The sequence below is a fragment of the Nothobranchius furzeri genome, chromosome 15 (assembly GCF_043380555.1).
Source record: "Nothobranchius furzeri strain GRZ-AD chromosome 15, NfurGRZ-RIMD1, whole genome shotgun sequence".
Taxonomy (NCBI): Eukaryota; Metazoa; Chordata; class Actinopteri; order Cyprinodontiformes; family Nothobranchiidae; genus Nothobranchius; species Nothobranchius furzeri.
Window position 1 is genome coordinate 27,730,436 of NC_091755.1, and position 144,179 is coordinate 27,874,614.

The 144,179-nt window shown below is 40.9% G+C and overlaps 2 protein-coding genes and 1 long non-coding RNA gene across 5 annotated transcripts; 1 reads left to right on the forward strand and 2 right to left on the reverse strand.

Annotated features, from left to right (window-relative positions):
• The first annotated feature begins 19,310 nt into the window (after positions 1-19,310).
• cpne5a (copine Va) lies at positions 19,311-119,522 on the forward strand. 3 transcript variants are annotated; one of them, XM_015967754.3, is made up of 21 exons: positions 19,312-19,956; positions 34,186-34,226; positions 35,017-35,063; positions 49,977-50,080; positions 51,115-51,154; positions 51,958-51,972; positions 52,129-52,205; positions 67,527-67,590; positions 70,969-71,072; positions 71,280-71,384; positions 74,332-74,373; positions 74,583-74,658; positions 76,251-76,304; positions 76,713-76,774; positions 95,965-96,011; positions 99,344-99,525; positions 102,204-102,331; positions 110,618-110,720; positions 117,367-117,424; positions 117,555-117,628; positions 118,935-119,522. In XM_015967754.3, exons 1-21 carry the CDS (start codon positions 19,847-19,849, stop codon positions 119,121-119,123), a joined length of 1,722 nt encoding a protein of 573 aa, XP_015823240.1. In that variant the 5' UTR covers positions 19,312-19,846; the 3' UTR covers positions 119,124-119,522. The 3 variants fall into 3 exon arrangements, with proteins under 3 accessions (XP_015823242.1, XP_015823240.1, XP_070400739.1); XM_015967756.3 differs by lacking the exon at positions 51,958-51,972 and having other exon boundaries at positions 19,311-19,956; XM_070544638.1 differs by lacking the exons at positions 19,312-19,956; positions 34,186-34,226; positions 35,017-35,063; ... (10 more) ...; positions 76,713-76,774; positions 95,965-96,011 and adding an exon at positions 96,079-98,005.
• On the reverse strand, positions 38,525-40,694 carry LOC139063277 (uncharacterized). Its single transcript, XR_011516632.1, has 2 exons — positions 39,227-40,694; positions 38,525-39,129 (listed from the first exon to the last, which is right to left on the reverse strand). It is a non-coding gene; the product is annotated as an uncharacterized lncRNA (long non-coding RNA).
• An 18,594-nt stretch (positions 119,523-138,116) lies between the features above and the next one.
• dclre1b (DNA cross-link repair 1B) lies at positions 138,117-140,951 on the reverse strand. The gene is made up of 4 exons (XM_015967753.3): positions 140,540-140,951; positions 139,707-139,872; positions 139,413-139,595; positions 138,117-139,244 (listed from the first exon to the last, which is right to left on the reverse strand). The coding sequence occupies exons 1-4, from the start codon at positions 140,735-140,737 to the stop codon at positions 138,223-138,225; spliced, it is 1,569 nt and encodes a 522-aa protein (XP_015823239.3). The 5' UTR covers positions 140,738-140,951; the 3' UTR covers positions 138,117-138,222.
• Between the last annotated feature and the right edge of the window lie 3,228 nt (positions 140,952-144,179).

Below are 144,179 nucleotides of genomic sequence, written 5' to 3' on the forward strand. Positions count from 1 at the left end.
TGTCTGTCATCTATCTATCTATCTATCTATCTATCTATCTATCTATCTATCTATCTATCTATCTATCTATCTATCTATCTATCTATCTGTCTGTCTGTCTGTCTGTCTGTCTGTCTGTCTGTCTGTCTGTCTGTCTGTCTGTCTGTCTGTCTATCTATCTATCTATCTATCTATCTATCTATCTGTCTGTCTGTCTGTCTGTCTGTCTGTCTGTCTGTCTGTCTGTCTATCTATCTATCTATCTATCTATCTATCTATCTATCTATCTATCTATCTATCTATCTATCTATCTATCTATCTATCTGTCTGTCTGTCTGTCTGTCTGTCTGTCTGTCTGTCTGTCTGTCTATCTATCTATCTATCTATCTATCTATCTATCTATCTATCTATCTATCTATCTATCTATCTATCTATCTATCTATCTATCTATCTGTCTGTCTGTCTGTCTGTCTGTCTGTCTGTCTGTCTGTCTGTCTGTCTGTCTGTCTGTCTGTCTGTCTGTCTGTCTGTCATCTATCTATACACATATACAGTGACAGCTTTTAAATTTGATGGCAAGCCTTCTCTGTTTCCTGTAATATCTACAATTAGCATTTTTTGGAAGTGAAATAAAAATCTGATTATTGCACAAATCTTTCGGCAAACATGTTCTACTGGAAATACGCCGCTTAGTTGCTCAGGTTGCAGCAGCCTGTTTCTGATGGGGGCAACGTCGGTTATACAGACCTGGTTAAAAAAACATCCTCAGTAAAATGTTCTGGGTGAGTCCTGTTTGCGGTAACAGCTCGTTAACGCAAATAAAATTCAAGTAAAAGTAGCTCACAGGCCAAAAAATGTTGGAGACCCCTGTGCTAGAGTTTCACCGTCTATTTTCTATCAGAAGCTAATGCAGGAGGTGCAGGAGACTTTTTTCATGTTCAGCCTGCATGGAAAACTCAGAGTGGCTGATTATAATCAGAAGTAAACATTGGAATATGTGTTTTCAGTGAACCCCACCTGTTTTCAGCTAAATTTAACATATAACAAAAGCTTGTGCCAGTTTAAAAAAAAGATACACTTTTTAGAATTTAAAATTTTTATTACACACATGTTTACACTCTTAAATGAAATAGCACACTCCTCCAAGTTGCTAAAATTTAAAGAGAATTATACATTTACTTTAAACACAGCAGTGTATATTTCCATGTTTAGTGGAACCAGTTGACACAACTTGGTAAAGTAAATTCAACATTTTACTTTTTAGAGTGTATTCTTTAGATATGGTGTCAAAAATGTGTTTTGTTACATGAATGACCAGAATATATAACCAAATAAGAAAACAGAAGAAATAGATGATGCAAGAGGAGACATATGTTTAGTTTGAGTGACCTTTAACTTGCAACGTGTTGCTGATGTCTACAGACCGCTGCATCGTAGCATCTCCTAAAAGATGTCCATGCGTTTCCAGGGTCCACAGAACGGCTTCAGATCATCATTGTTGCAGGAATGAATGCGTATAAATGAACTGAGTCACAAGCCATTAAGTCCCCCGTGCTCTCTGTAAATGGGCACTTCCTTGCTTCATCGTATTTCTCTCCATCTAATCCAATCTGAGGTGTGTGAGCTTCTATAAAAATGGCCTGTGGCACTTCTAATAACCCTGCCAGCTTTATTACATTTATGGCCAACTTTCATCAAATGAGTGACGTGCTTATTCCTTGATGTGATTAGGGAATGCTGTGGAGACGAGGACCAGCGTATAACGTTTGTAGATTTCCTTACAGCAGTTTTTTTTCTGTTTGGTGTCTTCTGCCTCATCTTTCCCTCCCACCAGAACGTGCGCTTCTAGATGCTGATTCTATAATGATTATTTTACATGGACTCCAAGAACAGTCGTTGTAGTGCAAATTTTTGGGAGATTGGCCCAGAGGACGGTGCCCACTGATGAGGAGAATAAAAAGATTTAGTTGGCATTCAGTATTCAGGTAATCCGTATGCAGGAGCGCAGTTACAGAAAGCCAAGCTGTCTGTGAGAGTATTTCTCACCTCCTCTTAATTTTTGTCGTTTTACTCTCTCTGGGGTCATGCATATTGTAATATCCCTCTAAACACCCCTCGTGTTGTATCAGAAGCCTGCTGGATCCAGGCTTTGTCTCCCTGCAGGAACAATGTATGACTATAATGAGCTCTCTGAGCTCTGTGCAGGTGTTGTAATGGCTGGAGCTCAGCCCGAGAAAAGAAATGTGCATCCATGTTTTTAATCCTTCTCCTTCTGCACTCTTCTCACAGCAGCAGCATGTTTTTCATGAAACAACACCATCACCTTCTCAGACCTCCTGCTAATGTCTTCACCCCTTCATAACGACACATTAGCTTTGTGGTCGGTGGTCCAGCCAGCTCTGAGGAACTATTTTCTCCTAACCCCATTTTTACCGGAAGCAAGAAACAACAACAAAAAAATAATAGAAAAACAGGAGATGATCCAGACCTCAAATAACAAGAGGCATGGCTGCAAATCTGTAATTGTGAATTAACAATCACAGTCACCTTCACAATAAAAGCCTAAAAACATTGAAAGCTTATACATTATTTTACGTCTTTAGCCAAATCCTGAAAAAGCATTTAAACTTTTCTTGAAATTTCAACTATAATCTCAAAACTTTGTTTACTTTTTCTCTCAGTAACATCTTTGTGATGACAAGGCTTACTGCTTTGGTATATATATATATATATATATATATATATATATATATATATATATATATATATATATATATATTATATATATATGAAGAAATGAAACCTCATGGAATACTTCATGGTGATGAGATTACCTTTTATGATCTAATATTGACCAAGAGGGGGCAGTATGTCATCTGACTGTACTGACTCAGCTCTGCTGGTTCTGAGTAATCACAGAGAGTAGATTTAAGCTCACAGACAGAAAACAGACTGTCTTCGCACACATGCATTTACATATTTATTTATACTCTGACTCACAGAACACAGCAGATGTGTTTGGTAATCAATGTGGAGTAAACCTTCTGAGAGTCCTCCTCTGGTTTACTTGCAGGGTATTTCTGTGTCGTCTTTTGATGTTGAGACAGCTAAAGTGTGTTTCTCGTAAGTAGTTTGAGGTGTGAGTTGATGCACAGCACACACACCCACATGCACGCACACAGTCATTTTTATGCCCACCTTCAGAAGAGACTCCCTCTTTCCCTGCCGTCCTCATTTAGCTCTGGATTATTCTTCCAACCTCACATAGATGCCTCTCTTTTGTTTTTGGGACTGCAGCCTGGTGTGTGAGCAGGATATCAAGTGTGAGATGGGAGTCATCATTCAACTTTCCTGGCAGACTGAATCCCTGTGAAGGCACCTCCCCTTCTTACACAGCTGTTATTGGTGCATCGGCACCTCTGAGTACACACACACACACACACACACACACACACACACACACACACACACACACACACACACACACACACACACACACACACACACACACACACACACACACACACACACACACACACACACACACACACACACGGCAGGGGTGAAGTTATGCAAGGGCGTGTGTGACAAAAGGAAGCGTCTTTATCTCAGAGGTGAATCTCATTGTTATTCTCTCCCCTCTCTCCTCTGGTGGACTCCATGGGGTGCAACGACTCACAAGTTGGTGCACATGTGCCTTAGATCGTTTACCCTTTGACGATGAACGAAATCACACCTATAATTTCAGCCATGGTGCCTGGTGCCCTTTCAAAATGCCGCCATCAATATGCTGATTGGGGACGAGCAGAAAGAAATCTATCATCTCCTCCGGTAGGTGCTCGTTAGGTTTATAACTCTGGGCTGCTTGTGAGCATGAGAGTGATGCTCCTGCTGTTATATAACCCTGTAGCAATAGGAGGGCAGACCCACCCTCTCGACATTAAGTTTTGGCGGGTGCTCTAAGAACTGTGGGGAAATTCTGGCTGTTAATTAGACTGTGAAGGATTATTTACTGCAGATTCAGCCCACTCCCCAAGTCGCCCTCTGCTTTAGTTCTCCCCTTAGATCATAAAGAAGCATCCGTTTACAACATCATCTCTATTTCTTGCTTCCCACCGGACACAATAACAGTAAAAAAATAACCACGGTCTGCAGGTTTTTCTGCCAACAAGCAACTGTGTTGTTACATGTCACTGAGGCAAAATGTCCAGGACGTGTGGGTTGGAGGATCCTTTTAAAATCTTTGGGACCTGAGAGAACTTTTTTTTTTTTTACATATTGAAGTTAGCTTGGTCATCTCAGGAAGTAGGTTTGACTCCACACCGTCCGGCTCAACGTGATCTATGTATGTAATATGTGTAATATGTGTTTATTTAACAGCCTGTCTTCTACCATAAATGTATTTATACTGAACATGTTTTCAACACAAGTGTGTGAGTTTGTCTCAACAGTAGTCCTCTGAAGTAAATCAAGAAACTAAAATTTAACATGCTGGTGAAAGTTCCCAGTCTTGCAGGGCATCAGATGAAAGGCGTGAAGTGAGAACGTTCAGACTCTTAAAGGGGATTTATTATGTAACACTTTTGCATCCCTTTGTGCTGTCACGTGGGTGTTTTCTGCCTCTATAAACACTCCAAATGTGAAAAAACACATCTATCAATTTTTATGGTTTTAGGAATTTTAATCCAAAAACAAAGTTTTTCAAAAAATCCCTGATTGTGACATAAGTAGAAAATTAGCACAGAATCCACCTCTCCAGGATGGAGGAGCAGCGGGCTTACTCTAGCCTTGTTCGAGTTGAGCAGCACCTCGCCTGGAAAACCGACGAGAGCAGATGGATGCAGCAGGGGGAGTGGCTGAAAGTCGGCGTTTAAATCGGACAGATTTCCCTACATGTGTAGCTCACAGGTGATGATGGATGAAGATATTGTGTTAGAGTTCATACTTGTTTCATTTTTTATTTTAATTCTGGTGCCTGTTAGCAACCGAAACCCATCCTCATGTGCTTGTGGATATCATATAGTGCATATGAAGACATGACTGTAATAAGTAAAGGTTATCAGCTGTAGCTTTAGTGTGCTCATAGGAAACGTGAGAAAATAACACAAATCACATTTCTCTTCATAGCCCATATAGTTGTCATCATCAATGTAACATGATTTACAAAATACATGCGACCAACTAACATTTTGTGTTCTACCACCGGATGTTCGGATTGAAATATGAACCAGTCAGATCTTAGATCAGGTGAGAGCCAGGCGTTTCCCGTCATGCCCTAGGTTTTGCAGCCGGTGGAGAGCAACTGCAGCGCCTTGCTCCAAAATCTGCGGCCGCCTTGATCTCACAATGTTATCGTTGCCTACATAGGCATGACGACAGAGCAAGTCGGCGTCAAGTTGGACACAAATCTAACCGGCATGCACTGCTCGCCGATCACCAGTGATCTACTCTGCGCAGAACTGGCTTATCTCGAACAAGGCCACTGAGTCTCTCCTGAATATTAGAGCTTGTCAGCTAATAGCAGCCAATCAGAGGATTGGTGGGCATGGCCAGCGCTAGCATTTTTTAAAGTGAAAGAGCCCTGAAACAGCTCATACTGGAAGGTACTGAAACAGCTCAAATTGCTTTATGTAAGAGGGATATAGTGCAAAGATCTTCATACTCATATTTTATATCAACCACACAACTGTTATATTTAAAACGTCCTAATCTGTCTCTTTTAAAAGCACTCTTGGCAGTTTTTCTTGCTTATAGCACCCCCTCTCCTTCATCACGTTACAGTCTATTATTAATCATCTGTGGTCAAAACCTGTCCCCTTGCTGTGCATTTGACTTTTTAACACCTTAATCTAACAGCTGAAATGCCTCCCCCGCCTTGATTTGTTTCTACAGGAGTGGATCATCACTAAACAAAACAATTCAGCTGTGTTCATGATCTAAAACATGCAGGAAATGTGCTGGAAGCAGACGGGAGGGCCAGGTATGTAAAATACATTTTTTTCCAAGTGTAAGTTGCAAATGCAATATTCTGGCCACAGAGGGCGGTAGGGGTGTGAGTGACATTTCATTAACCCTGTAAAGAGTCATTTCAGCACATAATGGCTCAAGAAAAGGATTTTAAAATGTGAAAATGTTGCAAAGTATCCCTTTAATCAAGAGAAAGTAAACAACAACTAACTCATAAAAGAACACAGGTCGAATCTTCAGCTAGATCATGCGGGCCACTACCAGGTGAAGGAAGAGGGACACTCTTTTCAACACAAAATTGTACATAATTAAAAAAAACATTGCTGGAGAGAAGAATCATCCATTTTTTTTCAAAATGCCTATAAGACAGACGAGGTTATTTAGTTATGAGGGCGATACTTGGGTTGACAAAGATCCTATAGAAATGTGTGTGTGTGTGTGTGTGTGTTTGGACATGTTTCACTCAGCCTGTCAGAGAAATACAAGAAGCTCTGATCAAAACACAACAATGTGCTGAAAACCACAGCGTGCATCAAGCCTCTGTCATTATTGTGGTGAAAACTGGGACAAGTCCCGCCCCACGAAGTGCTGACTACAGCTCCGCCTCGCTCATCAAACACTCAGCGACATAAATAAATCAGTAGGCTGCTGTTAATTCAGCTCAAACTGTGATCCACTCTCAACCCAAACCAACACCCAACCAAACAGGAGCTGGAGAGGAGATAAAGACCACCATGCTTCTTTAGTTTTAGGATAATCATCAGTTTTAAGAGACGTTTTAACTTCCAGCAGATTTCTGGTGACACAAATAATGAAGCCCATTACGGGTTAAGTCTTGTTTTGAGGGTCAGGGTCAAGGTGGAGATCAGATGTTTAGTAGAGATGATTGAGGTCAAGATCTGAAGTCTGAGTTTTGATGGGTTCAGATCACAAGAGTGGACTCCATTCAGAACCACTTCAAGTGTGAATAAAGTACTTATCCCAAAACCACATACAGAGTATCCACCTGGTCCTAAACACATTTCCAGTTCAGGTTTGATGCTGTGGTTGAAATTATGAAAACCAGTCTGAACTTTATTGTCATCAAAACTTCTGATCAGCTCTGATCAAAATATATTAATTTGTCATAAAAGTCTATTAAGAAAGTGTTTGTGTTCTGGTACAATCAAAATATAAATGTTTACCCAATTCAATCAAAATTTCAAACAATAATCACAAAATTTGGGAAATAAATTGATTGACGTATTTTCACTTAGCACAAAATCCCAAACAGACACAGCAATAGGGCTGTCGCGGTAACCGCAAAAATGAAATATCGCGATATGAAGAAGCCCACCGCGCTGCATCATGCGCCACCGCGATTACTGAACTTGGTTCAACTCAATGATGCATGTTGAGAAGGATGGCTGCACTGGTATCAAAACGAAACGTTACTTCGCTCCTGTGGGAGCGCTTTGGTTTTCAGTACGTCAGCTGCTGCGCAGCCAGAGTCCTTGGCCGAGACAGAGCTGCCACCAGCGGCAAATAAATAAATAAACAAACGCTCGGAGACCTGCTGAAGTCCCGGACAAGCACTGCTTCTGCAGCCGTCCCAAAGAGAGTTTGAGCCGAGCTGGAGCTCACTCGCTACCTGCAGGACGAATGCATCCACCCTAAAGAAAACCCCCGTGACATGGTGGAGCAACAAACGGGAGATTCCCTTTGCTCGCCAGAGTCGCACGCAAGTACGTGTGTGTTAGTGCAACGAGCGCACCATCCGAGAGGCTTTTCAGTGTTGCTGCAAATGTTGCCGCCCCTCTCAGATCCTCTCTCAAACCGTAGTTAACATGCTGGTTTTCCTTGTAGGTAACAAGGACGTGACCGAGCTATAAATCACCGTCATTCGTGTGTGTGAAAGTGAAATGATAGTGCGCCCGCCCCCCGGCGCGCGCGCGCGCGCCCGGTACATGTAATTTTTTATGCTTGATTTTAAACAACTAAACAAAATGGGGACTTGTTTCTTATTTGTTAGATGCTGCAGCCAAATTTGCTTTTAAAAGTTTAACCTCCTGAATTTTGTTGTTTTTAAGTTCAGTCGGACTCCGACTGTCGGAGAAACAAGCGTTACTGCGATCTGCGTTGTTACTGCCCTTTGATCTGCATTCAGTAAAGTGTTATTAAAGAAGGCACGGCAATTTTTAACCTTTTTTAAATGTGTAAACATTATGTTTAGATAGTACTGCAATAAAAAAGTGCTGCAATAATATCGCACACCGCAATATTAAGCCACCCTGAATCACCGCAGGGGGAATTCCTCAACCGCGACAGCCCTACACAGCAAACATCTTTATTTACACGTAAACAGTCAGATTCACCTTCTCCCACTAGAGACTATCAGGAGAGTCTCTTACCTGCTGTTTGTTTTATGAGTGTTTGCTTTATTTGTTGAAACACACCGTTGGACACTAGTAGACTTTAACGACACACGCTCTGTGTTGACAAGTCGAGTGTGTGAGCGCTCACACACATAAAACCCTTTTGGTGTAAATTTTGATCGGTGCTGAAATGCATGTGCATCTTTGGTCCCCCCCCCCCCCCATTTTCAAAAAGGTTGTTCAGGCAAATGTCATCACACAAACATCATTAGCATCAAAGTTGACGAAACAGTGACTGGTGATGATGCCAGCTCATGCAAACCAGTGCAACTGGAGCCAGCTTCAAAGGAAGTGGCTGGAAGGGATTTTCTCATACAACATCTCAGACTGAGAGACGTCTGATACTGCTGTTTTTTTAATATTGTGAATTTCATTTGTGCAAGAAGTTTTTTGGCCTTGCATTTAGTAAAGCTGGTTTACTGCAATAATGTAGGCAGAAAAAAGGTGAAAACTTCATGACGATTTAGCCACAAGTAGTTTTGTGAAATAAATTGAGAAAAAAAACTTCACAGGCAATACAGATGACTATGGGGTGTTGTTTGTAAAGTTACACAGTCAAAATCTTACATCCCTATTTTGGGTCATTAGCCTGTCACAAGCCAAAAGTAGTTCACTTTTCAAAGTTGTATTTCACCGTGTCATTCATACAGTTATGAATGTCACAGTTCCAAACTAAGAATCTAGTTAGCAATCCAAATACAACATATTACTTGGATCCAAGTTTACAAAATTGATATTTAGATCCAAAATTATTATTTAGTATAGATTCAAAGTATTTTGTTTCAAAAACAAATTTTGTATTCGATCTAAGTGTTTAGCTCTAAAATAAGTATTTAGCTTCAAATGAAGTATTTAGTATAGATACTAAATATGTTGTTTCAAATTAAATATTTGGTATACAAACTAAGTATTTAGCTCTAAATTAAGTATGTAGTTTAGATACTTATAATGTTGTTTTAAATGAAATATTTTGTATACAAAACAAGTATTTAGCTTCAAAATAAGTATTTATTATAGATATGAAATATATTGTTTCAAATTAAATATTAAACAAACTAAATGTTAGTTTCTACAAAAATAAAATTTAGCTCCAAATCAAATATTTAGTTGGGAACTGTGGCGTTTATAAATGCTTGTTGAAAATAGGACTTTGAAAAACTCACTCCCATATTTGTCTCTTGTGACAGGCTAAATAACCCAGAATATTGATGTAAGATATTGACTGTGTCACTTTTCAAACAGCACCCCATAGATGACAACAATTTATGTCTAGAGGTATTGCACTCACCTCCACCTGGCTATGCTGTGATGATTTGTGAGCATTCCTTGCAGCAGTTGTGGTTTGAAGCTGATAGCAAAATGAAAAATTCAACCATTTTCTCAAAAAGTCAATGCTCCTTTTTTCTTTGAACCAGCAAACAATTCTTTCTGTCTGGAGTGTGTATGCAAGGATTACCTGCTTTATTGATGGCCACTGTGATGAAACATCCATAATATCATACCGATTCTGGTTTATGAATTTGTGGTTTATTTTGTATTTTTAAAGTGGAATGTTTTTGAATGTTCCTGCAGGTTTCTTTGCACACCTTCATCTCATCTCAACCCATTTTATTGCCACATTTGATGCAGGCATGTGAGCTGTCTATTCTCTCAAAGAGCGAGCCTAAAACGATAAAGACATCTGGTGTTAGCCGCACCACAGTGGGTCTTTTCTCCACTGATTCATGCCACTTGCCACTGATTCTTCATCAGCGACAACTTCCTCTGACTTCTCTGAGCATGTGGATGCCCATCAACCCTCAAAGTCCCACTGGTCCACTAATGAGGAAACCCATGATGGCAAATCCTACTTGAGGAATCTACAGGCTGTGCTGGCTGCACCAGAGGGCATTTGCACGGAGACGGGGGTTATTTCAGCTGGCGAACACAATTTCCTCATTATCTAGATGTGGGAGTCACAAGGGTGGACTAACACAGAGGGTGTGGAGTCTCATTAATCATGCTGTCACACATGCACAGGTCCACTCCTGAGACAGAAGTTCACTCCATCAAACGCTGAGACACTGCAGTAGACGACGCCCCGCTGTGCAGATATTCAGGCCACGATTCAGGCACCACCATGATAGTGAGTTCTTTTTAATTTGATGGCGGACATCTTTGGAGAGTTTTAGGGGACGTGTGCTGTAATGTAGTTTTTAAAGCTTAGTGGTGTCTCCAAGCACTTGCGTTGGATCTCCATGTGGGAGAAATCCTGCTGTTTCTCCTCTGAACCACCAGTGTCTGCTGTGATCTCTGCCAGAGCTCACGTATCACCAGCTGTGTGTTCGTGCCTACAGATAAATCCAATAATTTGCATGGATCTGGCTCTGAGGAAAAAACTGATGAAATCCCTTCCACCCACAAAGGAAATCAAGTTTGGAGAGAAATGCATGATCATCCCCTAGCTCTGCAGGGGAAAAAACGCTACAAGGCAGCAGACTCACTATGAAGGATGCACACGACTCTCAGAGACACTGCTGATAGAAAAAGCTTTTTATTAAACCTCTTAATCATTCTGGTTCTGTTAAATATGAGCAGCAGAGCCTCTGAGTTTCAGTCAACACCAACAAAATAGCTTCAGTTAGCATCCGGAGGAGGACTGATTGGTGGGTGTGCCGCTGCTGCAAGAGGAAGGTAAAATGAGAAATTTAGACGAAGCCATGTGCAGGAATTCAGCCAATGAACAGATGACGTATTCCTCTCAGGCTGCCTGCCTCCGAGGTAACACAATTCATTTTCTTTTATTGATTGACACCGGGCGCCGTAACGTTTACGGTTCATGCAAGCAGGCGTCAATAATGAAGGAATTTCTGGTCATTCCACTTCTGAGAATAAACAGCAGCTCAATGGAGGCTGACAAATAGTTGTGTTTTATTTATTTATGTGTTTGTGGGTTTTGCTCACTATTCATAGGGATTATTTGGGGCATGTTTGTGCCTAAAAATAATTCTTTGTCTGAAATATTTATTATTTTATATAAATTTGGCTCATTATTTGGCAAGAAACCATGTTTGTCTCCTACACGCATAATATGAATTTCTAATGATTTTTTAAAATGTTTAAAGATTAATTTATAAGACATCTATGAGATGTTTAGTTGTATATGTGGGGAGCCTTGTTGTAAAGTGGTACTGATACATATTTTAGGTTTAGCTATAAGTCAGAGTTGGGCATATAGAGTCCTGTTTAGGAATGTGAATTATTATCTCAGTGTTTTGTGTATGTTTAGCTCTCCTCTGAAGGAAATAACTGGATTCCTGAGCGTCCTAATGTCCAAAAACATGTTCGTCAACTAGAGAATTAAATTTCTTTCAAAGTCTTTCTGCAGAACAAACATGTCGTCATCAACTCTCAGTTACTTGGACTTTCTTGTCTCTTATTTCCTGAAGCCTTTGAAGATATGGTGACATTTTTTCATCAAAGCCATGTCTGCTTCTGTCACATTTCAGGCTGAAAGAAGAACACCTCCTTTATTTTCCAGCAGACTTGTGTCTTTTTGTTCGAGTCTTTTCTGATTGTTGTGGATAATTACACAGACACTGGAGCAATCTACGCACCAAGCCATACCTGAACCAAGTGACCTATCAAACCCAGGATGAATTACCCTCCATTTACTGGATCCCTGCAACAATTTTACACGCCAATGTACATTTTTCATTCATCACACAACTGATCGCTACCTTTGTGGGTCTAAAGGACGTTTTTGTCTCACAGCTCAGAAAGATGAAAGGTTTGAAAACTTAAAACTTGTCAAGAGACACAATCAAGATGCACTCAGATGTGCAGAATCAAGCATTTCTGTGTTTGGATTCATTGCATGGGGTAGATAAATAAATAAATTGCTAAGTTCCTATAAAACAATAATAAATGGCAATACTAACTCCCAGGAGTGCACTGCAGAATGTATTGATTCATAACTTGTTATTAACCCCCCAAACAGCTCTAAATTTACACAGTCGACAGTTATTTTGTGTCTTAAAAATTTGCATGAACAACCAGTAAAATTTCAGACAGAATTAGAAGAGTGTGTTTAGTTATTTTTTTGTATTTTTTTCCCATCAGAACTCTTCTACTGCCTGTAATCAGCTCATCCATCCTGCAGTTAAGCACCACTTGTTTCACGCAGGTCGGTCAAAGCTTCCCTCGCGTGATCAAAAACACAACGTGAACAGGATGAGACTGCAGCTCTTATTTCACGTATGGCCTCATTCCTGAAAGTTGACAGCCAGGCTTGAATCTGCATGGGAAAAAAAAAAAACGTAGAAAAAAAAATATGAGACAGGCGAGACAAATGCACCCAGATGAGCTGCCACAAGGTGATGTAACTAATTAGGGAGTTTTCTCTTCCACACACGAGGTTGCCTCATGGGCTGGAGAGCTGGATGAATATGTATTTGATCTATGGATGACCAGATCTAGGTCAGGCTGATCAACTGTGACCCATGGAGTGAAGTAGACAAATGCAGAGCATCAAAACAACAGTAGCAGAATCCCTCATGAGGCGCTTGAATGTGTGGGACTTTAACTTTTCCACATTATGTCTCTAACAAGTTCAGTATTCACATGGAGGAGCCCTAAATGACTTCCCCGGGGATGATCGCTGTCTGTTACAGCTCAGCATTTTAAATACAGCACAGGACGCATCGGTTCAACACTGACGTGTCAGTGTAACGGCGAAGTTGGATCAGAGCTCCTTGCTGACACACGAGTGAGGAAGAGTCAAAAATAAGAAGTCAAAGATTCAGCCGCCCTGCTCAGGTGCAGCAGTGATCTTCCTGAGGTGAAGAGGATGCACTGTGCAGAAAGAAAATAATGTCTTCAGCTCACGATCTCTTCCTTCTGCAGAATCATTACCATGGCAGAACACACACACACACACACACACACACACACACACACACGCACGCACGCACGCACGCACACACACACACACACCAATTTGTAAATGAGAAAATGGGAAGAAGAACAAATGAGGGAATAAATGAATAAATTTATATCGGGCGATATGTAAATAAATAAAAAAATGTATAACATTCACAACGCAATTATAAAATGGGAACTTTCTTAATTCAAACCATAAAGTTTGCTCTGGATGTGTAAAAAAAGCTGCCACCCATCGGAGTCCTCCTCCCTGCAGTCACAGATGCCTAACCAACACATCCATCAGAGGATATGAGAAAAGCCCCCTCCATTATTTTCCCTTTATTAAAATGCCCAAGCATGTCTTTCTATCACTCACAATAACATCTGGGAATATTGAAGCATTACACAATTCCTGCATCCGTGGCAGCTCTCAATACATCCGATGATTTCTTACAGCTATTCCTTTCTTTGTAGAGAGGAAAATTATTATTTTGTGTGTTAAAAGAAAGATCCTGGACCAGATCCTGAACCTGTGAGCTTATATGATAATAACAATTCCTCTGATCAAAACTCGTAACCTATCATTGCAGGAGAATATCTAATATCCTTACAAGAAAAAAGGATTTGGCATCTGACGTCTGCAGCGGGCTAAAATTCCTCTGCTGTGCAACAAGTTGACAGACTCGCTGACAGGGAAGTAAATCAAGGCTACTTCCTGTCACTGCTACTAAATAAACTAAACAAGAAGGTAAACGTCTTGACGTCTCATTTATTGATGTCCAATCAGTGGAGTCAATAGGTTTGTGCTGCAGGAATGCAGATTCATGCTTGCACACAGGTGGAGAAGCCCTGATCTGAAGTTTGCACACGGACCCAGAACCCAGGCTGGACATCACAGCTCCTGTAGGATCACAAAGGAATTCAAACTCCTGTGCTGCAGTGAGGTGGTGGTTCAACAGAGAGCTTCCTCAGACACAAGGAAGATAAATGGGGCAGAGTGTGACACTCTTCCTCCCTGCCGGATTAGTGACACCAGCTCACATCTCTGCAGCTAACTGGACAGCAGCAGCGGAGCATTTGTCAGTCCAGCCCCATTGCCCATTTGTTCTGTTTGACTCAAAACTCACACACACACACACACACACACACACACACACACACACACACACACACACACACACACACACACACACACACACACACACACACACACACACACACACACACACATATACACACACACACACACACACACACACAAATATTTCTCTAGAGGAATGCAAAACTTCCAGTTTTTCCTTGGAGAATCAATGGTTCCGACAAATGACTGCAAAATAAATAAACAAATAAACAAACAAACAAATAAATAAAGAAATAAATAAATAAACAAATAAATAAATAAATACAAGCTTTAAGCACAGATTTTTGTTGATTTCATTCTTTTGGTTTGAAACAAGGTCCCAGTAAAACAACACTGTAAATGAGGGTAATTCATTACAAATAGCATTATTTGTCCTGCATGCTAGTTTAATTTATTTATACTACATCCTTTGTTTTTATTACAACCAGCTTTGCAAGTACACTTGTTTCTGCATCTTCTTTCAGTTTTCAAACATTTTAGAAACTAAATCCTCTTTTTTGGTTCATCTTTGAGAAAGAAACGGAAGGCTAAAGAATGATGAGATGCTTTGGATTGTCTTGTGCAGGACAGCGTCACGGAGAAGGTGTGATTTTTATACCAAACTCTAACTTTGTGATTACTTTTTGCACTTGAAGCCTCTGTGAGTGGCTGTTGAGGTAGAAAAGTGACAGAAATGTAGAAAATTGTGGCTCAGACTAGAAGTATTGTGTGACAGTCTGCAGGTAAAAGCCACCAGTTGTCCTCTTCTTTTTCCTGGCATGTTATTATGGATGTGCAAAGTGTCAGCAGACATGTGAAACAAAACAAAAATAGAACAAAGATTGTTAAAGCAAATGTAGGTATGCTGTGATTCTGAAACCAATGTTTTTATTAGTTGAAGTCATGAGTTTGATTTGTCGTGTTTGTGGCTGAATGCTTTAGCAGTACATTAAATGTTTTGGTCTTACAAGCAAATATTCAAACATTTTCTATGAGAATTCACCGATTTAGCTTGACTTTAACTGTTTCATAAATGCTGAGAAGCCATCTGATCCAGCTGTTAGAAACGAGCCCGGGCCATTATTGTGCAAACCGACACGTTTCACAGATGGCTGCCAGGCCTTATTTCCCTAAACGTAATGTTTTACATCCAAATGAAATGTTCTGTGCAAAAACATGTGTGTGGATAATGAATTGGCAAGAAGTACAAATTTTGGAAAACTTTATGTATTTGTTAGTTTCATAAACTTTATCCAACTTTACTCTTCATGTGTTTCGTTGACAGGGATGAAGCTTGTAACGCTGCTCTTTCAGGTGACCTGTACTTTAGGGGATTCTGACTCCCTATAAGGAACATCTGATCCATGTACAGCTGGAATTTGAATCAGATTACTGGTTACAAGTCAGGCTCATTTCCAGTGGGTTGTAAGTGTTGTTGCCGATTCTGGTTACAACTCTTATGAACGTAATGTTCAGGAACAGCCAGGATTTGCAGCAGGAATCATCTCTTCTGAAGCCATGGTCCTCAACTGGAATAGGGTGCATTTTAAATAGAAGATTTTAAATATCTTAAAGTTTATAAGCTTATTGCTCCATACATCCATGTACTTTTGTAACTTCTGATGGTGTTTTAGATTATATTTCTGAAAAAAATTGAAAATCAAAATAGAGGAAAAACTTTTTGTGATAAATAAATATCAAACTTAAAAAAAAGATTCTTGGACAAAATATCAAATACAGTCAAGAGAGTCTAATGTTAAGCAACTCAAGCAACCAAGAGGACATTCTAGCAAAGTTGAAAAATAACAGCAATACAGTAAATTAGATAAAAATACAATTTTAACCACACAGTCCCATCTAAACAGACGGCACTCTGTATGATCTGCTGTTATCTGATGCCTGCTTGCTGCAAATATGTGACTTAAACTGATAAACTCTGTGTATGAATTATGATATGAGCATTTTTTAGTGGGGAAGGAGATATGAGCTTAAATTAAATCAAGCAGCAGTCAGTGGTTTCTGTGATCATCTATCTCTGCCACTAAAGGAAGTCCTTGAAAAGAGTTTGTTTTCACCCAAAGATGTTGGAAACCAACCAAACCCTAAAACAAGCTCCGATGTTTGCTTCAGACTTTTCTTCCATAGCAAAATAACAATTTGTTGCTTCACAGATGTTCACTTCAAAGTAAAAGCACAAAATGCTTCCAGGCTGCAGAAGAAAATAGACTTTCCAGAGTGCTTCAGCTTTATTGTATGCCTTTCACCAGATAAAGGAAACGCCAGCAGCACGGATGCACACATGTTTTATTTCTGCATCTCACATGGTGTTTACTTGTTTCATCATGGCGTTGAGTTGACAGAATTCATTCAGATCATCTCTTTAGTAACTAACAGAGAAGAGAAATCAGGTCATACATGATAAAAACCTGCTTAATATAGAAAAGTTATTCTTTATTTTAATAGTAAAATGGCTCTGTGTCATTACACGTGTGCCGATCCCTTCATCCAGAAGGAATTACTATCTCGTATTTTGGCAAATTGTTCTTTAATTTAATTTATTCCTGACCATGTTGAGTGTCATTGTTACTCTGAATAAAGTACAAGGACACTTTCAGTTCAGATGCAGAAGGAAGCCTAAATGGTAAAAAGAAGACAAATGTTGGGTTTAAATATGTCAAATGGCTGAAAGTAAATAAGTATTTACAAGTACAAAATATTTTTCACAACATTGAGGCCTCTGTGTCACTAAAGACATTTTTCGAATATGTAATGTCCAATGTAAGGTTTAATATTATAGTTTAGTTCATTGTTTTACCTGATTTTTTGATGCACACTTCTTAAAGGTGCAATAAGTAAGAACTGTACAGTCAAATCATCCCAAAACAGTCTCATGGCTCAATCATGTTGGGAGGAAGGTTACATTCAAACAGATTTCATTCTCAGCCAGCTGGGTGGTTGCCAGGCAGAAGAGGGATCTAGTCATTGGCCCAATCTCAATACTCGCACTGAGCGCTACAGTTTTCCGTGGAGTGCACTTGGAGGAAGTGCACAGTTATTCTTTGAGTGCATCGTAAACATGTGTGCAAACAATTTCATAAATGGGACAGTGGCTGGTCGCCGTTTGGGCTATTAAGAAAACTTTATTAACAACATTTAAATTAACAATTTTCGACAAACAGACTTTACATTCATTGTTGTTCACATTAAATCTTAGTCTAAAATATTCAGAGCATGAATAAATAGCAGTGATTGTCTTAAAATGAACTTTCATTTGAAAATACACATTTTCAGGAAATGCACAAGAGCCATTGCTATGCCTTCTTTTTCACACACAGCAATGGATTGTGGGTAATACCATTCACCCAAATCCGCATGAATGCAGACTTGGGTAGCGTGTGGCTCAAGGGTCCAAAAAGGGCGTGGTCAGCTTACACACTTGAGGATCGGGACACCCTATGCACTCGCACCCCTGGACTAGAACGCACAATTGAAGGACACAAGTTATTTCTTGTAAACCCTCTTTATCTTTTGTTTTCCTATATACTCTTAGAAAGTCGTGTAAAATTACTCAAGTAGAAAAAACAGACAAACACACAAACAAACATTTATCTGCCATTTATTGTAAAACGTTTTTTCTTTTTCAGACTGAATCAGTGGAGCTGAAGTTTGACCCCTCCACATGTGGTCCTGATGCTGCTGCAGAGCAGGTGTGGGTGGTAACTCCACACACACACACACACACACACACACACACACACACACACACACACACACACACACACACACACACACACACACACACACACACACACACACACACACACACACACACACACACACACACACACACACACACACACACACACACACACACACACACACAGAGGCTGCGGGTGGGAATGCTCAGCAGGCAGCTCAGAATCAGCCTGCCCAGGACCACCACCAGGCCTAATTACGGAGAGAACATGAATAATGAGAAATCAGTGCTCTGTTGGTCTGAAACCTGCAGCACTCCACGCCTGGTCAGTCCACGTCTGAGTCAGACTTTCCACAGTGCTCACTGAGTGACGGATAGCCTGTGGCATGAACCACATATTCTCAAGCTGCATGTGTATTTATACGTGACCTTGGTGGGCGTTTTGATGTGTTATGGGGAGCATGATTTCCACATGATAAACAGAACAGCTGTGTTTTTGTCTCTGCAGTTTCCTTTGGATGCAGGTGAACTATTTTTTTTTGCTGAAAACCGTTTCAGATGAAATGATGGAAGCTTCGGTTTAATGCACATGCAGACACATGTGACTATTAACCTTTGATATAAAGGTGTGGTTGACTGAAAAAACATTTTTAAATTAGTATTTCTGATTATAATCGGTCACTCTTAGTTTTTCATGCAGGCTGAACATGAAAACAGTCTCCTACACCTATCTCCTGCATTAGCTTCTGACAGAAGATAGATGCTGAAATGCTAGTATTTGAAAACCCCCACATATATATGTCACACTGTGAATTAGCATTCATGGCCTCGCCCATCTTGGCTCTGCGCGCCCACAGGAAGGCTTTTGTCAGTTATTTTTTGCAGCGATGAGAGAGAGAGAGTGTCTTGGTGATAGTTTGCAACATGGCTGAATGAGTTCTGTTAACCAATCAGAAGCAAGGTTTGTGTGTATCATTAATAATAATGAGTAATCCTGCTGTTTTCAGCTCACCTCTACACCAGCAAACTTCTGCATCTCAGAACAGTAGCATCATAGCTTCTTTTTTGTTTAATGACTCATAAGTTGTTGATTTACACTAGAGAACACTGCAAGTTTATTGAATGAGCGAATGAACCAGAACTTTAATCATCACAGGTTGAAATCGAGCGCAGACACTCATTAACAGATGAATACGTCTTATTTATACATAGATGACATAATGAGAAATGAGGCTGTGCGAGTTTGAGGAGCTGTCCAGATGCTGAAACAGCAGCGCGCGGTTAATTTTAAGAGCAGCTGTCTCTGGAGGTGTTTTACTGCGTGTGATTTATCTGGAGATAGTTGGGGTTTTCTGTTTCCTTAAGAGGCTCTTGAACGTAATTAGGATCAAAGTAACGAGCCGTCTGCCACACATCGGCGGTGAAACCACACCGGGAGAGTCACAGCCTCGCTTGTAGCTGCATGCGGACAGGAGGGGTGGAGTTTATTGCATTTACTTTTCAAAGCTCCTCCGGCTCAGACAGAAGAAGCGCTTTCTTTTCCCGGGAAACAGCTCAGATGGTGCGTCCTGGCATGTGATCTCACTTCACAGACCAGTCGCCTCGCCTCTGCAGCCTCCAGTTTTAAACTTTCCATGCAGTTGCCCGTCCGGCAGACTCAAGCTGCAGGAGGTTCCGTCTGGACTCGCTCGCCCGCTGCGCTCCGGTTCTCTCCGTGTTCAGAGGGACTCGCGCGACCGCAGGAGCTGGCCCGGGTCTCCCGCACGCATGGAGGGAGACGTTATGGACAAGGTGGAGGCCACAGCTCCACCTTGTGACTTCGACCCCACGAGTGGGAGCATCCCCGCCACCAAAGTGGAAATCACCGTGTCTTGCAGGTGAGTTCAGAATGGTGGAGGTGTGTATTTTTCCCTTTTTGGTAACATTTTGCTGCAAGCCGCCCTACGAGTGGACACATTTCACGCCATTGACGTGAAACACTTATATAGGTCATTTTGGGCCAACTATATGAAGAGTGAAACAGGAAAAAGCTTGAAAATGGGCAAAAATGACTGTAGGACAAATCTAATGGAATTCTTTAGTACAAACGAAACAAACATGTTAATTTATAAATGAAACGGGTCTATAAATGCTCACAATAATGAAATCATACCAAGTAAACTTTTACACGTTTAGTAGTTGCTCTTATAAAATCGTCTTTGATGTTGCTGACGTCGCGTGCCAAAGAGCGCATCCATTCTCGAGTTCACAGACACACACCAGAGGTTTTCCCTGAGTCTCTCGCCTACAGAGCTCGGAACGACACCTGCTCACTTGCTTCAGGGGCGTTTTGTTCTGATGATATTTGCAGTCCTGCAGAGATTCAGGAGCAAAAACCATGAAGATCACAAGAGTCTTATGTGGTTTGGGTGGGGCAGCGCTGGCTGCAGGTGGAGACGCGATGGAGGCTCCAGTGAGAGGCTGAAGCACATTAGTTTGGGTGTAAGCTCAAGATGCTCTATTAAATGCTTAACACAAATACAATTATTTTCTATGTTTCTGTGCATCATTTAGCCCAGAAGTATCATTATTCTGCTCTTATACAATAAATCACAATATCTGAATGAAATTGACCTCTCAGCTGATTCACTCAATCAGGTCTCAGGAAGGTGGATCCATTCATATTTTGAAATTATGAATCAGTTTGCATCATAACAGATTTCATTACCCCTTCTGGGTATTTGACTTTATGATGTGGTGATGCACTCTGTTATGTTGAATATTTTGTGTGTGTGTGTGTGTGTGTGTGTGTGTGTGTGTGTGTGTGTGTGTGTGTGTGCGTGTGCGTGTGTGTGTGGCTCAGGCTGTGAGTGCATATGAGTTTCTATCCACTGGGGGCAGTTTTTATGAGTAACAGCTGGAGGTGTGTTGTTTCCCTTTTGGTCCCCCTCCCCTCCAGACCTGCAGCCAGGATCCGTGTTGAATCCTCCAGGCTCTGTTGAGTTAGTCATTAATTCCTCTCCAAACAAAAAGTAGCTCCTGGACACAGCTTGCTAGAGAAGAAAAAGTAATTCCCTCTCTCACCAGATCCTGAAAGTCCCGCCTGTTCTGTGTGACTCGTGCAGATTGCTCCGGTCTCTCCTCCTCCTGTTCCAGCAGAAGCTGAAGTGCACAGCCATGCATGGAGCTCCTCCATCAGCTTATCAGGAAGTCTGTATTTGGTCTTTTCCAGTAGAGGCACACAGAAACAATGGGTATTATGGGTATTATGTGGGAGCGAGGCGCAGGCTCCACAACCCTGTGTAATTGATTTAGTAAGCCTGAAAGCTCTGAGATTGCAGCGCACATGGAATTGAACTGTGCTTTGCTGCCCTCCAGGTATTCTCATAACCCGCTGCTGATATTGCACGGTGCCCCCCTCCCCCCTTCTCTGATGAACTAGAGGGGCCAAAACAGATAGACGCTTATTAAAACAAGATCTGGATCTGCTGACAGGTCTGGTGAGCTGACCTCCAGTGGAAGGCTCACCCTCCTGCTCAGAGATTAAACAGCTGTTCTCTCAAGCACCCGCCCCCAGGAAATCCAGTTCAGTGGGATGGGGCCAGTGCTCCCCTGTTGCCCGACCCTGCTTCTTAAGTGGCCCCAACAAATGTGTTCATTAGTTAATATTTAAACAGTTGTGATGAATGTTTCAGAGCGTGTCAGTGTGGTTTGTGTGGTAAATGTGAACGTGGCCTCTTTATATCTCAGCTTGCCAGGCCGCCTCAAAGCTCCCATATACAATAGCTTCAGGGAAATGGAGGCTTTAGCTCTGCGGCTCCACTTTGAAGCACCCTTTTAGTTAGAAACGTTGGGAAATCCGTGCCAGACCCTCAAGGCTCGGCATGTGGCGCTTCATTCAAGGAAGATTTTTGTTCTTTTTATTTTTTTCCAACTTCTCTCTGACTTGTCGCGGCACAAACACACAACTGTCTTCTTCACTGGAGAGAACAAGAGGAAAGGGATAGTACAAATAACCTTGGTAGCTTGGGTTTACTGGAACAGAGTGAGGTGGGGGTGGAAGATCTAGCTTCCAAAAGATGACTTTTTCTGTGTCTCATTTTTCACAAAGAAGAAAATAACAAAACAATTTAATAGAAACCCCGGGGACATGGCGGAGTACATAACATTAGCTTCAGTACAATATAATTACCAAGCAGAAGGACACAGTGTGACATTTTATCTCACTTGCATCCAGCAACAATTATTGGATTTTATTTGTCTTTCTAACAGTTTAAAAACATGCTGCTGAAGTGCCGTTAGAGAGAAAAGCAGCTGACAAAGCAATCTCTCAGTCCCCATGCACAGACACCCACCTGATTGCACTAATGTGAAACTTTATCAGCCCCACTGACAATTTTATCGAGATGTTGCATGGTGTTTTCTACTGCAGCTCTGGTGATCTCTGTAAATCATTTCATTTCTGCACCAGATTGCTTAAAGTGGCGTTGCATCAAATCTCTGCAGATCTACCTCCTTCTGAGAGATTTATTACATACCGAAACACACAGAACGTAACGTAATTTCATTTCTCTGTATGTCTTGTACATGTGGTAGAATTGACAATAAAACTGACTTTGACTTTGAGAAGGTCAGGCGAACGCCGGCATCCTGACACAAATGTGTGCAGGAGAGGTCATCTGATACGAGAGGCCGCTGATTGCTGTGCCTGTGTCTAAAGAAATCTTCTGGAGAGCTCCACGATCTGATCTTTTCCTGAAGCAAAAACCTGTAAAATCTGTCAACATAAAAACAGATCTGGAGCAAAAATGATAAGAACACTTCAAATCTCCCTGAAATCAGCATCTCTTTGTGATCTTGCGGAAGATGGATGGTCACAAACTGTCAGACAAAGCGTAACTTAATGTTCCAGAAGTGGCTTAAAATCACTCAAGCCAAAGGCTGTGGTTGAAAATCAGGGTTCTTAACCCTCTGGAGGCAGGCGTTGCAGATTTGCAACGTTAAAACCTACCTACCTGGTTACTCCACGTACGTATTTCATGACCACTTTTTAACTCCTGAAGGACTTAGTTGTTCGTCCTTTCATCAAAATTTATTTTGAGCCTGAGAGGGTTAAGCCTGATTACTCCTACTATTACATTGTTTAAATTTTATTATGAACCTGTTTGCTTTGGAGTTTTTCAGGTTTGAAGATATGACATCTTGATCGTTATTTTGGTTGTTTTACGTCCGAAAGAACAACTATTTTTATGTTTATTTGAGAAAAATGCCCCAAACTGTTTAATTAACTCATTCACTGCTAGCTGTTTCCTGATCAGTAAAGCTCTTCGCTGCCAGCATTTTTCAGCATTTTCACTGTAGGACATTGCGCTCTATGATGATGTCGATGCCAAAACTACCAAAACAACCAAAACAAAGCGGAGACTCACCTCTTATATCAGGAAGAATCCGCGCGTTTCAATCGTTATCCGTTCTTTCATAATCCGTTGTTGAATTGTGGTCGGCAGAAGCTTTTCTGGTTCGCATCTCACTTTTTTTCATCAGTGGCCCAAAACGATCTCCTAACACATGGATCTTCTGCTTCCTGATCACGTGACGTGTGACGTATGCAGATGAAGATCAGCTTTAGAGCTGGGATGTTTGTTTTCGCGGTGCAGTGGTGCAATGACGACTTTAGTCGCCATTGACAGTTAATGAGTTAATGAAACCAAAAACACAAATCAACTCAAACACACCACTATAAATGGTAAAATCAGAGAAGATGATAATGTCCAGTGTTCTTTTGCTTTAGCTGTGGTGAAAAAGTTTGAAATAAATTTTTTTTGGAAATCCTAAAATGGACAGTTCATGCTTTTTAATTTTTTTCATCTGAATGATTCAGTTGCGGTCTATATAGAGCAGAAGTGCAGGTCTTTCTCATTATTGTAGTTCTAACAGTCTGTTGAAACATCTCCACAGCACATGGAGTGACTCATGTCAGCATTGTTGCATACAACACTGTATTTAATATATGTTCCCTTTAAAGCAGCCAGATTTACATGTTATGTAGAAGTGGTGAAGATCTTCCAGAAGTTCTCTTTGGATTTTTTCAGCTTTTCCTAATTATGTCCAAAGTCTGGATTATGTACGCCAATTTTCCAGCAATTGTTCCAGCCGAACAACCTCCCGTCAGCTAGTGCTTCCCTAACTTCTCATCCACCCCTGCTCCAACCGCGACAGCCACCTCTCCCTATTTTCACTGCCGACGTTGCCCTTTTATAATATTAGTCAATGTCTTCTGGTTTAATCTAGTTGAAGTGGGCAAATTCTCTTCATTATTCATGTTTCTTCTTGTTAGCTAGCTAGCACAACCAACATGACTGCTGCTGTTCTACAGAACAGAAATGTAAACTCACGTGTGTTTTTCTAATCTATTGATTGGATGATCTGAGCTTGGGGCCGGAGTCTCTGGCCCCTACAGCTTACTACTGAGAATGGGTTGAGCATGCGCACTGTGATTTCAAGTCTTCCTTGTTTAAAATGAACACTGACGGGCAAAACAACGGCCCCTTCTCAGATTTTCAAGATTATTTAATCCACTGAGCTTGACAGTATCCTGGTAAAACAAATAAATCACCATAAAATAGATTTAGCATTTTTCAAATAAAAAAAAGAAAAAATTGTTGTGGCCTGATAGGACTTGTAACGATTCTTGTCTTCGACCTGAAAAATGCGGACACCCTTGTTGTGGAACATCTTTGCAAAGATCCTGCAAAGACCTGAACGATGCCTCAGCACCATCAGAATGTCACGTTTTATTCTCCTTATGAGTCAGTAACACCACTGGGTAGTGCAAAAATCCCCCCAAAAGAGAAAAAATTTCCTTAAATCCGTAATCTTTTAATCACCTATTTCATCTTGAAACCTGCAAACAGTTTTATTATCTCTCCCTGATAGAAAAATCTTCTGTTTTTCTGCCGGCACACAGCCGGTTGGAGCTGAACTAGTTTGCATTGTGTGGAGGCATACAAGATTAATAAAAGACCTTTCTGAGCGAAAGAGAGAAATTTCAATTTGCAGACTGACCTGGGGGGAGCTCTCGGGTTTTATCTCATGAGTATTTGTCAGAGATGTGTCACGCGTGTTCCCGGGATCAGGGCGGTGAGACGGAGGAACGCCAAGAGGAATCAGATTTTTTAATGTCTAAATTTGGGGGATGCTATTATCCAAACAGGTGACACTCGCAGGTCGGTGAAGCAGATAATTATACATGCAGCCACGACACAGTGAAAATGAGTTTGGATCCCAGACTTGTGGTTTCTGTGTTACTAAAATCTCCTCATCTGGGATTGTCACAGGTGGATCTTTGTTGTCTCTGACTTAATAAACAAGAAGGTTCTCAAATATCAAGCTGTTAAAGCTAACGGGTCATCAGGGAGCGCATGTGATAGGAGACAAAACACAACAGCTCATTGGAGAAATGGTGGCTGCTTACTCAAGCTCTAACACACTAGTGCATATGCTGAAGGTCCTTCTCACTGTCAGACAGGAGCCCAAATCCAGGCTTGTGTCTGTGTGGAACATCTGACTCACAGTTGGTGAGAAATAAAACAGTGAAATGATTATTGCATCAACGCACCACACAGGAGCTTTTGTCAATTTGCAATTTGATGCTAATTTCCATCTAATTTCACAAATTGACATTGCTGGTATGGCGTGTGCTCCTGTTATAGGATTAATTCATTATCAGGTCCCAAGTGGATGCAAAAAAAAAAAAACAACCTTTCAAACGTTCTTCTCCACTGGGAAAACAGGAGCCGTTTTTTCCGATGAGTTTTTTTTCCAGATGAGTTGCTTTTCTATCTTGAGATGAACAGATCTGCTGCCATATTGTGTGTGTGTGTGTTTTAAGATAGTTGTGATGGGGATGGAATAAATTTAACCACAAGATGCCATACTCTTCTTTTAGACACACCTGCCGCTCACCCTGGTGGTCACGTCTGGTAATCCTAGACAGGAAGGTCCTAAATTTAAACAGGCGAGAGATGGAAAAACTCAACTCATGCAGTTGTCATAAATAAAAAATAATAGGACTGTATGGCTTTTTTCCCAGTTGGCTCAGATTTGAGAAACTGCAGATTAAGATTTTCATGAAGGATGGATTATAAAGCTAAATATAAAGTTTACAGAATTCTTTAACTCATAAATGATCTTTATTATCCCGCCTGTTGTTGTTTTCTGTCCACAAACAAGCACAGATGAGATGGAGGCTGCTGCAGAGGAAGAATTACAGAACAACGTTGAAGTCGATATGTTTGATCTGAGTTAATAAACTGCTGCTTCAGCTTTCATCTCATAAATCTAAGCAAAGCTGGATTATTGGGCTGAACTGGTATTGGACATTCATTAGCAGTCCAGCGCATTTAACTGGATTTACCTTAACGGTGTTAGTGTATGTTAATCCATGCTGGTTCTTCCCAATAAAACATGATCTTCTCATTAACGAGGCTCTTTTTTCTCATGCTTGCTGCTCCACACACCAGAGCTGCAAAGTCATTTCTGGTTTCAGTTGTTTTCAGTTGCTGATTAAAACAAAAAACATTAAAAGTATTACAGCAAAAGTTGGGAAGATGTTTTTGTTGTGGCAATAATCTTGTGCCTTGTAAATAATAACGGCATCACCACAGGGGCTCTGCAGGATGGGAAAGACACTAAATACATGTTTTTATGTATTTTGATGGTTTCAGAGTTTATTATTTTGCTGCTAAACTTAACTGTTCATCGCAATTGCTTTTATAAGGTTTAACCTGCTTATTATGTGAGTTTTTTCATATACTTTAGTTTAATGATGAGTTTGCATGTGTAGTTTTTTTCTCAGCACACACAAAGCAAGCAAGTTAGGTGAACTGAAAATTGCAAACCTTATGTGTGTGTCTCCCTGCACGTGTGTGTGTGTTTATGTGATGGACAGCCTCTTCTGGGGTGAGCTCCATCTCCCCTGAGACTCTGAACAGGATTAGGCAGGCACAGAAAGCAAGTGTAAGATGTTTTTGGTCATTTCAAACCAAAAATATGCACAACCGTATAGAGACGGCTCCTTATTCTGTCTCTAGTTTGCATTTTAAAATGTTTAAGAGTCGTTTAGTTGGTGAGTCTTAAAGAATATTTACAGATGTTGCTTTTTCGGATGAGATTGCTTCAAATTTAAAGACGCATCGACGCAGAGTTCTGCATTTCTCTCAGTTTCTTGTTAAAAAAAAGAAGCTTTCTCCCTTTTACACCCAGAGCTGTCACCGTGTGCAATTAGCAGTGACATTATTCCCGAGTCAGACATTATCTACAAGCCCAAAGCCTCTCTGAAACGGGGGTGTCAGTGAATGTGCATACTCATTTATTATACGAGCAGAACAGCAGGTTTATGATGGAGACTCTGTCACTGCCCATGAGACGGCTGCCCAGGGACAGCTTTGCTGCAGGTATTGCCAATTTAAGAGACATCCTGGGTTAAAACTGAATAATTAAACAGATGGAAAAGAAGGAAAAGACACATGGTGCCATCATAGTGAAAGTCATGGGTGTTGTACTTAATAAAGGGCTCAGAATGAGCTTTGAATGTAAAGCAAGTGAGTTTTTTAGCTACAGAAGATAAACAACATAAGGAAATCACCACTCTATAATTATTTCTGTATGGATGTATAGACATATAGACATACAGACACACAATTGCAGTATGTATGCCCATGCCCTTATGGGTTATTTGAGCTTTTGACCCATTAGAAGAGCTTAAGGGTGTACAAGACAAAAAGTAGACCTTTTGACCCCGCAAAGCATAAGTGGGAAGATAATGTTTGTCCTCAGTCAAAGGAGAGGAGGCTTGCGGGCAGGAGAGGAAGCGAAGTACTAGAGTATACATCCAAATGCAAACCAACTCCTAGAGACATCTCCAACGTCTTTCATGTGGAGACGGTTTATTCCATCAGGCGCTTGTCTTTCACGTTTGTGGTGTCCTTTAATTAAGGCTAAAGGTGCAGGACAGGACAAGGACTATGATTAAATGCTTGATTGACTATTTTCAGAAGTTTTTCAGTCAGCAGCACGGATGTGTTGAGGGAGTGAGTACCATCGAGTGGGAGCAGCTCTGTCGACGGTGCGGTGCTTTGAAGTGGTTGTCTGAGAGGGCAGGTTGGCTGTAGATGATCTGAGATGGCGGGTAGAGTGATAGTGTTGTAGGAGGTCAGAGAGATAAGAAGGGGCAAGGTTGCTGAGAGCTTTGTAGGTGATGAGTAAGGGATTGAATTGAATAAGCTAGTTAGTTTTACAACTGGGGCTATGTGTTCTCTGTTACTGGTGAGAGCACAACATATCAGCACTACAGTGGAACTGGAGCACATGGTGGCAAATGATATGTCCAATGAGTAACATAGATGATGTAGAAGAGAGGACCAAGAACCAAACCCTGAGGAACACCATGAGCTACTGGGGTGGTATTAGAAGTGCAGTTGTTTATGGAGATGTATTGGGATCTCTTAGAGAGAGAGAGGTAAGATGTGAGCTAGAAAAGGGCTAAACCAGTAACACCAATGTGAACCTGCAAATGGTGTAAGAGGATGGAGCGATTTATTGTATCGAACGCAGCGCTTAGGTCAAGGAGGAGGAGTGTGGAGATGGATACTGAGTCTGCTGCCAGCAGGAGGTCATTTGTCATTAGATTTTCAGATTTAATCGAGAGAGGTTTGATCACTTTGTCACAAAAGGCCAAGATAAGATTGTAGATTTGGTTCAAGGGTTCCCCTTTCTTTCCCTTTCAGCTGGTAGATGTGGTCTGGACATCCTAAAACTCCAGGTGTGTTAAATTCTATGTCTTCTAAAACCAACAAAAAAGAGGATTTTGGTCCAAGTAATTATGTTTACACGTAATTATGCTGATTTAGAATGCAATTAAACACATTTTCTCTCTCAATTTTCAAGTATTTTCCTACATTTAAAAATGATTTTGGTGTTAAAATGACCAAATAATCATATTTGAATTTTGAAGATTTGGTCTCAACAGAGTGGTCTAAAAGGCACACCACTATGAGATGAGAATAAAAGCTTCTGAATCTAATCGTTTGTCCCAGTGAACTTCTTCATCAACAAACGTCTTCCTTAACTCACAGGATAATGATCTTTTTCTTTCCCCCTGGGGGGTTGTGCAGCAGAAGAAGTTATTGACTTACTTCAATTAAAATAGATGAGTCGTTGCAGATGTTTATGACCACCGTGCACAGGTGTGTCAAATCTCAGCGCTTCTAGTTTAGGAATAAAAATGTTTAGTGAACACTAATTCAACAAACCGAGCGCTCTGATTTTAACGTTTCCTTCCTTCCCTCCAAATAAACCCCTCCCTGCTTCAGGAGACATTGACACCATGATGGACAGGCTAATTGTTGGAGGCTAATGGATGCCAAACAGCAACAGGTGGCTACAAAGAGACATTTAGTCATGGATGGTTTTGTCATGTCCAACGTTAATTGCGCCAGCATTTTTCCAACTGTTGTCAGGTCAGCTGCAGGCTAAATCTCAGTGAGGCTGCGTCTTCTCCCCTTAAACCCCCGATAGAAGACTTTATGTCCAGCAGTAAATCACACCTACAGGAACTGTGTCAGGACGCCTGGATTCAGGCTTGAACTCTCATCAGTATTCATTAAAATCCTCTCATCCCCTAAAGGGACAAGAAATATTTCTAACCAGGATTATTGATTCCTCACCAACAGACACATCTGGAAATATGCTGATGTGATCACACAGAGCTTCAAAAAAATACCTTTTGTCTTGCACATTGATTCAATTACAGGAAAATATCCTTTACATGGACTAATTGTTGAGAGAACATGATTTTCCAAACACTGCATATAAAAACTGCAAAAGAGGCTAAAAATAAGCATTTAAAAATAATTCATATATCAATGTTTTTGCTTGAATAAGTCACAGAATGTGCTTAATGGCTCAGTATTAAAATCCTCCACTTTAGGGTGAGGTTAAGCTGCATTTAAATGAATATTTAGTCATTTAGTTGAAGCTTTTGTTCAAAGACACGCACAATTAAGCCAGATTCTCTCTTGTTTTAAGCCGTAAGTGTTAAATCTACAGAGAATAACAGAGGGAGTGAGAGAGGAGCTATTAAAACACACCTGATGGCAATTTTAAAGGCATTCTCAGCATGGCGTGGTCAGGAAACAGGTCATCTTCTGTAAGAGCAACACACTTTTAATTTTTGTGTGTTTGAAGCTGTGGAGTAAAATTCTCATTGTATTTTAGCATATCCTCAAATGTCTTAGGTCAATTTCCAAAACTTGTGTCACGAAGCAAAGTTGGACAAAGATCTGCAAAAGCACACACAGAACAAATCACAACTTTCAAAAACCCAAAGTGGAGCACAAACAAAACAACAGGAAGCAGAAACCTTCAGGAAGTAAACACAGGACTGTTTAAAAGTGATTACTTGATGAGAAACAGCTGGGTGATTAGCAGCTGGAGCACAGGTGTGACAGTAAGACAAAACTGGGCCACAAAAAAATAAGAAAATTGGGAAATAAAGGAAGTTAATAAAAATAATCTTATTGTGAAAAGCGTGCTGGTCCCAATAAAACAGGGGTAGCCAATCCTGGTCCTCTTGCTGCTATCCAGCATGTTTTAGTTGTCTACCTGCTTCCATACACCTGAATTTAATCAGTAGGTGATGTAGAGTGGTAAATGTTGTTGCTTTTAAGCTTAATTTATTACCTTTACTTATGACCAATAAGCTGTGATATTCTACACAAATATAGAATATCGACCTGCTTGATCTTTGGATGTTTAATCAGAAGATTCTAGGATTCTTTGCTTTTTCAGGGATCAAACACACACATCGTCTCAATTCAGACAGAGTCAGGTTTATAAAAGATAAGAAATTTATTTTCTAAACAAATGAAAACAAGACAAGTTAACCAAGGCTAATGTGATGGATGAATCTAAGAGGATGGGATGTGATGTTTGGTGACTATGTGTGAATGTGAGATTACGAGAACCTTGTATCTAGAAGAACTGAGTTCTGGGTGAAAAGAATTTGGTTTGCATTAAGCTATGAAGTTGGTTCTTATCAAACCGGCATCAGACGCAATCTGTGTGTCTACCTCACCCTTTCTTTGGAGACCCTCTTCGCGGATCCAGAGGTCAGGGAGGCCGGATGGCCGCTGGACACTGAGGTTTGGTAGATGAACTGCAGCACCGACTCTCCAGTCCAGAGATGTCTCCGAATCACAACAGATAGATGAAATTGTTGCGTCTAGAACAGCTGTTTCAGGATAGCTGAAGAAACCGTTTTGCTGTGTCAGCTGTACGCAGCTTTTAGCTTGTCAAAAGCTTTGGGTTAAAGAGGGTTTGCCTGTCCGTAGCTTTCTCTAGAACAGACTCACCGTCTAGTGAGCTCTGTTTTAATATTCTCATAATAATTTCTTGGCCAACCGGGATGTGCCATGTTAAGGGGTGTTCACAAGTAAACCTCAGAACGTCACACCCCTTTCAGATACAGGATGTTCTGATTTGTGGAACAGAAAACAATGCGTCAGGATATTAGCTTAACCTTGTCATCGTCACGTGTCTGAGTGTGTGAGCTGTCAGAAAATAGTGATTCACTTGTTAAACCAACATTACTGATCATAATATCAAAATGTTTCATTTCAACCACAGTATTTTAAGCACAGATTAATCAAAACATTATTATTAATTCATATAACACTTGTTCATTCATTTCACGATTGATTAACTCATGTGAGCCGAAAATACTCACTTCATTCAGAGGCATGAGGAATCCTGCGGTGTTATCAGAAGAAGGCTTTGTTTGGGAACACAGGCTGACATCGTGTTCCTCCTGAAATGTCAACAAGGTTTGCAGAACCTTGCTGCTTGTGGGAAGGTAGAATGTGAAATCCACCTCAGAGAATGGAATTTATGTCTTTCGGTGACCGGTGGCATGCTGGATGTTACAGTGATTTACAGGCTTCTGTAGAGCTTGATGACCTGATGACCGGTGAATCAACCATTGAATTACGCATGTTGGAGCAAGGAAACAACTAAAACAAACTGGATAGTGGCACTCGAGGATCAGGACTGCATACCCCTGCAGTAAACCCAGTGGTAGTGTGTAACGTCCAGTCCCGGTTCCACTATCCTGCAGGTTTTAGACGCTTCTGTCCTCCAACACACCTGATTTGAACCTGTTGGCGTTAATCAGGCTTCAGCAGAACCTGAGGACATCATGAATGGGTCATTTAACCACTGATTCAGGTGCTGGAGCAGGAAAACAACTAAAATATGCAACATTGTTTCCCTATGGAGATGCCTTTTGCTCTATTCAGGCCTTGTCAACAGCAGTTTTTAAAATCAGCTTTTTAAATTGGGCTGGTCATTCAGGAGATGTTAGTCAATTCAAAAATGTTATGGTTTAATAACCCTCATGTTTTGTTGAGTTTTAGAAGAAAATGAATCAGTAATGACAGCTATTTTTCCTTTAATCTCAGTATGATCTTGTCTGATTGACTGCTAGGGGATTCTTTAGTCTTTACTTAATGATGAACCTGCTCGTTTTATTGGGGAATTGTAAATTTAAACTTTAAAATAAAACCACTCATGTACCTAATGTTCAGTTTTATCCTCTTTTAGCTTTGCAGTGGCACTCTTGGGTGCACAGAGCAGGTCTGAATACCCCGGTGTTACCAGTGTGCTCCAACAGAGTGTTAATTAACACAATAAAGACCAACAATATAGAAACACTGAGAAAAAAATTACCTATTTTCTACTTAATAAAATTAAGGCAACAGATTACAATCAGTATTATCAATTAGATTAAACTAGTTATGGATTAGAGTTCAATTTAATACATTTTAACGTTTTAATTCAATTAAATTCAAGTTTATTTATATATCGCCAAATCACAACAAGACTCGTCTCAAGGCACTTCACACAGTAAACATTCCAATACAGGTCAGTTCATTAAGCCAATCAGTAAAAAGTTTCTTATATAAGGAACCCAGCAGATTGCATCGTCACACACACACACACACACACACACACACACACACACACACACACACACACACACACACACACACACACACACACACACACACACACACACACACACACACACACACACACACACACACACACACACACACACACACACACACACAATATAAATGTCAAAACCTCATATATATAAATATATTTATAGGAAGTGTTGACATTTATATTTCTCAGTTATTACAAAAAAAACACTAGAATTAGGACAGCTTTTAATGATATTTAACATTTATTTATAACTGTTTTGTTGGTGAGATGAGAGAAAACTGAGAAAATAAGCTGTAATTGAAAGGAAAATCTAAATTTTAAACCCATCTTTATTTCTATTTAAATTGCAGGAAAAATAATTTGTGGTTTTAGCTTGAGGAATGACTTAAATCATCATCATTACCACAACAACAATTCAATTTAATTGTTAATGAATAATTCTTGCATGCATAATTAAAATCCTTTTGTTATTTTTGGTGAATTCTCAAACACAAAAGACACAAAAACAGTCTTCTACAGCCTTTCAAACCTATTTATTTTATTTCATTAGACATAATGGCTCAAATTATAATAATTTACGACCCCCCAGTCTTCATTAATTCTGTGCTTTGCCAAAACACTGTTGTACATTCGCAAAAAAAAAAAAAACATTTAGAAAATGACTTCAAGTAACTAATTAACATTTAATAAACGTTTTATTCTGGGCTGCATCAGTCAGATTTTAAACTGCCGGGCTCGGGGGGACTTTTTTATGTCTTTGGGTGAAGGAAACAGCTTTTATACATAATTCACATCTCCCTCTGTGTCCTCTGTGTCCTTTCACCGGGCTTTAATGTGCTTATTTTTCTGCTCACTTGCAAATTGAATCTCAAGGGTATTATGCTTTATGTGAAATAAGTGTGATTGTGATTTACTGTACAATTTACTCTTTGGTCCCTCAAATATGTCTTTTTGAGATGAAACTACAGGTAAGAGGAAATGGATTCGAAGACGTTTGCAGATCAGTAGGACTTTTCTCAACTGACATGAGATTTAAGTACTTTTTTTTCCTTCTTTTGCAGAAATCTTTTGGACAAGGACACTTTCTCCAAGTCTGATCCATGTAAGTTCAAGTTCAAATTAGATAATTATAGCATTTTAATACTTACACATATTTTAAGCTCTGGAAATCCTCTGTTTTTATATTCCTTTATGTTTTACTTCTGCTGAGTTGAAGTTTAATTCCGTTTACTCTGCTATTTCACAGTGTTCCTCCAGTAACAGCATATCATTTGCACAGTAATATGACAACCTTTTCTTGCTTGGAGCTAAAGCTAATGTATGCAGGGTATAAACTGCAGCTCTTGAATGTAAATGGCTATCTTTTGGTTTGAGAAATGGGAAAATGTCCTAAAAGCCATTTTTTGGGTTGTGTTCCTCGCTGAATAGAGCGTTTCTTTTACATAAGCTCTGTGTAAATAAGATGTGGGGACAAATATCACACACACCCATTTTAGTACATGCCTGAGGCTTAACCTGCGGATAAATAGCAGGTCACATCAGCACCACCCCGCTTTACTCTAAGCTGTGAATTCCAGCAGGAACCAGGAAAATCCCACCCATTAGGAAGTTGTTTTGATTGCAAGTCTCACAGAAAAATTGTGCTCCAGGCGATTTTATCTTTTTTATTTAGAGCTTTGTTCAAAAGATTGCAGATGTCAGTCAACATTAATCATGGAGCTTGGCGCTTCATTGTGCTGTCAGGGCGTGGTGGGATAATTGATGATGAATGTCAGCAGTGAGGGAATAAAACAAACACAATTTGTGGATTCAAACTGAGACCATCCTCTGACGGTGAATTATTTTCCTCTCCTTCTCCTTTTGCATCTATCCTCTATCGCCTCACATCTCAGTGGTCGTGTTATACACCCAAGGCGCGGAGTCCAAACAATGGAGAGAGGTAAGAGATCCCAGCCGTTCTCCCTGTCAACACAAGTCAATCAGTGGCTCTCTGCTCTATGACAGCCTGTGTTTTGTTTGCACCCTCCTGTCATCCCCCCACCCGCTCAAGGTAAAGGCTGCGTGCCAATCATTTGAAATTGATTGACCCTGTGAACATTGGTGGTCAGCACTGTGTTAGCTTTGGCCGCATGACAGATTAAGAGGGTGGCTACACGTATCTTTAAAGATTTTTATTCCGCATCAGATTCCCCTCTGGCTGCTAGAAATGGGACCTAATTAGATCAGAGAGGCTGATGAATCCAGAGGAGTTTACAGCGGGGCACACGGTTCATCTGTAATTATGCTTAAACTGAAAATGGATGGGAACGCGAGGAGCTGGTGACTTAAATTCATCATCGCCTGTTTCTGTCCCACATAACACTTAGGTACTATCTATGCAACAAACGTGGCTCCTGGTCTTATACTTTTATTGACTTCCTGAAGACTAACGGTCAAAATGCAAATCTCTTCATTTCTCTTGCTGTTTTTTTTGTTAACTATCTCAAAACCGGAACCAGGTGCAGTGAAAAGGGTCCTTTAATATAGGGAAATGGTAAAATAGAGAAATGAGCACAGATAACTAATAAAATGATTAATAGCTGAAAAGAATGTGCACTGACTGCTGTCATCCTGCAGCTCTTCACGATTTGAGTCTATGCTGCTTACATTTACTTTTCTGTTGTATAATGAGAAACATGAGAAAGCTGAACTCAATTCAATTCAAGTTTATTTATATAGCGCCAAATCACGACAAGTCGTCTTAAGGCATTTCACATAATAAACATTCTAATTCAGGTCAGTTCATTAAGCCAATCAGAAGTAATGTTTCCTATATAAGGAACCCAGCAAATTGCATCAAGTCACTGACTAGTGTCAGTGACTTTACAGCAATCCTCATACCAAGCAAGCATAAAGCGACAGTGGAGAGGAAAACTCCCTTTGAACAGGAAGAAACCTCCAGAGAATCCTGGCTCAGTATAAGCAGCCATCCACTATGACTCACTGGGGATCAAGAAGACAGAGCAGGCACACGCACGCACACACGTGCGTGCGCACACACACACACACACACAAAGACAAGTAATGTGTCTATAGTTACATTGTGATTTCTTAGTAAATATTCTATTTGGCGAGAGATAAACTTTATTGTATTTATCTTAGTGAATCTACAATTAAACGGATGAACTAGTATTAGCACATCCAACGTCAAGGAAAGCAAAAAGTTATCAGGAGAGGGAGAATGTTTTAGTGGTTAGCAGCAGTGTGCTAGACGATGCATACATGAGGGCTCCACAGCTCAGCAGAACATCGTTGTAGCTTCTTCTGGGGAGAAAAACACTTACAGAGAGAATAAAGTTAACAGCTGAAATTGCAGGAAATAATACAGTTAAAGAGCTGATTGTAGAAGAAAGCAGTAGAGTGTGAAAAGTGGTCAGTGTGTCCTCCATAGACTGTACATACAGTCCTCCAGCAGTCTAAGCCTATAGCAGCATAACTACAGAGATAACTCAGGATAATCTATCCTATTTTTTAACTCAGATCTGTTGAAGAGGGTTTATGCTGAAGATATTAGAATAGTTAGTATCTTACATGCTGTGGATAGTTATTTGAAAAACATTCATTTAGAGATGTTTAGAGTTAATTCTTAAACCTTTGCGATACTTTCAGTTTTAACACGATCATTGTGGAAGAACATTGACACAGCAAATTTCCTCTTTCCACTATGTGATGTAACTGAGTGTAAAAGGACATTTTAAACAGCATTAGGCAAGTAGCTTTATTTATATAGTACATTCATATGCAGGCAATTCAATGGGCTTTCCAGTAGCGAGACTAACTTGAATTTTAAAATTAACGTGCTAGCACAATTAAAATACAAATAATTTAGACCAAATGAAATACTTTTCTGAACCATCACCTTGAGTCTTGAGATGGTTTCAAAGCTGCTTAGTGACAATTAGTAGCTTTTACGGTTAATCTCTGGAGATATAAATTGAAATGTTGAAAATGAATAAAAAGATGCCCAGTTATTGAAAAATATTAGCGACATTGTAACATAACCTTAAAAATCTTCTAAAATATATGGGAGCAGGTCTAAGTCTCTGGGCGACACCATATTAGAGGCATGTTTCCTTCTACGGGAGCCAAGGAGGACAAAATACAGTTATTGATTTGTAAGATATGGTTACAAATCTATTGACAAACATCGTTGTTTAGCATATTTACCTCTTCGCTTGTCACCAGTGATGAAAGCCAATCTGGTGTGCTTGTCATTTAGCTGGTTGTTGCACTCCTAGGGATTTTTGACACTAATGGCCATCCGCTGGTAAGGTCTTGCTTGAACACAAAAATGCTGCTTACTTGCAATGATTTAGATATGTACTGGCCCCTATCGCCAAAGAATATACACATTGTCACTTTAATAAAACAATGTTAAACAGACGTTTGCAGTAGAATGCAAAGTTACTATGTGCAAAGGCTGGCAAATGAACACAATGGTGGTAATTTAGTTTATATTTTTAATGATTTTAAAAAAAAGTTGCAACATTACCCTGCTAATGTTATATATACCATGGAGGTTTTTCAGTGGTTGCAGGGAAAGGAACTGTTTTTTTCACGTGAACTTTGTATACTCAAAGCAATTCTATAACACGAAACCCAAAGACCATCAACAAGACAGGCAGCAGCAGATTTTCTCAACAAGCTGGTGACTGTGTGCGCTCACGCAGCAGCTGTTGTTACAAACAGCGACTCCTGTTAAGGTGCAACAAAATCAGCCCTGCACTGCAAAAAATAAAAATAAATAAAAAACACACTTACAGGAAATCTGTTGTGTTCCAGTTAGCTAATCACAAAGTGTTGTAAGATTTCCTGAAACTGCACCTCCTGGGTGTAGCTCTGAGCTGCTGTGTTGTTAGCAACATTACAGAAACAAGTGATGAGAAATTGTTGGATTAACTCAGGATTTCTTGTTTCACAGCTGATGACAGAATATGGTGAACTACATCCAAATACCTTTTATTCAGGGTAGATGATCAGGAATAATGTTCCATCTCAACATATCCCTGCATGGAAACAGGCTTCTGCTGCAGCATCAGCAGGACATTAATCATGAAATAAAGGCTCAGGTCCATTTCTAATTGTGTTTAGAGCAGGTCTTTAGCATTTTAAAATAATTTAAACCTTTAATTCCAAACATTTGCAAGTAATGTATAACTTACAATTATCCACAAAAATTGAAATTAGCCAAACTTAAATACCTTTTTAGCTTTTGTGTTTTCAGCAGAGGCGCTGCATGCAAATAGGCATGGCTGTCACGCTGCGAGCAGGAGGGTTGGACCCAAGATGCAGAATACCCAAAATGACTTGAGGCAGGAGGGATTTGAGAAAATTCCTTTAAATAGAGGATGGGTAACAATCCAAGGGTGCAAAACCAATCTAATCTTAAACAACACTGACAAAACACAAAACAGAAGCTCACACATGTGCACAAACCTGGGGAAACTAGAGAGGGACAGAACAACGCCATCACATACAATGGACCTGGATGCGGTCATGGCACGTGGAGCTCGGGCTGAGCCGACGGTGACGGCGGGTGGACCTCGGGCTGAGGTTGCAGAGCAGGAAACATCTAGGCTGACGGCGCAGTTCTGACCTCAGGAGACTGCTGGCGATGGTTGCGAAGTCATCGTCGTGTGGAGGTTGAGGTGGCGCTGTTGGGACTGTTGAGTGCTGTAGCACATTGTCCCACCAGAGGGAAAGAGGTGGCGCCAACAGGAACAGGGGAGAAGGAGAGGAAACCGGTTCTGACTGGATGGTAGCAGGAAGGTGATGTCTCGGGGCAGATGGAGATGTGGAGGAGGTGACTTGGTGTCCCAGGGGTGAGGAGGCAGTGGCATGAGCAATTGGTGGAGGTGAGTCATGGCCAAAGGTATCTTGCAGTCTCTTGGCAAAATCCCAAAAAGACACAGATCTGATTGGATGTACCTCAAAATAGTCTGCAGCTCACTGCAGGGCGCTACCACCTAAACAAAGCACCATGTAGGAGACGAGGAAGCCAGGTCTAAGCAACAAGCGCAGTCTTGGATGAAGCTTCTGCAAGTGTCTGGGTCACCATAGTACCTGTCGGGGCGCCTTGGTGTTGGTGGAGTCAAGGGTTCTGCTGGATCCATGGTTGGTCGCTCCATTCTGTCACGTTGCGAGCAGGAGGGTTGGACCCAAGATGCAGAATACCCAAAAAGACTCGAGGCAGGAGTGATTTGAGAAAATAAATTCCTTTATTTAAGGAGGATGGGTAAAATCTAGGGGCACCAAACTAATCTAATCTCAAACAACACTGACAAAAAACAAAACAGAAGCTCACACATGAGCACAAACCTGGGGAAACTAGAGATGGACAGAACAACGCCGACACATACAATGAACCAACAAACACTGAGAGACAAGACAGGGTTTTATACACAGAGGGAAGCAATTAGGGAAACAGGTAGCAGGTGTGTGGGGAGTGTAAGCTGAAGCGATCAGGAGAGACTAATTAACTAAATGCAGAAGGAACACGTTGAAGAAACTAACTGGATAATCTAACTATATAGAGAACTAAAGATAAGAGAACTAATAAACCTGAAACTCTACACCAGAAAAAACACTAAATCTTTGGGGATACTAAACTAAATGGGATGGGATAACTAAGTATAAAGTGACTAGGGGGAAACATGAGGGAAACCAGGAGGGAGCTGGGGACTACAAGGACACAGAGCATGACAATGTCAGGCAATTTCTTGGAGCTCCCAGACTACAAATTGAGGGGGCTGGCAAACTTTTAAGTAAGAACCAGAAGTGATACAGAGATAAGCTGTCACATGACCGCTATGTTGGCTGTCTCACACTCCCTGTCCCTCCCAGCTGCACTCATACTCGTTTGTCAAATCCGTCCCGCAATTGTTGGCTATGGAGAGCAGGTCTTTTTGCTTGGGAGAACCTTAAAGCTCCACCGACAGTCAAATCAAAGATGTTCACATGTCCAAGTCAAGTGTTAAGTCTCTGAGAGACAAGTTCTAGTCAAGTTTTGAGTTTTTAAAAAGCAAGTTCAAGTCTCAAGTCTTTCTTTCTGTGATTTAACTGCAGCTGTCATCATGTAAAAAAGAATGCAAAAGAACCCAAAAATAACAAAAATCCGAATCAAAATAGAGTTGCGAGCAAAGTGGAACTGATTTACCATCATTTTAAAATCTGTAAAGTCACACCTGTCTACATGTTGAAGGAGTTTCTGCTAACTAAATGTGTACGAAAGGCCTCTCAGAGTCGTGACTTGAATCTTACACAGCATAGGAATCACAGAGAAAATACGCCTGATGGCTGCAGCTGCACAATGTTCTCAAACTCAGCAACAAAGCATCTAATTAATAAAACATAAAGCCTGACATAAACACTGATTCTTAATACAACAAAACTCATACATTTTTAAGGATGTGGAATAGCGTTTTAGATCTATACTCAAGGAATTTTAAAATGCAGCATTCAATATATTTTTTCAATTTACCTAAACACAAGTTCTGTTTTTCCTTAGTGCCATGTTTTCACTTGTTCTTTGTCTGGGAATTCCTACTGTACAATAAAGCAATCGTGGTTTTATTGTCAAATAGATTTATTTGGAATGTAATCTCCATTCGTTCCCAATCCAAACACATAAAATATCATTGGCAATAATAAAGAATACGCTTCTGATAGTTTTACCAGCTATTGAAATCACCTTTTCGGAGTTTTCCCCTTTCAGAAACTATGTATGATTTTTCAGAAATCCGTAAAAGTTATTGTCTTATCATGTACTGTGATATAATGTAAGCAATGTCTTTTTTTAAATTTTGCTAAGCACCCCCCTTATGCAATAGGAAACTGAGCGCTGACCAGAACCAATAGCGTTAGACTACCGCCTACGTGCTTTAAATTTAAGGAATACCTCGGCTGATGCAGAGTTGATGAACTTTTCACGGACAAGTAAGTCTCTAAAATATAAATATATGAGAACACAACATGGCATGATAATAATACTCATAAAACAACATATTTTAACAGTTTGTCGGCTACAGAAGCACATAAATAAACAAGAAACGTGAAGTCACCATCTTAAAAAAACGGATGGAGAAATTGATTGTGTGAAATGCTTGTCAGCCACCAGATGGCACCATCGGATAAGAGAAAATCTCTGGAAAGTAGGGATGTGTATTTTTGAAATCCTGGCGATACAATACATATCACGATACAGGGGAAATGATACGATATATCACGATATATTGAGATACATTCAGTCAGACATTACAAGCAATTTTTTTTACTGAATTTATTGTAAGAATGTTCAATAAACAGTCCAAACTGATACGTAACATGTTTAACATGAGGTATCTGAACCATGATGGAGGGATTTACATTTCAGTGGTGGAAACAAAACCCGCTGCACACTGCTCCCAACTAGCGGATGGTGATTGAATTGCACAAAACGAAAAGAAAATACACAAATGTTTGCATGTAAATTCTTTCAGGAATTAGATACACGGCTTTTGAATATCGATGTAATAATCACAGGAAAAAATATCACGATATATTGCCATATCGATATTTCCGATACACGGCTTTTGAATATCGATATAATATTGCTGGGAAAAATATCATGATATATTGCCATATCGATATTTTCTTACATCCCTACTGGTAAGACTAAAATGTGTTTAGTTATTTGATAAATAAAAATGCCATGATTAGGTGCAGGTGGACTTGTCTTTAAACACGACTTCCTAGTTTCAATTTTGTACATCGGTAATAGACAGAGTCTTTGTTCATTGTTCACACTGATTCATTTTCAATATGTGAAAAACAAGATTTCTTAAACCTTAAAGTGGTTTGAGAATTTAAAACCATATTTAACTTGTTGCTAATTATAGGAAGCTTGTGGTGTCTGATGTAGCATATCGTAAAGTCTGTCTTGTCTCTGAACTGCTTTCCCATGCAAATTAGTAATGTTGTTAAGGCCAAGGAGCAATCGTTCAAACTGAGAAAAGCTGGTTTGGCAAGTTCAACGCTTAGACACGCCTCCTTACACTTGCATGTCCCAAACCACTGCAATATCAGCAATATATAAACGTTGGTCATGGTTATGCAAACTGCAGAGCAACGCTTGCCAGAGCTATAGCTAATTCTAGCCCAGGCTACTGCTAATAGCTCGGTTCCACTGCGGGGTTTGGGATGAGTGGTCGAGTGGGCGGAGTAACCCAGTCTTTCTACTGCAGGGCTTTATTATGAGGCTGTACTTTCCCATTTGTCAGCACTACTTGGTTGTGGTGAACTCCAACAAATGGTCAGATGTTACATAGTAATAAAAAGAAAAAGTATTTTTTTGTACATTTTTAAAATGCTCCAAGCTCTGAGCTGAGGCACGTTTCCTGCTCCTGTCGCTGCTGGTTACCACACCCCACCTCGAGCTCAGACACTGTGGGTGCAGCTCGAATGTCTCTCCCTGACAGAGATACAGTCCCGTGTGTTCAGACGACAGCTGGCTAAGCAACAGAGTCAAGCTGTGCAGCATTGATAAAGCTAAGCGCCTCTCTTTGCCCCTCTGTGTGGTAATGTGTTTTGGCTGTGCTGGGAGGGGAAATGGTTTGTTGGAGCACCTTTCACAGCACTACCAACCTGAGATCTGAAATCCAATTACTCCTTTATGCTCTAAACTCCCACACTGCCTCCTGGTCGCATCAAAGTCCTCATCAGCTGAGGAATATCTCATCAGACATTATAGATACTTTGTGTTTGTGCTTGCTGCTTCAGATCCCATGCATGACAAATCCTCTATATAATACACAAAACTACAACAGCACTTCATTACTCAGTTGGATTTTAATGTCTTAAATTGCAATTTCCGTCTGTAATTTCTCCCAGTGGTTTTTCTCTCCACCACTTCACTTAACTGTGCAGTTGACACAATACACCCTCTCCATGTATCCAAGCGAATCCGTCCCTTTCCACACCAAACTCGTAGACGTTAATCTTTTCACCAAGATAGATTTTCAGTGGCGGCTTTACCATTAGGCATAGGTCGGCGGCCGCCTGGGGCCCCCTTCTGTTGGGGGGCCCCCTAGCCCTGACTGCCGGCACCCCTCTGTTAATGCCACAATATTATCATTACCAACCTGTCGCCGCCGATGGGATTGGACATGCACACTTCTCATTACCATAATTCCTGAACTGTTCAAGATATCTGTCAAATTCTAAAAGTGCTGAAAAGATTAAAAATGGGGCTTTTCGTGCATATACAATACATTACGGTAGCCGCTGGGATTCCCTGTCTCGACTGCAACGAATCACAACACAGATTCAGAGACGTGCTGAGTTTGTCATCCAAAATGCTCCATTTTATAACTTTTGAATGGCTGACCAAATTCCAAAAATCCCAATGGTTCCTAAAAGAACATAAAAGCAGCTTTTCAACGATCTATAGCATGAAGCAATCAGAGTTATGAAAATCCTGCTGTACAGCCTGATTGAAACGGAGCACAGCGGAGCGCAGCGCCACGGTGAAAGCGGATAACGGAACGGGGAAGCTAATTAGCATAAAAAGCCAGCATGAAATGATGGAAATGCCTCAAAGAAAATCAATGCGATCTATTAGGTGTCCCAAAAGGCTTATATCTGAAGACAGTGACCATGAAGATGGACAGCTCTCCAGTGAACCAGGGTATGAATGTTTGTTCAGTCTTTATTTTTTTTATTTGAACAACCCTCAACTATTTGCTAATTGTAAGATTCAGCTTAATTCCAGCATTATTTATCTTTTTACTTCGTCTTCGTCTTCCTCCGCTTATCCGGGTCCGGGTCACGGGGGCAGCATCCCAACTAGGGAGCTCCAGGCCGTCCTCTCCCCGGCCTTGTCCACCAGCTCCTCCGGCAGGACCCCAAGGCGTTCCCGGACCAGATTGGAGATGTAACCTCTCCAACGTGTCCTGGGTCGACCCGGGGGCCTTCTGCCGGCAGGACATGCCCGAAACACCTCCCCGGGGAGGCGTCCAGGAGGCATCCTGGCCAGATGCCCAAACCACCTCAACTGGCTCCTTTCGATCCGGAGGAGCAGCGGTTCTACTCCGAGTCCCTCCCGAATGTCCGAGCTCCTCACCCTATCTCTAAGGCTGAGCCCGGCCACCCTACGGAGGAAACTCATTTCGGCCGCTTGTATCCGCGATCTCGTTCTTTCGGTCATTACCCAAAGCTCATGACCATAGGTGAGGATTGGGACGTAGATCGACCGGTAAATCGAGAGCCTGGCTTTCTGGCTCAGCTCCCTCTTCCCCACGACAGATCGGCTCAGCGTCCGCATCACTGCAGACGCCGAACCAATCCGCCTGTCGATCTCCCGATCCCTCCTACCCTCACTCGTGAACAAGACCCTGAGATACTTAAACTCCTCCACTTGAGGTAGGACCTCTCCCCCGACCCGGAGGTGGCAAGCCACCCTTTTCCGGTCGAGAACCATGGTCTCAGATTTGGAGGTGCTGATCCTCATCCCAGCCGCTTCACATTCGGCCGCGAACCTACCCAGCAAGAGCTGAAGGTCAGAGCTGGATGAAGCTAGGAGGACCACATCATCCGCAAAAAGCAGAGACGAGATTCTCCTGCCACCAAACTCGACACACTCCACACCACGGCTGCGTCTAGAAATTCTGCCCATAAAAGTGATGAACAGAACCGGTGACAAAGGGCAGCCCTGGCGGAGTCCAACCCTCACTGGGAACAGGTCCGACTTACTACCGGCTATGCGGACCAAACTCACGCTCCTCTGGTAAAGGGACTGAATGACCCTTAACAGAAAGCCACCCACCCCATACTCCTGGAGCGTCCCCCACAGGGTGCCCCTGGGGACACGGTCATAAGCCTTCTCCAAATCCACAAAGCACATGTGGATTGGTTGGGCAAACTCCCATGCCCCCTCCATCACCCTTGCAAGGGTATAGAGCTGGTCCACAGTTCCACGGCCAGGACGAAAACCACATTGCTCCTCCTCTATCTGAGATTCAACTATCGATCGGACCCTCCTCTCCAGTACCTTGGAGTAGACCTTTCCAGGGAGGCTGAGGAGTGTGATCCCCCTATAGCTGGAACACACCCTCAGGTCACCCTTCTTAAAGATGGGGACCACCACCCCGGTCTGCCACTCCCTAGGAACTGCCCCCGATGACCACGCAATGTTGTAAGACGTGTCAACCATGACAGCCCTACAACATCCATAGCCTTGAGATACCCAGGACGAACCTCATCCACCCCCGTGGCTCCGCCGCTGTGTAGTTGTTTGACTACCTCAGCAACTTCTGCCCCCGAGATTGGACAGTCCATCCCCAGGCCTCCCAGCTGTGGTTCCTCCTCGGAATGCGCATTGGTGGGATTGAGGAGCTCCTCAAAGTATTCCTTCCACCGTCCGACTATAGCCTCAGTTGACGTCAGCAGCTCCCCATCCCCACTGTAAAAAGTGTGAGCGAGTTGCTGCCTTCCTCTCCTGAGGCGCCGGACAGTTTGCCAGAACCTCTTTGGAGCCGATCGATAGTCTTTCTCCATGGCCTCACCAAACTCCTCCCACGCCCGAGATTTTGCCTCGGCAACTGCCACTGCTGCACCCCGCTTGGCTATCTGGTACCTGTCTGCTGCCTCCGGAGACCCACAGACCAGCCACGCCCTGTAGGCCTCCTTCTTCAGCCTGACGGCTCCCCGAACCTCTGGTGTCCACCAGCGGGTACGGGGGTTGCCACCACGACTGGCACCGGCCACCTTACGACCACAGCTAGCAACAGCCGCCTCGACAATCGCAGAGTGGAACAAGGCCCACTCGGACTCAATGTCCCCCACTGCTCTCGGGACGTGGTCAAAGCTCTGCCGGAGGTGGGAGTTGAAGACCGTCTTGACAGGTTCTTCTGCCAGGCGTTCCCAGCAGACCCTCACTATGCGTTTGGGTCTGCCAGGTCTACGCGGCATGTTCCCTTGCCATCTGATCCAACTCACCATCAGGTGGTGATCAGTTGACAGCTCCGCCCCTCTCTTCACTCGGGTGTCCAAAACATACGGCCGCAGGTCAGATGATACGACTACAAAATCTATCATCGACCTGTGACCTAGGCTGCCCTGGTACCAAGTGTACCGGTGGGCATCCTTATGTTCGAACATGGTGTTCGTTATGGCCAAACTGTGGCTTGCACAGAAGTCCAATAACAAAACACCGCTCGAGTTCTGATTAGGTGGGCCGTTCCTCCCAATCACACCCCTCCAGGTCAAGCTGTCATTGCCCACGTGAGCATTGAAGTCCCCCAGCAGGACAATGGAGTCCCCTGATGGAGCACTATCTAGCACTCGTCCCAGGGACTCCAAAAAGGGTGGGTACTCTGAACTGATATTTAGCCCATAAGCACAAACAACAGTCAGGACCCGTTCCCCGACCCGAAGGCGCAAGGAAGCTACCCTCTTGTCCCCCGGGGTAAACCCCAACACACAGACAGAGAGTCTCGGGGCTAACAAAAAGCCAACCCCAGCCCTCCGCCTCTCACCCGGAGCAACTCCAGCAAAGTAGAGTGTCCAACCCCTCTCCAGGTCTCGGGTTCCAGAGCCAATGCAATGTGTCGAGGTGAGTCCGACTATATCTAGCCGGTACCGCTCAACCTCTGCCACAAGCTCCGGCTCCTTCCCCGCCAGCGAGGTGACGTTCCATGTCCCAAAAACTAGTTTTCTTGTCCGGGGATTGGACCGCCAAGGCTCCCGCCTTGGTCTGCCACCCGATTCGCATTGCACCGGACCCTTCATGTTCCTCCTGCGGGTGGTGGGTCCACAGTTGGACGAGCCCATGTATCCGGTTCGGGCTGGGCCCGGCCGGGCCCCATGGGCGAAAGCCCGGCCACCAGGCGCTCGCTCATGGGCCCCAACCCCAGGCCTGGCTCCAGGGTGGGACCCCGGTAACCCTCCGGGCCGGGTACTCCGACTCTTCGTTTTAACCGCCATGAAAGATCCTTCGAACCGTTCTTTGTCTCACCCTTCACCTAAGACCAATTTGTCATGGGAGACCCTACCAGGGGCACTAGGTGCCCCAGACAACATAGCTCCTAGGATCATTAGGGCACTCAAACTCCTCCACCACGATAAGGTGACGGTTCAAGGAGGAGTCGTTTTTACAATAAATTATTATTTTTGCTAAAACAAAAGTTTTTGGTATAGCAGTGCACGGTGTGCCAGAGAAGCACCCCATGGCAGTGTGAGGTATGCAGGACTCTGCCTGCAGCTGGAGAAAAACTGATTCAAGGCCTACCACATCAAATAAAAATGTCTGAAAGTTTACAAAAATAAATGGCCTTAAAAACTACTAAAAAGATACCAAGATTCACACTTTTTCAAGAATAGATGCATTACAGTTCAAAGTTTAAATTATTTATTCCAAATTGTTTGCTCAGTAATTTTGAAGTTCCTGTTCAGTAATAAATGTAAAAAATTCAAATCCGTTTTTTGCTTTTATCACTTTTAAGCAGATTTTTTAAAGGCTTTAATAGAAATAAATTCTAAATACAAACCATACTCTGAAAGCTGAGGTTGTTCTGAAAAATGGAGAAGAGTTACACACACACTGCACTTTTTATTACAATTTTCCAGCCATAAGATTAAAAAAATACCAGGCGGGCCTATTATAATTATGGTTATAAGAGGGTTATTAAGACGGCGATGCACAAACAGGAAGTGATTGGTAGTCATTCCACTCCAATCCCGTTGGTGGCGGTAATGCACAAAATTGTTGTTTGCCAAGTGCCATAAGACCACAAATAAGGGGAAGAAGAGAAAGCAGAAAAAGAAGAAGAGAGGCGGGAGCGTTCGTAACATACTCAAAGCGATAGTCAAAACATTAAGCATGAAACGGAGTTGGCTCCAATAAGAGAAGATGCAGCTTGCTTTAAAAAAGCTGTCATTTTCACTTCTGAAAGTGACGTCGTTTTTCGAAGTAAACATCAAAGGAAGCAGAAAAGGAAAGACAATGGGAATGTTTAAAGGGAGGAAAACATGGACCAAAAATAACTAAGGCTAAAGCACAGGAGCCCTGACAGGAAAAAGAAAGCAGAGCAAATATTGAAAGCGCTCAGAGGGAGGGAAATTCAGGAAAAAAAGAGGAGGACTTATAAAAAGGGAAAATAACTCATGTCAGAAGAGGGGAGAGTTTCGCAAATCCAGTTAAAGGTAAGACTGTCAAAAATTTTGTGTACGGGGCCCCATGTCTGTGTTCGCCTTGGGCCCCCAAATTGCTAAATCCGCCACTGTAGATTTTCCGACACCGTGGCTCACAAATTTTCTTGCGGCACTTATCAGAGGTGGGAGAAGTACACACTGCCTCGGATGGCTGATCAGTGCTGATTTTCTGCCTTTGCTTATGAGTCCAGGGACAAAAGTGAATCTAATGCACGTACACACATATGCACACACTGTCACATTCAGCTTCTGTCACTGAACCAGACTCCTGCTTCCTTCTGTAGAAGTTTCTCCTCCTTAGCATTAGAGCTCTCACAGTTCCTGACGGGAGGAGCAAGAAGAGACGTAAAGCCACACACAGCACTTAATCTTTTATGGTTTCAGACACACTCGTCTTTGATGGCGTCTTTCACTTCACCAAACCCACACTCTGACTGTCAGACCTAATCCAGCCTTATATATTGTCTTTTTCTAACCATCCGTCAGTTAGAAGTATTCTGAGGCTGTATTGTTGCCTTGTCTGCTCCCCCGTCAGGTCTCACGGGGAGTTTTACCCCCGTGGATGAATCCACGGTGGCAGAAGCTTGACATTTTCCAAAAGTTCTGTTATTTATTCACCCAGGCAGTTTATGGTTGCATTTTAACTTTAGATGATTTATTTATGCAGCTCAACACCAGTTCCCTGACTTTGAAAAATTTATTTTGGATACAATACATGTGTGTGCTTGAGCCTGGGATGCAATTTTATCACATGGGCTCAACTGGAGGTTTTACTGACAGTTGCTTTTTACAGTTTCTGTAATGATTTGTTCCATTTGATGAAGTAAATATATTTCTAAGTTGCTATTATTTGTGACTCCTCTTACCCTAACCTGCTCGTTTGGAGTGGCTGAAAGAAAGGCAGCAGACTTGACTCGGTCCGTTTTTACAGAAATGATGATTTGTCCAAAACCTCGCTCAACACCAGAGGATGTTAGTTTAACATTAAAGCCTTACTATGTAACTTTTTCATATTTTTAAATAATTTTCTTGAGCCAGTATGTGAAAACGACCCTTTCCAGGATTAATGATAATCACTCAGACCTCTGCCACCCTCTGTGGCCAGAATACCACATTTGCAACGTCAGAGTGCCGGTCTGGTTAATTGAAACTTGGAGCTGACATACTTGGCGCTGGAGTCTTCTTCCAGCACATTTCCTGCATGTTTTAGATCACGAACACAGATGATTTGTTTGATTTAGTGATGAATCGATCCTGTAGACAGTAATGATGGCTGGGAAGACATTTCAGCTGTTAGATTGAGGTGTTAAAAAAACGAACACACAGCAAGCAAGGTTTCATTTTCGGTTCAACCGCAGAGAATTATTAATGGACACGGGGGGGGGGGGGGGGGGCACTAAAAGCAGAAAAACAGCCAAGTGTGCCTTGAAAAGTGGTGGACCAGGTTTGTTCTTTTCAGGACTCTGAAGCTTTTATTTAAGTATGAGCTTGTGAAAATCCATAAATTCCCGCAGCTGTGAGGGGACGATAGAGAGGGACATATTGTACAGGCACAGCTGCATAATGTGTCTACTCAAAGCTCTTTGTTTACACCTTCTCCCTCTCTCCTTCTTTGGTTCTGATCCAGTTTGGGAGGACGGAGGTGATAGACAACACGCTGAACCCAGACTTCGTCAGGAAGTACATCCTGGACTACTTCTTTGAAGAGAAGCAGAACCTGCGCTTTGACGTGTGAGTTTCTCTAATCCCACTATCCTAGGACACACACCTTGGTGTGTGTGTGTGTGTTTTACATGCGTGTCCTTTTAAGTCCTCCAACTTGTTCTCTTTTTTGACACAAGATTAACATTTTCTCTCTGAAAACGTCTCCATTGTCTCCTTTTTTAATCTCTCCATCCTCTCTGCCTCTCATGTGCTCTCTGTAAGTCAGCCTCCTTTCTTCCAGCCTCTCCTGGGGAATAATTTATTTGTGCTGCGTCTCAGTAGTCATTCATTTAGCAGGGACTGAAACAAGCAGCTAAATATTTCACATTAAGTCTGATCCTTAATCTCTAATGAAGCTCACAAAGACCCCGTCCCTCGTTTCTGTCCTTTCTTCTGTTCAACCAGAAGAAAGAACCAGACTGGTGAAGGAGGTCACGTAATTTGGCTTCATTTAAGAGTTTCCCAGAAAAGCAAATTCAGAATCAAACTCTCCACGCCTCCGCTAAGAGGAGATAAGCTTTAAAAAAGAAACCCACACCCCTCAAGCACAAAGTCCCTGGTGGACCGTAACGGATGTATGGCGGACCGAGCTTGAGGTCTCTGAGGATCTCTAAACTCTTAATGAATTCATTTGACACGCTTTGATGACGCAACACTGGGGGAGAGAGAGGGAGCATCCCTTCACAATTAGTGAACATCTCTGTTTTATCACAGAGGTGGGAGCTCGGGGTTGCTCAGGTTTAATTACTTATACATAAAGTTTGACTAGCAGAGGCTCAAAACTTTTCTCTGCAGTGATGAGTGTTATGTACCCCCCCCCCCCCCCCCCCCCAAGGCACAATACAGAAATTACACCCATAAACTAGACAGTTACACGTGATAACTATGTGATCATAGCCTGTGCGTTTCAGTGTTTTTAATTTCTCAGTTGCTCCCTTTTGCCCTCTTTGTGAACCCGGGTTTACCGTTAACCAGCAGCTATGTTTAGTGGAGGAATCTGAGTCATCTGCTGTCACCCACACCTTCACCTGAGTGGTTTGTGGTTTCTTTTACACTTTCAGATATGACATTGATTCTAAAAGTCCAGACTTGGCAAAACATGTGAGTGAAGAACTTGATTTTATATATTTTTATTTTTGATGGAAAAGGAGTTCAACTTTCCACTCACCCTTTCAAAATAAAATGCATGTCTGTGATATTTAGGTTCTATGCAAAACTAAGTTTACAGCATCCAAACTGTCAAATATATTTTTAGATAATGAGTAGAATGTGCTTCATCTTACAAAATGTTTTCCTTCGTTTTGTACCTTTTTCCTCACCAGTGAGTTCCTCCCCCAGAGCAATGATAAAATGTTTCATTTGCATCTGGTTTTGCCCTCACTTCCTTTATTTCTCCTGAAAAAATAAAATAAAAAAAGTAAAGCAAAGCACATCAATATCAAAGCTGCACTCCCATGTGTGCATTCCTATGGAAAAATAAAGCTTTTGAAAACAAGGATTTGCCTAAAAGAAGCAGTTACGCTTTTATTCTGATGAAGAAAAACTATATTGGATAGACTTAGTTTGCATACTACCAAAATGTTTGTCATTAAATACGATTCTTGTATGGTTCTTTTCTCGTTGCATGTTTGCGCTGTGGTCCACGCTCTGCACTGATCGTCCTCCTTCCTTCTCTTTTGCTTGCTGGCTTTCCTTCCCTCTCCCTCTGAGTCTCTACAGTTTGCTCTCTGCCTCTCTGCTTTGTCACACATCCATTTTTGCTCTTCTCCCTCGTGCTGTGAAGGCAGTCTGATATTTGAGTCATGTGTCTTTTGTGCCATGATATGCTCTGTTGTGTCACTGCTGCTGCCTGGTCTTTCTCTCTCTCTCTCTCTCTTCCTCTTCCTCCTTCTCCACCCTGGAAGCCCAACGACTTTAACGTACGTGTCTGCCTCCGACGTCATTATATAACTGTACAACACATATAAAGATGCTTAACTCACCGACTCTCCTTGTTGCTCCCCTGTGAATTCCCCTGTCCGACATCTCTCTTTCTCTCTCCATCGCACTTTTACTCCCTCCTCCTCCCACGGCAGGACTTCCTAGGACAAGTCTTTTGTACTCTGGGAGAGATTGTGGGCTCGCCTGCCAGTCGATTGGAGAAACCATTAGTGTGAGTTTTCATCTGTTTCCTGTGTTTAACCTCCGATGATTTATCATATCAACCAGACAAATAGAACAATTTGATCCTGTTGGATAATGAAAACTCAGCGAAGATGTTTCAGAGGAGACAAATGCGTGTCCCTTCTGCTCCCGTCTGCGTTGTACATCAAAGATAATAAAACAGCAGAGTGTTTGGATAGGAACGGGTAATTGAACATGACTGGGAGCTTCCTCAACACCGTCGCTGCCACGGTGGAGGTGAGATGCGTTATCCCATCAGCTCAACTTCCATGTAAACTGGAGATTAAGTCCTTAAAGTTAATAGCAGCAAGGCTACGTGATGCCCCCTTAAAATGATACCTCAATAATATCAGACACAACTAAACACGTTTTCTAATATTAGCAGAGATGTTGTTTAGATTGGATCAGGGTCCTGTTAACATCAAATCTTTCGTTTCATTAAGTCAAACACGACAAAGTTCATTGGTTATTTGGCTCATCGGCACAGAGGAGAATTCGAATGCCTTTAATTATTTGATTTTACTTGAATAAATAAACAAATTAATGTTAATGAATATCATTGAATCAACAAAAAACAGCCCCGTTGAGGGATCGTGGGAGGAACATGTTTTCCCAGATGATGCATTCATTGTCCTTATGGAATTATAACATTTTGATATAAGAATTTATGCTTTTTCAAGTCTTAATTTAAAAATTTCTGTGTTATGTTCCAGTTAAATAATGATATACTGAGTTCAACAAAGTTATTCAAATGAATTTTAGAAGGTGGTCATGATGGCTTTTCTGAGTCTGTGATGCTGATATGGTAATTTTGTTGACATTGTAACTTTTAATTAGTAAAATTTGGGTAAACTTGTTTTTAGGCAAGAATTTTACATGTTTTTGTTCAGGGGTGCATTTATTTCATCTATTGATATCTAGTATTTGGTATAAGCTTCAGGTGTTCTCTTTTGTTCTGTATTCTGCAAAGTAAAATGACAAATTCGTTCAAAATGACAAATATTTTAAACATTTTTAGCCTATTTTAAAATTTATAAGTTTTCCATGAAAAGAAACAAAGCGTACGTTAAGCAGGAGACATTCTGATCAGCTCAAATAAGTTCAAAAACATGTTAATGCATTTAGAAGAATTTAGTTTTCCAGTCTTCAAGTGGAAAAAGTGCTGACCCTGTAACCTTCTTGCAGCAAGGGCCACCAAGTCGTCCTCACACTTTCACTTAATACTTCCAAATATCTCCCTCACACTTTAATGTGGGGACAAATGACTCTTTTTTTAACTTCTTTTCTAACCTTTCGACAAGTAAGTTTTATTTTCAGCTCACAGTCATGAAACAGTTGCTGATGGTGGCAGGAAGTGGAATAGAAAGCAGCAGGGTTCTGGTGTTAGCCATGAACTCTGCCAGGGGGTTTGTGGGCAGGATTACAAAGCTCGGTGCCCTTCAGAGCTGAAAAAGAGAATGAAGGGGATCAAGAGTCTATGCTCACCAGTTTTCTGAAAACCAGGCTTCACACCCCACATCAGAGGCTGAGAGAAGCCTCAGCCGCCTTCAAGCTGACACAATGAAACCATTATCGATTCTGAAACTTCAGTAGGACACCTTGATTACTGCTGAGATCCTGATGCTGGAGTGACTGTAAGATCGTAGTTTAAAGTTGTTTGTGTTGCTGATGTATAAAATTCTCAGTGACTTTGACACAAAAGAAGACAGTAAGAGTTTGTTTTGATACATCCAGTGCTCCTGGTGAGATTCAGTTCAGCTGAAGAGAATTTTTCCTGTGACAGGAGATCGCCCGAGAGTTGTTTAATGGCTTTTCAGACGACAGTGCCTCTCTGCTCTGAAGCCTTGAGAAACGACACTTGCAGAAACTCAGGAAATCTGTTAGTCATGCTTAAACAAGCCCTCTAAAGGCACACTGCAGCAAATGACCTGCTTAAGAAGCACATCAGCACCCCTTTCCCCATTTTCCACATTTCATCTTTCATTTATTCTCCTTTGCTCCGTCCGCTGGATTGTTCCTTTTTTCTGGTTTTACTCCCTTTCCTCCCATTGTGCTTCTCCTTATTTCGTTTTACTGGTTCAATCCTCCTCCTCTGTATTTTTGCTTTTCATGCTCCCTTCAGTAATGCATCGCGTATTGTTTCAGCATCGATGCTGCGATGTGCAAAAATTCAAAAGCCACATCACCAGACACATAATGTTAAGTAAAGCAAATGAATTTGAGCATGTCGCGCCTCAACTCCACATTGTTGAACTGAAAATGAAAAAGCTAGTGGTTGTTATTTTCTTTTGTTTTATACAAGAGCCTTTCAAAAATGGTTTCCACACATTTCATGGGTTTTTGTTCTTTAGGGATTATTTTTTTCTTTTAATTCTGCTCAGGAAAAGAAATCATAGAGAAGATGGAAATAATGTTCATTCAACAAATTGCAGAAACCATTTTACTGTGGTTGTAAACACCCCCACCCCCACCCCCACCCCCACCCACACGACTGTTTAAATCCAGGTCAACATTAGCATGCTAAGCCCATTAGCCTGTTCTGACAGCACCCCACTGCTGCATGCTTAAAACAGGAAATGAAAAGATTTACAGTTTCTGTGGTGGGTGGCTGACTGCACCCATGGGAACCAGGAAAATGAGGATTTTTGAGAAAGTATGAAACAACGTAGAACAAGAGCATGCATGATGAACAAAATAAACTGAACGTCTATCATAAAAAAACTGGTCTTCTGTGTCACTTCTTCATGCAGTATTGGACTCAGAGGATCAATTTACCAGAAACCCCCCCCCAAACATTTTTATATTTTTATTCTTTTGTTTCTTGAATGATAGTGCAATAATTATACAAATGTGTGATTCACAACTTACTTTTGGACCAAGTAACATTTGTATTTCATTTTCTACATGCCACAAGTCTGCTGTACGTGACATGATTGGCACACGCTGTGTTTGGAGCTGTTGGCTTACGATCTGAATCATAGTCATAAAATAATAAATAAAATCTGCATATTTTCCGTAATGAGCTTTTTGGCCAGATGCCGCTAGTCTCTAATCAACATTTCTCTTTTATGCAATTCATAATAGCATCAAATAAATGCAGTTTCCTCACTTGAATACAAGAAGTCGATTGAACAACACAAATTTGCATTATTTTAATTACTTGAGGAAAAATATGTTGAAAATGTTGTTTTCAGAACATGATTGAGTTGTCACTTAAAGAAAAAGCTTCAAAAATATCAGAAAGTAATTAAACATTACACTCAGTTGTATATTTACATGAAAAAAAGCTTATGTTATTATAAAAATTGTAAAGGGTTAATTTACATGTTATTTAATGAACCATGAGACATGAGATTCCATAGAAAATATGAAATCAATCTGATGGATATTTAGGTACTTTTAACCAGAAGATTGGAACTTTTTGTTGCAGGGATTATGTAACACTTCATATTGACTGAGAGACAACAGAAGAGAGAGTCAAGTTTTAAAAGTTTAAATATTTATTACTAAACAAATTAAAACTAGACTAACTTTAAACCCTAAATGTATGGTGTAACTAAGGTGAAGTGAGATGGAGAATGGTGTCGTGTGGAATGTTGTTCAGAACCAGCAAATCTGAAGAAACGATTAGTTCTGATGGGAGTGAAGGTGATGTCTTTGCGCTAAACTTTGATTCGGAGATTCAAAAACATATAAGACGCCATTTTTGTTATTCCACACATACCCTTAGAATGAGACCTCCGTACAGATCCAGACTGCCAGGTCCTCGAACCCCTCTTTCGGTACCGGAGCCAATGAAACAGCGTCAGCAGTACGACAGACTAGTCTTTGGATTGTCTCCAGGTAAAAAGCGACAGTTGGTTGACAGCATCAGATGGACCCGCGGAGGGTCAGTAAGTTCAGCTTTTATTCTGAGAGGAACCGTTGCTTGGTTGGTAAAATGCAACAGATTTTCCAGCTTGCCGTTGGTTCTTTTGGCTGAGGAGGAAAGTTACGGATTGGCCACTCCGTCAACTTCTCTAGAACGCTTTGAACTGGCGTTAAAGATGACGTGGGCATAGTTTTATACTTCTGATGTTTTGGTTTATGGTCGAATGAAAAGATGACAGATTTACCAAGCACCTCCAAAACCACGCTTCCGTCAGATCTGGCAGATTCTGATTGGATCAGTAAAAGTAATGTGTCATGTCTTAACGCTACGTGTGATCAGTCTCTAATGGAAACATTTAAAGTTATATTACTTATTGTATTCTATAGGATTATAACAAAGTAATTAATATTTTCATCTCACAAATTGGTTTACATTTTATTATTGACTAACACTTTGTTTGATTAGCTTCTTAAAAATAGAGTTCTTTGATTTATTAAAAAGAGAGGGTCCTTTGTCTTCATTCTTCTCTTGCGCTGGAAATGAAAACAGTTTGGAGCAAATGCATGAGACCTTGAGGCAATATGTCATGCAGATTAGTTCTTGCTGAGGAGAGGGGGAAAATGACTTTTAGGTGAAAAACAGTCATTTCATTCCGTTACAAAATCTCCTAACCACTACACTGCAAAAACAAATGGTCAGGAAAGACTTTTAATCTTATCTTTAGCCAATTAAGGAAAAAGTTCTTAAAATAAGGTAAATTTGATTAAATATGATGAAACTTTCCTGTTTTGAGTAAAAAAAAAATTCTGCCAACGGGCTACGCAAAAGTTACTTGGCTAAAATTAAAATAACTAGCGAATTAATCTATTTTCTGATTTTTGCAGTGTATAATTAGCTTTGCTGACAAAATGTCTTTATAACATAATGAATATGCATTTGTATTCCTTTCTTACTGTTTTCTATTTTCTTTTTTTGTTTGTTTGATGTTTATTGTTTGAAATAATGAAAATGCTCTTTAGAGTCGGGTCCAAACGGGTTGAGCTGACATAGATTTTCATCCAAATGAACTGTAGCAGAGACTCACATTGATTAGGACATGTCTGATAAAATAATAAAAGTTCTATTGAATGCTGTGTTTCTTTATTGATTTTAACACCACCCTCCTCCATGTAGGTGCAGGCGTTTTACAGAGAAGGTAAACACAACTTGCATCCTGCACCGATGGCAGCAACTGCAGCTCCAATTAGCTACAAACTCACTCAGACGCGTGTCACAAGGCCTCATCTACAATAATCAATACTGACTTTTCAAGGTCAGCCTTTGAGTGACACTATTTAGTGCACTTGTTAAATAATATCGTTCACTGGAGGAGAGGATGCTCAGCGGTGAATGTGATGGCAGTGGTGGTTTTAAAATTAAGCCTGTTTTGACTTTCACGATACGTTGATAGACGATTAATCTGATCTGCAGAATGAGTAAGCGTTGAGGAATTTTAAATATTGCATTTCACTTTTGAAGGCAAATTGAAGGCTGAGTGGAGAAACAGCAGTGATGCTGCAACATGGTGCAACCTAACAGGGTGCTAAGCACCTTAAAAATCAAGCTGCTTCTGGAAACTGACTCATGTGTTGATTCAGGTTTTTTCTTACTTTCAGTCGCGGTCTTTAGAGGGAAAAACATGAAAAACACTAATTTAAATGGTAAATGGTAACTGGCCTGTATTTGATATAGCGCCTTTTAGAGTCCTGGAACCCCTCAAGGCGCTTTACAACACAATCAGTCATTCACCCATTCACACACACATTCACACACTGGTGGGGATGAGCTATGATGTAGCCACAGCTGCCCTGGGGCGCACTGACAGAGGCGAGGCTGCCGAGCACTGGCGCCACCGGTCCCTCCGACCACCATCAGCAGGCAACGTGGGTTAAGTGTCTTGCCCAAGGACACAACAACAGCGACAGACTGAGCAGAGCTCGAACCTGCAACCTTCCGATTACGGGGCGAGCACTTAACTCCTGTGCCACCGTCGCCCCTTTAAAATATCATAACTTACTAAAGAACAAATGTTTAATTTCACTCAGAGCTAGCTATGACTTGAATTACTTTCACATTCATTCTACCATCAGTGCTTCACCAGTAAACCAGTTAGTTAACAATCAACTAGCTCATCTTAGCACACAAGTTAGTTGATGACGTAATGCACCAGTGCCACTACTAAACATTTAAACAATCATTTTATTGCTGATTCCTTTAATTCAAAGACACAAAATGTCATTAATTAATGCTTGTTGAAGAAAAATGATATTGGCAAATTTAATACAACAAAATACTTTAATTAGAGTTTGAAATATTTTTCCTTAGTTGCAAGCTTAAGCGTACTAATGACGCAAAGTGTAATAAGCTAAAATAATCTTCAAAATCTCAGTTTTTATTGACTACAAGCTACTATGTAAATTTGATGTCTCATTTTCCATTTTAATTTTTTTTGTGATTGTGTAAAATCAAGAGACAGGATAAAAATGATGAGGAGGGCTGAAACAGGTTTCAGCTTATTGAGTTTATTTTGATAGATTCTCACAGTTTTAATATGAAATACAGATTCTGTGATGTGTATTTCTATAGAGCCTAATTTAAAAAGTTAATTTCAAATCATGATGTCATGCTCAGAAGACGCGAGACTCACTAGTTCTCACAATTTCTTTTAAGTTGTTGGTTTACTGTGACTCACAGCCACCTTCTATCTGAGATGAAATGAGCCACAGTTTTTAAATGCGTTATTTTTTGTGTCTCTTTCACTTCTAATCTTGATTCAACAAATAGAGAAATGGGAGAAAAGTTTTCTAACATTCAGTTTGCCTGCTCCACTAAAGCAGAAGGCAAAGTATTTGAACCAGCAACCTCTGTCTCTAGACTCTACAGACAATTAGAGTAATTCTGCTGCATCGCAAAATTAAGCTCAGAGGCTGCAGACCAACAAGGGTCCCCGTTTAATAATGCATATTCATGCTTAGAACGAAGAAACCCTGAATCATGCTGACTATACAAGAACTTTGGTTCCATCAGTAACAGAACAGCTCGGTAATCGTTCGCTTGGGGCTTCTAATTCGATTACTGGAATCATTAGAGCAAGGAGTGGCGTCAAAATCAAACAGAATCGAGAAAACAAATCCGTAATTTGTGTTGCAACCAAAAAGAAAATAGACCATTTAATGTATTCAGTGGTTGTTAAAGCTATTGACGTTTCAAGCTTTGCAGATAAATAGGCAATAGATTTTTGTCTGCATACTAATTGAGGCATTAGGAACAAGGTGGAAGCTGATTTGTTTTGCACATATTGAGTCTGCTTCAGAAGGGATGGAGCAACTTAAAACTGACGCACTATTAAAAACTACTTCTGCACTGCTAAAACAGATTTTTACAAAAGTAAAAACCTAATTTTTTTATTTTTTTTCTGCTGCTTGGCTAGAATTGTTAAAGGACACTGATGATCGGTCACTCTGACTTTTTCATGCAGGCTGAATGTGAAAATAGTCTCCTACACTTATCTCCTGCGTTAGCTTCTGATTGAAAATAGGCAGTGAAATGCTAGTATTTGAAAATCCTCACAGATTCACGTCACAGTGTGCTTTAGCATGGACTCCCCGATCTTGACTCGCGACAGGGAAGTCTGTTGTTGTTTTAGCATCCGGGAATCAGTAGCGTTTGTCTCGGCTAGTTTAAGCTAACTGTAAGCATTAGCAACTCCACCACACAGCAGAACACCTCCAGACTTGTATTATTTGTAGAGATAAAACATCCACACTGCAGGTCAATGACAGAGTCGTGCTGCTTTTATCCAATCTGGGGCTAGTCGTCCAAATATCAGGAAATAAGACTCTAAACTCTGCTGTGTTAAGCTCTCCTGTGATGACTTGACTGTGAGACTTGGCCCTGCTGAGCTAGGGGTTTGTGGGCTTTTTAGTACCCTGAGCACTGCCTGCAAGGCATTCATTACTACTAGAGACCACTGCAGATTTATTGATTAAACTAATAATCCACTCCTTTAAAACAAGCAAAATAATGTAAATCTAGATTTATTTTTTTAGTTTTAAGAATTTTAGACAAGCAACTTTTGCTTACCCCATTGGCAGATTCATTTTTTTAAGTAGTGTAATTTTTTTAGACAAAAAGTAGGGCAAAATGTCTAAAAACTATTATTTTTTAAACGTTCTTAGAAATCAGTTTTTGCAGTGTGCGCTGGCAATCAGGGCAGCTCAATGCAACACAGCTTTAATTACCTGTACCCAGTGCCAGGAGCGAGGTTGAAAAGGCGCTTGGCCTGCAGTGATGCTGCATCATCACAGGGGAGGTGAATCAGCAGTGTGTGGATGTCGCATACCTGCAGAGGGGAAGGGGGTAGAACGCAGCTCTCCTCATAAGAGCAACAACAAAGAGAATCCAGCGTCTCTTCTGGCCTCTGATGGAGAGGGATGTTCTGTTCCTGCCGGTGGGAAGTGGCGTGCTTTCAAGAAGAGCAGTGATTTGGAGTGAGCTCACTCTTCTGACTCAAGCAGTCGGTTTATTTGTTGGGATGAGAATAGTCCCCTTTTTGATTGACGGGTTCTCCCAATCTTCTCCATTACTGTCAAAATAAGCCATTTCTAGCTTGCAGGTGGTTGATGAAAGCCTCATTTATTTAGAATGCCCGAAAATCAAACACTGTTATGGTAATTAAAGCTGTGCCGTAATTTATGCAATCAAAACACCCAAACGGGTTCTCACCGAAAGCTGGAAAACTCATAAAATGAGGAAAAACACATCCGGGGCGCATTATTTCATGGATGTAATCTTGTGGAAAAAAGAACACAAATGATTGTTGATATTTTTCTGCTTTAGTTTCATGCTGTGTTTTTGTTTTCCCGTCTGCTTGTTTTGTGCTAATTCCACTGAGCTTTGCCCTGTCTGCCTGCAACTACCTTCCTGAAACACAAATATGGGCTCATCTTGCCTCAGCAGTAGGAAGCAGCTTTCTTCTCCACCAAAGCACTTTATTCTCTCCTTTAGAGTTAGCCAGTGCACTTTTTATCTTCTTTCTTTCTCCAAAATCCTGGTGAGGTGAGGGATTAAGAATGTTTATCAGGGAATGTAGATCAGAAGGATTAGTGGCAAAATCCCATTAAAAGTTTTGGCACTTGTCTCTAATTCTGTTCTGCTATGATCTGCTCACTGCCCCAAACATTTACAGAGGCATGAAGCCAGATCACCCCCACCCAGAATCATCATTATTAGATCAGAAGAGGAGAATTTTCTCATTTCTTTTAGGTGATACGATCCCTTTATCACACATTATTACTACTTGCGCTTGCTCTTCAAGCTCTAAAATCAGGACATTTTAATCGTTTTATCTCTACTTGAGTGTGAAATTACAAAGAAAATTTTTTTCTTTGTGTGAAAAAGCTTAGGTTGAATGAAAACAGACCCTGCTGAAACAACCACAGTGTAAAATATAATTTTCTTCTCATTGGAGTTTCTCTTGTGTTGTCGGGGAGATGAGCTTTTCTCAGTTCTTTATGCACGTCACGTTCCCCGGCTGTTAAATATCAAGACCATACTTCATCCTAATGACCTAACGTGAACGGTATCATCAGTGGTCGGGCTTTAAACTCACCCACCTCACCTCCACTCTCTGGGAATACATAGAATACCTATACAGAAGCCTGAATACAAGTGTGTGATGTACTGTAATCACTAGTGCTTGTTTCTTTGTAAATGACTATTAATGAGCTCTTCCCTGCTAAAACGACAGAGCCGGTGTTCTCATTGCTATTCTCCAGGAGATCAGTATGAAAATCTTTGGTCGAGTAACTGTAGTGATGCTGAAATATGCTGCTTGATCTCTATCGATTCACTTGATCGAACTGGGGATGTGTCAAGGCAGCTTTGGCAAACTTTCTGTCTCATTGCAAGTGAGGAGGATGAGAGATTTTTCCCTCATTCCTAATGAAATAAGGACAGAATATTCCACTTACTACTTCAGAGCGTACATACCTGGCTCTGCAGTCTGGCTCCAGCATGTTTCCGCAACACATTAACACATTCTCACACCCAAAGAGTCAAAATTAGACGCATGTGACCAAGCCTCAATATTTGACGATTCGGGATGCCCCAGCGCGTCAGGAGATGACAATCAGGAACACACTGATGACGCACCGTCCCAGAGCGTCGGTATCCAACGCCGTTGGTGAGACGGACATTAGAACGACTTGTGAACTACTTAACCTTCCCCTCACCCCAATCCTAACCTTAAGGTCACAGTTACTGACCTTAAGGTTAGGATTGGGGTGAGGGGAAGGTTAAATAGTCGAATAATGTCCGTGTGACCGCGGACGTCAAACACTGACGCCAGCGGAGCCACGTGTCCCTGCGTGTCCCTGATCGTCGTCTCCTGACGCGCTGGGGCATCCCGAATCGTCATATATTCAGGCTTGGTCATACCAGTCATATTTAGACACTTTGGGTGTGAGAATGTGTTGGTTTCTCCCATGTTTCATTTAGTGATGAATCACTCCTGTAGACACAAATGAAGGTTGGGAGATGTTTCAGCTGTTAGATTAAGGTGTTAATGAGACGAACGCACAGCGAGGACATTGGTTTTGGTTCTGCAAAAGGACACTAGGGGGTGCTAAAAGGAAGCCAAAACTGCATTGTCTCCCTTTAAATGTGTGGGCTAATGAAAAACAGTTTTTAATGATTATTTCTGATTAATTTTGTGACTCTGAGTTTTTCATGCTGGCTGAACATGAAAATAGTTTCCAACACCTATTTCTTGTATTAGCTTCTGATAGAAAATAGATGGTGAAACACTGTCATTGAAGTTTTCATGGACTCACCCACCTTGACTCGCGACGGGGAAAGCTGTTGTTGGTTTAGCATCTAGGAAACAGCAACACATGTGCAGATGCTAACCATTAGCATCAGCAGCTCCACCACACAGCAAAACTCCACCAGGCTTGTGTTGTTTGTGGAGATAAATCATCAATGTTGCAAGTCAGTGGTAGAGCCGCGTTGCTGTTATGTAATCCCGGGTGGGATGTCTAACTATCAGGAAATAAGACTCCAAATCCTGCTATCTGAAGCTCAGCAGTGGTGTGGCTCACTTCTAGTTCCTGGAAATGGTGTCTGCTTGTTTATCCCAGAGTACAACTTGCAAGGCAATAATTTCTACTAGAATCCTCAGCAAATGCGTTGATTGAGTGTTCTGCACCTTTTAGATGACTTGCTATAACTTGCAGCAGATGTATGGCTGTTATGTTGCATCAAAACTGGATAGTGTTTACAGTATCAACAGACCAGCCTATAGTTGTTCTGAGCATACGCAAACCTTCTGTTGCATGGAGGCAGAATATGGAGGTACTTGGTAGAGCATGCATATCCATGACAATCCATTCAAATTATAATCTTTGATTAAAACCAAGGAGACGGAAACTGGAACATCTAATCTGAATGAAGCACTGATTAAACTGCTTCTGCAGGACTTAAGGTACAGAGATGGTAATTTCATTATTAGAATAAGGTGTTTTGGAGCAAAGAAACATCTAATCCTAACAGATTAAATAACTAATTGTGTAAATTTGGGATATTTTGACAGTTTATACATATCTGTCAATTAATCATAAATAGCAGTGAAAACATTGGCTAAAAATGCAAGAAAAACCCCTAAAATATAATGAAAATAGGCTAATACAAGTCTAAACACTGTGGTTGACTCTTAAATAGTGTTTAAAAAGGGATTGCCTCACTTTAGTAGATACTAAAAAAAGCCTAACCTTGGATGACTGGAGCCATTCAAATATTCAAAGGCTAAAACGCTAACTGTTACACAACCAGCTGATTATATGCCCTCCTTGTTCATCTACAGAAAACGCAACCAGCCGGGTTTATTTCAAACTGTTTCATCATCATCAGCGTTTTCTCACAGAAATATTGTCGTTGAATAGATGTAGAGAGAGCCAGGCTTTGTCATGCAGGGCACTTTCTACCAGCAAAGACATTTTTCTGTATAAAACCTACAAAAGGAAGTCATGTACCACGGACACGGTAACAGGTGGAGTCTACTTAATCCATTCAGCTCGTGTGTGCTCTTCACGTTAACAAGTAAGTGTCAGAGGAAATGCCCTTCTCAATAATGCATGACTAATTTAAAAGAGCGTTGGCCTTTTGGTACTGGCTCACCTTATCAGTCGCCCAGATTCCAGCAGGGAGATTCATCTGGAGCTGATATTTAACCAATCACCTGGTTTTATTTCCCAATTTGATGGGAGTGTCAGTCATTGCCGTGACCTCAAGGAGATCGTTTGACCTAGGGAGTGTGTGTGTGTGCATGTGTGTGGTTTTCTGGTTTCATTGGTGAGCATTTTACTGGCTCTCTGAGGGATCACTGAGGCGAACGGTGGAGGCTCGGAGTTGAGCATCAATAATTCAAGGACAGTTAATTCACCTTGAGACCGGTCTCTCTGGACCTTAACGATAGAGCCTGAGAATTAAGTGTGTCTGCTCTCCGGCTCGCTTTAAGTATTGCCTCATTAAAGATTATGCAGCAGTTACAGCTGAATGCTTTGGTTACAAGGGCTTGTATTGAAGTATAGATCGAAGATGATACCTCAGGGGCTGCATTAGCTTTGGTACCGCATTTCTCTACATGCTACAGCCCTGGGAACTCTGACTGAGTTTACTGGTAACACATTGCTGCAGATGCTGAAAAGGCCCAAATAGTCCTGCACAGGCAGATAGGAAAGGGGGAGAGAACTCTTTACTTCCTAATAGGCCCCTTGGCAGAATCCAGTCTTTAAAGTTCAGTTATTGCATGGCAGTTCTTTAGACTGACTTTGTTAATAATACAAAAGCTCCACTGCTGTAGTCAGAAACGGCCTCTGCTTTAGCCAGATATGATTCAGAGTCAGTGGCAGTCAGATCAGCTGTCACAGCTTGATGAGGATCTGCAGCACATCTGACCTTCTAATGATTGGACTCACACTAAGGCCACAGCACGGCTCACATGTAAAACCCTTCTTTATCCCAAAAGATAGCAAGATTGTCAGCAGCAGGAGTGCAACAGCTATGATTGATAAACGATGCCTTTTGTTCTGTTTGAACTGGAATGAGCTCTTTTAGCTGAAACTGAGCAGTGAATCATCTCAGAGTGGAAGATTAGTGGAAAACAAATGCAATCCTGTAAGAATCACAAAGTGGTGCAGGCAAACTAGAACCAGAGACGTTCTGTGGGTTAGAGTTACGGTTAGAGTTAAGATTCATTTTGCGTTGCACCGATGAAAGTATAGCTTTTATGACGTGGTTAATGAGGTGAAATGATGTTTTACAAGAGTGTTGGATAAACACATAAACAGCAAAAGGCCATCAAAAATAAATAAATAACAGCCACAGACAGGAAGTGGTGCCCCCCAGAAAGTGGGGGCCAGCAAACGTTTTGGAGTATCACACCAAATTGGTCCCTGCGGTAACTCTGTGCATTGCACTGCTCCTACATTCTTTCACATGAAGAAACATCAGGTCTATGCATCGAAAACATTTATTCAAATCTGAAAAACACAGACTTTTTTTTTTCCATGTCCTGCTTGGCTGTGAAGCAAACAGAATTAATGTCTGAATGCTGGTGACAAGCCTTACAGATTTACTCTCAGGTGGAGCATCAACGCGTCTGCTTTTGATGCCACGCCTGATACTTAAAACTTTATTGTTATTGTTTTTGAATTCTTTGTAATTGCAACCAGACACGGAGTCAGAGGTGAAAGAGAAAGGAAAAGACAAAAGGTGGGGAGAGAAGGGGGGGTTCCACGAAAATAAACAATAATGAACATGAGTCTGCTTCTAGACCTGCAGAAAGAGAAAGAAGAGAAAAAAATGGGACACACAACAATACAACAGGAGCAAGCTATCACTGCATCAACTTGAAGAAATATACAATCAGTATTGTTTAACTGAACAATCACACAATAATAAATCACAGTGCATTAAGTGCCAACCACAGCCTTAAGAGATGTGTTGAACGTGCCCAAGCCCATACTTTTGAGAGCACCATGTGAGCACCTGTGTGTGTACACGCGCTTGTTTATGTAAGGTTTCTCTATAAAAGCATCCAGTAGAGAGTGTGAGGGACCACAGAACTGCCCCAAAGATGTGTAGGAGACGGAGGGAGCTCCAAGTCCCAGAGATCCAGGCGCTGCCCCAGAACACAGGAACCCCAAGGAGACTGCAACCAGAAAGGCCCCCGCCCCCCTCGAGAGGCACAGAGGATCTCCCCGGGGGGCCACAACCAGCAGCCGGCAGAGTCCCGGGAGATATCAGCGGCAAGCCCACAGGCCCGCCCGCAGCCTCCCACCCCGTAGTCGGCCGAGCCCAGGACCCAGCGACCCGGGACCCAGGGGTGACCACCCCCGCCGGGGATCCAGCAGAGCCCAGGGACCCAGAACCCACCCGACAGCCACCGGGATTGATCAGGCAGACGCCAAAAATCTTAAACCCCCTGACCCGGGAGCCACGAACATTCAGGCAGACCAAGGCACCGCACTCCACACCAGGTGTGGCAGGGGGAGGGGAGACGAAGATCTATATCATCAAAAGAAGTCCCAGGAGAAGGGATGAGTCAAAGACCCCACCTGGCATATACAGTCATACACTCCCTCCCTCATGCTCACACATGCACATACAACCAAAGACTTGCAAAAATACACGCCGGACACCCACTCATGCTCCCCATGCACACTCTATTCACTCTGGTCCCGGTACTGCTGCACATTGGGTACAATCATTACCAGTTACCAGAGTTTGTCCCTTTTTGCTGGGGTGCTGATGAGCAGGCTCCCCCGCCCAACGCTGAGCACAACAACCCACCACCCCAGACCCCAGCCAGACGGCCAGATCCCCCTCCTAGCCTCCAGTCTCAGGAAGCCAAGCAACAACAGAGGTGTGCTAAGACCCCTAGTCTCCCTCCGTCTGCTCCAATATAGTGTTAGTGTGTGTTGATGAGGTGTATTTCATGGCTGTGGTGAGCGGGCAGTGCGGGCATTGTCTGGCCATGCCAGCTGATGCCACCGCAAACACAGACGTTTTAGAGAAAAGACTATTGTAAATACGGTTTCAGCAAATTTAATCATTTTAGAATTTCAAATTGGTTACAATTTTCTGCCTGAACAAAAATATCCACAAAATCATTTGGATTTGGATATATTTGGATATATTTTTAAATGAGCCGCAGTGACATATTTAAATTCCAAGGTGGCCAACAATTTGCCAGAGGCCTCCCTCGGCTCCCCTTTGGGGGTGCCACTGCAGAAATGGCTTGAACAAAATGCTTCCTGGGGCTAATTTTCTAAAACTATCTAAAGGATCATTGTGGCTACTTAAAAAAATTCTGCAAATAATGAAATATTTTTTTAACAGGGGTATTCCTGGGAAGACATGTGGAACCATCATCTTGTCTGTGGAAGAGCTGGGAAACTGCCGAGTAAGTCCAAAAACTTTTGTTTGCATGATTTCTGACTAAATGTCTCCCACCGCTGACTCATAGGATTTTATTCTAGCACCCAAACAAAGGCTGAACAGGAAAGTATTGAGTTATTATGTTTAACAGTGCTCATGCTCCACCATGAGCAAAGTGGGAGGTTTGATGCCCTTGTCGGTGAGATGTATCATATCATAAACATCTCCATTAAACAAGCCGTGTTACCAAGCAAATGTGTTTGGAAACTGTGTACATCGTGAATGAGCTATGAGTGTGAATGGCTGTTTAATGGGCCCACCTTTGTTCTAGTCACTAAATCAGACATTTGCTCTTGTGTGGTGTGTTAATCCACGAGTCTGCATTAATAACCTGTGTCCACTAATGCTCATTGGCTTTACCTCCACTCTGCTAAATGAAGATAGTAAATAAACACATTATAGTGCTGCCAGCAGAGCAAGCAGCAAGACTTATTGGCCTGATCAATTGGCCTCCCTCTGAATTTGCACAGGGAACCGGTGAGCGTTCGTGTTCTGTAGCGCTTAAAAAGTCGTCTTTGCTCCGTATTAGTTTGACAGCCTGGCCTGACTGTTTTGTGTGTTTAAAGTAAATGTTCTGCTGTTAGAGTGAGGCAGATCAGCCATGCTGATAATGAACCTGCCAGGATAACCATCAGTGATTCTGCCCTGCTGGTCCGAAGTATCAGCGCTCATATTCATCGGGGCGCCTCTGCAAGTAGTCAGGTGCATCGCATCCGACATGATAGGCAACATCGATGCAAAGCACCACTTCAAGAAGCGATTTAGTAATATAAATGCAAATGATCATTACTGTCACAAATGACTGTTTCCAAGCTTCTGGTCATTTAGAGTTAGAAAAAGTCACTTCAGACTTGCTGTGTTTGAACAGGATTTAACCCTGAACGGAAACACCTCAGGCCTCAGAAAACATGGTAGGAATAAAAATAAAATAAACAGATGATAGCAGCCGGCAGCGTCCCGCTTCTGTAAATGTTCAAGTTTAGAGATGCTACAATCCATCTGGATGCTGTTTATTCTGCAATCCACCTGTGTGACCAATAAATAAAGGCAGCTCAGGTGCTTTGCCTGAGGTAAACACCAGCAGAGAGGGAGTCTACGGGGGACGTGTGCAGGATTGTCTCTCACCTTCTTGGTAGATTTGCCAGATATCATTAGATAGAGCAACAGCCTCTGCATGGATCAAAAGCTTCCTCTTGGCTGTCGTTACCTCTGGCACATACGAGTGCTGAGCAGAGGTTGGCTTATTTTCAGATCTTACTTTGGGTTTAACTGTCGCTGGAGCTGATTACAATTAAACTAAACTACTTCAACATGGTGCATAGTACACACAAGTAAGTCCAGAATCACATATTTATGTTCCCATGAGTTCTATTTTCATTTATTCTTTATTTCGACCTTAGTTTTTTGGTCTGATTGAGACAAACTCATGAGAAAACTGATTTTACTGAATAATTCTTACAATTTACTTGATCTTCAAGACATTCCAGTAAAAATATTTTTGAGAATGGAACAGAATTCAGATTATAAAAACGTAGCTTTATGACATTTATTTTCTATTGCAGTGATAAAACCCAAGTCACACACTGATGGGAATCCTCTGCCTCAGCCTCACTGTCATCACAGACAAACACCCGGATGAATGGAGCCATGCATAAAGCCCACAAAGGAGCTGTTTTAACGTCCGTATAATCCTTTGACGTATGATTCACTTGGGGATTCACTGCAGCGTGCAATCCCCAAGATGTCAAAGGGGCTTATGTAACATGAATGCAGGTATTTTCTGACTTGCTTTGTGGCTCTTTGAAAGACTCGACCCACTTTGTGAAAGTGACAGTGTGCCTTGCTCTGCCTTTTAACCCCATGCCGCGGTATCTTGATAAGGCAGGGACAGGATGCAGACTGCACTCAGCATTCCCCTGCTGCTACTGAACCTCAGTGGCTGAAGCAAATGTTCTTCCTTTTCCACACTTAATGAGGGAATGCTGCACGGCACCAGAGTGGGCATGTGTTTTCTGGGTCTAATGAGGGCTTAAAGCATGATAGTGTAATTGCAAGAGACTGCGTCAGGGTTGTGTAGGGCGGCTTTCAGGATGGCTCCAAAGGGCTTTGATGACTGACACAAGCAAATTCTTTTAACACGTTGCGTTATTTGTTTAAATCGACCAAGTGGGAGTTTGGAAAATTAGATCTTGTAAAAAGCCACCAAGGGAGAGCTTGACACACCTCGGGTGCAAAATGAAAACTGGATTGCTCTGCAATGTGGTTAATCTATGCCCATTTGAAAAAAAAGTACAATTCTTCATCAGCTCACTCCTTACTGTTATTGCAAAATGGCTGAAAACACAGGTGATGATGGAAAATGACTGTTTTAATGAGTTCCTTCTGTAGTTTTAGAGAGTTAATTTCAACAAAATTAAACAAAAAAAAAAAAAAAAAGAAAAAACAAAGAAAAGTGCTCTAATTTCCTGAAGTGCGTTAAACTACCGGCATCCATTTGTTTCTCTGCAGTTCCCTTAAAAAAGGCAGGTTGCTGCTGTGTCTGTAGAGTTGTGGTGGGTTTTAGTGAGAGGTAGGTCACCGGCGGGGCGCACGCCACACTGATGTGGGTCAAAACAATCAATACAGGCCGTGGTTGGCTCATTGCTGATTCAGATCAAACAGTAGCTCTTCAAAACCGACAAGCCCAGGAGCTGGCAGGGTAAAAAAAATCTTTAGTTATTTTCTTTTAGCCTTCTTCAACATTTTCTTGCATTTCACTTGAATATGTAGCATTTTTCAGACTAAAGATGGTTTTTAATAAAGCCAGCATTTGATGAGGAAGTACGCTGACCCTGGCTGCATTCACCTGCCTCATTATTATGGGATGCAGACAAACACTTTGACCATAGGGACACTATTTGGATTCAAGAGCATTAAAGGGCTCAGACGTTGTCCTTGATACACCAGGACATTGTAACAGCGGCTAAATGAGTACGTTTATAATAACACCAGCATTTCTAATTCAGCAAAAGTCTCTTGTTCACAGACAAACACCAACCCGCTCACTACAGGGTCCAGAAGCCATTTCTCCACCTCACATTGTAGCTATTGTTATTTTCAGCACAAATGCCATACTTTCAAAGCCAGAATGGTAATGAATGCATTTGAATCTGGTATCCAGTGTTTGATGGTGCAGCTCTTGAGATTCAGTCAGCTCTTTCCTATTATTTGGCACTTCAGAGCTTTAATATCTTGGCAAACAGCGTGTATAAATAAACCACAGGAGGAACATAGAAGCAGGATCATGGGTTATGTCCTTTACTTTCATTTTTACTTTCTCCGACTCTGGTTTTTCCCTTCATAGGATTATGCTACCATGCAGTTCTGCGCCAACAAACTGGATAAAAAGGACTTCTTTGGAAAGTCGGACCCCTTCATGGTGTTTTATAGAAGTAACGAGAATGGCACGTGAGTTTGTCTATCCATTTCGTACAATAGCCAGATTTATGTGCACGAAGATCTGTGATGAAGGGAACCCCGTACAACTCAGCTGCATGCAGTTATAATCACACATACAGGGCCACAAGGCAAAGACAGAATGGTTTATTTTCCACTTGGTTTTGAAGATGAAGGATGTTTTTAGGATTTTAAATCCCTGTTGATCTTCCGCTCCAGGTTCACCATCTGTCACAAGACGGAGGTGGTGAAGAACACTTTGAACCCTGTGTGGGAACCCTTTTCCATTCCTGTCAGAGCACTCTGCAACGGAGACTACGAGAGGTAAGGGTCAGCGATCCTGTGCCGCTGAGGTGAATCATTTTTCCAAAGTCACCCTGGGTTTAATTTGGAGTCTGGAGGGAAAGAGGATGATGTTTGGACATCTCATTACAATTTCCTAAATACATCAAATGAAAAAAAATCATTAGATCACACCCATTTGTTTTCTACAGGAAGTGTATGTATTAAAACTCCTGCCCCATGTTTCTGGTATACCACATCTAATTGTTTGGGTGAATCCATTTCAAACAGAAAACTAAATGGGACACCCAGTGGGATTACTGGTCAAACTCAATTTGGTGCAAAAGTCAATTTATTTCAGTTAATCAACTTGAAAGGTGCAACTAATATATGAGATAGAGTCATTACATGCAAAACCAGATGTTTCAAGCCTTCATTTGTTTTAAATGTTGTGTTTACTTCTTACAGCTGATGAAAACCTCAAATTTAAAATCTTATCTAGAGTAATGCAAAAGGGTCCAACATTCTAGACTCAAAGCGTCACACTTTTACCCGCTAATGAATCCAAAACAAATGCAAAGGGTTCCTGAGCCTGTAGATGGTCTCCCAGTCTAAGCTGGATTACTGATCTTCGTTTAAATTGGCTGTTGCAATTGTTTTCTATGCAGACTTTCATTCCTGTTCTGCCAAAATGTTTAGAGATGATGGGAGAATCAGACTGGAGCACAGACCCATCTCCAGCCCATTCCAAAGGTTCTCAGCTGGTTGGACTCTGGGGGCTGATCCATGTGTGAAAACGATTTCTCATGCTCCCTGAATCACTCTTCTTTCTTTGATCCCGATGACATTCTTATCTTGGAACACAAACACACACAAAAAAGTGCGATTTTCCAATTAGAATCAAAGTCAGCCAGAACATCTTGGGTTGATTGTGTTCCTATATTTGGAGCTATTGCTCTCGTATTACCTGTGCTTTTTCTGACCACATGCTGCCATCCCCAGCTGTTTGTTGAGTTGCCCACAAACAGTAAGACCCTCTCAGAGTGCTTCTGATTGGCAGTGACATCTACTATCTCATCTGCTCCTTTTCTGAGAGAAAAGGGCTTCGGAAGAAACCCGAGGAGCAAGGAGAGCTTTGGCAGGAAAATAAGAAATAAGAGGATAAATAGAGATTGTGAGAGGGGGAGAGTGGTGGGTGGTAGGGGAGGGGGTGGCAGTACTCGTCGTTCGATAGATGTTGACAGTTGGCTGGAATAAACCGATGAGCCCTCCTGCGTGTAGCCGCGCGCACGCGTGTGCATGTGTGTGTGTGTGTGTGTGTGTGTGAGTGTGTGTGTTTGTGTGTGTGTGTGTGTGTGTGTGTGTGTGTGTGTGTGTGCCGGTATTCATGAAAGTGGAGGAAAACATGTTAAACCTGTGCCCTCTGCACCATGCCAGGTGTCAGTGGAGGGTCCTGCCTTCCATCCTGATCCCGCTTACCTGCCCAGAAAGGCTAATTGGGTCAGACAGATGGAGCAGAAGCATGAAAGATGCCTGATTCCCTTTGAGGATATATATTGCAGGAGAGAAATTCACAGCCATTTAAGGGTTATCCGCGTTTCTAGTGAAATATTGATAGTGAGCTCTGTTGTGTATTTCGCTGTTTGGTTTCAGATCGAAGCCACAGCAATTTAAAACTCCACTTAAAGGGACACTGTGCAACTTTTTCATATTTTGAAATGCTTTTCTTGAGCCAGTATGTTCTAAAAAGACATTTTACAGGGTTAATGATGTGCCACCCATCTCCCTGTGGACAGAATATTCCACTTGCAACTTCAGAGTATACGTACCTGGCACTGCAGCCTGCTTCTAGCACATTTCCTGCATGTTTTAGATCACTAACACAGCAGATTTGTCTAATTTAGTGATGAATCCCTCCTGTAGACATAGGAAGTCTGGGGAAACATTTCAGATGGTAGATTATGGTGTTAAAAAGACAAACGCACAGTGAGGAGATGATTTTAATCCTCGTGTTTTAGTTGTATTTAAAATTTGCACACAGTGGCATAACAAGTGCACTAAAAGGGCTGATATTAATCAGTTTTTATTTAATACTCATGCTGGTTTTTCTACAAAACAAATAATGATGATTAAAGTGGAGCAGAAGGAAAAATTATGTTTTTCTACAATCACTGCTTTTGTGTGAGAACTAAATCCTCATTAATGAGTTACATTTCTCTTGTTTCCACTTCAGCGAAAGGCTAATCCGAACACTGAAACTAAACCGAAGGGAAGTTTTGCAGCTGGAATTGATATTTCATTTTTTAAAGGACCTCATTAGTGAAATAAAACAAAGAAAAATTATTTATTTTGTGGATTTTCACATTTAAATGGTTTGTAATCAGCGCAGCTTATCTCCTGCATGACCTGCTCAAACAGGTTTGGCTGAAGGTATGTTTTCCATCCCATAATAACAAAAAAAGAGAGGCACTTTCTTCCTTCTGAACCAGTTCTCTAAGGCTAACTTGTTTGTTGTTTTCACAACCTATTTTAGAGGTTTTTAAATTATGCATTTTCCCAAAAGGTTTCTATTCTGTCTTTGGCAGTTGCAGGAAAAAAAATGTACCCCAACGTTTTGGTAACTATGTCAGCGTCTCTCCGCTGTGACTGATGCATGCTTAGTAACAAGCAAGTCGTTAAGATTTTGGTGCTGCTGTATCAAGATGCTCTACACATTTCTCAAGTTTTTGTTCTTTTCCATGAAGAAATAATCAAAAGTTATTGCTTTTTGCTGTTGCATCCATTTAACCTGTCTCTGAATGCTAACACGATTGGCGTGCAGCAGATGGAATGAGATGGGATGAACTGAATTAATCTTTCATTCACTAATAAACTCAAACGTCATGTTAGTAATTTAAAAATAAGTTTCCTTCTTAGATACTTAATAATTAATGTTGCACACATGTGCTGATATAAAACGTTTTCTTCTGTTCTGATGTTTTTCTCACAGAACAATCAAAGTGGAAGTGTATGACTGGGACAGAGATGGAAGGTAATAATAATTACAAATGCAGATTGTTTATGAGCTAATTAAAAAGTCATTTACTTCAGATGTTCTAACAAACTCGCGGCTGACTGATGGTTTTTGACAACAAAACTCATTTGAAGCTTTTCTGTAGTTTCTCCTGTTGCATATTAAATCTACTTGTTTATGTTTACTTCATCTGAATACACTGACACACTTTCTGTGCCCCCCAAAAGCCACGATTTCATCGGTGAATTCACTACAACCTACAAAGAGCTGTGCAGAGGCCAGAACCAGCTAAATGTATATGAGGTGAGCGCTGTTGTCCCACAACAGAGGACTTTTTATGTTAATCTCTGAAAGTTTTTCACTCATTTCTGTGTCTTTTGCATCAAACAACCTAAAAGCAGAATTCAGGTCACAACGAAAACCCGACCTATTTCTACCGAGCTCTGAAGAAGCGACTCCTTCCGCATTCGCTCTCTTTGTCACAGCAAGTGATGCATGCCGTTACTGGGGAAGCCTTTGTGCTATCACCAGATGAACAGTGGCTGCCATTATTCTTCCAACCGGAGCTTAATCTCTGCAAGCCCGCTCCGGAAATACACTTCAGTCTAAGAACAAATCAGCATGACTTTTGCTCGGCAAGGTCTTGTTTAATGACGGTAAAATCTTTAGGTCCTGCTCTTTGGAGCTCGATGGTGAGTGCGTGAGATTAACTGCACGCATCCTCTTTCTGTCCTCACCTCAGTCGTCGTTAAGAGTCTGAGAGGTTAAGTGTTGTCTGTGGTGAGGATACAAATGGAACAGAAACAGCTCTAATTCAAGTGTATCCGGAAGACAAGCTTCTTTATTGCTGTTTCCAGCTCATTACAACTATTTCTGATTCACATTAGCCTTTCAGTCAGTCATGGGGGTGGCTGAAGCAAGGAAACGAGTCTAAAAAGAGAAGAAGGTGAAAGGATGATGAATTAGGTGAGGCAAAGTGAAGGCACAGTTGTTTTTGCACAGCTGACAACAACTTTACTGCAGTTTAAATCTTTCTACGTTTGTCATCAGTTCAACTCTAACCCTTACAGCATGATCAAGAAAAACCACATAAAGCTTTCCCTGAGCACGTAACTCCACGCCGACGTGTACAAACCTTATGAACACTAGCTGCATCAGCTGGGACAACAGTAGGGCATGGGAGGCTGCTGTTATGGCGTGCAATGCTTTTGTGACTTAACGTGAACTCGAACAGTGACTGAGTGACAACCGCAGCGCTTGAAGGCATCGTCTTTGTTGGAAAAGATAGAGTATCATTAGAAACGCAAGAAGAAGAAGAAAGGGAGCGAGTAGGTTTCTGTCCTTTTATGATACAGTCCAGTTTCCTCCAGGCTGACGCTTTATGTGTGCTCAGACACGTAGAGTGAGCAGCAGAAATGGCTGACCTTACTTACTGTCGTATTCTTGTTTTTGGCTCCAAGCTTCAAATGTTTTTCTCCTCCAAAAAGAAAAGAAAATGCTGTAATTGAGCTTGCGGCGCCCATCACCTGTTTATGAGCCTTTTGGCTCTGCCCACATGGGTCTGCACACAGTTTAATTTATTCTGAAAGTGGTTTCATTTATTATCGAGTGGAAATATAGGACAAATGTTCCGTCGTCCCCACGGACGGATGGCGGCGTGCATGTAGGATACAGAGTAGGTGGTTTGAAAATCCTCCTGAATAATCCGAGTCCTGCTGCAAGGCATGATCAATGGTATCTCATTCTCACTTCGATTCCTTCCCTTTGCTCCATTACCCTTCCAAACACGAAACAGGAGGACAAAGATGTTTTTATTACTCGCCCAGGAGTGGAAAGATAGAATTTTGCTGTAGGCTTATTGTCATTATCCATTGGTTCTATACCTTCTTTACCAGGTGGTGAATGCCAAGAAGAAGCAAAAGAAAAAGAGATACATCAACTCTGGCACAGTGAGTCTGAGATCTAAGATAAATCCTCCTCTTTGCTTTTGTTTCATCTATGTAGGTTCCACTTCCAGTCTTCCCAAACATCGAGCCTAAAAGTGTAAAAACGCATTAATTTAGTCTTTTTAATGAAGTTGTGATTGGATATTTATTAGCGAGCCACAGTTTTCTTTTCTCTAGCTCGAGCTAAATGCCACGGTCCTGTAATAAAATCTTTGATTAGTTATCCATCATTCTGATCATCCCTCGGGTGATTGTAATACTAATATGCAGCAGGAGCGCTCTGTGTGGATAAGTCATTTAGTGGGTGGTTAGCTCTGAGGTCAGCAGTAATGCGTAGATTGGAACATTTAATTGTGTTTAATAAGCCGGCTTGAGTTAATCTGTTCTGATTGTTATTTTTTCTTCTTCCAGGTGTCCTTACTGTCGTTCATTGTAGAGTCTGAACACACCTTCCTTGATTACATCAAAGGAGGGTGAGTGTGTTTTCTTATGTTTTGTTTTGGGATTCTGCTGGAGTTCATTCTGAGATGCTGAGGGAATAACATTAAAGGTGGTTTGGTTTGTGTGACAAGTAGCAAGATAAATGTGTTGGCAGAAAACCAAAGATGGATCTGAAAGAGCTAATCTGTGGAGAGTCTACCATCCATCCTCATGTTTTTAGTTTGCACACACTTCAGGCTGTTATGAAGAGTAATCAGATGAATTCCTTCACTCCTAATCTTCTCTATCCTGCAAGCACCAGAACAATGTCCTAAAGGTGATCCAGCTGAGGGATCAGAGCGCCTCCAGAGCAGCTTTTAAAGTGGGGGTACACTTGTTACTTCAATATGTATAAGGTAGTGATATGTTTATGTTTGTTAAACATGGTTTGGATGGTGGTTAGTGCCATCACAGCTGGCCAGACCTTAGAAAATAGATATGGGCAGGAAACCATGCTTGGGACATTTTTAATGATACTGATTCAATCCAGTTTATTTATACAACACCAAATCACAACAAGTTGTGTCAAAGTACTTCACAAAGTAAACATTCCAATTGAGTTCAGTTCATTATGTCATCATGTTAGTTAAAAGTTTCCTATATAAGGAGCCCAGCAGATTGCATTAAGTCAGTGCCTTTAAAGTAATCCTCATAGTAAGAAAGCATGTAGCGACAGTGGAGAAGAAAACTCCCTTTTAGCAGGAAGAAACCTCCAACAGATCCTGGCCCAGTATAAGCAGCCGTTTACATGAGCGCGCGCGTGCGCACACACACACACACACACACTCACACACACACACACACACACACACACACACACACACACACACACACACACACACACACACACACACACACACACACACACACACACACACACACACACACACACACACACACAATATATACCGCTCTATGGGTGCATACTTTGCAATTTCTTAGTAGATATTCTTTAGATTAGATTTTTCTCTCCAGTTCTTCACTAAATTTCATAAAATGGTGGAAGGTGCACAACCTACAAAACAATCCACAATACCCTTTGTTGGGTGGACTGCTTCATTTGACAAAAAAAGGTTATTTAAAAGCAACACGCAGGTGCATTGACAAAGAAATGTCACCCTTTTGAAGTTACTCCAAACATAAACATGGTATCAGAGTACCTTCTGGTTGTAGAAATGAATTTTTAACATGGGGAACAATATGAGGCGCTCTAAACTAATGTGATGGAACATTGCTGAGTATTTTAAATGAAACAAACAAGCAGAGAGGGGAATCTGTAGACAATGCAACAGATCTGAAGGCATTACTTCAGCTCCTTTGAACAATCCTGGTTCCAATCTGCTGCTCAAACAGCTGTTCACGTTTTCTCCAGTTTTATTGACTGTTATTGAGTTTTTCACATACGTTAAAGGCCCATTAGTTGTCACACACACAGGTGTGTGTGCGAAATTTGTTCTCCGCATTTGACCCATCCCCTGGGGGAGCGGTGAGCTGCAGATACAGCTGCGCTCGGGAACTATTTGGTGGTTTAACCCCCCAATCCAACCCCTTAATGCTGAGTGTCAAGCAGGGAGGCATTGGGTCCCATGTTTTCATGTCTTTGGTATGACCCGACCAGGAATCGAACCCTGATCTCCCAGTCTCAGGGCGGACACTCTACCACTAGGCCACTGAGAAAGGTTGTGTAGCGTTATGGATATGCTATTTTCTGCCCTTAACAGCTGCCCTTTGACACAGTGACAGTGTGCATAAATTGCCAAGGTCGTGTGCTTGCTTCTGATGTTTACATTCCAGCAAAGAAGACAGAAGAAGGACAAAGAACGCTTTTCATTAGTTAATCAAAGAACTTTATTTTTAATAAAGCTAATCAAAACAAATGTTGGTCAATAATAATCAGGTGACCGATCTGTGAAATCACAATGTATGATTTATGTGTTTAATGAATCACAGGACTAACTGAGCTAGACATCCTGACACATAAGGTAAACACATGACACATTGCTCCCTCATCCAATCAGAACTTCCTTTCTGTTGCTGGCAGAGTTCTGAGGTGTTTACTTAATCTGTCCACTCTGATTTGCTAAGAATTATAAACAACTGGGTTTAATAAAACAGAACAACACCATTTTAAGTCAGTTCCAACAAAGTATTCAACGTAGTTCAACTTGGTTCGACGCAGTTCCAACCAAGGACTCGACCAGCTCTCAAATCCATCATCGCTAAGTGAAGTGCAGACTGGCCAGCTGTATTTTTACTTTTAAGCTGAGAACTGTAAAGCTGGAAAATTCTGCTGTTTTATCAACAAGACGACGGTTCCTCCAGAATAAAAGCTGAGCTCGCTACTTGACGCGGACATCTGCCGTTACTACCGGGAGTCTATCCGTAGACTGGTTTGTCGTGCAGCAGAAGCTGTGCTATCAGTTCCAGCACCGAAGGAGGGTCCGAGTCGACCTGGCATTCCTGATCTAACCACGGGAGTCTCCGAAACGGTACGTAGATCCGGCACAGATGGCGTCTCATGTCCGTGCTCCTGAAGTCCTCGTGGTTAGTTAGTCAAAACAACATCTTACACCCAGACTCGCCTGCATCAGCTGGAGATTCTGAACCGACACACACACACACCAACACTTCAGCATCCAAATCCATATGCATCCATCATAGAGAGTTAGTCCTGGTGATTGTTTCGAATAATAATTATAAAATTAAATATTGTTAAACGTCCCATCTCTTTCTTTTCTTGTCTCTAAGTCAATACAAAGTGTTTGAATAAAACTCCCTGAAGTAAAAACAACCTCTTCTGATTATAAGGGCCCAGTCCATAGATTAATCTCTGGACGTAATAAAAGTGTAAGAATATACCAACTATATTCCGCTACAGTTAATACGTGTGAAGTATGGTCCACAGTCAAGACCACAGAACAAATTAATATGAATGATTATGATAAAATATAAAGAAGATCTGAGAGCTGAATTAAGGGCAGACAACCTGTCGCGTATGGAAATGTTTCTGGGTGGATCTGCAACTGCCCTGGTTTCAGTGTCCTGCTGCTGATGGCTGACTGTCCCAGATCTGTCCTCAGTAGCTAACACAAATCGACGTGCATACTGTAGTTGCACATACAGTAACTTAACTCACTCACATCTTCATACTATTTCTGTTCATGTGAGTCTAATTCTGTTTGTCCATGAGCAGTAAAGCAGAGGAAGAAACTAACTGGAAATATGGAGATAAAAGTTGACTTTGCTGCTTTACCTACTGATTTAAGTTTGTGAAGATTTTACTTTTTCTTGTTAGCTTCTGTTAATGATGCCTTTTATTCACAGAAGCTTCATTAGCACATAATTAAGCCCATAGTAACCTACATGAAAGCTGTGGTTCTGGGGCATCCCTCAACAACATTTTCTTTAATTGCTTCAGTTAGTTTTTGGCAGGAATTCTAATAGATTTCATCTAAACACATTCAACATTATAAATCTTTCATCACTTCTAACAGCTATAAAATGTGTTCTTCCTGGTTATTTGTTAACCGTGACTTACTTAGACTTTTTTTTCTTAAGTTATAATAGTCCTATTGTCGATACAAAACATGTTTATGAGGTTTTTTGTATAAAGTTCCTCTCACAAAAAAGAATTTCAGCAGTTTAATTCTTAACATTGACAGTACCTTTCAGAATGAGCCATTTTAGGGCTCTGTTACTTCAAGAAAACAAGCTGGCTCTGGCCACGCCCACCCACCCATCCCTGGCTCATGCTGCTATAGGCTGAGAAGCTCCAAAATCTGCATCAGCAGCTCTCCCTTACACATGAGAGGTGGTTACATGCTAATCTTCCTTTTTTGTGATGTTATAATCGGATAATTCCTGAAATCAAACACTGACAGAAGATGGCTTGATGTTTATTTTTCCATATTTGGAGTGTATATAGAGGCAGTAGAGACCCTAATGGCAGCATAAAGGGATCCAAAATGTAACTTTTGCATAAAATCTCCCCTTTAATATTTAGCCAGACAAATGATTATCTGGCAATTGTTAAAAAACAACTTTTGTCTAGCACTACGTTACAGTTCACATCTTATGATATTTGGATTGAAAGAACAGCAAGGATGAAGAAGAAAGAAGAAGAATATATCATTTCGATAGCGCCTCTCAAGATAAAAATCACGAGGCGCTTCACAAAAACAAATAATGTAAAAATATAAAAAATCATTTAGGAAATGGTTAACAATATATTTAAAATGAGCAAAAACAGACAATTGTGATTAAAAAAATGTAAAGAAAGAGAGAGTGAATAGGAAAGAGGGAAATCAGTGGATCCTGAGGAAGGTGGAATAGGTGGGGAGAGCAGAATAGAGAGAGTGGTGAAGAAGGTCATCCAAAAACCACTTTGAAAGAGTGAGTCTTCAGCTGCTTTTTAAAGGAGTCCACAGAGTCCACTGATCTCATGCTCAGGGGGAGAGAGTTCCAGAGTCTGCGGGCCACAGCAGCAAATGATCTGTCACCAGAAGGTGTGGAGAACAGTCTCAAGTTCAGGGTGGGACAGAATGGGACTCAGTTTAGCAATGTTCCTGAGATGGAAGAAGAAAGAGCGAACAAGAGAACTGACATGAGAATCCAGGGTGAGAGCTGGGTAAAAGGTCATGCCAAGATTCCTGACAGAAGGTTTGGTGTGAGAAGCAAGCTGACCAAGAGAGTCTCTCACTTTGGGAACCAGCTTGTCTGGGGCACAGATGAGGATCTCAGTCTTATCTTCATTCATCTTCTGAAAAGCACTTTTAAACAAAGATGAGGGTAAGATGTCGAGGGGGCATGCAGAGGTCTTCATGGAGTTAACTAGTTTGGTTAACTCAGGCAAAGAAACAGGAGCAAAGCTATCTAGGACGATGGGCCTTGTTGGAGTTGGGAGAGGAGGCGATAAGGCTGAAGGAGAGATGCTAGATTTAACCTTATTGGCTTTGTCCACAAAGAAAGACAGAAAGTTCTCACAGTCTGCAACAGAGTGGATGGAGGCTGTAGGAGAGGCAGGAGAGACGATGCTGCTGATGGTGTTAAACAGCACCTAGGGGTTCTCTTTGCTCTGGGACACCAGGTTGGAAAAATAGGAAACCCTAGCATCTCTGACTGCAGAGTTAAAGGATGTCAGAAGATCCTTTAGGTGCAGCAGATGGACGTGGAAATGTGTTTTCTTCCACACGCGCTCAATTTTTCTGCATTGGCGCTTCAGGCTGCGAAGGCTGTCATTAAATCAGGGAGTAAGGTTCACTGCAGGAACTGATCTGGTTCTGACACGACAGATATTGTCCAGAATGGAGAGGCAGTACTCGTTAAACTGAGAAGTTAAGGAATCTGGGTCATTATCAGAAGAACAGGGTGGATCAAAAGCAGCAGAAAATTTTCTAGCTGTGCTCTCAATAAGACAACGAGAACTAACCACACGGCGAGCAAGAGGTAGGGGCACAGAAACTGACAAGTTAAAGAAAATGCAATGGTAGTCAGAAATATAAACGTCCTCAGGACAAACACTGTCAGCATTTAGACTCAGGGTAAAAACAAGGTCTAGAGTGTACCCCCTGGTGTGTGGGGGGCCAGAAACATGCGGGGTAAAGCTGAAGGAGTCCATAAGGCTGGAGAAATTCATGGCAAAGTGATCAGAGCTCTTGGTCCTACTTGGACTAGGTCAATCAAAATTCTCCAAACTGATGTTCAAAGATCCTGCTGGTGAGATATTTCACAATCATTTAACATAATTATCTGACAGCTTCTTTTATTTTAAATATAATAAAATTATTTTTAAATATTATCTTCAAATAAAGCTTTTTATGCAGAAATGACCTCAGATGCTCATTAATTAGCACTGAGGGGAGTGGGGCATTATGCAGAGAGACACTTTATTTTTCTGTTACAGAGAATAAGGGATGCTAAAAGCTCATCAGCTTCTTTCAACAGCAAAGAGCACGGCAGCAGAGAAAATTACTTTAAAAACACATGCTTGTTAAACATAATGTCTCACAAAGAGATTATTTCCACCATCGGTGTTGCTGTTACTGAGCCCCAGGTGTTTTCTTTGAAAAAATACCCTGAACAAGCAGAGACCTCATGCATTAAAAACCCCTAAAAGTAGCTGCAGTGATAATAAGTCTGCATGATAGAAAATACAATATGGTTGTTATGTTGGATGCTGAATAGCTGAGTATCTCAGTCATATCAGCCTCTCTGTTTAATGTCTTTCGTGGTTTGACACAGGCTGCATCTTTTATTTGTAAGCTTTCTCTCTCAGTTTTTTTGTACCAAACCGTCTTTTATCAGACAAAATGTCATTCAGCTCAGATACTTTGTGGTTGCAGCAGCACCAAGCTGTCTGAATTACTTAGAGTATGATGCATTCAATCTATAAGAGAATCCACACATCGGTATCTCCTAAATAATGAAAGACTCCACGCCTAAAGCCCAAATTGGATTTTGGATGAGACGGACTACTTGGATGTAGAAATGAAACACAGATGTGATCAGAAAAACGCTTCAGTTTCTTATTTCTCTCATTTGACTGACAGGAAAATATCGAATTTTGACATTTTAAGGATACCGCCTGATGTCATTTTTGCAGAAAAATAAGAAACAGTTTAAATTATAAAAGGCACAAAATAGTATTTATGACTGTAACTATTTGTGTAAAACTCTAATGAAATACACTTATATTATAACATTTGTTATGTAAAATGACAGTTCTCTTTAAAAATGATGGAAAATAAAAGCTATTGCATTTACCAGATTATTGGAAGCATGGATGATAAAGCCATGTCATGATTAATCAATTTCCCTCTGGGATTAATACAGTATTTTTGAATTTGAATTGAATTTGAACTGATGAAGAAACTCAAATGAAAAGATTAAAAGTGTGGGTAGAGCACAGATAAAACGTGATTGTGCCGCTGATCCGTGATCAGATTTTATATCTGGAAGACTCTGAGACATTAACTTTGGGTTTGAATAACTTATTGGAGGATCTTGAAGAAATAGCAAAATGTTTGATTTTTAGCTGCTGTTTTGATATGAAGATTACATTTTTAAAATCTGAACAAGCATTTTCATACAACAGGTAAAGGTCTATTTTGTTTTAATCTAAGGAGGTATTATAGATTATCACTGATCATGAATACTTTTCTCCCTGATCCTGATCTTTTACAGCAACGTCTTGCAAACTGCAGATCCTGCATACATGGAAGCTATAAAAATCATTGCTTTTGAATTCATGTAGAGGATCGCAGTGCAAGGAGACAGTTTATTAAGAACATACCACTGACTTTTCCGTGTTTGTCCTCCAAACAAACATAGTCAGTGTTGTTCAAGAACAAAGTTTTAAACAACAATTTTTGCTCATGAGTGCTTGTTACTGGTCTGATAATGCAGCCAATCAGAGTTACACATGACCACCACCTATAAACACAGACTACAGCGGACTATCTGTCTTCAATGAGTTCCAGTTCACAGTGGCAACTCTTACAAAAACACGGACACAGCAAGCAGTGAAAGATGCGTTAATAAACACAGAGAAATTGGAGAAGGACAGCAACACATCTGAGTTTCTCATGGTGCAGGTGTTGTACAGGGAAAGGTCAGCCTGCCAGTCATGGTGCAATGTTTATGTTTATGTATTTAGCAGACGCTTCTGTCCAAAGCGACTTTCAAGTGATGATCGGCATGTTGCCCTTGAGGCTAAAAACAATAACAACAACAACAAACAATTTCCAGTCAGTCGTAAGTGGCAGTGAGGCAGCATGATGTATCATGGAGAGGAGGGAACAAGGAGTGGACAGTAGAGAGAGGGACAGGTGCATGCAAGGTGCTAGTTTAGAAGATGCTCTCTGAAGAGCAGGGTCTTCAGGAGTTTCTTGAAAATCGAATAGGAAGTCCCTGTTCTGGTCGTGCTTGGTAGGTCATTCCATATTTGTGGAACGATGCATGAGAAGAGTCTGGATTGTCCTGAGTGTGGTGTAGCCACTGCTAGCCGACGATCCTGTGATGACCAGAGCGGCCAGGCCGAGACATAAGCCTTTGCAAGAGGATTCAGGTAGATGGGAGCCGTACCATCTTGGACTTTGTATGCTAGTGTTAGCAATTTGAATTTGATGCGTGCTGCTAGCGGTAGCCAGTGGAGCTCAATGAACAGAGGGGTGACGTGTGCTCTTTTTGGCTGATTGAAGACCAGACGCACCGCTGCGTTCTGGACCATTTGAAGAGGTCTCACAGTACAGACTGGAAGACCAGTTAGAAGGGCATTACAGTAATCGAGGCGGGAGATGACAGTAGATTGCACCAGGAGCTGGGTGGCATGTTGTGTTAGGTATGGTCTGATCTTTCGTATGTCATACAGTGCAAAGCGGCATGAACGAGCAACAGAGGCAACATGATCTTTAAAGGTCAGGTGTTCATCAATCACAACACCCAGATTTCGAACTGCCTTTGAAGGAGCCAGAGATAGGAAGTCATTTTGGATTGAGATATTGTGCTGTTTGGATGGTTTTGCTGGGATGACAAGTAGTTCAGTTTTAGAGAGGTTGAGTTGGAGATGGTGGGATTTCATCCATTTTGATATGTCAGAGAGACAGTTTGATATTCGTGCAGAGACACTGTTGCCATCCGGTGGAAATGACAGATAGAACTGGGTGTCGTCTGCATAGCAGTGGTAGGTGAAGCCATGTGATCGAATGATCTCACCCAGTGAGGTGGTGTATATGGCAAAGAGAAGCGGTCCTAGTACAGAGCCCTGGGGGACTCCTGTGGCAAGATGGTGCACGGTAGAGGATTGTCCAAGCCAAGATACACTGAATGATCATCCTGTGAGGTACGATTCAAACCAGGCATGTGCTTTCTCTGTGATGCCCATGCTACAGAGTGTGGACTAAAGGAAGCCATGGTTGACAGTGTCAAATGCAGCCGATAAGTCGAGCAGGATAAGCACTGAGGATTTGCCTGTTGCTCTAGCTTCTTTTAAGGATCCAGTCACTGCTAACAGGGCAGTTTCAGTGGAGTGGCCCTTTTTGAACCCAGATTGGTAAGGGTCAGGCAGACAGTTTTGTGAGAGGTATTCTGTTATCTGCTTGAAAGCCACCCTTTCAATGATTTTGGACAGAAAAGGGAGGAGAGAAATAGGTCGGTAGTTCTCCACATGATTTGGAGGAAGAAATGTTTTTTTTTAGCAGCGGTTTAACCTGAGCATGCTTGAGGTGGGAAATTTACCGGATGTCAGTGATGCGTTGATCACATGTGTGACTGCTGCGGCTACTGTAGGAGCAATAGCTTGGAGCAGCTTAGTCGGAATGGGATCAAGTGGGCATGTAGTAGGGCGGCTGCACGTGAGAAGCTTGGACACACAGTTCTCAGTGACAGGGGAAAAAGAGGAAAATGAAGCAGTAGGGTCTGAGATGGTTGGGCTTGAAGGAGTTTGTGGTAGCGAATGTTCAGGAGTGGCCAGTTGAGTAAACTGTTTGCTTATAGATTCCACTTTGTCAGTGAAGAATGAGGCAAAAGTGTCAGCTGATAGATTGTTGGTAGGAGGTGGAGATGGAGGGTTGAGCAGAGTTTTGAATGTTGAAAATAGTTTCTGAGAGTCAGTAGAGCTGAGAATTTTGTCAGTGTAGAAAGCTTTCTTTGCATCAGTGATGCTGGCAGAGAATGACAGTAATTCATGAAAATTAAGTTGATCACCAGGATCTTTTCTTTTGCGCCATTTCCGTTCCGCAGCTCTAAGATTGGTGTGTAGAGACCGGAGGGTATCATTTAGCAAAGGGTGCAACTGAGAGGATCTAGAAGGTCTAGTGGCTAAAGTGCACAAGTTGTTAAGACAAAAGCAGAGTGTGGAGCAGAGTGACTCGGTGGCTTCATTCACTTCATAAGCAGAGAATGTGCTGGGAGATGGAAGAGTGGAGGCAACAAGAGAGGAGAAGTGGTTGGGTGCCAGATTGTGGAGGTTGCGGCGGAATGAGACCATTGGGGAGGAAGCAGTGAACCTCCCTTGTAGAGTCGAGCTGAAATGGATGAAGAAATAATCGGAAAGATGCAGCAGTGTGACAGAGATTGTGTCTATCGCACAGTTTCTGGTGAAAATGAGGTCAAGTGCTTTTCCAGCTTTGTGAGTTGGAGGGCTTTGTACTAGTTTTAGATCAAATGATGACATTAGTGAGAGGAACCCTGATGAGCTGGGCTTGTCCAGGTGAATATTCATGTCTCCAAGGACCATTGTGGGACAGTCGTGCTCAGGAATGGAGGAGAGCAGGGTGTCGAGTTCATCAAGAAAGTCTCTGAGTTGACCTGGTTGTCGATATATGACAACCAAAAAGAATTTTTTGGTACAGTTACCTGGATGGCATGTTATTCAAAGGAGTTGTATTTAGTGATGGGTAGCAACTGACTATATATATTTGTTGGAAATTAACAGGCCCGTTCCACCACCTCGGCCAGATGCACGTGAAGTGTGGGAGAAAGTGTGGTTAATTGAGAGAGCAGATGGGGTGGCATTGTCACATGGTTTGATCCAGGTCTCAGTGAGAGCCAGTGCATCGAGTGGCAGGTGGTTTGCATATGCAGTAATGAAGTCAGCTTTGTTTACAGCTGATTGGCAGTTCCACAGTCCCATAGACAGGTGGGTGTCTTTGGGGGGAGTTGGTTTTAGCGAGCAGAGGTTTTGAAGGTTGCAAAAGCGGTTTGCTGTGTGTGACCTTCCTCTGAAGTCAGTGATCACAGCTATAGGATAATGGCACATTTTGCAAGGTGTCTATGGAGCCGCGTCTGGGTCGAGTTTGTTTGCTCTGTGTACCTGCTCTGTGGACACGCACAGGTAGACACGTATGTCTTTACCCCGGAGTGTCTTCACACCGGAGGGGCTGAGACACAAGGGCTGACGCTTCCGCTGATGCTTCAGTTGTGCAACCAAACTTATGCTGTGCTACTAGTTGGAATGTGCCTGTCCCACCACAGGAACTTGTGTCACTCAATACAGTCGCTTGATGAGAACATAAGCAATTTGAAATATGAGCAACTCTGCTACTTTTAAATATATTTACATTAACACCTTTTTTAATCAATGTAATTCCTAAACATGTGAAGCTTTGAGCAAAGAAATTAAGAAAATTACATAAATACAGAAAGAAAGACATACCCAAATAATAATAAGAACAAAATAAAAGTAAAACTTGGATGTGTTTTCCATTTTTCCTTCTTATTTTAATGCTTTGCTGAAGTCTTGGATTGGGACTCGGTATCAGCAAAGCGAGAGCAAAAAAAAAAAAAAAAGTGATTGGATCACCTCTAGTTATCAAAACATAGTTTTATTATTTTTCTGTTGATTGAGTTTTTTCCTCATTGCAACAAACATTGGATTTCTCAAAACATTTTCTCCGCCAGATTTGATTTAATTTTACTGTTACATTAATGGCAGCTATTTAAATATACACATTTAGTCCTTTCTAGCTTCAGCTGAGACATTTTTATGTGTTTGTCGTGTGGACTGATACGGAGTGAAAGAGATGGCTGCTTTTTTCACCTCCTCCAAATGAAAAACATCCCTCAGGTGCCGGGCGACGCAGTTATTCAGAAAAACGATGGAAAATCTGAAAAGGAGACTGAGCAGCTGGCTGAATATCGCAGATTTAAGATCCAGCTTTGATATTTCAGATCTGAGCTATTGATTTCTCTTCATGAGATTTTGCTTCTCTGCTCCATCTCTAACAGGTTATACTTAACAAAATGTATGTTGGAGGATTTCTTCAAAGGTGGGGGGGAAAGCCAATTTTCTCTTTTAGACTCACCATTGAACCATGACCAGTCCTTCCAAAATGGAAGTCTTCTATCCGTTTTCATTAACCTTCAGTTGGTGCAAGGATATAGTCGAATAGAGATAACTAAAGCCCAAAAGCCATAGTGCTCCAATTCAGAGGCTAATGAAAGATTTATATTCTTATTAAATTCAATTTGGGGTTGGATGAGCTGTGTAATGGTGGTATTGTGTGGAGATCATATTAAAAGCATAGTGACTTCATCTCACACTGCTTAGTTGTCATAAAACCATGAAACTGACATTTATTCATTTATTTATTGTGGCCTGACTGAATAGCCACACTTTAACAAGACCTCATTGTGTTTTACGGCTGACTATGATTATATGAAAACATGGCAGCGTTTCTCATCTAGGTTAGTTTCTGGTGCACACATGCATCTTGATTGGCCCTTTGTTGTGTTTGTGACAGAAATAAATCTGAGATGGTGGTTATGTGTGCTGACCTGCTCGCTTATATCACTTATACACCTGCTGGTTCGTTCTGACTTGGAGCCAGAGTTGTTCTGCATGTTATTTTATTCTATGTTGAAGCAGAATATTTAATCTTGAATCAACACCAAACAGCCAAACAGAAAACTAAATTAGAGGTGAAAATAAAAATGGTTGTAAAAACAGTAATGGTCCTTACCAGTTTGGGTCACGTCAAATTCGTCCATGAGTTTCTGTCAGTATTAGTTTCAGGACTTATGTGCCTAAAATGAGCCATTTAAAAAAAGTTTCCATTTGTGACATCACAAATAAGAAAAAATAGAAAGGAACCATCTCTCTGAAAGAGAGAGCTGCAGCTGGAGGAGCAGCGGCTACTCCAAGCCAGACATCAGAGCTTCTCAGCTTATAGCAGCCTGAGTGGGGGATGGGTGGGCGTGGCCAGCTCCAGTTTGTCTTACAGAGACTTGAAACGGCTCATTCTGGAAGGTACTGAAAGTCAAAAATAAAACTGCTGAAAACACTTTATATAAGAAGACTTTTATGCAAAAAGCTCCATAAAAATGTTTGGTATCAACCATAAAATTATTTTAACACAAGATAAGTCATAATATGTCCCCTTTGAAACAATACAGGAGAAAGAGAAAATCTGATGGATTTAGGAAGAATAAAGAAGAAGCTAAATACTGTTTCTGTTCTGGGAGACGATGTTGAGGTTGCATATGACCTGGAAAACACTTAAAGGATGGAAATGCAGATTAGCCGCTGAATTGGAGAGGCGACAGATCAGACTTTTTAGAGAATTTAAAGGCTGTTCAATTTTTACAGCATGATGCTGCATATCTTCCACAAGTCTGCGCCGGAAAGTTTGATTTTTCTGTGCAGCAACTTCAACAAACTGATTAAAGAAACACGGAGCTCGTATAGCAAATTAGATAACTAACCTGCCCTTGGGGGGTTGTAAAACCCTAAGAAGGTGCTATTCAATTTAGTAAAGTTAATTATTCTGCAATGTAGCTGGTTGATATTGTCATAGCTAGGAATGTAAGAAAAGATTGATATGGCAATATATCGTGATATTTTTTCCAGCGATATTATATCGATATTCAAAAGCTGTGTATCTGATTTTTGGAAGAATTTACATGCAAACATTTGTGTATTTTCTTTTCTTTTGGTGCAATTCAATCGCTGAGTGCTAGTTAGCAACAGTGTGCAATGGGTTTTGTTTCCTCCATTGAAATGTAAATCCCTCTATTACGTATGGTTCAGATACCTCATGTTAAACATGAGTGTGAACTGTTTATTAAATTATCCTACAATAAATTCAGTCTAAAAATTCACTAATATTGTCTGACTGAATGTATTGCAATGTACTGTGATATACTGTATCGTCTCCCCTCTATCGTGATATGTATTGTATCACCATAATTTCACCAATACACATCCCTAGTTATAGCTGGTTTTTACCTCTCAAACCTCAATTATATTTTCAATTATAGTTTTTTTGTGACAATCAGAGGGTTACCTGCTTTATTGATGATTTCATCCATCCATCCATCCATCCATGCATCCATCCATCCATCCATGCATCCATCCATCCATCCATCCATCCATCCATCCATCCATGCATCCATCCATTTTCATCCTCTTATTTGAAGTCGGGTCACGGGGCAGTAGCTTAAGTTGAGAGGCCCAGACTTTCCTCTCCCCAGCCACTTGGGCCAGCTCCTTCAGGGGAATCCCAAGGTGTTCCCTGGCCAGGTGAGAGACATAGTCCCTCCAACGTGTCCTGGGTCTTCCTTTAGGCCTCCTCCCGGTTGTACGTGCCCAGAAAACCTCACCAGGGAGGTGCCCATGAGGCATCCTGACCAGATGCCCGAGCCACCTCAACTGGCTCCTCTCAATGTGGAGGAGCAGTAAATCTACTCCAAGCCCCTCCCAGATGACCGAGCTTCTCACCCTATCTCTAAGGGAGAGCCCAGCCACTCTGCAGAGAAAACTTATTTCGGCCGCTTGTATCCGCAATCTCGTTCTTTCGGTCACTATCCAAAGCTCATGACCATAGGTGAGGGTAGGAATGTAGATTGACCGGTGAATCGAGAACTTTGCCTTCTGACTCAGCTCTCTCTTCACCACGACAGAACGGTACAACGCCCGCATCACTGCAGACGCAGCACCAATCCGCCTATCGATCTCATGCTCCAGTTTTCTTTCACTCGTGAACAAGAGCCTGAGATACTTAAAATTCCTCCGCTTTGGGCAGGATCTCATCCCTGACCCGAAGAAGAAATTTACCTACCTACCTGGTTACTCCACATACTGTATGTATTTCATGAGCATTTTTTAACTCAGAAGACCCCTGAAGGACTTAGTTGTTCGTCCTTTTATCAAAACCTATTTTGAGCCTGAGAGGGTTAATTGAATGTGACATAAAACCCAATTTGGGAGCTGTAATTGTGGCTGGGAACAAAACTGAGACCATTTAAAGGCTGATGTCAGAATCATCAACTTCTGGCCAATTATAAAAAATTATGGTTGTACTTTAATTTGTTCTTTGAGCAAAGTACGAATAAAAAAAGTTACTGAAAGATCAAATATAACAGAGAAATGACCTCCTCTGAGGGACTATGAATTTTAGGATTACCAGGATAGAAAAATGTGTCCAGATGAGCCTGTGGTTGTTTGCTAATGGACCTACAAAACCGACAGCACCTCAGCACCAAGCCGGCAATATTCTGTATTGATTTTCTGGGTCTCAAAGTAGTTTTCTCAGCTCCTAAATAAACCCTCTCATTGCATTACAAGTTGAAGGCCGAGTACAGACAAAAAGAAATGTGCAAAAGTTTTAGAGTGTTTTTATTCATCATCAAAGACAGCCATGATGTCTGCTCTGACCATAACATTCAACCAGAACCACAGAACCCTAATCTTTGCATCAATAGTTCAGTCTGAGATGTTACAGAGAAAATTGTATTGAAGTTGTACCATCCTGTGGCTCAGATTTCAGTTTGAACTGTGTTTCTGTGCAGAAATGCTAATATTTTCCAGAACTGTCTCTGTTTAGACAGAAAATGTGTTTACATCCTGCAGGACTGATTGTCCGATGGCTAGTCTGAGCATATCCAAGGCCAAAATGTGTCACTGCTTACATAAAACAACTTCAGTTTCCCAAATTTCATATCTGATCCTGCTATGTTACCTTATAAACCTTGACACCACCGTCAACCTCACAACACAAGGTTATTTTGTTATTAACAGTGTAAATATCACCAACAGCAGAATAACGTAGGTCTTGGTTCATCCAGGGTCTAAATCTGGTAGGAATTTCTTACTTAATCTGCTGACATAACCTTGAAATGCAAATAAAACACCATAAAAATGTAAAAAAATAAAATAAAAACAAACATTTCTGCATGGATCACTCCTTAATTAGGAAGACTGGATCAGGTATAAAACATCAGCTATGCACCTCGGTCTTGGCTCATCAGTCCTGAAGGATGTAAACCCTTTTCTCCACATTGAGGCCATTCATGAAGCCATCTCTCAATTATTTATCACTTTTACACAGAAACATTCTTCCAGAGGGCAAAAAATATTCCTTTAATGCTGTTTGAAGGAATTCTTGAAGGGAAATCTTTAGTATTCTTGAGGCTCAGTGCTTTACTTTGTAGAGAGTGTTTTTAAAAATGCATGTGATGAAACATGATCATGTCTGTGAGCTCCAACAGGTAAAGTGTAGATCAAGATCATTGGAAACTTTTAGTAGTGCTTTCTCTGTGCTTTACATTTTGATCACATCTAATATCTAAATTCCTACACTCTTCCTGTCATTTAAAAACTACAGATGACTAAAATAGCTGAACTTAGGCCTAGTCCACACGTAGCCGTTTTTTTTTTAAACGAATATCCGCCCCTCCAAAAACTTGCATCCACACCACCTCGTTTTAAAAACAAACTCTGTCCACACGTACCCGGATAAATACGTTGTTAAGGACATGCCAGACCTGTAGGCAGCAGTACTTCCCCCGTTCTTAACCTCGTCCTTTGTCTGTGGTCTTCCGCAAGGAGCAGTATTTCCGCTTGAAAAAACAAACAAGCAAAAAGCGCTTGGACAATTGATAAAGCGAGCGCAGCTCTGAGGGCTTCCATGATGTCGGCTAGTGTAAACACAGGTCGCACACGTGATGTCCGCATTTTTTGTCGCGGAAAGTGACGTTGCGGATCTTAAAACTCCGGTTTTGTCTGTCCACACGCAGACACCCAAAACGGAGAAAACGCAGATCTTCACTTTGGCCGGAGTTTTTAAAAAGATCCGTTTTCGTGTGAAATAACTCCGTTTTCGTGTGGATGACAGGCCAAAACGTAGAAACATATCTACGTTTTGGCAGATCCCCGGCTACGTGTGGACAGGGCCTTAGTTCTTTATATCTAAAGCTGATTCTGTGTTATGAGGAGCCACCAGAGACGTTATTCTAACTTACCTCTCATTCACACATGTGAAAATCCCCACAACACACACACACACACACACACACACACACACACACACACACACACACACACACACACACACACACACGCACACACACACACACACACACACACACACACACACACACACACACAGGCATGCACGCTCACACACACACACACACACACACACACACACACACACACACACACACACACACACAGGCATGCACGCTCACACACACAAACACACAGACAGAGAAACTTCTCATATATACACATAAAAACCCTCTCACACACATATGTAAAAACTTCTCACACACACAGTTAAAACCTCTCTTACACACATGAAAACATATCATGAACACACGTAAAAACAAAACCTCATTTTAATCCTCTAAAATCTCTGATTTACACATTTGTGTATGAGTGGTTTACACATCTGTGAGAGGTTTTCACGTGTGTGTTTTCATATGAGTGTATGAGAGGTTTTTACACATGTGTATGAGAGTTTTCATGTGTGTATGAGTGGTTTTCACATGTGTGAGAGGTTTTCACATGTGTGTTTTCATGTGAGTGTATGAGAGGTTTTTACACGTGTATAAGAGGTTTTCACGTGTGCAAGATGTTTTCACATGTGTGTGTTTGAGAGGTTTTCACATGTGTGGGTGTGTGTGAGAGCTTTTCTCATGTGTGTGAGAGCTTTTCACGTGTGTGTGTGTGTGTGTGTGTGTGTGTGTGTGTGTGTGTGTGTGTGTGTGTGTGTGTGTGTGTGTGTGTGTGTGTGTGTGTGTGTGCGTGTGTGTGTGTGTATGAGAGGTTTTCACGTGTGCAAGATGTTTTCACATGTGTGTGTGTGAGAGCTTTTCTCATGTGTGTGAGGTTTTCATGTGTGAATGTGTGTGTGTGTGTGTGTGTGTGTGTGTGTGTGTATGAGCTTTTCTCATGTGTGTGAGAGGTTTTCACATTTGTGTGTGTGTGTGTGTGTGTGTGTGAGAGAGAGGTTTTCACATGTGTTTGAGAGATTTGTTCGTGTCAGTGTGAGGTTACTTAGATTAAAGTCCCTGGTTGTCCCTCATACGTTGTAATTATGTGCTCTGCCCTCCATATCAGTCTTTATGTTTTACGCTTCAACTCTGTTTCATAGCTTTGATTTTTCTTACCAGAACATTTCAAATTAACAACAGAAAATCAGCAGAAACTTTCGAACGGAGGCAGCATGCAAACGCAACAATTCTCCTTTTGTCAGCTGAACGCTGCAGCTCAATGCTGATTAATGAGCCGAGGTCAGTCTCCGCAGGACGAAGGCGCCATTATCTCAGATGCTGTGAAAATCTGAATAGAACTGGAATCAGGAGGAGGCAATCAGTCTTAATCACAATTGAATGGTTCACACTTTGATCTGAGCTCCTGTTTCTTTAACCCTCCCACTGTCTTTATGGGTGACCTCGCAAGTTGATGAGACTTACGATGGTGGTGCTCACTCCTCACCTCTGCAACGTGGACCTCAAGGGATAAACCATCAACCCTGCTCAATGGTCAACTTTCCTCGTGGGGTCACACCCATAGGACAGTGGGAGGGTTAACTCTTCTTTTGTCTCTTTATGACAACAGGCCATGTTTTGCTTCTTTTCAAGGTCTGGTGTTTATTATTCTCATGGATAAAGAAAACAAAGGTTTATTTTCAGCTTTAATGGAGCGAGAAGAACACCTGAATTTTTAATTTTACTTTTATGTATCTTACAACAAGTTGAATGAGAGAGACAGTGAAGCATGTTTTAGTGGCTGAAATGGCTACAGGTGGGTGTGAGAGTGGACTGATTTCATTGAGCAGTCCTGAAGCTCGCTGCAACAATTTATTATGCATTTGTGGAAACTCTGGGTGAATTTTTAATGTCACTCATTGTTTTTTACATCAAGTAATGTGTTTGTAATCCCTCCAGTCTGCTGTTAAATCTTTTAAGACAAACTATGAAAAATGTTTCCCAAAACAAACAGACTAATACAAGAATAAATCGTCTCAATGATCCACCAGGATTGCAGGACTGCACTAATTAGCCGAGGTGCCTCCATCTGCTTGTGTATTTTTTACTTCCTCTAATTTGCAGATGCTTTGGAGCTGTAACAGTTTGGGTGAAGGATCTGCTATTAGCAAAAGCACTCTCTTCGACCGTCCTTTAAAGTTGTGAAAAAAAATCTTTGGATCGCATTTGACTTTATTAAAAGCTTGACAAGATCCTGTGTTGCATAATTGACCATGGCCATGAACAAGCAGCTGTGAAAGTAGATAATAAAGGTGAATAATGAACAGTGTGTTTGGGTGTACGTTTGTCACACCTCCCCTCAGATGACAGAAACGGTGTATGTACGGTAAACCTGCGAGAGCCTCATTAAACTGCAGCGTTGAGCTTTCCCTGTCTGCCTTTTGCTAACATTTCCCTTGTTCATCTGTTCCAGAACTCAGATTCACTTCACAGTGGCCATTGATTTCACAGCATCAAACGGTGAGTGTTTCAACTGCCGTTACCCCGCTGTGTTTTCATTCATCATCAGATGTAGAACTGTGTCATGAGTTTTCTCCGTGCTTCTGATTATCTCCCTTATTATCTTTCTGTCACTTATTTTTATTGAAGGGTTTGAATGTTAAACCTAATCTGATGCATTTGATTCTGGGCAGAGAGCCAAAGTCATTCTGAACAGAATTTGTTTAAGGGACATATACATAACATGCACTAAATCCATTATAACATTTATTCTTCCACCATTTTGGATGGGTTTCTGCGGAAATGTTTAAAACAGTTAACATCTTACTGTAGAAAACGTTGAACAGCCTTGTTACGGCTGTTGCCGTTTGCCTCAGAAATCTGACACTGCAGAGGACAATCAGTGCTTCCTCCACCTCCTACCTGCACAGCTGCACTCACTTGGGCTGATCACCTCCTGAGCAGCATAAAAGGGAGAGCTGCCAGGAGGAAGGGAGAGACTGGATCTGTGCCAGTTCTCTCATGTGCTCCATTTGTTTGTGTTTTAATGGCTTTTAAATGGGTTTTAGTTCTTTAAGCTTAGTGAAGCTTAAGAGCTTTTAGAGGTTTTTAACCGACGAGGGACCAGAGTGCTGGTTACCTCTTGGCTCCCAAACTTGTGTTTAAGTCAGTGGACTTTGTTTTGTGAATGTTTGGGAGCATTTGATGTCTGTTTTAAACGTGAACCCTTGGCCATTTTAACAATGTGTTTAAGTACTTTTAGATTTGGAGCTTTTTGTCATTTTAAAATCCTTGTAATAAATCTGTGTTTACAATTTCCACAACTGAAGCACATGCCTCTGTGTTACTCCCCGTCCTTCTCCATATCCACCAATAGAGGACGTAACACAATGGGGGCTCGTCCGGGATATCAACCATTCCATGAAGGACTTTTAATGGCATGTGCTTTTTGCAAACAGGTTTTATTCATAGGATTTTAAGATGTGTGGTCAGCTGTGTCCTCTCAGGTATTGTAAGTATGTCCTTTTTGTTATATTCTGTTGTGCTTGTTATATTTTAAAGTGAACAGAGTGAATTCCCTATAGGCTATTGGAGCGCACCCTCTTTAGGATGCGTTCTGGTTTTTGTTTTTCTAGAGTTGGGGTTATGGAGGTTAGTGTTGGTGATTCAGTTCATCATCTCGGGAGCACCCCAGGAAGGGCTGTGGCTAACCCCCTCCCTTTATTGGTTTTGAATGTGCCTCGGCACATGTGCTTAATCGGCCCATCTCTACGCCCCATGAAGACTAGGATGGAGATCAGCTAGACTCCTTCAATTAGCTAGAGGGAATTCTTGTTGGAAAAAAAAAACCTGGGAGTGTTTGTGATAAAAGCCATGGAGGACAAAGGTGAAAGAAAAAAAAATTGTGGTTGAACGTGTTTTAATTTTTTTTCTTTCTTTTAAGGGAGGAAGTGTTACGGCTGTTGCCGTTTGCCTCAGAAATCTGACACTGCAGAGGACAATCAGTGCTTCCTCCACCTCCTACCTGCACAGCTGCACTCACTTGGGCTGATCACCTCCTGAGCAGCATAAAAGGGAGAGCTGCCAGGAGGAAGGGAGAGACTGGATCTGTGCCAGTTCTCTCATGTGCTCCATTTGTTTGTGTTTTAATGGCTTTTAAATGGGTTTTAGTTCTTTAAGCTTAGTGAAGCTTAAGAGCTTTTAGAGGTTTTTAACCGACGAGGGACCAGAGTGCTGGTTACCTCTTGGCTCCCAAACTTGTGTTTAAGTCAGTGGACTTTGTTTTGTGAATGTTTGGGAGCATTTGATGTCTGTTTTAAACGTGAACCCTTGGCCATTTTAACAATGTGTTTAAGTACTTTTAGATTTGGAGCTTTTTGTCATTTTAAAATCCTTGTAATAAATCTGTGTTTACAATTTCCACAACTGAAGCACATGCCTCTGTGTTACTCCCCGTCCTTCTCCATATCCACCAATAGAGGACGTAACAAGCCTCAGTTCAGAAAAACTGAGTTGTAAGTCTCATCATAAGCTATCGCCATTCCGAATGAATGACTGCTACTTTTAAACAACCCGAATGTCTAAGTGTTCATAAGATTTCATACAAATATGGTTTTAAAGTCTTTTATATTTTTTAGGCATAAATTAGCTAAATTAGCTAATTCACGCAGCAACAATTAGCAACAGTGGGTACCTATAACACTTCCAGTGTAGCCTTTGACATGGTTTACTGGATTGTTGTAATATTTAGGAAAACATATTAACTATATATTTATGAAAATGATGCTTTGAAGTTTAAATATTAAAGAGCAAGTAATGCCTAAATAAACTTTTTTTTTTTTGCTGATAACCTGTATAGATGAGTGTCTAATGGTGCTGTACACACGTGTAATCATTAATGTGGCAGTTTAGTGCAAATTACTTTAAATTTTAATACTTCAGCCCAAAACCATAATTATATCTCCATCTTCAGGTTAAAACTCTGTTCCACATTTATGTAGAACCTGCTGTGGCTGATGGCAAAGCTGAAAAACGTGACTTTGTCAGCAAAGTACTAGGTGGCTGCACAGCACTGGTCTCCAGGTGAGGCAGCCGCACCTCCACCTGGCTCAGCCACTCACCTGCCGATTTGACACATTAGCGCTCTGAGCTGCTCGCCACCTTGAAAAAATAGTCTATCACTGCCTCAGTGCTGCTCTCTCGGTCTGCCAGGCGACGCCTCTTTTAGAAGCATTTTCCTAACAGGAAGTGTGGATGAAATACATCTCCACCCAGGCCTTGACCCTCACTTTAATGTTTCACATGTACTTTGGGAGACTGGGGTTGTTTTAATTGAGCCAAACTCCATGTGAACTAGCTGTTAGCTGGTCAGCTATCAAACTTTATGTCTCCAAACTGAGGTTGTTCAAAAGGTTATCTACATAAAATTAAATATTATTTTCTTTTATAACATTCCCTCCTAAACTTCAAAACATAATTGAAATCACTGAAACAAATGTCCAGCAGTAGAGCCCAAGCTCACTACTGATACAGGTTTGGACATATCTCATTTCAACCATCATCATTTGGCAGTGCATAACTCTTTCCAATTCCAATTCAAAAATACTTTATTGATCCAAGAGAAATGACATTTGTTTTAACTCATTTAATTGAAAGCAATGATCATACTAATTATTCAATAGAATAATAAGCATAATTTTAGCTTAGTATATTTTATATCTCCGTTGAGCTCCATGTCTCATTCAGATCAGCCTGTTTAGTTTTTGTCCATCCTCTGTTTCTCATCTTGCAGTTGTCAGTTTGCTCTCAGTCCTCTGGTTTGCATGAGTGACTCTGACTTCTTTTCTCAAAAGGAAATCCATCACAGTCCACTTCACTACACTACATGAACCCTTATCAGATGAATGCCTATGCCATGGCTCTGAAGGCAGTTGGAGAGATCATCCAGGACTATGACAGTGATAAGATGTTTCCCGCTCTGGGATTTGGTGCAAAGCTTCCGCCTGACTGGAGGGTGTCCCATGAGTTCCCACTGGTGAGTAAACTGTGGGATTACTTTAGATGCTGAGGCTGTAATTCAACCTCATTTCATTTTTCTTTCCCTTAATCTAAGATGAATCAATGTAGGTTTACCTTCTCCCTTGAATTTGCAGCTTTGATCACTTTTGGGTGAAAATGCATTATGGTTACATGCATTTTGGCATTAATGTGTCTACACGTTTATCATACATAATTCAGAATTCCATTTACCCTTTATAGTGCAAATCAGGTTCTGTAGGGCCAAAAGACTCTTAAATCAATTTAGCTTTTCTCAGCCAGCTAATGTACTCTGGTGGCTGCACAGTACAGCCTAATGAGGAGTGTGTCTACAGGGTAACGTCTGTATAGCTCCATGCCTCCATTAACATTGTGCAAAGATTCATCTCACCGCATTACTGAACTCTCACTTTTTCAAACTGTAATCAGATAAGTGGGCTCACATGTAAAGTTGAAATCTTTGGAACAATATTTGTTGTAGTGTCTTGCTTTAAATCTTGCCCTACGGTCAAGGAAGACAGCAGTCAAAACAAAGTTTGACAAGCACATCTCTGGAGGCCTTTGCAGTGTCACTCAGCCCTCAAGCATGCATCTTGTCTGGTAGATCACAGGAAAATTCTACATTCAGCTACATCAGCTTTTGTATAAGAATTTGAGCTGAACTCTTATTAAAAGTTGTAGGTTAATCATGTTTGCCAGGAAAATTTGAGGTTTAAAAAGCCACGTAATGTGGTTATTAGTGGGGAAAATACAAGTTCTAAGAAAACTGACACAACCTTATTGGTCTAATTGTTAATTGGCAAAATTATTGATTTTGATTGATTTACGGTAACCAATAAAACTTAAAGTTTAGTTCAATTTGGTAATCTTTATGCTGAAACTAGAGAAAAATGTCCATGTTATAAATGTCTAAATTTTTCTGTGGTTTAATCTGTATTTAACACAGTCTACTCTCTAAAAATGAAATGTTGAATTTACTTAACCAAGTTGTGTAAGTTAGATACATCTTCTTTTAAAATAACAATATATAACAATGTAAATTACTCTTTACATTTAAAGAGACAATGTGTAGTTTTTACCGTCTCTGGAAATATCCATTGAAATGTTGTACTTAACATCTAAAAACGAATTAAATGTTGCGCAATTGTTGAAAAATAGTCGGCTTTAAAACAGAAAAATAAAAATCGGTTCTAAAACACATGGGAGTGGGTCTAAGGGTGTTTCTCGATGTCAAGGAACCTTGCCTTGATGTCTTGGCCCTGGCCCGGTTGCCTAGGAGATACGTCATCAGGAGCAGCCAAGACGTGTTCTAATCGGTTCCAATATTCATGTTCTACCAAGGCGTGTGTTCTCCGTTTGTTACCCGTTTAGCTAGCTGAGCAAGGACACACGGGAGGTGTCTTGTAGCCTAGCCTTGGTCAAAAATTACCCAGAATACACCGCGGTATTTTCAAAAGGACAGCGGATCAGAAGCCGGCAGCTACTTTGGGGACAATTTTCAAGTTTAAAAGTAAGTCAGCTAATTTAACATTTTTTTTAGATCCAAAGAAGTTATCTATTGTTGGCTAGTTGCTTAGTAGTTGCAACTTTGGTGGCTAGCGGGTAGTAACTCACTTATATTTTTAATTTAATAAACATATACACAATTTAAAAAGTAAAAGGTTCTTTATATATTTATGCTGAAACTAATACATGTAAAATATAAAGTTATCTCCCGTGTCACGTGACGTTACGTGACTGCTGTGGAAGCCGCAGTCACGTGATACAAGTCTGTTCCATTTAACCGTTTTCTTTAACCAAGGAAGGACAGTGTCCTTAGGCACATGGCCTCGCAAGACATCACCTCGCAAGGCCAGGCGCCTTGACATTGAGAAACACCCTAAGTTTCTGGGTGACGCCATGTTTCCTTCTACGGGAGCCTATGAGGACAAAATGCATTTATTGATTTGTAACAGTTACAAAACCTTCACCATTCATAAACGTTGCAGTTTTAAACATTTACCTCTTCATTTTTTGCCGGTGATAAAATGTAGTCTGATGTTCTCGTCATTTTGCTGGAGGTTGCACTCTTAGGTATTTTTGACCCTAATGGCCATCCTTTGGTAAGGTCTTACTCAGACACAAAAATACAACTTACTTGCAGTGATTTAGATATGTATGTATGCCCCCTATCAGCAAGGAAAATACACACTGTCACTTTAATTCAGTAGGGTTAGTGGAACCAGTTGATATAACTTAGTTAAGTAAATTCAGCATATTTTTTATTAGAGTGAATTCAGCTATTTGAAGCCACCACACTCAGCTTTTTTTTATATCCTTGATTGGTTGTTGGGGCAGAATTGTGAGGCAGGTTGTGATAGGTTTCCTGAATGGGGTCAACAGGGGAACCAAATCAGTTAAATAAGAGAACCCAGGAAAAACGACTCTGATGATTTCAGACTGAAGAGACAAGTTCCAGATGGACAGTGATTCCTGATCCATTTAAGGTGGACGAAGACTTGGACAAATTACTCCAGAGACATGAATGTAGCTTCCACCAGTTGCAGATTGCTCATGTTTAAGCTGAAAGTTGGACCACGTTATGAAAAAACAATAAACAAATTCAATAAACTGTGTCAGTTCTGATTCCCATCCATGTATTTCATCCCAGTAATCCACTTGTCTTGTTCCTTCCAGAATGGCAACGTCGAGAACCCATACTGTAATGGTATAGAGGGAATCCTTGAAGCTTACCACCAAAGCCTTAAGACGGTTCAGCTTTATGGACCCACCAACTTTGCTCCTGTTGTCAATCATGTGGCGAGGTGCGATCACTAATCTCTACCTACACGTGTGTAACTTCCTGAGGTAGCCACACAATCTGAGGTATTACATCAATAAGTGGTGGTTTCTCTGAGCAGAACTAATGATGAAAAAACAAACATTCAGCTGCCAGGCTGAGATGAAAAGAAATGGTAATCAGGAATAAGGGAGGCCAGACATCTTTAGAGAACTAACTGCTGTATTTATAGACATCTGAAGTGATGAAAGTGTGAATGCAAGGTGGGACGAACTCCAGGAGGCTTATTTTATGTCATGTTGCTTTTCATACAGTGATGATGAGTCACAATGTTCAGTACATTTTCAATGTGAAAGCATGCTTAAAATGGCAGTGTGTAGTTTCCTGGCACTAGGGGGCAGTACATACATTTCAGGGTAGTTATACTACATATTGCCGTGACTGTTGCTACTTAAAATATACATTACAATAAATGTTATTACCTGTGGAGCAGAAAGCAACCTCGACATGACTCCTGAGACTTTGATGGTACTTCAGTTAATTCCATTGAGAGAACGCAATGCTGATTGTAGTTTTCTGGCGCTCTAGTTTCTGGACCTGCTCGGGGTCCTGCGCCTGCCGATGACGTCATCATATTAAGGCAATTCCACTGGCACAAAATATATTGCATCTTTTTTTTCTATTCTGTTCTTTCACATAGATTTTGGAAAAAGTTTTTATATTTATATAGGTTTTAAATTTATTAAATGTGTGTTTCTTAATGCCTACATATTTTCAAACGTGGTAACATTGTAAAGTCGTATACAGCCAATCATCTAATGTGACATCATCAATAGGCGCAGGACCCCGAGCCAGCCAGAAGGAAACATGGCGTCTAATATGACGTCCCTCAAAGACAGACCCGCACCCTATGTATTTTTATCGTTATATGGTACACCAATATTTTTAAATGACTGGACACCATTTTAATCATTTTCAACAACATTTTGATATATATTTCCAGAGATTAAAGGTAACAACTACACACTGCCCCTTTAAAAATGCTATTACAGCACAAATGTCACAGAGTCTCAGCACAGGAAGGTTGTATTTAAAGGTGTGGTTCACTCTTTTCTATTAGGAATGAATGTCTTGTAAGTTGTTCTCGGGGGAGAATGGGGATACCGGTGCGCCTGTATCACAATCTAGTAGTCACCCACATCACTGCTGAGCTTCAGACGGCAGGTTTTGGAGCCTTATTTCCTGATATGTAGACATCACCTTGGATTGGCTAACAGCAACGCGACTCTACCACTGACTTGCAACATGGATGTTTTATCTCCACAAATAGCACAAGCCTGGAGTAGCCTCTGCCATGTCATAGTCATGGTCAAGTTTATTATATAGCCCACAAAACGGTGGCCCAATGTGCTTCACATAGTTAAAATAATCACAGATTTAAATTTCACATCATGTTATGCATAACAAAATCAAAGAATATAGATACGGAACATAGCACACAAAAATAAAAGCATATTCAGTAAAAATGTCACTAAAAATTATAAAACAACAATAAAGCAGCACATACATACCAAACACATATAGAATAAATTTAACAACATAGATAAAAACCTAGTAGAACACAGATAGGTTAATGGAAGGCATCATAAAAAAGTTGGTTTTTAATCTGGATTTAAAAATGGAAATGGTGAGAGAGGTCTTAATGTCTATTGGAAAACGGTTCCAGAGACGGACCACATAGCAGCTAAAGGCAGACTCTCCGTGCTTGGTGTGGGCTCTGGGTTGTACCAGTTGTTTTTTTTTCTGCCTCCCTAAGTGATTTTGAAGGGCAATACTTTTCAAACATCTCTGCCATATAGAGGGGTGCTTGGCCATTTAATGATTTAAAAGCAAGTAAAAGGACTTTAAAATCAATCCTGCAAGTTATTGGTAGCCAATGTAAAGATTTTAGGATTGGTGTGATGTGATCATTTCTTTTGGTTCTGGTCAGTAGCCTTGCTACTGCATTTTGGATCATTTCAAGAGGTTATTATTTTTGTAGGGAGACCAGTGAAAAGACCGTTGCAGTAATCCACCCTGCTTGTGATGAAAGCATGAACAAGCTTTTCTAGGTCTACAGGTGATATGAAGTTTTTAACCTTTGCAATGTTTTTTAAATGACAAAAAGCTCACTTCGTGACTGCCTTCATGTAGCTGGTGAAGCTTAAGTCGCTATCAATAATGGCCCCAAGGTTCCTTACGGTTTCTGCTACTTCAAAGCCTTTCAATCTCAACAGTGTGGCGGTCTTCAGTCTCTGGTCTTTCCTCCCAAAAATAATTACTTCAGTTTTGTCTCTATTAAGTTTAAGAAGATTTTTTGACATCCAGTCTGGAACTTTATTGAGGCAATGATAGAGGGATTCAAGAGGAGCAAAGTTATTGGAAGACAGGGATAGATATAACTGTGTGCCATCTGCATAACTATGATAACCAATAAAGTGTTTTTTTATGATTTGGCTGAGTGGAAGCATATACAGATTAAACAAAAGAGAGCCAAGGATTGAACCCTGAGGGACACCACATGTTAGGGATGTAGGAGCTGAGGCATGATAACCGATAGACACATAGAAACTCCTATGCTCTAAATAGGACTTTAGCCAGCAGATGACCTAGCCAGAAAGACCTCCACAGCTAGGGCTGGGGGTAAACGATTATTTTTAAAACGATTATTCTGACGATTATTTTATCGAATAGTCGACTATTCTAATGACTATTTAGAAAATTAATCTAATGATTATTTTTCTATTGCACAATTAACAAAAACCAGAAAATCTCAAATAAATTCCTCAAAAAATTGATAAATTCTTACTGTAAGAGAATAAACACTACAGGCCTTCCATTTTGTATAACACTGCTTTTATTGTGTTGGTTGGTTATGTTCTGGTGACATGTAGAACTTGGGAGTGCAGGCTGCTGCCTGAGAGGTGGTAGAAGATGGAGTGTCTCCATGCTGCTTTGTTTTGGTCACTTATGTGCGTGAGGCGAGTGGTCTTACGGGTTAAACCAAACTCAGGTGATATTTTACACTAAACCGAAAACCCACAACACTCTAAATGTAATGAAAGGGAGATCTACACCACAAAAAAGATGAACTCTAAACCAAAACGTAACAGCTTATCCCAACGCAAGAAGCTGTTAGCGAAGATGCTAACAGTAGCTTTACCAACATTAAGTTCAAGTTACCAAGTTTAAATAAACCAAAAACACCCAGCAGCAAACAGACCAGCACGGAGGAGAGACTGCTACCACCAAAACAGCTCTCCTCATGTCTGAAAGAAGCTCCTTAATGAAGGGAGAAGCGCTCCCGGTGATTTTCTACATCTGCGGTAGACACGAAGCAGCGCATCTGACCCCGGAAGTTGTTGTCCGTTGCCGGGAGACGAAGGGGCAAACCAGGAAAATAATCTAGTAGTGGACGGACGTTGTTCCGGGTCTTCGGTATTTGGCGGAGATGTTAGTGAAGGCGGAGAAGAGGGCGAACTAGAGGAAAAACAGGCAGATTCCTCCTCTATTTACAAACTCCTGGGGATGCAACAAGTGGGCGCGGTGCGTCGACTTCCGGATCTGACGTCGACAAATTTTTAGAATCGAGCCGTCGACTTCGTCGAGGCTTCGCTACAGCCCTATCCACAGCATTCAAGTCTTTCTATTAGTATGCTGTAGTCAACAGTATCGTACGCTGCACTGAGATCCAAGACCATGAGAACAGTTGTCTTCCCAGCATCACTATTTAATCAAATGTCGTTTACTACTTTCACCAGGCCAGTTTCAGTACTATGGTGTTGTCTAAAGCCTGACTGGTAGAGATCAAGACAGGAAGTTGAAGTTAAAGGGACTTTACGGAGTTTTGAATTTTTTATGCTCGCGATTGCCCCCTCAGGCCAAAAGCATAACGGCAGCTTCAATAGTAGGCTCATGCATGAGGCGCGCATGCTGTACGTGCACACTCCTTAACGAAAATAACAGCTGAGACAGTCCCTTGTGTGTGTGTGTGTGTGTGTGTGTGTGTGTGTGTGTGTGTGTGTGTGTGTGTGTGTGTGTGTGTGTGGCCCGGAGGACAGAGGGCAGGAGAACGTGTAGCTAATTAATTAAATAATTTGGTTCTGTACCTTTCTCTTCAGCACAGCCGACAAAGGTTTAAGATCGGTCAGTCCTCCTGCATGCTCAGATCACTCCATTCCCTTGCTTGAAAAATTGTTCCAAAATGAAAGTTGAACCCACATCTTTTTTATCTGTGAATTCAATGCCGTTCGGCGAGTCTCAAATAAAAATTTGGGCATCTTACTGTAAAAAATATACCATTAATGTAAAAAAGAAAATCTAAAAAAAAACTATGTTCACATCCAGAATCGAATCCAGGTCTTCCTCACGAAAGTCCGACACTTTACTAGGCGAGCTAAAGCGCCAGTGATGTCCTTTTCATCTGTAACATTTATATCCTTGATGACAGCTGAAACAACGTTCAAAGAATGGTTCGGAGGGCTATGCCTGAGCGTGAACATGCATGAAGCAGCCTGCTCGACCCGAGCAGCTCTCTTTTTCTGTGATTTTACAGAAAAACAGGCAATCACAGTAAAAATACCAGGGCTCATTCTACAGGACCAGGGCGTTGCAGGAGAATGTATGAAGAAGAAATTTATTATTTCTATACATGTTTTGGCTGTCAAACTTCCATAATGCCCCTTTAAGAAAGCAGACAGTTGGTTAAAAACAATTTTTTTCATTTATTTTTCCGATGAAAGGTAGATTTGATATTGGTCTGTAGTTGATAAAGACAGAAACATCCAGGTTGTTCTTTTTAAGTAAAGGCTTTACAACAGCCATTTTAAGGGATTTGGGGAAAGTGCCGGTCAGCAGAGAGGTGTTAGCAATTGAAAGCACATCAGATGCTATAAGGTGAAACACAGATTTAAAAAAACTAGGGGGCAAAATGTCCAGCTCGATGTAGAGGAACTTAGACTATGTACAGCCTTTTCCAAAGTGACAAGGTCAACAGGGCTATAATTAGACAGCATTCTAAGCTCATCTCTCAAACTAGTTTGTGGTTCAGAGTGAGAAATGTTAAGCAACTTAGATGAAATATGAGATCTTACGTCCTCTACTTTGCTCTTAAAGAAAGAGGCAAATTCATTGCACTTATTAACTGAGAGTAACCCAGGAGCCAGCTGAGAAGAGGGATTTGTTAGCTTCTCAATAGTGGAGAATGGGGCACGAGTGTTATTTGCTTTTTTGTTTATAATGGTGGAGAAATAAGATTGTCTTGCTTTAGAAATTACAGAGTTGTATTTGCAAAGTGCTTCTTTATGGGTCAGATAGTTTGAGTCAAGTTTGGATTCGCGCCGTTTCCTTTCTGTTCTCCTACATTCTTTCTTCTGTGATTTAACTGCGGTTAAACAGTGATTTAACTGATGAGACATTTCTCCATTGAGCCTTCTATTTGCCAGAGGATTTTTTCAATTTAACAGGAGCAATGTCATCCATTATTTTTGCCATACTTTAGTTAAACATTTCCAGCAAATGATCAGCGGTCTTTGGGACTGGGCTAGCAGATTTGACGAGTGCCTGCTCAAAGAGAGCATACGTTTCCTCATTTATAGCTCATTTTTTGATCATCACAAAGTTATTCTGGCGATAGGGAAACAAGCAGACGTCAATAAAGATACAACAGTGGTCGGATAAGGCTAAGTCCACAACAGATGTAGAGGCAGTGACACCCTTTGTGATGACAAGATCGAGTGTGTGGCCCTGAGAGTGAGTGGGGCCCTGTATATGTTGGGTCAGATTGAAGGTGTCAGTCAGAGCCAGAAAATCTCTTGTATGAGGGGTTTCAGGATTATCAACATGAATGTTATAGTCACCTGATAAAATAATGTTGTCAAAGTGAACACAGATTCCAGAAAGCAAATCACAGAATTCTTCAAGGAAAACTACGACTGGTTGATTAGGAGGTCTATAAACAGTTAGCAGCTGTGCTTTTGGACAACTTTGAAGGACAGCACAAATATATTCAAAAGAAGAATAATCTCCATAGGATAACTGTTTGCACTGGAGAGGCTTTGAAGATTTGAGCTATTCCTCCCCCACATCTATTTTCACAGTTGACACTCATGAAGCTATAGTCAGGGGGAGAAGACTCAATTAGGATAGTGTTGTAATTAACTGAATCAAGCCAAGTTTCGGTTAAAACAAATAAATCCAGTTTATATGCAGAGATAAGCTCATTGACTAAAAATGACTTTTTTATGAGTGACCTGATATTTATGTGGTGAAGTTGCTAACAGTTAGCTATACTGGTCGGAACGTTGTCTGCGGTTTCCTGGACTTTAAACCACCAACAGTCTTCCCCGTCGTGAGTCAAGGGGGGTGAGTCAATAAATATTAAGTGACAGTGTAACGTAGATCTGTCAGAATTTTCAAATCTTGGAGTTTCACCATCTATTTTCTATCAGAAGCTAACGCAGGAGGTAGGTGTAGGAGACTATTTTCATGTTCAGCCAGCATGAAACACTCACAGTGACTGCTTATAATCAAAAAATTCATAAAAAAGTTTTCTCAGTGTTCCACACCTTTAAACATGTTGTTGTTAAAGATGACCATTCTGTGAAACATTTGAATATTATTTTTAGCCAACATGCATCCAGAGTTAGTACTTATGAAGCAATAACCTGTGTAATATGAATTATAATAGTCTGTGTTTCTATCTAATCAGGTGACTTTAACTTTGTAGAAGAATGACGCCTAAACTAAATCTAGTTTATCAGTAACTTTGAAAAATACCTTTTATGCTTTGGATGTTTTACTTGCCTGCATCCATTCCTTCACATAATTTATGTTAAACTTTAAAGTACTTTGTAAAAACACTATTTTACAAAGTACATTTGGATTTAAATGTGACTATTTCTTAGCATTATCATAAATTTGAAAAAAAAAATGATCTAAACTTCTAAACTTTGATTCTGAGACAACTAAAAGCAAAATTTTAATAAATTCAAACATGTTGTCCACCAGAAACCCTACAAACACAAACGACCCTGAAGGACTTGTTAATTTATTTCAAGCATAAAAACGCAAGCAAGAAAAAGTCTCAGAAGGATTTTATGTGTAATAAAATGTCACGTCATGCTTGTAAACAGTGTTGGTTTGGAGCAATAGAAAATATTTATGGAGTTTTTTTGCAGCCTTTATGCCTAATATGTTCAGTATAGCCACGGGTGGAATAAACCCATTTTATTCTTCCATTATTATAATTATGAGGTTTTTTTTTTTTTTTACAAAAGTGGAACAAATCTCAAGAGATGCAAAAAAACAAAACAAAACAAAAAAAATCCAAACAAACAAGTGAGAAAGCTCCCCCTAAATCCAGTTATGAAAGGATTAGAATAAGACTTGACCATGATGGTGAGATGAGCTGGAAGCTGATATTCTCTCAGGTTAGCTGCTGTGAGCGAACCAATAAAGCATGTTAAAGGTTAGCTAGATGTTTATGCATGATGCATGTTGTTGTCCACATATAAAGCAGGATGATAAATGAGAAATACCCTTAATTTGCTCATTTTCTGCTGTGATTTGTGCAAAAATAGATTATACAGACATGACTTTGGTGCTTCACTTACTCCTTGTAATCTAAACGTCTCCACAGACCATCGCTCATCTTATTGTGAAGCCGCTGAGGAGGAATAATGTGTCTTTAATCTCTAAACACTGTTCATAGCTCTTTCTGCTGTCGCTGACGTGCGTGCCCTGTGATTAAAATGTCAGCCTGTTGCAGTCAAATTTATCAAACGGGTGTGAGAGCCGATGTCTCACCTCTGACCTGTCCTTGGCTCTGGCGATAATCCGTTGTGTTGTTCTCTTCTTTTGTTTCTCATCGAGTCTGCTCTTATGAGTGCTTGGCGATCAATAATGTTCTGAGAGAATAAGACTGCTGCACTTGCATAAACAGTTTAATACATTATTCATGGAGCAGCCCGCGATGGGCAATTGAAACTAGGACACGCTCTCTGTGGTGTCTCTGATGGTTTTTGTAATGGCGTCTGGAAAGACCTCTCAGATGTGAAGAGCTACAGCATGTTAGAATATTTTTTGACATGTTTTTATGACTCTTTTCTGTCACTCACTGAGGAAGGAAAGAACATGTTTTTAAAAATATTTTAATTTCTTTTATTGGAACCTATCTGGTTTATGCCAGGCTAAATCTTCTATGTGGAGCCACAAAGTTACATCAGTGTTTTCTGAATGAGGCGGCTGTGATTATTGATTTGTTTTGGCTCAGGTATGCAGAAGCTGTTCAGGATGGATCTCAGTACTTCGTCCTGCTCATCATCACGGATGGAGTCATCTCAGACATGGCTCAGACCAAGGAGGCCATCGTGAACGTGAGTGCAGCTGGATGATGTTGGCATTTCTGTAAAAACATCTTTGTTTACATGTAACGTGGTGATGCTGGATCTTATTTATGCTTCAAATGGATCACCTGATGTTTCTCCAACCTTTTGTCTGTTTTTGCCTGTTTGGCATGCGGTGTCATTGTATCTTGAAAAGGCTGCAGCGCTTTTTATGTGTGTGTTTGGTGAGTCATCATCATCCAGGTAAACCCTCACAGCGACAGCGCTCTGACCCCCAGCAGACTGGGTTTAAAGGGAATTTGCGACTGTTAATCAAACCATTCGAACAGCCACACCTTCCTTTTAAGATCTTGTCTGCTGCTCTGCTGCCACTGGGGACCAGGATTTCTGCCTTTAGAGCTAAAGCCTGGATGCACCTTTTCCACATGACATTCAACCTTTACTCTGCAGAGACAAAATAGAAATCAGGTTCCATGCAACACTCATGTCTGCAGGTTTCCGCTGTTCTACTTTAACATTGTTGCTGAAGATTGCATTAAACTGATGTAGCAATTGTAGTTTAATTACTGGTTTAAAGGAGAAGGCAGAAAAATGTATTGCACCTTAAGCCCCTCTATTTCCGTGATTACAGCTAGAAGCAATGCCTCTCATTGGTGAACGCACACCTCTAACAAGCCAACAGAGCTACAACAGGTTGTTTTGCAGTATTATGTTCATGTTATGCTGTTTATTTAAATATAAATGTATTTTAAAGGCATACTTGTCCATTAGAAAGGTCACCAACTCTGCATCGGTCTAGATACGTCCTCAAATGTACGTGAACACTCTGACATATGTGCCTAAACGGGTCCCTAATGCTATTGGTTAATGCTGAGCAGTGCTCAATCCATATAGCATAGCGATGTACGGGACAGGGACAGGCTTAACAAAAAAAAAAAAAAAAAAAAAACAAATGGCATAGTGTCTCCATTTTATCAGGGTATGAGTATCACTTTCACAGATTATTAAAAAAATTATACATAATTCCTGAAAGGTGGAAAACTCCAGATTGCTGTATTAAAAGGACAATGTGCAGTTTTCACCATTAATCTCCGAAAATATCCACAAAATTGTTGTTGAAAATGAATTAAATTATGCCTAGTTGTTGATAAATATTGGCGGCTTCATAACATATGACTATAAAAATCGGGTCTAAAATACATGGGAGCGGATATAAGTCTCTGGGCAACGCTATATTAGACATCATTTTTCTATGGAAGCCCGTGAGGACAAAATACATTTACTGATTTGTACCGAACGGTTACAAAACTTTCTCCAAAAACGTTGTTATTTTACACATTTATCTCTTCACTTATTGCCAATGATGAAAGGGAGTCTGGTGTGCTTGTCATTTTGCTGGAGGTTGAACGATCTGACGATGTACTTATTTGAAAATTGCGCTCCCAGGGATTTTTGACCTTAATGGCCATCCGTTGGTAAGATCCTACTCGAACACAAAAACATTGCTTGCTTGCAATGATTTAGGTATACACTGCCCCCTATCAGCAGGGAAAATACACACGGTCACTTCAACAGCAATAAATCTTTGTTTTATCAAATTATTTTCTTGTAAAACAGCATTTTCAACCACTTATCTTTCAATTTGTTGCAGCATTTCCTGGATTTCAACCATCAACATGAATATACTGGGCATCTCCTTTCCATAGGCTCCAATATCACGTTTTTGAGACCAATTGGGAGGTGGCCACCACCGCCATTTTGACCGTGTCACAGGTTCCGTCAAGCCCAGACAATTCCACAAAAGGGAAGAGAGGAGGAGCTGAGGGTGGGGCTGTAAGGCTGGGATCAACTGACGAACTAGCTATAAGCTAACCTGAAGCTAACCCTGGCTAACCCAAAGCTAACGCGGAGGTGGGAGCTAAGCTAACGGAGGTAGCAACCTAGCTACAACCGGAGTTAACTGTGCACAACACCAGAGCTTCTGAGTCAGAGATACGCCGGGCTGACCGCTGGGTAAAACCAGGTGGAACACAGAGGTCTCCGAGACCTCCATAAGCTGGCAGCCGCACAGCAGACAAGCACCGCTGCGATCTGAGATGCGCAGAGCTGCCGCTGGGGAGAACCAGGTGGAAAGGTTTCCAACCCAGAGCTCCACAAGCCGGCAGCCCGGCGCATCAAACAGAAGCCGCGATCAGACAGAGATGCGCCGAGCTGCAGGGAGAAACAGCCAGCATTCCGCACAGCAAACAGAAGCCGCAAAGCCAGGGGAGAAACGGGTGGAAAACATCGGTCTCCCGAGAGCTCCACAAGCCGATAGTCGGAACCCAGCTCCACAAACATGTTATATTTCAACCCATTTTCTAAAGTGCAGCATTATGTTAAATGCACTGGGTTTTACCCTATTACATTTAAATTTCATGGTTAAACAGTACATGTTAAAATCTAAGCTCAGCTCGGCAGTGACCTAAAATACATAAATATAATTTTACTTACCGAAAAAAATGAAGTGGAGACTCCTTGGATGCTCTATTAGTGCAATTCATGCCACAGCAAGTCATTTTGTTCAACAATTGCACTGAAAATATCAAAAAAAAGAATACACAAACTGTTAGGCCTGACTTGAGCGGAGCGGGACCGCAGCGAGAGTTTGGATTGTAGCATGTATTTATGACCCAAGCGCGGAGTGACTGACGCCGGGCAGATAAACATGTGTTTGCTCTAGGAGCCAAACCGTAACAGGCTAGTGAGCACGGCGACTCCAAAAGGAAACAAGCTGACTTACTATGAGTCAGCAGGGTGAGTAGCTTGGGCTGGTCTGGTCAGAACTGGTTAGAGTAATCCGGTAGGATTCGGTGAGGACTCGGAACATAGTCTGGATCGATGACAGAGTGATCTAGTGTTGTGCTGTACTTCCTTATGTAGACGTGTCGGGTGACGTGAGCCGGAAGGCTGGCGCTGGGAATGCTGGGTAGTGGAGTTGGACCGGGCTCTATGAGTGTGGGTTCCTCCGGGGGAGGATGTCGAGGGCTGAGAGGAAGGCAGCGTGACACAAACACAGAGACTCAAAATGCCAGAGCAGTTTCCAAGCCAGACCGAGGCTCTACTGAGGCCTTTCCACGGAGCTAGCTTTGTGGTCACGTGGGTCGGATGCTCATTCATTATACAGAATTTTAGGCTTTTAATACACTTAAACAGAAGAGTGAGGAAAAAAATTCACCCCTCTCAGAGTTGTCATGAGTGTAAACTAGATAATTTAAACAAAAAACGTGTTTTGGTACCAGGCTGTAAACATGTTTATTTCTGCTGTGAAATTGGTATTTTTAAAATGGGAGTCAATGAGGATTTGCTCGCTTCTGACACCAGCCCCCAGCGGATGAGGGTGGAACTGCAATTTTTGGTACTTCCGGGTTTGACTCAATTTTAGAGCTCCATTTTGGGGGTGCTTGATTTCAACCTATAAATATTAATTTAGAACACTTATAATGAAAAATAAATGTTCATTTTTGCTAAACTTGTTGTTGCTAACTGACCCAGCAACTCTCACGATAGTTTAACCTTTTAGATTAGTAAAACAACAAACATAGTTCAAAATGTAATAAACACAAGTGCATCCCATATTGAGCGGTTAACCCTTTAACTTCCACACAAAAATACTGAAAAAAAATAGTTTTTGTTCTATTTGGATAGTAAATGTGCATATGATATGGTATAAATCACACAAAACTATAGTAATATTATGATGCAAATAAAAAAAATTAAATAGTAAGGATTTTTATTTTCTAGATTTCTGTTTTCAGTCCTTTTTTATATAAGATATAGGGACGAATGTGTTCTACCACATGGTTGCCAGCCGGTTAAAGGGTTGTTGTGTAAAATATTCAAAAACAATCAATGAATAAATGGATAAATAAATTTATTTTATAAATCAAAAACAGCTGCGAGATCTTAATTAAATCTCCAAGTGCTTTATTGTGACTATTTTTATTTAGATTGATTTTTTTTATTCATATCTTTGTTTTCTACCAGGAGCAAAATTGAAGTATTGGAGTTAAGATAAAAAAAGAAAAGGAAAAAGACTGAATTGAACAAAATATCCCAAAAGCTTCTATATTATTAGGCGTTGTCACTTTAAACATTTTTCCTTTCAAATAAATAAAAATAACAGTTTTCCTCAATATAAGAAGAAGAAGAAGAAGAAGAAGAAGAAGAAGAAGAAGAAGAAGAAGAAGAAGAAGAAGAAGAAAATATAATTTCTATAGCGCCTCTCAAGATAAAAATCACGAGGCGCTTCACAAAAACAAAAAATGTAAAAATCTAAAAAGAATTTAGAAAATGGTTAAAAATATATTTAAAATGAGCAAAAATAGACAATTGAGATTAAAAAATGTAAAGAAAGAGAGAGAGTGAATAGGAAAGAGGGAAATCAGTGGATCCTGAGGAAGGTGGAATAGGTGGGGGGAGCAGAATAAAGAGAGAGTGGTGAAGAAGGTCATGCAAAATCCAGCTTGAAGAGGTGAGTCTTCAGCTGCTTTTTAAAGGAGTCCACTGAGTCCACTGATCTCAGGCTCAGGGGGAGAGAGTTCCAGCGTCTGGGGGCCACAGCAACACATGATCTGTCACCTTTGGTCTTTAGCCTGGTGCTGCACAACCAGTAGGCTTTGATCACTGGACCTCAGGGACCTGCTGGGGGTGTAGGGACTAAGAAGATCACCAATGTAAGATGGTGCTTGTCCATGTAAGGCCCTATAGACCAGAACCAGGATCTTGAAATGAACCCTGAAGTTGACTGGCAGCCAATGAAGCTGGAGGAGAAGCGGGGTGATGTGGCACCTTTTTCATCCTTGTCAGCATCAGATTGATGAGCGGTGAAATGTTTCTCATTTTTAGCATAAAAAATACGACTTGTGCTGTATTACAGGAGTTAAGTTACACATAGCTGTTCTTGTCTCTGGTCTGTGGGTCAGCCACTAAATAATCCGTCTGTTTTGACTGAAATGTTTGATATCAGAACCAGAACAGAGTTGTGTTGTGAGAGCGGCGAGTCTGGATCCAGACAAATTGAATGAGTGAGATCCCCAGAGTGACTTTACAGTACAGGGAAAGTAACAAATGGTGTAGAGTGAATAATTCAGCTCTGAAAGCAGAATTTGATCTGGCATTTATAGGTACTGCATGCACTCGCAGGTCCGCTGGAAAGGGGGCAAATTGAATATGAATCTTTTTCTGAGCTGGAGGAAGGGATTGTAAGGAGCAAGTCGAATGGAGGAAAGGATAAAATGGGAAAGAAGAGATGGAGAGGCGAAACTGATAAAGAACATGAAGGGGGTGGTCCTCTAACGTCTATTTACTCCTATCTGTGACAGGCCGCTCCCTGAAGGTTATTTTCTAGGAAAGCTGACCTACTTCTTACCCTGTAAAAGCATTTCTACCCCAAACATGCCTTTCATTCAAGCCGGAGCCCTCTCATTTCAGCTCAGTTTTAAAAAACAACATTAATTCTGACCAGACTGAGGAGTTACTGGCTAGTGTGAGTCTGAATCTTAACAAAACGCCAGTTTCAAAAATGTCATGACAGTTCAAGCAAATGCTAGTGTCATTTGTTTTTTCTAGCAGAAACATGAACACATTCCTGGTGGAAGAGACTGCACAGGAAGTGCTGCTGCTGATGATTTCCATGCAAAATAACCCACAACTACAGAGCACATTTAAATTTGTTCAGGGCCAGCCAGACGCCCACACATTTCCCTCAAATAAAGAAACACAAACTGACACATTTTTGACACTATTCTGAATATTTTTTTTAACATGCACACATTAAAGGTTATGTGCAGATTCCATCTGGATGATGTCTGCTGCTACCAGATTCACCACATCAGTCAGCTGAGGGTTATTTTTTTGTGGGGTCATCTTTTACCTCAGATGTGTTTTTTTGATGATGGAGGTATGAGAAAGACTTGTTTTTGCACTGGTGACTGATACACTGATGGTTTATAAAAGGTGGAATTGTACTCACAGGTGTCACATTCACTGCAGATGTCGCGCTTCAAATCATTTTCAGCATCATATCAAGCTTTAAAATAAAACCCCTTGTCTGAAAATGTTATGTTTTTGTTAAACGTTCCCTAAAAACCTTTTTAAAAACTTTTCAACCATTTTTGCGGCTGATGCAGCCGCCTCTTCCCGTTGTTTGCTCTGCCAAAACAATCACGGCTCACTAATGGTGCACCATACACAATCTGGTACCACAGAGTTGGACTGCTCCAGATAAGAGACGGCGGCTAAGTGCAGATACTGACAGACATAATGAGCTCTGTTTGGCATGTCTTGAATATAACAGGCGTCTGCAGCTGTAAACAGAACTAGCCACACTGGCAGTGTGGTGCAAAACAGACAATATGAGTGGTGGTTAGTTAAAATAATCAGTTATAGGCAGGATCAGTGCCAACCTGAGCTGAATAATGCCTCTTGTGTTTATCTTAACGCCCGGGACAACACAAACTGTGCAGCATAATGAGATGTGAGACAGTCAAGGAACTGGTTTCCTTTCATGCATAATTATCTCAATCTTATTTTATTCCTGGGGAGAAAGTGGTTGGAGGTTAGAGTTTACAGGCACACTTTTAGAAACGTAACCCCTCCATGTTCTGACTCATTGGTGATTATTTTTTTATTACAGGCAGCCAAACTTCCCATGTCCATCATTATAGTTGGAGTCGGCCAAGCTGAGTTTGATGGTGAGAAACTCGCAAAGATGCATCAAGTTGTCCGTTTCTTATTATTACAGTATATTTGGCTTGCATAGAGTCTTAAATGAACACATGCATCGTTGAAATGATCTGCCAGTAAGACATTTTCTCCTTGTAGCTATGGTTGAACTCGATGGTGACGACGTCAGAATCTCCTCCAGGGGAAAGTTGGCAGAGAGAGACATCGTTCAGGTAAAAGATTTCTAACATCTTACTCCGGTGTCAAATTACATTTAACATTTCCTAAAGGCTCAAAGAAAGGAAAGTGTCATTTTTTCCCTTTCTGTGAAGTATTTCTACACCCGTCCCTGGTTCTTGACAGCCTATAATAGACATAAGAGTCAAAAGAAATGGATTCCTTCAGCTTTAGCTCAAACAGCATAAAATAGTGAACTGAATGTGACTCAGAGTTTACATAGAGAAAATATTTCGATCACCTAGATGTAAATTTAATGATGAAATTGTGAGGGTAAAAATGTAAATTTCATTAGTTTTTTATGACATAAGAGGTTTCTAACTGCTCAGCTAGTTATTTTTAACACAGTGTTTTAGAGTTTTATTTTATTGTTTTATGTCTAAAAGAAAATGTTACAGTTTGGGTGAAAAAAAGACAGCTTAACAATAAAAGGTACATATTTGGAGAAGTTAATATTTAAAGTTTTGTTGTTTTGACTTCCAAATTCAGCTTTTTTTTTCATTTTCCCCTCAATCTCAGTGAATTAAATCCAGAGGTTTTTCAGATTTTTTTACTCTAAGAAATGAAGCTGTTCCATTAAACCTAATTATTTAAGTGTAAAGAGTATTATTTATTTACTTTTAGCATAACACCTATTACTTTTCATATACAAGCTACATGGTTTAGTTGGAACCAGTTGACAAAACTGGATGAAGTAAATTCAACATTTTATTTTTAGAGTGCACATAGAGCTCATTTGTTATTGAAAGCAGACTGAAAGGGTCAATCTATGTTGTAAAACTCATTTTCTGTTCAAATGATCATATAAAAGGTGAAAAAATGTAAGGGAATTGTGCATATTTATTTAGTATAATGAATAATTATCTTTTTAAATGCATTTAAGGAAAAAAACATGCGTAAAATATGCTTCCTGAACTCATTTGCTATATTATTCTTGTTTTCTGGAAATAATCAGATAATTAAAATCTTCAGAAGGAATCACAAATTAAAAACCATTTAGCTACAAATCGGTTACAGGAGTTTAGGATTTGTACCACCTGCAAATTTGAAAAAATTCTCATAATGTTTGTTTAAAATAAATTATATTTTTAACATTAATTATAAGATTTGGTCAGATATCTGCTGGTTGTTATCATCTAAGTCTAGAAAACAGTTTTTAGTATGGGAAATTTGATTATTAAAGCTAGTTTTCCAACCCAGCTGTCCCTACATCATACATTTGTTTTATTTTCAGAGGCTGCAGAGCCGATCCTTGTATAACACTTAAAGGTACTGATTGATTTCTTTCCCATGCTGCAACAGTTTGTACCGTTCAGAGACTACATGGACCGCACGGGCAACCACATCCTCAGCATGGCCCGGTTGGCTAAAGACGTCCTGGCTGAGATCCCTGAGCAGCTGATCTCCTACATGAAAAGCAGAGCCATCAAACCCAACCCGGTTCCTCCTGCTTACTCGACATGTGCCCCCCCAGAGACTGAATCGGTCTGACTGACTCCTCCACCTCCTCCACCACGCGACGCAGCTCAGCTATGCAGGAGTCCAGATGAATAGGAACTGGATGGAGAAGAAAATAAATGCTTTTGCGGTCCTTTTTAATAACCGAGAGAAACAAACAGATGATGGTTTGGGGTACAGGGACCGCTGTGGGAGAACCTGTTGATAATCAGCGAGTGTTTTCATCCCAGAGTCTTAAGGGTGAGAGCGCTGAGAGAAGGCCGTTGTCCAAAAGGATGTTTTCGATGTTTGCTGTCATGGATAAACTCGTAGAGAAGGGCCTGTGTGGAGATACGTTTGGGTGTGCCAGTGTGCATCTCGTTTGTGATCCCTTTTGGAGTCCGTGTGTTTGTTTAGAAAATCTTACGGAGACTAATTATTTATTTATTTATTTACTGCAGAGATGACTTATTGCTTTCAGGGGACTTTTAACGGTGTTGGGTGTTGAAGTTGTAAATATATATATATATATTGTAGTTTTCCATCAAATATTTTGTGAGCAGTGTAAGGACCCCCCCCCCCCCCCCCCCCATTTCTACTTTGGTAAAATTACCTGTAATATATAAGAGCATGTGATAAAAATCTAGAATCATTATAACTCATGTAGAATTTTCGCTCAGATGCTGTACTATCATGCAGATTTTTTCAGCGCCATGTCTTATACAAGGTATTTCTAATATTTCTACTAACAGAATGCACTAATTACTGTCAAAATAAAAGCACAAAGGTTCCAATGTTGATAAGATGAAACCCTTGATTTAAAAAAAACATTAAAAGTGGAAAGAATCCCATTTTATGTTTTTAACACGGCTATTAACATTAGAAACTGGAAGAATCGGAGAAGAAAAGGAGATGCATTATTTAAATATAGCTATGTTTACAGAGTCATGATTTTAAGCACACGCCCACTTTCCGTGTTGGGGTGCAAGAACGTAAACTCTGTTTTATGTTTCAGTGTGTTTGCACTTTGTTACCTGGAAATTATTTTCCCATTTAATTTTGAAAATTTGATCTCAATTTCAACTTTTTCTCCCTTCTTCAGGTTGTTTGTTTCTTTAGAGTGAAGTCTTTTAAAGAGAGATTTTAGGGCGCAGAGTGTTTTTATAAAGTCACCAAACAATTACTGGGAGAGTGCAAAGCTGTTTACTCAGTCTACCGAGTCTTTTTCGTTTTTAATTAACCTTACTATGGTTCTTTGTATAGCCCACCTAATCTCAGTTGACTTAATTTAACTTTTTTGGATTGACTATGATCAAATGTAGATTTTGCTTGTATTCATCCAGAGAGGACCATAAGATACTCCTGTTTTTATTCAAAACGAGTGTCTGTGTGCTGTAGGACTTGTCATTTTATGGTGAAGTTGAGACATGAACACACTTCAAACAGCAGGTGCTTAGGGACCGTCTGCAAACTGCAACTCCAGATAATACCAATAAAATGGATCCCTTCAAAATAAGATGTTTACTCTCAGTTATTATTAGATAAGCATGTTTGCGTTTTCCAGATGGTTCCTTCCCACTCATCTCAGTCAGAAGCACACAGACACCAATTCAATTCAATTCAATTTTATTTATATAGCGTCAAATCACGACAAGAGTCGTCTCAAGGCACTTCTCATAATAAACCAACGACTTGCGTTGACTGAATGTGTTGCTGTTTGGTGAGAATGAATTCATGATTTTATTTTTTTGGGGGGCCTAGAAGTGAGATTCTCTTTTACTTCTCTAAGTCGGAGTATTCTAAATGATTATCAAATCTTTAAAGAGCAAGGTCACTGAGATTTTTACTTGTTTTTGTTGAAATATGATCGTTCACTATGAGTTTAACCTGCAGGCTAAAGGTGAAAATAGTCTTTTACCCCTATTTCCCGCATTAGCCTCTGATAGAAAGTAGATGGGGAAGGCTGTTATTGATTTAGCACCCAGGAGCAGGGCATGTTTCAAGTAGTAGAAGCTAACCATTAGCATTAGCAACTCCACCACACAGCAGAGCCCCTCCAGACTTGAGTTATTTGTGGAGATAAAACATCAACATTGCAGAGTAAACTGAATAAGAGTTGCAATGCTGTTAGCCAATCAGAGGAGAGGTTTCCAAATATCAGGAACAAATACTCCAAAACCGGCTTTGTTCTGCTCCTCTCTGCTCTGGCTAACTTCTTGTGCCTGAAACAGGAGCGCCAGAGCTTTTATTCCACAGAGCTCGACTCACAAGTCATTAATTTACACTGGAGACCACTGACTAGGTAATAAATTATCAGTTCTTAACTTAATAATAATAATTTACCTCAAAGTTCCCAAACACATTGTTTTATTTCATTACACATCATCCCATTTAAACCTGCAACACTATTCATTTTCCTGAATTATTTAATCTATTTGTTAATATTTTTATAGTTTCTTCTTTTAGAAACTGTATAAAATAAAACTCATTCCTTCACTCTCTCCCAGTCCTCGATATCTTGATCCAAATGTGCCTACAGTATAAAAACATATCCACATTCGGTTAGCCAGGTGCAGCAGCAGTTCTCATATTTAATATTTACACACAGATCATGTTTAATCCCTTCCAGATTGGGATTGTCTCCATCATTGTTGTGTACTTTTTATACTTCCAGCTCTTCACTGATGATCTTTAGACTGATGAAAGTCACCATGTCAAGTCAAGACTTGTTTACAATTAATCTGCAGCTGTACATGTCACCTCCAGGACAAAGCAGAAACATTTTTGTGTATTGTTTGTATATTTTGTGCTGGTTTTACATAATTTAATTTAATTTAATTCTTTTCACTGGGCGGCAGTGGAGAATCTGAGTTTACACCGATTGTGCTGTCAGGATGTGATTCGATTTTTGTCTTATAATATTTTTACGTAACTCCCACAGACGTAAGTGCTCTCAAAAAGCTGAGAGGGTCTGTTGATTCTGCAAAAGGCACCAAACTCCTTGTGTCACTTGTCCAGACCTTTATTTTACTTTTCTTTTTCTTCTTGTAATGACATTTCTTCATTAGAAGACAATGCACAGTTTAATCTGCTTCCAAAATCCCTGGTTTAGTTGTGTAACACTCACTTATTACCTCTGCGCAAAGCCATTCAATCCAAAAGCAAATAATAGATTCATTACATGTTCACACATCTGCATGGAATTAGATTTGATTCTTAGAATAAAATGATAGAGGAGTAAATATCAGATTTTTTGTTTTATACTGAAAGTTTCGAATGACTCAGACTTTCTTTCTCAGAAGAAGTACAATTAGCAGCGTGAAGCTAATTAAATCTGCATCAAAATGCAGCTCGTGATCTATGTCTGAGGGGAAAAGAAGAAGCATGTGAACAGCAGATGTTGCAATTTTTCACTAAAATTATTGTATTTATTGACACCAAGTTACTTGAAATAGGTTTTATGTGCAGTTCTGAGATTTTAATGAGTTAGTTTTTTTCATCCTTGAGGCTTGCTAGAACTCAGAAAACTAGAAAACAATTTACTATGAAACAAATATTCAGATCAACTTTATTTACTGGTAATGTAATTTTCTTTGTGGAAATGAGCTTGTTTGTTCCTTCTCTTTAAATAATCTGTGAGGCTGATTATGTACATAATCCCTGAGTGAAGAATGTCCGGTACCAACACGTGATGAACTTTAGTCTCTTTAGCCAACGTGCATGTTTGTGCCAAAAGTGGCAGGGAGTTAGTTTGGTCATTTACCTTCATTTCACCTGATTACTGCATTGGCCGCCATCTTTGTTTGTATCATAGGATGCTGTTTGGAGACAACAGCCTCTTCTAACAGGCTGCATCTCTGCTTTCTTTTCATTCTATTTTCTATAAATGGGTTCTTCTTGTTGCCACTGCTCCTGTTTGACCCAGGTTGTTTACATACCTCTCTTGGTCTCTGACTTGCATGCTGAATAATTTCCAAACCAGGTGTTGGACACAGAAATTGTCATTATACTGTGGTTTGTGAAATGCTTTGTAATGGATTGCCTTAACTAAAGATTAAATATTGACAACTTTGGCAGAATGCTAAGCGAGTTTTTACTGTGTCTCTCTCTCACACACACACACACACACACACACACACACACACACACACACACACACACACACACACACACACACACACACACACACACACACACACACACACGTGTTTTCATGTGTTTAGCTGCTAAATTTCCTGCTGTTTGGTTCTGATTAGACAACACAAATGAGCCAAATCATGCCACCGTGACAAATCGAATATAAGGAAATCACTTGTAACTTCCACATGCTCTTCAGCTTACGTAACCACAAACACCGGAACAGTTAGTGTGATTTTATTTACACAAAAAAATTAACTGGTGTATTAACTGAAAGTCCACAGAGCAGCAGAATTAAAGCATATAGATAATGCTTGTTATTTTGATGCATTTAAATATGTTTTTCATCCATATCTGAATCACACAAGAACACAATAACACTATGAATTTGACACAATATCCTCTCATAAAAGATTTATTTGAAAATATACAATTACCTTACAAATTTTGATACATGGAATGGAGACATCTAAATGTGTCCTTTCAGATGACAAGATTGCAAAGATTTCTTTGTGTTTATTTATTTAGACAAGTAAGCGTTTGCAAGTGTAAAACTGAACTTTAACATGTTTTCTATGATCAGGACGCACCTTCAAGCAAACTTAAAGGTGTTGAATACTTGTTTAATCAAATTTAGCAGTGGGCTCTGCTGTGTGGTGGAGTTGCTAATGCTAACGGTTAGCTTCGACTAGTTGGGACATTCTCTGATGATCTTTGGACGCTAAAAGATAAATAACCTTCCTCGTTCCGAGTCAAGATGCGTGAGCCCATGAATGTTCAGTGACAGTTTTGATGTAAATCTGTCAGGATTATCAAATTCTAGATTTTCACTTTCTATTTTCTATCTGAATCTGATGCAGGAGATAGGAGTAGGAGACTATTTTCTTGTTCAACATGCATGGAAACATCACAATGACCAATTTTAATCAAAAATAATAATTGAAAAGGTTTTTTAAGAGTTCCACCCCTTTAAAAATAAAAAACATGGAGCACAGAAGAAGTGGACAATTTGTAGCTGAAAGACTTTTGCATCCAAAATTTCTCTGATCTTCTGGCGTGGTGCACACAGATAAGCGCAGACATTCTGCTCACTAAATGTAAAAGGGTAAACCTGCATGACAAACTCAGAGTGACTGATTATAATCAAAAATGTATGAAAAATAAAAATGTATTTTTTCAGTGTTCCACACCTTTAAAGAACTCTGACGAGAATTCGACAAGTTTCCAGATGTTTGGTACAGAGATAAAATGCTTTTATTTACTTAGATTGGTGAGCAGAAGTGGTGAAACACTAAACATTATTATTTAATCTTAAATAGTCAAATCATTTTACTCTTTTCATTTCTTGATTTGCTAACATTTAACTACTGCTTAAGTATTTACAACTCAGAAATACTAGTTCAGTAGACAAATTTCCAAGTACTTTGTACTAGTTTGTTTTAATTAAAGTATCTTGTATTTAAGTGTATTTTACGTAAGTACTAGTAGCTCCAACACATCATTACCTACTTCTGTGTACTTCTTATTTTAAGTGCATTGGTTTGAATGTTTTTTCTAAGTAAGAGGAACTAATCATATTGTACAGTGCATGTGTCCTCCATCAGGTTTTGTGTTTTTATTTATTTCCTGTTCTTGCTGGTGCCTGTGCCATCATAACATTCCACCAATAACAATCTGTTTTTCTGGCCATCATTCAGGGTCCATTATGGTTTGATTTATTTTTTCCTCCTGATTATTTATGTCCACTCGCAGTGTGAAATCGAGCCGTGCCGCAGCATCATTCTGGCTTTTTAGAGGTTTGCAGAAAACAGCTTCCTGTTGGAGTAAAACAAGAAAACAAAGAGACAGAGCCAGAGCTGAAAATGAGACTAAACTATAATAAACACGACATGGGTTTAAGAACAATTTTATTCACTTCCCAAAATTAGATTGTTTGCACATCCATCCCCACTGTAGTAAATGAAAAATCTCTTGACAGTATAAGAAAACTTTGATCAAATTTACCAAAAACAATTTTATCTGAAAGGATTTGTGATCTTGTGCTTTTGGTTTGAAACTCAGTGACCACAGATGAGATGAGGAATGTGTCATGTGTCTATGTGTGTATGTCTGATCTCAGAATTGTGTGTACTGAAACTCCAATTTCCCTCTGGGATTAACAAAGTACTTTGAATTGAATTGAATTGAATTATGCTGCAACTGTCATTTATTTTTCCAATATTCAAATAAGCTATGGACGTCAATGCTAGACAATCCCACCTGGACCAGATATTCCCAGTTCACCCACAGGCAGGCTGCCATCGTTCTGACAAAAAGAACCATGCACTTAGATTTGGAATCACTGATCTGAATTCCAAATGAATCACACTTCCTGAAATACCAATAAAGACATCCTGATCTACAGTACATGTCATTTTACCTTTAGGAAAACTGGAAAATTTCTGTTTTAGTCTTTTACGTAAAAATGGACTCATAGTAATGTGTAAAAACATTTATTTACAATTTGCTTCATGTCACCCAGTTTCTGTCCTGCTTAAGCATCAGATCACACTGAGAGCACATTGTGGAGTGTAAAGGTGTGTTTCACTCATTTAATCAATACACTTGCAGTGGTCTCTGGTAGGAATGAATGCCTTGCAAGCTGTACTCGAGGCAAAAAAGCTCAGAAACGCTTGGATAAGCACCAACAAAGCTGCTGTTGCAGAGAGTGGCACAACACGGAAAGATTTGGAGTTTCATTTCCTGATATTTTGATATCTTGCCTTGGATAAGACAACAGCAATGCAAGTCTACCACTGACTTCTACCACACTGTGTAGGAGACTATTTTCATGTTCAACCTGCATGGAAACCTCACAATGACCAATTTCAATCAGAAACAATAATAATTAAAAAGTAAACAAATAAATAAAAAATAAGAAATAATAATTAAATAATGTTTTTTGATAGTTCCACCCCTTTAAAAATGAAAACATGGAGCACAGAAGAAGCGGACAATTTACAGCTGAAGGACTTCTGCATCCAAACTTTCTCTGATCTTCTGGCATGGTGCACACATGTAAAAGATAAGCACAGACGTTCTGCTCACTAAATGTAAAAGGGTAAACACAGCAGCCTTTAGACTCAACTGCATCAAATTTTAGCTAAACAATATTGTAAATGATAAAAAAGAATTAATCTGTAGTTAGCTCCAGATGTGTCGAGACTTCCTTTGTTGCTGCTGAGTTTTAAAGCACGCCTGAAACTTTAAACCCATAATGATCAACATTCTTGTACTTCCTAAAGTTCTTCACTACCACATCTGCTTTAACTATTTTCTTTCTGATGTGTCACTCACAACCAGACAGCTTTAGAAAGTCTCCTTTTTTTCACCCCGGTGCCTCCTTCACCTCTGATCTCCACCGTCAGACATTAATCAGCTTTACTCCACAGCTACATGGTCCTCTTGGACTTCACATGTCTTACTTTCTCTGCGAAAGCTCTGGCGTAACTGTGAGCTGAATCGAGTCAGCGGTTCGTTTAGTTTAGTTGTTCTGACATCCAATCCAACTCCAAACAGTGATTAGTTGCATTGGTGAGCGTTCCATTGTCTCAGAGTCTTTATGAACAGAGATCTGCCGGCCGTTCTAGATCAAACAGAACAGCCAGAGTTCCCCAATAATGTTGATTTTTATCTACGCGTCTGTTCCGTTGGGCAAATTAGCGTCCTCTCTCTGAATGCATCTCCCTTGGACGTGTTTTTCTCCCCCTAATTAGATGCACTGCTGAGGAATCAAGATGTCCACCTGGGGAGATGGAGACAGCAGCTGGAGACACAAATTACCGGCCTAAGATAATACCAACACCTCCCTTTGCCCACCCACAAGCTGCCTGAACAATAACCACCAACTGGCATTCAGGAAGAAAATCAGCAGTTAATGACATAGAATTACCTCCTATGTTCTGTATGAGATTTCACATGCATGAGAGTTCCACTGGCTCGTCCAGAAGACAAGATCTTTTTCAAAAACATGTCTGATCTGCAAAAAAACTGGTTTTAGAGAGATCCTTTCGCTGCAAAGCCCTTTACCGCTCATAATTAACACATTACATGTGGTTTGTTTAATCCATACCGAACTAAAGAGGGGAAAGACTAATTCAGGTTCCACTGAGAGTGGTGGAACAATTCTTAAAGCTTTCATAAGGCCCTTTGCACCAGCATGTCCTCCATTTTTAGAGCTTTTTAAAGCACATTATTATTGTTTTTTTTTTTAAATATTGTTGTAGGAGAGCACAGTTTTAACATAAACAACTGCGGTCACTAGTCGCTCAGCAGGGCCTCCTTCTAATAATATCAGGCTGGATTGCAGTTTCCATATTGACCTGTTAGATCAACACAACCAGAAGTCTTCTTGGTGCATCTCAATCCCAATCAAAAACACATGCACGTTCTCCAGCAGCACAATGTCAGTTTTTAGAGCTCGGGTTCAAGAACACCATGCAGCTTTTCCCCCTCATGTCCAGATTTAGGAGGAAGAGGAGGAGGAGGAGGTGGTGGTTGCAGCTCCTAACTTACCTCTCTGTTATAAGCTCTGCTGCTTAACTGCTCTCACCTCGAGGGCTTTGCTGAGCAGCACAAACCATCTCTCCACCACAATGCACTTGGTGCCCTGTACTGGCAATAAATCATCATTAGGCCACCGATAAGAAGCAATATTATAAGGAGGAGGGAAGGTGCAGCACGCTGGAATGGAGCCGGAGTGGTGCAGTGGGGGTTTCCCATCACCACTTTTATTGGATAAAATGTTGGGAGATTTGTCAGCTTGGAATCAGTGTCCACTTCGAAAAATAATTGTGATGAATCAGCTGTTATCTGGTAAAATTCAGAGATGATAAAACATATAAACACACGGTTGAAATAGAGGACACAGCGGACAAAAATATGGAAACTAAAATTTCCTCCCTGATTAAAGCTGATGCAATGATGAAATTAAAAAAATAACACTCAGGGAGGTTATTTAGTATTTTCTGCATGCAGCTCTTTCCCCATAATATTGCATTCTCATTACGCAGAAAAATAAGATGAAACTGAAGCTGTCTGGGATGTTTTGCTGCTTTCATTTGGTTCTTTGTGTGTGAACCAAACAGGCAGAAAGGTAAATAAACCCAAAGGCTGCACACCTTTTTATTAAACTTGTCAGTAGATAAAATGTTTCCAAATGACACTAGAAGTGTTAAAACTGTGATTTACACTTTAGTAATAATTTAGATTCTGAATGAGAGAGGATGAAGACAGAGTCATCAGTTGGCAGCGCTGATAACAAGAACAAACAAGTCATTTATTTTCAAGAGCTTCCTTGTAAATTGTTCACAAATGTAAAATAAATCTCTTTAATTGATGACAAGTCCAGCCTCACACACACATTTAAGTGTAACTCTGTTCCTGTTTTTACGCATTTCATAAATCTCACAAAGCAGAAGGACGTGAAGACAGAGGCCCGTGCAAATCAAAGCGCTCTTAAATCTCCGAGCACTGCCAGCAGCTATAAAACATTTCAGCAGCAAGAACTGTTCCCTGTTGGCGTTTGTGCCATTTAGCACTGAGCCGAAAAGGACTCACAATATTCGCCCTGGCCGGATCGTTGTGTTGTAAAAGGCTTTGGAGAGTTCAAATGAATGAAAGCAGATGGCTGTTTCATGTAGTGCTTAACTAACAATTCCTACGCTGGTGATACTCCTCTCTTTCTTCCTTTCAGACCACCCCACAGTAATCTGGTGCTGGATCCACATCCAGGCTTCTGAAGTGGGCAAAAACGAGGAAGAAGAGCTGCAAAGTTAGACAGAAAGAGTAGAGAGGTGTAATGTGGAGTAAACAGATGCTAGATGGAGCTCAAAGGAGGTGAGACAGTGGGGGAGAGAAGGAGAGAGCAGATTAGAGATGGAGAAGAGGAAGGGCTCCTAAATGACTCCTTTACCATCAGCTGGGTCTGGCCCTGTGGAAGACAGAGACTTCCTGCTATGGGATTAGAGAAAGTTAGCAAAAAGATTAATGACTCTTGGCGTCGCCCTGGCCCAGGGAAAATGAAAATGCTAAAAATTCTGAGTCTAAGATGAAGAAATGAAAGGAACTGAAAATAAAACCAAATAACTTTTGACTCTCATTTTCATTAATTTTGCATCAGAAAAACTGAGTTTTAGTGACTTCTAGAAATCAGAATCCGTAAAAAAAAAAAAAAAAAAAAAAAAAAAAAAAACCTGCAGCTTCCTCTCAGAGCAATAATGACTTTGGCAGCTTTTACCTCTGCGCCCTAAATCCTGCTTTTCTGCCTTCTTCCTGTTTAACAGAGACATTTTCTCTACCCCCCTGCACATCACCATGCACTTTCAAACCCTGAGCACACAAAACACATGCACTGCAGTGTGTGTGTGTGTGTGTGTGTGTGTGTGTGTGTGTGTGTGTGTGTGTGTGTGTGTGTGTGTGTGTGTGTATGTGTGTGTGTGTGTGTGTGTGTGTGTGTGTGTGTGGACCCTTGCACAGACAAACACGAGCAGGAGCAACAGAAATAGCAGTAGGACTGAGAGCACTAAGATGAGAGCTTCTGCTGCTGTGTGGGTGTGACACGGCTCAGCTCCATCGCTCCAGCTCTCTGCAGAAAATCTGGGAAGAAAAGGGACTGAAAGAAATCAAAAAAGTACAGAAACCAGTCGTTTTCTTATTGTCTGTCCCACCCAGATGGAAGCCTTGAGTTGCTTGTCTGATGTTACTAATGCTGAGCTCTGAGCTGCAGCTCGTCTCCCACGCAGCTCAGACAGAAGGCGTGGTGTTTGAAGAGCCACAAAAAGTCGACTGAGTCAGCATTTGAAATTGGAAATAAAAACAAAGGGGTTATTACTTTTTTGCTTCATGCTGCGAGCTAAAATGTGGTTCTGTTGCTCATCGGTGCAGACACCAGGAAGGTCCTGCGTGAAGCTGGGCTGTCGGCCGAGCTGACACTTTTGGTTTCTGTGTGATGTGATGCCTGACTGGTGAGGACTCCCTCTGCATTATGGATGAATCTTCTTTAGACCTCTAAGCACAACCTGTGAGAAAAGAAAGAGTTCCCTCCTGGGAAAGCTGTTTATCATTTGGTCTGACAGTGAACAGAGAAACTAAACAGCATTTCAGATCATTTAGGTTTTAATCTAGAAAAGGAGGTGAGACTGTTGAGCTCCTCAGGAGCTGTCCATGGTGCTGAAGTGGCTTTCTAGGGCTTTCAGGGGTAATTATCCTTATCTTCGGGGGTTATTATGTTATGTTGTAAGATTTTGAAAGTGTCATAAATAAGTTTTTAAAATAAAGACAAATAACCAAACAAAGAGTTTGATACAGTAGTAAAGAGCAGGTTTAAAATGTTTGAGTCAGAGATTCAATTTTCCATTCATTTTGATGTGATCAAATATTTTTATTGTGTCTTTACAAAAAGTAAATATAATACAAAGAATCTAAATTATTCATAATGCAAAGATGTAAAGGCAGATGTACCAAACCACCCCAACCTCCATTCCATAGTTTGTATTCATAAACACATTTAGGGGTAGCTGAATGAAAATGTACTGATAAACTTTATTTGATTAAAATCAATACATATTTTGACTAAAACAACAACTAATTAAACATTTAAAGTTTTTAAAACAAACATTTAGAAATGAGTCAGCTCACTGATAGATTTGTGATATTGTAATTAGGGGTCACATGTGTCGATGATTAAAAACCCATCAGAGGAATAAAAAGGTGTAACCTGCCCTTTTCCAACTCTGCCATTTGATTTGCTACTGAACAGTGAGATTTTATCAAGTTAGTATCTAACAAGTCCCTCAGGCCTTCAGATTAAAAGTTGTAAATCTGTAAATGTGTTTAGGGAACTCTAAAGAAAATCCCCCAAATAGTGAAAGTAAACCATGATACTGACTTCAAGTGAGTTATTCATTAGATCAGATCCAAACGAGCTGTAAAGTTTTGTACAAAAATAATCCTCAGAGCTTTAAATTTCTCACAGGTTTCAGATGATCATGATTAAAGCCATACTATGCAATTCAATTTCAATTCAGTTTATTTATATAGAGCCATATCATGACATGAGTTGTCTCAAAGTACTTCACAAAGTCAACATTCCAATACAGTTCAGTTCAATTTCAAAAGGAACCCAGCAAATTACATCGAGAAACTGACTAGTGTCAGAGTCTTTACAGCAATCCTCATACCAAGCAAGCATTTAGTGACAGTGGAGAGGAAAACTCCCCTTTAACATGAAGAAACCCTCAGAGGATCCTGGCTCAGTATAAGCAGCCATCCGCCAGGACTCACAGGGGATAAGAAAAGACAGAGAAAACACACTCAAATTTTCATATAATTTTCTTGAGCCATTAGGTGCTAAAACAACCCTTTACAGGGTTAATTAAATTTCACTCAGACCCCCTCCGCCCTCTGTAGTCAGAATACCGTACTTGCAACTTCAGAGTGCTGGCCTGGTTTGTTGGACTTAGAAAAAAAGGAGTTGACAAACCTGGTGCTGCAGTCTGCTTCCTACATGTTATGAATCACTTCTGTAGACACTAATGAAGGTTGAGGAGACATTTCAGAAGTTAAACTGTTAAAAAGGTGAACGAACAGCAAGGAGGTAAGTTTATCTTTCTGTTCTACTAAACGGACACTGAAGGGATGCTAAATGCAAGCAAAACTGCCAAGTGTGCCTTTAAAAGACAACTTTAAATTTTTTACTTACATAACAAAGATCAGAGTAAACCCAACAGTTTTCCAGGCCTTTAGCAATAATCTGCTCTGGATCCCACCAATCCTTTGTTCTGACTCAGTAAAGCTCCAAGTAACCACTTTCCAGCTGGATTTTTCTTTTAAAGTAGGAGCTGAAATAACCACAAGCGGGCATAGATGAACCCTGCTATGTTAGCATTCTGGTAAACGACTACATAAAAGACAAGCATCCTCCTGTGTATGATTATAAAACACAAAGACTGAGAGGACCCCTGAAGCAGGTCTGGAGAAACACAAGGTTGCTACCAAATGGAGAGCAGTAAAACACATGCACAAGGGGAAAAAACAGGCTAACACTTAAAATCACATCCACCCTGACTGACAAATTACTAGCACTTTAAATAACAAGGACAGGTCATTCTGAGCTAAACAGAAGCACCTAGCCCAAGGAGCACCATGCTGGGAACTGGACCACTCAGATCAGTATGAGTACAAGATGGAGGAGGTGAACGGGACTGGACAGGCTGAAGGAGAGCAGAAAATGTATATTCTTACAGTTGGTTAGCACCATTAGCTCAAAGCAGAAAGGTCATGGGTTTGATCTTCGACCTGTCAACCTGTCCAGGACTCTAACCCTAACTCAGCGGGTCAAGAAGATCCTTAATGGTGCTTTGGAACAGCAGGTCATTTGTACTAAAAGTTTAAAAGCACAGGCTGCAGCTGATAGCTCCCACTAATAATAGATTAACGGTCATAATTACCATCAACTGCTCCAGAAACACTTGTGCTGCACCAAGAAACCGTACCAGGACAAAACCTAAATGACCATAATTATGCGATATTTTCACCAAATCTGTTATTCTCACTCATTCTCACGTTAACCCAACTGGCGCTGTCTCCTCTCTGAGATTCAGTAACACCCAGGAGACTGGAACAAACTTAAACAGTGCCTTGGATGTTGTTTAGGCTCAATGAATCAACGAAAGGAGAGCATCGCTCTTTAAAAGCACGGAAATGATGACAGAAACCTCACACTGAGGCTGACAGCTGAGACTTTAACAATTCTATTGCCGTCACTGGATATAAATAAGTCACCAAGAGCGAGATCTCCGTTACCATGTCAACAACAATAAATCTACAAATATACCTACTGGAAGGCTGGAAAAGTTCAGCTGAAACTGTTAAAAGAAAGTAATGGAAGAGCCAGGCAGGAGGGAGTAACTTTATTAGATAAAGCAGAGCAAATCTCTAAAATTATAATAAATAAGAAGAAATTAAAGCTTGATGTTTGAAGATTTTACAACCACTGATAGTCTGCAGGCGTTATTCTGGCTCATTAATGCACTCCTACTTAAATTATGTGCATTAATGCTGTTTTTGTGTTTGAGAGCTGAGTTTTAGTCCCTAAAGTAGTTCTAGCTGAGAGTCGGAGAGTCCTTGTTGGCTCACAGCCATGATTTACACAGCTGGATCCCACTCTTCTCCTCCACATCACCACTTTGAGTAAAATCCTGTTTACTCTGACACCAGCCCAGCAATTATTTCTCTAAAATTGTAATTTATCACGCATTTGATTAAGTAGCCAGGCTCTTTGATCACCTGATTTTCTTTCCAAATGGGGATATTGATCTGGGGGAAGAGTGGAGCGGAGAGCCACATTTCTCTGTGAGCAGCGTGACTCCTGCGGAGGGGGGTGGACTTGCAGGTGGTTCTGTCCTCATCATTTCCACTTTGAAGTAATGGCGTGTGTGAGGAATCCATTGCTTTAGCCCTAATGCCCTGCTGCACTGCTGTAGGGGTGTGTGACACTTCATTTCCTTCCACTTCCTGTTTACTTTGCAAGAGATTTAAATAATTTTTGTCATTTGGCAGCATAACTGCATTTTGTCTTGGAATATAATTTATGAGTCAATGCTGAGAAAGCCTGTCTGATCGCATCTCGATTTAAATTCAGTTATTTGAAGATCAAACTCAACCTCCCTACTGCCAGGAAAGATTACGAATGGCCACAATCTGAGGCACCGTTTCAGCACAATAAATCCGTGTGTTCCTTTTGTCCTCAGATGGGATTTCTTTGAGTCCCACGGAGAAGATTTATACCCAGATCTGACAGGAAGGAGGTTAATCTCACTTATTTTCCTTCATATAATGTCTGTTATGTTTCCGAATTCCGTAAGACTTTCCTGTCTGGAGATGGACCCTGCATCCATCATCACCTGGACATATTTGCATGTTCATTCAAGCAGATAAACTAAATCCTTATCAAAAAAAGCTATTTTAGCAGTTTTATTTTTGGCACTTTCAGTACTTTCCAGAATGAGCCATTTCAGGGCTCTGTCTCTTTAAGAAAACAAACTGGAGCTGGCCACACCCACCCTACCCTGCACTGGCTGCTTTAAGCTGAGAAGCTCCGATATCAGCAAGGAGGCTGCTTCTCCTCCAGTAGCAGCTTTCTTTGGCACATGAGAGATGGTTCTACCGTAATTTTTGACATCACAAATGCAGACTTTTTCAAATGCCTCGTTTTAGTCACATGATTCCCAAAACCCAACACGGACCCCTTCTTTCCACTGGACGTGAAAGTGTCGCAAAACAGTTGTGAAACACTTCGGAAAAATTAGTCACCGTTACAATGGTCAGGTTCCTTTCCACCGGCAGCAAAGTGTAACAGTTTCGAAGTGTCCCAGAAGCAAAGTCACATGCAGCTAAACGTACGTCATTTCCTGTGAAACCACCGTAGTCGATGTCAACAGACAGAAAATATTCCACAGACCTTTTACAATACATGCAGCAGAAATCACGCGTGGCGTTGCAATTCTACTGTGGTTTTGTGACTGTGCATAGATCGCTGTTGCTCCCTTTTTGCATTTTAATTGATCCCGGTTGTGCGTAAAACACAGCTATTACATTACATGCCACTTTCACATGGAATGATAGGGTGACAGACAACAGATGGATGGTTTTTATTCACATTTGGAGTGTTTATAGAGGCAGTAGAGACCCACATGGCAGCACAAAAGAATGCAAAAGGGCAGTTGTGCTTAAAATGTCCCTGTTTCAACCATTTCTGCACTTGCCTGGTATGTTTGCATTTTAAAGGGCTTGTGTTTCTACTGAGTATCGGTGCTAATGCAGAGGAGGTGAATGTTTCTGCTACAGGTGATCGTTAGCTTCTCATGTGCAATGAAACATCCTACAGGAGATAGTCGTTCATCTTTTACGAGCACAAGGAGACGGAGAGGAGGCAGCTCAAAACGGCTCGACAGCCCAGTGACAGCAGCTCCACGTGAAGCCTAAAAGAGACCTGCGATGGAGCTCAGTCCTGTTTTCAGTGCACAAAGGAACGCGTTAGCATGCAAAACCAAGAGAAAATGTTTACACAGCTGGACCTGTTGTGCTGTTTGTTTGGAGATTTTGCACAGCTCACTGTGCTGTTCTGAGCACACACACTATATTCCTCTGGTTTTCTTCAGCTCAGGTCAGTTTTTGGTCTGATTTAAATTCATCCATCACACCTTCTAGTGTCAGAATGGTGGATGAGGATCTCTGTGTTTGTACGGGAAAGCAAATGTCATGTAAGGCTTGGAGCTACCTGTGTGTAGCGGCTGACAGGACAGACAGGTGGTTCTGTTCAGTAGTCTGCTGCTGAGACAGGAAACCTTCAGGATACAGAAACACACTCTTTTATTTTGACAGGGAGAAAGCATAAACAGCCTGTTTTTGTAACAGCAGCACTGAGACAATATGGTCACGATTAAAACTGGTTGTGATTTAACTAAATAAACGCAGCATCACTGCATCCATTACTGCTGCAAAACCTAAAATGCTAATTAAATAGTTAACTTTGCCGGCTAACTACTGCCATCTGGTGGAGCCGAAGAGAACTGCAGCAGGACAATTATATTCGTAAACTCTAAAAAGAATGACACTTCAAAGTAAGTTTCTGTTAATGAAACAGAAAGCCTATACAACAGATAGGTTGCCTCTAAGATATCATTATAATTATTATTTTTATTCCAACAAATAAAGAAATAAATGTTTTTTTAGGAGTTAAAGTAGATTAGCAAAGAAATACTAAAAATGTGTTACATTTTGCTAATAGGATGGTAAAAAGAACAAACAAAAATACAGTTGTTTCTGAAAACCAGAGATTTTTAATCAGGTTAAATGTAAAACAGAGATGAGAATGGAGGAGAAATGAGAAGGATCTAAACCACTGACCTTGCAAACACGTTTGTTTCTGACCAACAATGAGTGGCTCACAAAGTGGATATACAACGGATGCATACATTTGAATAAATCAGTGTAATTCAAAAATAAACAAACCAGAAGTATCAGTGAAACAGAGTTCTATAACAAGATTTAACAATCCTTACTCCTGCTGCCATTTTTCCTCAGCGTTCCACGTCTGTATGATGCTACAGTCGTAGTTATTCCTGACAGAATCAACTGATCTCATTTATTCAGACAGATTTAACTGCTGACTGGTAGAGCAGCATATTTTAGTCCTCAGGAACTCCAGTTCAGCATGTTTTAGATGTTTCTCTGCTTCAACGAGCCCGTTTTACATGAACGGGTCATTAACAGGCTTCTGCAGAACTCCGTGACTTGCTGTAGTCATTTAAATCAGGTGCTGGAGCAGAAAAAAATGTAAAAAATATGCAGAAAAAGGAGCCTTTAGAACCAAGATAGGGACATGCAGGATCATCATCTCTGAAATTTAAAAAACATTCTTTTTTATTCCCTTTTTTTAAACTTTGGCACCATAAACAGAACTTTTAACAACACTGTTGACTCCGATTTCACAGTAATTGAAGTAACCATTCACCATCATCCAACATGGGATTTACTTTTCCAAGGCCATAATAATTATGAGGCAGAAGATTAAAACATTTTTTTTCACAACTGTAACTTTAATGATTGCTATTTTATTTGAAAAGGCCTTGTTACTGGTTTAAATAAAGCATTGCATTACATGAGCTGAATTATTTTCTGAAGATTTTTCATAACATCAAAGTGAGCACCCACACACACAAATACTGTAATAATTCTAGATTAGCCTAAAATATTGACTTTATTCTCACAGGAACATAAAAACTAAGTTGGGGAAAAAGGCAAAACCAAAGACAGACCTTATACTATAGGATGTGTTTTAATTACACGTCTGTGTGGGTAACAGAACTTCACAAGCAGCAAATAAGGCATAAATCATATAAAACACAATGAGTTCAAGGCCTGTCACATCTCCCATTAGAGGTGGGCAATATAAACGACATAAAATTGCATAATGATAGAGTTTTGGGCTATATCGCAATACTGCAATAACACATGATGTCACTAAGATGTGCACCTTGCTGACATTGGGGCAACAGAATGGCAGTGACTGCAAGCATGGAGTGGGTGGAGGAGGAGGCCTATATGCCTCAAGTGGCATATATTTGCCACATGAGAATATTTAAAAGCATGTCATTTTGACACGTATAAACAGAGGAAAAAACATATCACATTATATATCGTTACTGCACATGCTTCAGATTATATCGCAATATAGATTTGAGGCCATATCGCCCAGCCCTATCTCCCATCTACAGATTCAAACACAATCTCCAACCCTGGTCCCAGAGATCCACCACCCAGCGTGTTTTAGTTGTTTCTCTGCTCCAACACATCTAGTTCAATGTTCAGCAGCTCACCAAACTGCAGAATTCTGTCAACCAGACTCAAACCAGGTGTGTTGGAGCTAAGAAACCAACATTTTCTTTTGCTTCAACACACCTGTTCCACTGCATCTGGACCCAAAAAGTCTTTAGTGAGAGTATGTGTGTATTTGTGTATAATAGAGATGTTTAACTGCTTCAACACCCCAGATTTGAATCATTTGGTGATTAACGGGTTTCTGCAGAGCTTGCTGACAAGTTGAAGGGATAATTCAAATATTGAAAGAGGTGTGCTGGACAGAGCCCTGCTGTAGAAGATCTGTAGTCTCTGAGAAAACCATCAACTGATCTTTCACAAGCAGAACTCACAGCTAAAGACCACCTGTCTGTAACATTAAGCAGCAAATACGCACAGGGTAAAATGGTTATTCAGACATAAGTAAGGCTTTATAATCCTATCTTCATCTGGAGGCAAAGACCAGGCCACAAACAAATACTGAAGAGGAACAAAATAAGGATCCAATAATAAGTAAAACAGTAACTTTAATTACTTATGCTGACAGCAAAATGCAAAAAAGCCTATGAAAAGAAGCAAAACAGTTGGCTCACTGCCAAACTCACTCGCCTTCTTCTCAATCCTTCAAAGGAACGAGGCTGAACTTTCTGATGAAGCTCTGAGACAGGATGCCTCTAGGTTTAAGGTCCTCCTCTGAGAAGGGGAGGCAGCTTAGGAGGTGGTTTTCAAGCTCCTCTAAGTTATCACTCGTGACCAAAATGCTGCTGGTAGATGAAGAACAGGAGGGGCTTTCAGGACTGTTATGATGTGACATCATCAGGTCATCCCTGACGTCTCCATGTCCCACGTGAAGACTGTTTATTATTTTGTCTTCCGTCTCACAGCTCTGCCTCGCAGCACTGACGGGTTGTAAGCTGTGCTTGGTGTTTTTTCGAGTGGGATGACTGTTTTTGTTCGGGGTGAGTTTCAGACTCCGATCTACAAGAATAGAGTCGGAGCCTCTTTCACTACTTTCTGTGTCCATGTCTTCCTCAGAATCATCACTGTCCATGTCCCAGCCATCTTCACGTGGCATCTTGAACCCTCTCACGGGAGAATCGAACAACACTCCTCTGGGAGTCAGAGGTCTGTGGTGTCTGTGCCACCGACCTGCGTACACCAACGAGCTCAGCTGCCTTTCAGGCTGTCTTGACATGAAGAGTCGGACGGACTCGGGCACCAGGATTTTATGGTGCTTTTTCTGTGGCAGTAAGACAGACAGACTTCCCGGTAGATAGCTCCCAACGATTGGACGGACAGAGGAAGGCTTAAGGGCAGAAACAAAGTCCACCAGCTCCTGGTAGGAGGAGTGGTCCGAGTAGGGCACCACATGGACGAGGGGGCAGAAGGAGACCAGGGGCCTGCTGGTAGGTAAAATGGCCAGAGTAGGGTGGTCACTGTTCCACTGCTGCATCATTTCATAGGAAACCTGAAAGTGCTCCACGACTCGAATACGCCCGGCTCCCGGCTCAGTGGTGAAGACGTCGGGCAGCTCCAGAGCCTTCAGGGTCTCCATTCTCTCCAAACTCACCTCAATCCAGGTTTTAAACTCCATTGCCAGCTCCAACAGGAGGGACTCCTTACCCAAAGCATACACACCTGAGCAGGAGTGAACAGTGAAAATTGAGCTTTCACCAGATTTACAAACGTGGCACATAGTTAGAAAAATACGGTGTGGATTTTAGCTGCACTTTCATATAAATATTGAATAATTATTAGGGGGCTTGGCAGTTAATCTACTGAAAGAAAAACACTATAAAAACTCACCTATAACCACATTGTGGTTGGGGTGGCTGCGAATGATCTCTTTGATTTGCTGCGTGGCTATCTGTCTGGACGGCAGGGTGCGGTTGGGGTCACAGTTAGTGTTGTCCAGGTACAGAACATCTATAGTTCTGTTGATGTGTAAATAAAGCTCACGCAGCATCAGGGTAGAGTATCTAAAGTCGCCTGCAGTTAGAAAGTGATGAACAAGAGTCTTCAGAATATTCGAATCACCAGTAAAACATCTGATTTTGGAAGGTCAAAGAAAAGAAATCCTCCATAAGAGGATAAACTGACCGGTGTACAGGATTGAGCCAAAGTAGCCCTCAAAAAGAAACATAACAGCTCCTGGACAGTGGTTAGCATCGATCAGAGTGACAGACAGCTTTTCTTTGTTGATTTCGTCCAGATGGAGCAGGTGTGGCTCACTGAGCTCCAGAGGGTGGATCCATTTTTCTTTCACCTGAGCAGGGATAAACACATCAGTAAACTTTTGCAAGACTGGTGCCAAAAATAGGGATGGAGAGGAAAAAGTGTGGTGATTTAATCTAATATTCATACTTTCACCAGCAGCTCATCCGAAGGAAATATAATTATTTAATTGAACCAATCAGTGAATAGTTAACACTCAAAATATGTCAAATCTAATCTATGAGGTGATACGTTTGTGTCGATTCTCATTCATCCAGAACATGACATGATCCTAGGAGTTCAAAGGTCAAAATGGACCTTTCTTGTTGCCTAAAGACGTTTTGGGAGACCAGGGCTAACAAAACACAGAATAATCAGATTATTCCCCATCTCAAATCTGCATATGTCTGTCCTCGACAGTGTCGTTTGTCTTTAGGATGTAGATGAACTGCTGAGTCTTGACCCGATGAGCAGAGCAGGCTGTTTTGTCCTCAAGGTGAACCAGACTCAAAGTGTTGCTGGGTTTAAAATGCACTAGAATATTATGCAGTTTAGCCGATTTTCTCTAGAATTCCCGAAATGCATGAAATGACAAAGTTCGTCCATCCTTTCAGGTGTTTTCTTGGAGATGCCTTTTGGGAAAAACATCTTCAAACGCAGGACTTCACTAATACCAACTACAAGTCACCCCTAATAACAGTCCCAGTGACTTTCCTCACCTGCAGTTTGAGTTTGAGCAGAGTGGCAGTGGTCGGTGAGCAGAAGATGGGCCGGTTGCTCCATGTGGAGGTCAGACCCACGGTGTGGTCGCTGTGCATGTGACTCAGGAAAAACAGCCGGGCTCCAGGACATTTCCGAACATACCAGAAATCCACAGCTAGCGGGGTGTGAGGAATAACTTTCCCATTAACGGTCATAGTTCAAGTCTTCAGTGGAAATAGCCACCCTTTAAAAGCTTAAGACTTAGCATAAACAAAACTGTTCATAAAAGCGACGCTGCCATTGTTACAAACATGAATGCTAACCAAGCATTTGCTAACGATGTAGTTGTTTTGCTTTAATTTAGCGCAACGAATATTCTCTTTTCCGTGTTGGCGATCACAACTACCTTTTCTGTTGATTTATGTTAACTGTTACAGTGCTTTAGTGCCCCGCCATTTCTATTTTCAATCTAACTTTCAACGCCTTTTCCGTCTTCTCCTTATTCGGCTTTTCTTTGTACCGTAATTCCGTGTGTTGCGCACCACAGCGCCTCTAAGAGGTTACACATGGGACTGCGCCCAACCTGGAACAAAGCGAATAATGACAGAGAGATGATGATAGATAGATAGATAGATAGATAGATAGATAGATAGATAGATAGATAGATAGATAGATAGATAGATAGATAGATAGATAGATAGATAGATAGATAGATAGATAGATAGATAGATAGATAGATAGATAGATAGATAGATAGATAGATAGATAGATAGATGGATAGATAGATAGATGATAGATAGATGATAGATAGATACATAGATACTATTGATAACAAAATAAATAAACCTAACCAAACAAACAACTTTTAATTTTAAATACTTAAAATGAGAAGGTACAATTCAGTGACAAAGAAGACATGGGTATTGAAAAAATTGTAAAAAGATTCAGTGGCACTTACTATTTTTCCGCTGGATTAGAAGATGAAATGTTTTCATTTATTTATTTATTTATTTATTTATTTATTTATTTATTTATTTATTTATTTATTACTTTAGAACTTTAAATTAACATACTGGGTTGTGCCTGTTTTGTTTCTCATTTCATGGCTGAATTACGTCCCTTTTTTTCCACAAGATGGCACCAACAGAATAAAAAAGCTACACATGTTTTTGACAAAAACAATTCAAATGTAAACCATCTCACACAAGGTTTTTTCATTGTTTGCATGAAATAGCTTTGATAACCTTGATTTGACATCCTGTGAGTCATCTATCCAACATGTCAGCATAAACCCTGACAGTGATATGGGGTTTTTCTAGCAAGAAGTTAAAATATTTCACAAACCTATTTTTTTTACAGCTTTTATAATCCATATGGGAATAATAAATGAGTAATTCTCCCCATGCTCATGGGATGTTGCTATGGTGATGACAGTTACCAATTTTGTTTCCCCCTCTTCTTCTCCAGCCTTTCTCATCTCCCAGTGTCCACTTTTTGGAATTATTACAGAGGATTTCAGTGTGTTCCTCTTTTTATCACTCAGCATGTATCCTCTCTCCTCGGAGAACTTTAATCACACTCTGTAGTACAGTTAATTATCCTTCACTCCCAACATACACACACACACACACACACACACACACACACACACACACACGCACACACACACACACACACACACACACACACACACACACACACACACACACACACACACACACACACACACACACACACACACACACACACACACACACACACACACACACACGTGTTCACTGTACAGGAAATAAATAGATTACTGCTGTGAATGCTCACCTCTGCACAATTTGGAGCCATTAGTATTGTTTATTGGCACAATTTCAGTAGAATTTTAAACATCTGATTGATCAGATGTCAAAGAAGTCCTCCAGCTAAGCTTTCTCTGCACACTATTATTTAATTCAGTTTCATTTATGTGTATTTATAAAGTGTCCAGTTCACCACACGGGGCATCTGTATATCACACAGCAATTGATATCATGCCCCATTATAGACCAGTTGATTATGAAAAATGCAACGTCAGCTTGGTTAGAGATCACCTGCTTATCAGTCCAGACTGACAAACTGGTGTAAAAACCCAACTGGACATTCCAGCAGTTGTTAAACAGCAGAACAAGTCTGTGGTGATGGATGCAGCAGGGACTGTAACAAGAAGAAGTAACATGAGAAACTCAAGAAGGTCCAAACAAAGAAATGAAGCCTCAGCAGCATCTGTGGACACTGGAGCTCTTGAGGGTTTCGACCCCCAAACTGGGAGAGCGGCTCCAGCAGATTCCAGGAACAACAGGTAAGATGTGACCAGCCAAAGGATGCAGAGGTTAAGAGAATGAGTCTGCTTTTCTGCCACATTTCAGTGAGAAAATATGAAGGGCTGTCAAACAGCAGCAGAAACCAGATGGCTGCACCGTCTGCCACCACTGCTGTTAAAGGCTGGGCCTTAAATCCTCCACATGCACTCATGTGAATGAGCTGCTGTGACCTTACTTCCTCATAGGCTGTCAGCTAAATTAGAAACAAATACTAGTGAAAAGCTTCATAGCTGTCAAGTCGCCAGCAGTGATTCTGATGACTAAATGAAGTTTGGTGGTCCTTTAGGTCATCTTATCTCCACAGCTCCTTGTGATCTCTCTCATCTCTGGTGTCATTACTTATTGATCCCAGGGGAATGAAGAGGAGCCCTCTTCACTGGGTCCATTCATCAGAATCAACAGATTTGTGCAGTCAGGGGTGATGTGGTTAATGTCACATACCTCCCTGGATGATGCACACAAACTCTTGTGGTATTTATGGACTCGTGTGAGGAGCTAAAAATATTCCTGTTTGCTCAGAGCGAACAAGCTGCTACAACAAAGTGGTGAAGATACTCGTCAGTCTCAGTCACCCCATCTGTTTGCCTCTCTCTCTCTCTTTTACCAGGCATGTTCTTTCCCTCACAAGTGCTCGAGTTTTGATTTCTTGACGTCACTCTTGCCTCTAATCCCCAACAGAATTCTCTCGTATCGTCTACTTGCTACATGTCATCTTTTTGGACAGGTCAGCAGTCTTGCACCAGATCAGAGCACACTGGTGTGATTGCTGCCTCCTTGTTTTTACAGGACCTCCCCCACTCACAGAGTCGGAAGTGGAGAGAGGGCTTTTCCTTCAACTCCAAACCATCATGAGGCACAGCACTGCAGATCAACGCGATTTCCTGTTTGCTTGATTTGATTTGAGGTTCATCATCCATGATCCACGATCTGCCAAGCCGGTGTGAAGCTGTTAAAGCTGCAGTTTTGCAGTCTGCATTATGTATAGCAGCATGGCCTGCAGTCACACCGAGAGAAAAATGGCACTTTCGTTTTTCTGAAGCTCTCTTGGTGGGATGCAGGGAGAGAAAGCCAGAGCGAAGGGGACTGAAAGTTTTTACAAAGGTTTCAGTCTAATAAGCATCATCAAAGCTTGAAGGCTTGGGCTGCAGATAGTCATTAATTCACGCAATCTATGCACGAAGACTAGGCTCTGGTCAATTCATCATCCAGATTCAACTTTAATGGAAACAAATGCAACCTGGGCCCCTGACGGAGACGGTAAAACATTCATATTAATCCTTAAGGCTTTTGTAAACAAAATCTGAGC

Coding starts and splice junctions, on each gene's coding strand:
- dclre1b (XM_015967753.3), bottom strand. CDS start 140,737: ATGACCGTTAATGGGAAAGTTATTCCTCACACCCCGCTAGCTGTGGAT. Junction 139,596..139,706: donor TGGCTCAATCCTGTACACCG/GTCAGTTTATCC, acceptor TTCTAACTGCAG/GCGACTTTAGATACTCTACC. Junction 139,245..139,412: donor CAACCACAATGTGGTTATAG/GTGAGTTTTTAT, acceptor ACTCCTGCTCAG/GTGTGTATGCTTTGGGTAAG.
- cpne5a (XM_015967754.3), top strand. CDS start 19,847: ATGGAGGGAGACGTTATGGACAAGGTGGAGGCCACAGCTCCACCTTGT. Junction 102,332..110,617: donor GTTGTCAATCATGTGGCGAG/GTGCGATCACTA, acceptor GTTTTGGCTCAG/GTATGCAGAAGCTGTTCAGG. Junction 117,629..118,934: donor CAGAGAGAGACATCGTTCAG/GTAAAAGATTTC, acceptor ATGCTGCAACAG/TTTGTACCGTTCAGAGACTA.